Genomic DNA, 144,179 nt, shown 5'->3' with positions numbered 1-144,179 from the left:
GAGCCCGAACCCCCGATGATATCAGAATTGTGTTCGGCATCTGGGGGTATGATTGGCTCCGGACTAGTATTTCCGCTCTCGTCCTGCCATACCACGATGGCTTGAAGAGCCTTTCCACAAAGGTGTTTGGCGGGACGGGGTCGCGTTTAGCGCCCATTCGAGCAAGCATGTCCGCTGCCTGATTACTGTCTCGAGCAACATGATGGAACTCGAGCCCCTCGAATCGAGCTGATATTTTGAGTACGGCGTTTCGGTATGCCGCCACTTTGGATCTTTTGCATCGAATTCTCCATTTATTAGGGATATTGCGAGGTTTGAATCCACACACACCTCTAGGCGTTGTATGCCCAGAGAAACAGCCATTCAGAGACCATGTAGTAGTGCCTCGTATTCGGCTGCGTTGTTGGAGTCCGTGTACATGATTTGTAATTTGTAGCGGACTGCTTCCCCTGTAGGGGATGTTAAGATGACACCAGCCCCCAATCTGGCTAACATTTTAGAGCCATCGAAGTACATTACCCAGTTGGAGTATGTGCTGTACTCTTTAGGGAGTTCAGCTTCCGTTCACTCGGCGACATAGTCGGCCAACTCCTGCGATTTAACAGCTCGGTGTGGCTTGTATGTTATTTCAAATGGTAAGATCTCAATGGCCCATTTGGCTATGCTGCCGGTGGCGTCCCGACTATTTATGATGTCATTGAGTGGTACTTCAGATGCCACCATGATCGAACACTCTTGAAAGTAGTGCCACAGCTTCCGGGATGCCATGAAGACCGCATACGCTATCTTTTGATAGTGTGGGTATCGAGATTTGCATTGTGTAAGGACTACCGATACATAGTACACTAGTTTCTGGAGTGGGAATTTGTGTCCCTCTTCCTCTCGTTCGATGACGAGTACGGCGCTCACCACCTGGTGAGTCCCAGATATGTAGAGCAGCATAGGTTCGCCAAGACTTGGTGCGGCAAGGATTGGGTTGCTTGCTAACAAAGTTTTTATTTCTTCCAATCCGGCTATAGCTGCATCCGTCCATTCAAAGTGGTCGGTGCGTCGGAGCAGTCGATAAAGTGGCAGCGCCTTTTCTCCCAATCTGGAGATAAACCGGCTCAAGGCTGCCACACACCTAGCTAGTTTTTGCACCTGCTTTAAGTCTGTTGGCGTTGCCAATTGTGACAGGGCTCGGATTTTGGTTGGGTTTGCTTCGATTCCTCTATTGGAAACAATGAACCCGAGTAGTTTTCCGGCTAGAACGCCGAAGACACATTTTTTCGGATTGAGCCGTATGTCATATGTTCGGAGATTGTCGGATGTGAGGCGTAGATCGTCCACCAATGATTCGACATGTTTAGTCTTGATGAATACATCATCTACGTATGCCTCCACCATCTTGCCAATTTGCTTTTCCAGACATGTTTGAATCATGCGTTGGTAAGTGGCGCCATCGTTTTTGAGCCCGAAAGGCATAGTGTTGAAGCAGAAAGGCCCGTACGGGGATAATGAATGCCGTTGCAGCCTGGTTGGACTCCTTCATCTTAATTTGATGGTATCCGGAGTATGCATTGAGGAAACACAATGAGTTGTGTTCTGCGGTAGCGTCAATGATTTGGTCAATGCGGGGAAGCGGGAAGAGGTCCTTAGGGCAGGCCTTATTGAGGTCTTCGAAATCGACGTATAGGCGCCATGATTTATCCTTCTTCGGTACCATGACCAGATTGGCTAGCCAGTCCGGGTGCTTGATTTCTGTAATGAACCCGGTCTCAAGTAGTTTGGCTAGCTCTTCGCCCATGGCAGGTCGTTTCGGCTCGGAAAAGCGCCGCATCATTTTGCTTGACTGGTTTGAACCCTTTTATTATGTTGAGGCTATGTTCGGCCAGTCGTCGTGGGATTTTGGGCATGTCCGAAGGATGCCAGGCAAAAATGTCCCAATTTTCGCGTAGGAATGCTCGTAGGGCGACGTCGTTCATTGGATCCAGTTGTGCTCCAATGGATGTTGTTCTGTTCGGATCTGTGGGGTGCACTTGAAATTTGACTATTTCATCTGCTGGTTTGAAAGATGTGGATTTGGGCCTCTTGTCGAGGATTACATCGTCTTTGTCCACTGTTGAACGCAGAGTGGTTATTTCCACGGCCGCGAGGGCCTCGGATAGTGCCTCAAGGGCCAAGGATGCGGTTTTGTTTTTGGCGCGGAGTGCTATATCCGGAACACTGGTGATAGTGATAACTCCGTTGGGCCCTGCCATTTTGAGCTTCATGTACCCATGATGGGGTATGGCTTGAAAGGGTGAGAAGGCGTCTCGCCCCAACAGGGCATCATATCTGGTATTGAAAGGTGCCACATGGAAGAGCAACTCTTCGGACCTATAGTTCTCAGGTGTGCCAAATACTACATCAAGTTTAATTTCCCCAAGCATCATGCTTCTCGACTGGGGATAATGCCTCGAATGGTGGTACTGCTTTGCTCGATGCGACTCTTGTCCATTTGTATTTTGTTGAGTGTATCTTCATAGATGAGGTTCTGTCCACTGCCGCCGTCCATGAGCACTTTGGTGAGTCGATAGCCATCCACAATTGGGTTCAAGACCAAGGCGGCTGGTGCTTGGACTGATCGGGCCCTTGGTTCGTCGTCAACGATGAAAGTTATTGCCATATCATTCCAAGGATTTATTGCGGCTACTTGGTTAACTTCGGCGAGGTCGCGAAGCACACTTTTGCGCCGATTATTTGAAGAAAAGGTCTTGAAGACCGTAAAGACATTGAGATCGTCAGCCTCCGAAGAGTGCTTCTCTGGGGTAGAGTGTTGGTGAGGATGGCCTCACCGCTCTTAGCCACCTACCGGAGTACCCAACATGCCCGAAGGCTATGTGTTGGTTCGGTACTCTATGTCCCGTGAAGGGCTTGATTTTCTTGTCGATAGGCTGATGATCGGGTGCCCCATAAGGGTGCATCCTTTTTGCCCATCCGGTGGGCTGCTTAAAGGCAGGAGGTTCCCACCGGGCTGTCTAGGCTTTCCAGGCGCTTTCCATTGCGCGGTACTTCTATACTATGTGTGCCAAATCTGCAAAGTGCAGTATGCGGTGGTGGTTGAGGGCATTGAGAATTCCCTCGTCCGTAAAGTTGCGGCAAAAAACTGAAACTGCGTCGTCGTCGAAGCAATCTTTAATCTTGTTTTTAACAAGGAGGAACCTGGCCCAGAAGTGATGGACCGTTTCCTGAGGTTGCTGCCGTACATACATTAGGTCACATATGTCTGGAGAACCTGAATTACTTGGGGAATATTGATTGTGGTGGGTGGGTGGGCTAAAATCCGCGTCCCACTCCACGATTGAGTCCAGAGCTCGAAGAGTCTCCGAGTTTGCCAGTTCAAGATCAGGAAGGTCCTGAGGACTTCCGGGCTCACTGCATGATCTTGTGTTTGGAGGAAATATAGTCTCTTCCCGAGGATGGGTATCCGGTTCGTAGGGCTCGGAGATCCGAACACAGCTGGTTTTTAACTTGGGGGAAGAATCATTCTCGGCTCGTTCCTCAATGACCGCTACAAGATGGGTGACCGGCGGGGACTCGATTTCCCTCTGATAGGGTTTAAGCCCAATCTGATCATAGTTTATTGCGACCCCCAGGGCGGCGATGCGATCTAGCAGCTCGTTTAAGGACGAGACATCTGCCGGATCCGTCTTTTCAGAGTGTTCGAGGCTGATGTGGAGATGATGTCTAGCGATTTTGGGGGCCGCCGTTGGCTGGACGGCCGGGTGGGCGTCCATGGTAAAACTGCCGAGCTGGAGGACCTATCCTGGAATTAGGGCCCCTCCAGAAGTGATATCGTCATTAATGACAAGGCGAGCCATCGATCCTGCTATTGACAACACAAAATAACTCTCAATGAAAGCACCAATGTTGGTGTCAAAACCGGCCGATCTTGGGTAGGGGGTCCCGAACAGTGCATCTTAGGATCAAAGCTCACAAGGGACACAGGGAACACGATGTTTACCCAGGTTCGGGCCCTCTTAATGGAAGTAAAACCCTACGTCCCTGCTTGATTGTATTAGATGAGTATAGTGGTTACAATAGTCGATCTACCTCGAGATCGTAATGGCTAAACCCTAGATGTCTAGCCTATATGAATTCCTTTAGCCCCTACAGACTAAACCCTTCGGTTTATATATACACCGGAGGGGTACAGAGTCGGTTTACAAGGGAAGGAAACAGTACATACGGATTCCAATCTTGCCGTCCACGCATCCAGGAGTCCAACCCGAATACGGGCAATGATCTTTCATTCTATCTTCACGGCCCATGTTCAAATAGGCCGACCACCTGAGGACTCCTCGAATCCCGGTCTCCCTCACCCCCTAACCTTGCTGCGCTGGTTTCCAAGCTCCTGGAGCCCTCTGGAGATCATCTAGCCCATCTTCCAGCTTGACAGTGAGATGTATTGTCTAATCCGACGAGTTCCACCATAGACGCATCAGAGCTCCGCTCCCTCGCGCTCATCTGCGCCCTGACCGCACGCCTGCGCCGCCCGCGCATGCCTCGCCATGCGTCCGCACGTGCCAGCGCGTATGATCGCGTGCTTGCTACGTCCCACACTCGCGCACGTCGCGCCCGTGTACATCCGAGCTCTGACCACCAACCGTCATCGTTGTCGCGGTCATTCGCGACCACCCCAGCCGCTGTCGCTGGTGCATATGGATGCGCGCAAGCCTCCGCGTCCCATAGGTGGTCGCGGCGCTCGATTTGGTCGCCGGACGGAGGATCCTGAGCGTGGCTGCCGTCCCCTGTTTTCGCCAGAGCACGCCGCCTTCAAATTCGGCGATGGATCGCCGCCAGGTGGACCCCACTCGTTCGGGGATTAGTTTAGGCACTAACCCCCTCACTAACAGCCACTGACCACTGGGCCCCTCCCTAATTATCTAACAAAACTAACCCCCCTGTTAACTTAATGTGTCCCTGACACATGGGCCCCGCGCCCTTTAATTAATCTCCTTTTAAGTTAACCCACCAATTAAGCCCACTATCTATGACAGGTGGGGCCCTCTCCAGTGTTTCAGTGGATAAGGCCAGCCTAGTGAGCTGCTGGGCCCCTCATGTCAGCCTCACATGCACTCTACTGGGTACACCTCTATGTACCCCTAGCAATTAGTATTTAATAATTTTCGAATTAAATTAAATCTACAAATTCAGAAAATCATTTAAACTTTGGAAAATCATATAAAATAAACCGTAAGTCAGATGAAAATAATTTATATATATATATATATAAATTGATCAGAAAAATAAGGCGAATCCAAATATCCAACCACATACCTATCACATGCCCCCATCGTAACAAACATGGAATCGTCCCCTCCGGATCGTTTGTCCGATAAATGCCTAAAGTCGGGGAAATATCCACATATATTTTCCCACTCCGTCTGTAATGCGTAGCACTGCGTTAGGTCATCCCTAGCACACCATACTACCATGTCATGCATCTTGATGCATTTGATTGATTTATATTTACTATTTATTCCCCCCTCTTCTTTCTGGTAGACCCCGAGATCGACGCTGCTCCCGAGTACGACTACTCTCCTGACGACTAGCCCCTTTCAACAGAGCTTCCAGGCAAGCAGAACCCCCTTGATCATCCTATATCACCCATTCTTTCTCTCTCATGCTTTCATTACATTTTTCTACTGTTGTTTGATAGCTCCTATTCTGATGCATAGCCTGCTTTTGTAACCTGCTATTATTACTTTACTTGATATCCTATATGCTTAGTATAGGTAGGTTAGTGATCCATCAGTGACCCATCACCCTTGTCCTTGTTGCCTCGCTTTCTTACCGTAAGATTCAATCCAGGTGATCGACGTGCTGAGACCGACACATCATCGCACACCCCCCTAGTTGTACGACTCTTCAGAGCTACTATCGACTGCCGAGTGTGATACCTCCTACGTCACTCCTGATAATACCTCTGTAGCGTAGCTAGTCGGTTGTGGGTTACCAAGGGTGATTCCTCTTCCACCACCTCCAATGATGCCTCTGTCGTGCAGCCCCTCAAAAGTGAACTTATTGAGGGTGATTCCTCCAAGTTCACCTTGACGGTTACATCGAGTAAGAATCCATCGAGGGTGATTCCTCGGATTTCTCCCTTGATGAAATGGACACATTGTTACCATTACCTGTTGCCCCATTTACTGGTGCCGTGGGACTGAAGGGACAGGCAGTACCACCCCGGTAGAGGTGGGCCTGAGTTCCCGACAGTCTCTTGTGAGTCGGGTTGACCTGGAGGGTACCCGCAAGATAATTACGAGGCATGACCGGGCAGGCAAACCGCCTTAGAGAGGGATGGGCCTCACCCTTGCCGTAAGTCCTCGAGACGGGGCGACATGATCTCTGATCGTCTCCGCGCGCTCCCAAGACACTAACGGGTTTGAATATGTGATCTGAGTAGGCCTCTAGCATTTTCACACTAACCTTTACGCGGGAATAAGTATGGGCACCCGGTTGGACGATAACCGCGTCCGCTTGTATAAGTAGGTGGGTCTGCTCCAGGCCGCATACACAACACGCAGGAGTGCAAAGGGCGATGGGCCCAAGACCCCCGAGCACTTAGGATGTAGATTGGCGTGCTAACCTCTTTGTTGAGCCTAGGTAGGACTACGGTGTCTCGATCAGCCGAGGCCGAACATGACCCGAAAGTGTGTTCGGCCAGAGTTAATCGAGCGTGTTGGGTAAGTTGGTGCACCCCTGCAAGGATGTATATCTATTCGAATAGATGTGGCCACGATAACATATGCTTGGAGTTGTATCCCGATCTATTACAACTAGAACTGGATACTAGAGACACTAAAGGGATATGATGGGAGTTGAGGAAGGATCTCTCGGCATTACTACGACTTACTTATTACTTATGTTATGCTAATCTGGACTCTTCTAATGCAAGATGCTAGTCTTTGATAGGTGATACGTGTCCAACGTATCTATAATTTTTGATTGTTCCATGCTATTATATTATCTGTTTTGGATGTTTTATATGCATTAATATGCCATTTTATATGATTTTTGGGACTAACCTATTAACCTAGTGCCCAGTGCCAGTTTATGTTTTTTCCTTGTTTTAGAGTTTCGCAGAAAAGGAATACCAAACAGAGTCCAAACGGAATAAAACTTTCGCTGTGATTTTTGTTGGACCAGAAGACACCCAGGAGACTTGGAGTACAAGTCAGAGAAGCCTCGAGGCCGCCACAAGGGTGGAAGGCGCGCCCAGGGGGGTGTCGGTGTCAAAACCGGCGGATCTTGGGTAGGGGGTCCCAAACTGTGCATCTAAGGTTGATGGTAACAGGAGACAGAGGACACAATGTTTACCCAGGTTCGGGCCCTCTCTATGGAGGTAATACCCTACATCCTGCTTGATTGATATTGATGAATATGAGTATTACCAGAGTTGATCTACCACGAGAACGTAATGGCTAAACCCTAGAAGTCTAGCGTGTATGACTATGGTAATGAGTATATCTCCCCTCTCCGGACTAAGTCATCCGGTTTATATAGACACCGGGAGGATCTAGGGTTACACAAGGTCGGTTACAAAGGAAGGAACCTACATATTTGATCGCCAAGCTTGCCCTCCACGCCAAGGAGAGTCCCATCCGGACACGGGTAAAGTCTTCGGTCTTGGTATCTTCACAGCCCATTAGTCCGGCCCATGGCTAATAGGTCGGACGCCTGAGGACCCCTTATTTCAGGACTCCCAGTAGCCCCTGAACCTGGCTTCAATGATGAGGTATCAGGCGCGCAGATCTATTTTCGACATTGCAAGGCGGGTTCCTCCTTCCGAACTCCAAGATAGTCTTCGGACGTAATGGTCGTGTCCGGACCTGTAACATACATACTACACACAACCACAGAGAATATAATACTCCACGAGTCCAATCCGCTGACAACTTTTTGCAACATGACATCTCGTCTGCCCGGTCATAATTTTGAAACATTTTTCGTCTGCCGCTCCATGTTTCGAGACGCGGTTGCCATTGGCATGTCTTGTCGAAGCAGAGATCGTGTCCCCTTATTGCGGGATTCTCATCAATACGGGCATGGGTAACCCAACCGTGCCGTTTACACAACCCTTGGGAACAGGCGAGTTTTCAGGCGAGTGGGGAGGCATTCCATATTCACCGCCTTTATAAGGAGATAAGAATCCCCTTTCTTCACCCACGCCTCCTCTTCCTCTCCGTCCTTCCATTCTCGAGCTCCAGCGCCCAAGTTCCCATCTTCTCCACCTCAAGGAAGCATTCAATCATGTCCAGATCTAGAGGCCAAGGCAAGTGGATGGTCTCCACCGTCAAGGAGAAGGACATCACCCAGCTTCGGGCGGCCGGGTACTTGGCGAAAGGAATCGCCCACCGTCTTCCCTCAAAGGGGAAAGTCATCCCCACCCCGAAGCCTACTGAGAGGGTAGTTTTCCTCCCTCACTTCGTCCGCAGATTGGGGTTTCCACTTCAGCCCTTCGTCCGTGGACTGATGTACTATTACGGGCTAGATTTCCATGATCTAGCCCCGAACTCCTTCCTCAACATCTTGGCATTCATTTTCGTGTGTGAGGCCTTCCTCCGCATCCATCCCCACTTCGGCCTATGGCTCAAGGTCTTCAACGTGAAGCCGAAGGTGGTGGACGGTCAGCAAGCAGAGTGCGGAGGCGCCATGGTGAGCAAGATGCCCAACGTCACTTGGCCCACAGGCACTTTTGTGGAGACTGTCAAGGAGTGGCAGAAGCAGTGGTTCTACATCACAGAGCCACGCGGCGCCACCTGGGCTGCGGCTCCCGAATTTAAGGCCGGAGCTCCAATGCGGCTGACCTCCTGGAAGGAGAAGGGCCCCAACTGGTCGGCGTCAGACGAGCTGATAGCGCTACAAACGCGAATTCATAGTATGGTGGATAAAAACATCAAGCTCGTCGACGTGATCCAGGTGATGCCGGTTCGCCGAATTCTCCCCTGCCAAAGCCGAAGCTTCCCTTTATGGGAATTCGATCCGGAGAAGCACCAGACCCTGGGAGGGCTCTTCGGAACTACTCACGAAGATGCCTAGAAGTTGCTCTTCAAGGGCAACGAGAAGCCACTGGTCATAGATTCGGACCGTGGGCACGATCACACCCATCCCGCCAATGAGGTAAGTTCTTCTTTTCTTAAGGCGTACCTTCTACTTGTTTGTTCAAGGAGAATGCCTAACCTTTGCTGTATTCTTTCATGTGTGGACGGAGAGAGCGGAGCGGATCCATAGTTCGGCTCCGCTGCCCGAAAGCCAGTCATCTCGCTCCTGGCGAAGTTTCTGGTTCCGGCGCCCTATAGGCCGCCGGAAAAGAAGGCCAAGAAGAAGGCCAAACGGCCAAAGGTGGCCCCCGTTGCAAGGGTGCTTTGGACGTGACGTCCGAAGATGAAGTGACCCTTTCCTCCGGCACTGAGGACGACAACGACAAGGAGGAGGAGGAGAACAACCCTCCCCCTGATGAGGGAAAGAAGAAGAGGGCGGCCTCCACGAACCTAGAGGCGGAGACGTCCAAGAAGGGGAGGGCTCCCTTGCGGATAACTCCGCGCGGGATGTCGACAGCAATCCGGAGCGACGCCCCCGCACTAAGCCTCGGGCTGCATCGTAAGTGCTAAGACTTATACATACCCATAAATCTAGCCTCTCCTCTTCATTGTATTGACATGGTTTCTTACGTTATTGCTGTCCGGCCCACGACATCTCCCAGCGATCCATGTCAGGAGGTTCGTTGGATTCAAAGGCGATGGCCAGCGAGTCACCGCCGATCGTTCACTCCCCCAAGGCCAAGGGCGACGCCGAGGTGCTGTCTCGAAGGACTTTCCAAGGCCTGGGAGTGGTTCAGGAGGCGCCGGAAGGCGAAACCTCCGTCGCCGGACACCAAGGGGAGCCAATCCCCATGGAGACTGGTGATGAGGGTCGTATTCAGTTTGGCCCTCAGCCGGACTCGATTCCAGAGACCGATACGGCTCCGGAATCTGGAACGCAACCTCCTTCGAAAGAAGGGGGTATGCCTATTCTGCCGGTGACCCCTGTCCAACTAGGGGCACCAGATAATCTGTTGGATGAGCTGCGAGGCGCTTCCATTGTGGATGAGCACCGTGTTCTTATGGGCACGGTAATTGAAAGGGTTCAGTCCGCCAAGAGCAGACTAACCAAAGCCTGCAACAGCCTGCTGACAGGTTTTGAGGTAAGCGACGCAAAAAGAGAAGATCCCAATACAGACAGTAGCCCCTGAGACACTGTCCGGTGTTCGAAAAGAAAAGCCGGACAGAGGATCAATCCCCTATTGCAGGAAACTAACTAAATATGTCCGAAATGAATACGCATGCGTAGCTGCTGGCCGCGGCCTCGCATACTGCCGAAGTCTTCGGACTGAAGCAGAGACTGGAGCCGGTCGAGGAGGAGCTCGGCCAGGTGAGGAGGCAGCTCCAGGAGAAGCAAGGTATGTAATAACCCGTTATATATTCAAAAAGAGTAAAATGATATATATTGACCGAGTTGTCATGATATGTATAGAAGCGACGACCGAGGTCGAGGCCCTGAAAAAGGCCCTGGCTGAAGCCGAGGGGAAGGCTGTCAAGGAGCAGGCCGCCCGTAAGGAGCTCAAGGCCCGGGTCAACGAGGTCTAGCAAGAGCTCCAGGACGCGGTGAGGAAGTGCGTGACCTTGGAGCGCGATGCGTCGGCTCAAGAGACCGAACTCGCCAAGGCTGAGACGACCCAAAATGAGGCCCAGGGCGCCCTCCAGGAGATCCAGGAGGCCAGGAAGATCACGGCGGGTAAGGCATTTAGTATGCAAAGCAAGTACGTGAAGAGGAAGTATCTTTTACTAACCCGGATTCGGAGTTCTCCAGGGGCTTTTGCTGATCTGCCATGTAGTGTGTCCGACGCCGCGGAGTTCTTCCGAGCCGAAGAAGGGAGCTCCACGGAGAAGCTCTTCTGGTCGCAATATCTTTTGCCAGAACATCCGGTGCCCTTCAGCGACCAGCTAAAACAGCTGGTCGAGCTCCATAGAGTGGCCGAACTGGCCATGAAGGATTTAATAATCCGGATGTGGCCAGCCGAAGTTATACCCAGCAGCTATTTCGGCCTCGTAAAGCGGCTAGTGGATGCCTATCCTCAGCTGGACGCCGTCAAGTGGTCCGTCTGTATCTAGGGCGCGCGTATGGCCTTCACCCGCGTCAAGGTCTGGTGGGCGAAGATGGACGCCATCAAGATTGTGACGAGGGGCCGCCCGAGGGCAAGGAGCACCGCACACCCGAGCGGTATTTTGGAGACGTGCTGGAGGGGTCTCATATTGTAGCGATGCAGTGTTCGGAGGACATTATCTTTGAATGAATGTATTCGAGTTGTCTCTACCTTGTATGATAAAACAAAGTGGGTTTGTAATATATTGTTATGTTAAAAATTTTACCTCCTGTGCGGCCGTGTTGTATGAAATGTGAGGGTTGGCCAGTCGTCGGCTTCTGCCCCCACGTAGGTAGTACGGAGGTGTTTGGGATGTAATCTAAACACTCTTGATCCAATTATATGGTCCTTGAAGGAGTTGTTTAGCGCAACGAACCAGGCAATCGGACTATGCGGCTTTAACGCCCTCACTTAGCCATAGGAGTTTGACAATAAAAATATTGGCATAACCCCTAGCATCCGAACTAGTGTGCTATAAGGGCCTGACCGGGAAGTACCGATCCTTCGCGTAATGTGGAAGAAATCTCCAACGATTTGCAACCTCCGAAGAGCTGACCGGCTCTCGCCGCATCATGACAGTCAGTTTTCGGCTTTCTCTACTGAGGTGCTCCTTTGGATAAACGAAGGCATAATCGCAGTAGTTCTCCCTTTACTACCTTAGCCGATATAGTGGAATGTAAGGTAGCAAGCACAGGAGCCGGGCAACCCAACTATTGACCAAAGACATGATTCGGAGCCAATGCATATAGTGCTCAATTCGGGGTGCCGAACTATACTATAAAAAGTGTTCGGACTTTTGTTGCGTAGTGCAGGGTGCTATGAAGCCCCTAGCAAATATCAAAGTACCAAAGTGTACGGGTGCTACCTTATAAGGTTACCCATAGGGAAAGAAAAAAAGGAAAAGCAAACAGGAAAGGTGCAAAGGTGATAAGTTGGGGCCCTAAAGCTCGAGCCGTGAACTGTTTCCATTGTAATTTGATTAATACGTCAAGGCGCATTGATACAAGTAGTGCGATAAGCAACATGCTATTTAACATGCCCAAAAACCAAGGGAGAGCTGCCTGTGGGTCCTGAAAAATAGGTAGAGTGATCGTTAACGAAACCACCTTGAAGGTCCCCCATACGTCTGTGTCTTGCCGTCTTGGTGTGTTTATCCTTCAAGAGGACCGGTGATCAGGCCATCCGATGGGGCCTGCGGGATAAAAACCTGAAAAGGAAACGAATAAATGTGAAAGTATGTGTGTATCCGATGCCGGTTGAGCCGTACTGTGGATCACAAGCTAGCTATGCCTCCGTCGATGCCCATGGAATTTTGACTGTGTAGTTATGTACGCGCGGTGCGAATGCCATCACTTGATCGGGACTGAGACGGAGGCCGAATTGCTAGTCGAGCTCCTGACGAGCCGAGATGTCCTGCTTCAGGGTAGTTCAGACCCTCTTAACGGTGTCTGTGGGCTCAACAGCCGAATTGAGGCTCTGCTTGAGAAGGCCGCTCTGTACTTCTGCTGCTAAGGCAGCTGTGTGCTCTTCTGTATGGAGGGAGCGTTCCGTATTTCCATTGACCGTTATGACGCCACGTGGGCGGGGCATCTTGAGATTGAGATAAGCATAGTGTGGCACTACATTGAATCGAGCGAATGCGGTTCGTCCGAGCAGTGCGTGATAGCTGCTGCGAAAGGGGACGATGAAGAAGATTAACTCCTCGCTTCGGAAGTTGTCCGGAGATCTGAAGACAACCTCTAGTATGATTGAGCCTGTACAGCGGGCCTCTACACCTGGTATGACTCCTTTGAAGGTAGTCTTTGTGGGCTTGATCCGTGATGGGTTAATGCCCATTTTGCGTGTTGTATCCTGATAGAGCAGGTTCAGGCTGCTGCCGTCGTCCATAAGAACTCGCATCACGTGGAATCCATCAACTATTGGGTCAAGGACCAATGCGGCTGAACCGCCATGACGGATACTGCTCGGATGATTCCGTCGATCAAAAGTGATCGGGCATGACGACCATGGATTGAATTTTGGGGCGCCTGGCTCTATCGCATAGACATGCCTGAGTGCGCGCTTGCGCTCCCTTTTGGGGATGTGTGTAGCATATATCATGTTCACTATTTTGACTTGAGGGGGAAACTTCTTCTGTCCTCCCGTGTTCGGTTGCCGGGGCTCCTCCTCATCGTCCTCGCTTTGCGATCCCTTTTCCTTGTTCTCGGTGTTTAATTTGCCAGCCTGTTAAAAAACCAACAATCTCTGTTGGTATGATTGGTTGGTTTGTGTGGGGTGCCATGTATCTAGCATGGGCGATCAAGTATGCGGTCCAGACTGGATGGTCCCTGATAGTTTCATTTGTACGGTTTCTTCTGCTGGCCGGACTTGGAGCCGCTGAATCCGGCGTTGACTGAGGTGTCATCGGTATTACCACCATGGCTTCGGCGTTTGTGTCTGTTACGTTGGAGCTTGCCATTGCTGTTTTTGACCTCGGAGGGGCCTGCCTCGCTGGCTGTATTTTTACTACACGCCTGCCAACTATCCTCACCCGCACAAAGCGGGTCATGATTGCCGTGAGGGCTGCCATAGATTTTGGCTTTTCTTGGCTAAGTGGCGGGCCAGCCATTCGTCGCGGATGCTATGTTTAAAGGCCGCTAGGGCTTCGGCATCCGGACAGTCGACGATCTGGTTCTTTATAGTTAGGAACCTAGTCGAGAACTTCCTGGCTGACTCTCCAGGCTGTTGAACTATGTGGCTTAAGTCATCGGCGTCTGGTGGCCGGACATATGTACCTTGGAAGTTGTCGAGGAAGGCTTCTTCCAAGTCCTCCCAACTGCCGATAGAATTTTCAGGCAGGCTGTTTAACCAGTGCCGAGCTGGCCCTTTAAGCTTTAGTGGGAGGTATTTGATAGCGTGGAGGTCATCTCTGCGGGCCATGTGGATGTGGAGGATAAAGTCGTCGATCCATACCGCGGGATCAGTTGTCCCGTCATATGATTCAATATTCACGGGTTTGAACCCTTCGGGGAATTCATGATCCATTACTTCATCAGTGAAGCAAAGAGGGTGTGCGGTGCCTCTATATCTGGCCGCATCACGACTTAGCTCCGATGGAGTCCGTCTACGGTTGTCGGCTCGGGCGTGACTAGGTTTGCCACGTCCGAATAGGTAGCCATCATCACGTGTTGAGGAACGTCCTCGCGATCCGTAAATCGATCTGGTATATCCTGCTCTGCTGTCTAGGTCCTGCCGAAGGTCGTATGTATGAGCTCGAACTGCTTTGTCTCTATTTTTACGTGGCGGTGGGGCGGGCTGCTGTTCGGCCTGAGTTGCCCCTCTATCCCGACCACGTGGTGGTCGGTCCGCCGCATTGTCCTGACCGCGTAGTGGTCGGTCAGCCGCATTACGCGAGGGAGGTATGGGCTCCGGCGCCTCTTCATCGAATTGAGGTAGCAATTTGCGCTTTGGGTAACTCTTGGCTGGGCGTCTGAGGCCGTATTCCTCGGCTGCCAAGACATCAGTCCACCTATCGACTAGCAGATCTTGGTCAGCTTGAAGCTGATGCTGCTTCTTTTTCAGGCTCCTTACAATGGCTATTAGTTGGCACTTGAAGCACTCCTGCTCGAGAGGTTCCTCAGGCACGATGAAATCTTAATTGCCGAGGCTTTCCTCATCCTCGGAGAGCGGACGATAACTATCATCCTCTGCGTCATTGGGCATGGCCTGTTCATCGGGGCAAACTTGCCCGTTTTCTTGTTCCTCCTGTTCGGATGTTACCTCCGCAGGGTCTTCACTGTTTTCGGCATCGTTCGGAGTATTATTTTCTCCGGTGCCAGTATTGCTGTCTTTGGAACGACGTGACTTAGAGCGGCGCCGAGGACACCGACGTTTGTGCTGTGTCTCAGGAGGTTTATTCTCAACTGGATTTTCTGTCATCATCGTTGGTTGCTTTGGGTGTATCTACCATGTACACATCGTACGAAGGAGTGGCCGTCCAGCGTCCAGTAAATGGCGGGTTTTGGCTTTGCTCCTCATCGGCATCGTCGTCCATGCCGTCGATGTCTTCGGAGCCGTAATCAAGCATGTTGGTTAAGTCCTCGATAGTGGCTATGAAGTGGGTGGCGGGTGGGAAGCGAAGTTCTCCCCCAACATCAACCTCTAGTTCAAACCGGACATAATTCGGCTGTGAGTCCCCCGCCAAGGACAAATTCTTCAATGAGTTCAGCAGATCGCCGAGGGGCGAGTGTCGGAAGATGTCTGCGGCGCTGAATTCGAGGATTGATAACTGATCAAGCTCGGCGTCCGCAGACGCACATGGTTCAAAACTGAAGGCCGGAGATGAGTCCGAAGTTCCGGAGACACATATATCATGTGAGGTTAAGTCTATGTGCAGCTCCATAGCCGAGGAATCAGTGGCCTCCGTGGCGGGCTTGAGCTTCCCGTCCTTAGATGGTGCAATCTGCTCCGGATCTAAGGCCAGAGCAGTTATGGGAGCAATCTCCTGAGTGTGGTCCGATGAGAGATTTAGGTCATGTTCATCGGGGCGACAGGGAGTGGTCGCCGCGGTCTCAAATCCGTCGAAGATCAAGTCCCCACGGATGTCCGTGATGTTGTTCAAGCTTCCAAATCTGACCTGATGGCCAGGGGCGTAGCTATCGATCTACTCCAGATGGCCAAATAAGTTGGCCCGCAGTGCGAAGCCGCCGAACACGAAGATTTGTCCGGGGAGGAAGGTTTCTCCTTGGACAACATCATTGTTGACAATTGAAGGGGCCATCAAACCTTTTGGGGATGGCACAGTGGAACTCCCAATGAAAGCACCAATGTCGGTGTCAAAACCGGCGGATCTCGGGTAGGGGATCCCGAACTGTGCGTCTAAGGTTGATGGTAACAGGAGACAGGGGACACAATGTTTACCCATGTTCGGGCCCTCTCTATGGAGGTAATACCCTACTTCCTGCTTGATTGATCTTGATGAATATGAGTATTACAAGAGTTGATCTACCACGAGATCGTAATGGCTAAACCCTAGAAGTCTAGCCTGTATCACTATGGTAATGAGTATATCTCCCCTCTCCAGACTAAGTCCTCCAGTTTATATAGACACCGGGAGGATCTAGGGTTACACAAGGTCGGTTACAAAGAAAGGAACCTACATATTTGATTGCCAAGCATGCACTCCATGCTAGGGAGAGTCCCATCCGGACACGGGTAAAGTCTTCGGTCTTGGTATCTTCACAGCCCATCAGTCCGGACCATGGCTAACAGGCCGGACGCCCGAGGACCCCTTAGTCCAGGACTCCCTCAAGGGGCGCGCCCCCCAACCTTGTGGGCCCCTCGTAGCTCCCCTGACCTAATTCTTTCGCCTATATATACTCTAATACCCCAAAGCCATCCAAGCGAGACACGAAACCACTTTTCCACCGCTGCAACCTTCTGTGCCCCTGAGATCCCATCTTTGGGCCTTTTCTGGCATCCTGTCGGAGGGGGAATCGATCATGGAGGGCTTCTACATCAACACCATTGCCTCTCTGATGAAGCGTGAGTATTTTACTTCAGACCTATGGGTCCATAGATAGTAGCTAGATGGCTTCTTCTCTCTCTTTAATTCTCAATACAAAGTTCTCCTCGATGTTCTTGGAGCTCTATTCGATGTACTACTCTTTTGCGGTGTGTTTGCCGAGATCCGATGAATTGTGGATTTATGATCAGTTTATCTAATATTATTTGAATCTCCTCTGAATTCTTATATGCATGAATTGATATCTTTGCAAGTCTCCTTGAACTATCGATTTGGTTTGGCCAACTAGATTGGTTTTTCTTGCAATGGGAGAAGTGCTTAGCTTTGGGTTCAATATTGCGGTGTCCTTTCCCAGTGACAGTAGGGGTAGCAACGCACGTATTGTATTGTTGCCATCGGGGATAACAAGATGGGGTTTTCATCATATTTCTTGAGTTAATTCGTTTACATCATGTCATCTTTCTTAATGCGTTACTCCGTTTTTTATGAACTTAATACTCTAGATGCATGCTGGATAGCGGTCGATGTGTGGAGTAATAGTAGTCGAGTCGGTCTACTTGACACTGACGTGATGCTATATTCATGATCATTGCCTTAGATATCGTCATCACTTTGCGCTTTTCTATCAATTGCTCGGCAGTAATTTGTTCACCCACTGTAATAAGTTCTATCTTGAGAGAAGCCTCTAGTGAAACCTATGCCCCCTGAGTCTATTTTACATCATATAATTTTTCGATCTACAATCTCTAGTTTCCTATTCTCTTACTTTGCAATCTTTACTTTCTGTTCCATAAACCAAAAATACAAAAAAAATATTACGTTACCATTTATCCATCTCTATCAGATCTCATTTTGCACTGTTGCCGGCGAGATGTACACCAAGCCAAGACGTACCAAGTACCCATCATAAACCCTCATCTCTCGCATTACATTATTCGCCATTCGCCTCTCGTTTCCTCTCCCCCACTTCTAAATTTTTTTTCGAAAAGATTCGCCTTTTCTTTGCCCCTCTTCCGTTCGTCTTCTTTGTTTGCTTTTTGTGTGCTCGTGTGTTGGATTGCTTGCTTTGTCACGATGGCTCAAGATAATACCAAATTGTGCGACTTTTCCAAAACCAAAAACAATGATTTTATTAGTACTCCGATTGCTCCCGAAGCTAATGCGGAATCTTGTGAGATTAATACTGCTTGGTTGAATCTTGTTATGAAAGATCAATTTTCCGGCCTTCCCAATGAAGATGTCGCATCCCATCTTAATAATTTCATTGATTTGTGCGATATGCAAAATAAAAAAGATGTGGATAATGATATTGTTAAGTTGAACCTTTTTCCATTCTCGCTTAGGGATCGCGCCAAAACTTGGTTTTCATCTTTGCCTAAAAATAGTACTGATTCATGGAATAAGTGTAAAGATGCTTTTATTTCCAAGTATTTTTCTCCCGCTAAGATCATCTCCCTTAGGAATGATATTATGAATTTTAAGCAACTTGATCATGAACATGTTGCAAAATCTTCGGAGAGGATGAAATTGATGATCAGAAATTGCCCTACTCATGGTTTGAATTTATGGATGATTTTACAAAAAAATTATGCCGGATTGAATTTTGCTTCTAGAAATCTTTTAGATTCGGCCGCGGGAAGCACTTTTATGGAAATTACGTTAGGAGAAGCTACTAAACTCCTAGATAATATTATGGTGAATTATTCTCAATGGCATACCGAAAGATCTTCCACTAGTAAAAAAGTGCATGCAGTTGAAGAAATAAATGTTTTGAGTTGAAAGATGGATGAGCTTATGAAATTGTTTCCTAGTAAGAGTGCTCCTATTGATCCTAATGATATGCCTTTGTCTACTTTTATTGAAAACAATAATGAATCTATGGATGTGAATTTTGTTGGTAGGAAGAATTTTGGTAATAACGCGTATAGAGGTAATTTCAATCTTAGGCCGTTTCCTAGTAATTCCTCTAATAATTATGGTAATTCCTAGAACAATTCTTATGGAAATTATAATAAGGTGCCCTCTGAATGTGAGAGTAGTGTTAAAGAATTTATTAGTTCACAAAATAATTTCAATGCTTTGACTGAAGAAAAATTGCTTAAGATTGATGATTTGGCTAGGAACATGGAGAGAATTTATCTTGATGTTGTTTCTTTGAAACTTAGATCTATTCCACCTAAGCATGATATCAATGAGTCTCTCAAAGCCATGAGAATTTCCATTGATGAATGCAAAGAAGGAACCGCTAAGATGCATGCTAGGAAAGATTGGTTTATAAAAGCGTGTTTTCTAGTTTCCGTGAAAATAATGATGAAGATCTAAAAGTGATTGATGTGACTCCTATTGAACCTTTGTTTTCCAATGTTAATCTTGATAAAGTTGGCACTGGAGATGAGTCAACTTTAGTTAGAAGGCGTCCCAATGATTCGGAGTTTTTAGATCTTGATGCAAAAATTGACAAAAGTGGGATTGAAGAGGTCAAAACTTTAGATAGCAATGAACCCACTATTTTGGATTTCAAGGACTTTAATTATGATAATTACTCTTTCATAGATTGTATTTCCTTGTTGCAATCCATGTTGAATTCTCCTCATGCTTATAATCAAAACAAAGCTTTCACTAAACATATTGTTGATGCTATAATGCAATCTTATGAAGAAAATCTTAATTTGGAAGTTTCTATTCCTAGAAAACTTTATGATGAGTGGGAAACTTCTATTAAGATTAAGATCAAAGATTACGAATGCTGTGCTTTGTCTGATTTGGGTGCTAGTGTTTCCACGATTCCGAAAACTTTATGTGATGTGCTAGGTTTCCGTGAATTTGACGAGTGTTCCTTAAATTTGCATCTTGCGGATTTCACTATTAAGAAACCTATTGGAAGAATTAATGATGTTCTTATTGTTGCAAATAGGAATTATGTGCTCGTAGATTTCACTGTTCTTGATATAGATTGCAATCCTACATGTCCTATTATTCTTGGTAGACCTTTCCTTAGAACGATTGGTGCAATTATTGATATGAAAGAAGGAAACATTAGATTTCAACTTCTGTTAAGGAAAGGCATGGAACACTTTCCAACAAAGAATATTAAATTTCCTTATGAATCTATTATTAGAGCCACTTATGGATTGCATGCCAAAGATGATAATACTTAGATCTATTCGTGTTTTTATGCCTAGCTAGGGGCGTTAAACAATAGTGCTTGTTGGGAGGCAACCCAATTTTATTTTTTTCTTGCTTTTTAGGTCCTATTTTGTTTTGAATAAATCATCTAGCCTCTGGTTAGATGTGGTTTTGTTCTTAAATTAGTGTTTGTGCCAAGTAAGACCAATGGGATAACCTACAGTGATAGTTAATTTGATCTTGCTGAAAAACAGAAACTTTGCTCTCATGAAAACAATTCTCTTTTTCAGCCAGGGAGTGATTTTTGGTTGATTATTTTTGCAGAAGATTAATAAACAAATTATCTAGGACTTCCTATTTTCTCAAGATTTTTGGAATTACAGAAGTATTCCAAACATCCAGATTGCTACAGACTGTTCTGTTTTTGACAGATTCTATTTTTCGCGTGTTGTTTGCTTATTTTGATGCATCTATGGCTAGTATCAGGGGGTATGAACCGTGGAAACGTTGGAATACAGTAGATATTACACCAATATAAATAAAGAATGAGTTCACAACATTACCAAAAGTTGTGATTTATTTTCTTATACTAACGGAGCTTACGAGATTTTCTGTTGGAGTTTTGTGTTGTGAAGTTTTCAATTTTTGGGTAAGGTTTTGATGGACTATGTAATAAGGAGTGGCAAGAGCCTAAGCTTGGGGATGCCCAACGAATTCCAAGGTAATATTCAAGGATTTTAAAAATCCTAAGCTTGGGGATGCCCCGGGAAGGCATCCCCTCTTTCGTCTTCGTCTATCGGTAACTTTACTTGAGGTTATAATTTTATTCACCACATGATATGTGTTTTGCTTGGAGCGTCTTGTATTATTTGAGTCTTAGATTTTTATTTTTCCACAACCATCCTTGCTGTACACACCTTTTGAGAGAGAGACACAAGACTCGTGATTTATTAGAATGCTCTATGTGCTTCACTTATATCTTTTGAGCTAGGCAAAATTGCTCTAGTGCTTCACTTATATCTTTTTAGAGTACGGTGGTGGTTTTATTTTATAGAAATTGATGAACTCTCGTACTTCACTTATATTAATTTGAGAGTCTCTAAAAAGAATAGTAATTTGCTTTGGTTATAAAATTAGTCCTAATATGATAGGCATCCAAGAGGGATATAATAAAAAGTTTCATATAAAGTGCATTGAGTACTATGATAAGTTTGATTCCTTATGATTGTTTTGAGATATGAAGAAGGTGATATTAGAGTCATGCTAGTAAGTAGTTGTGAATTTGAGAAATACTTGTGTTGAGGTTTGTGAGTCTTGTAGCATGCACGTATGGTGAACTGTTATGTGACGAAGTTGGAGAATGAGATGTTTTTTAATTGTCTTCCTTATGAGTGGCGGTCGGGGATGAGCTATGGTATTTTCCTACCAATCTATCCCCCTAGGAGCATGCGCGTAGTACTTTGTTTTGATGACTAACAGATTTTTGCAATAAGTCTGTGAGTTCTTTATGACTAATGTTGAGTCCATGGATTATACGCACTCTCACCTTTCCGCCATTGCTAGCCTCTCTAGTACTGCGCAAGTTTCGCCGGTACCCTAAACCCACCACATATCCTTCCTCAAAACAGCCACCATACCTACCTATTATGGCATTTCCATAGCCATTCCGAGATATATTGCCATGCAAGTTTCCACCGTTTCGTTTATTATGACATACATCATTATTGTCATATTGCTTTGCATGATCATGTAGTTGACATCGCATTTGTGGTAAAGCCACCGTTCATCCTTTTATATACATGTCGCTCTTGATTCATTGGACATCCCCATACACCGCCGGAGGCATTCACATAGAGCCATATTTTTGTTCTAGTATCGAGTTGTAATTGTTGATTTGTAAGTAAATAGAAGTGTGATGATTTTCATTATTAGAGCATTGTCCCATGTGAGGAAATAAAAAAATAGAAAGGCCAAAAAAAGAGAAAGGCCAAATAAAAGAGAAGGCCCAAAAAAAGGAGAAAAGAAAAAAAATGTGAAAAGAAAAAAATGAGAGAAAAAGAGAGAAGGGATAATGTTACTATCCTTTTTGCCACACTTGTGCTTCAAAGTAGCACCATGATCTTCATGATAGAGAGTCTCCTATGATATCACTTTCATATACTAGTGGGAAATATTTCATTATAAAACTTGGCTTGTATATTCCAACGATGGGCTTCCTCAAAACACCCTAGGTCTTCGGGAGCAAGCAAGTTGGATGCACACCCACTTAGTTTCCTTTTGAGATTTCATAAACTTGTAGCTCTAGTGCATCTGTTAATGGGCATCTCCATAGCCCGTTGATACGCCTAGTTGATGTGAGACTATCTCCCTCTTTTTGTCTTCTCCACAACCACCGTCTATTCCACCTATAGTTCTATTTCCATGGCTCACGCTCATGTATTGCGTGAAAGTTGAAAAAGTTTGAGAACTTCAAAAGTATGAAACAATTGTTTGGCTTGTCATCGGGGTTGTGCATGATTTAAATATTTTGTGTGATGAAGATGGAGCATATCCAGACTAGATGATTTTGTAGGGATAAGCATTCTTTGGCCATGTTATTTTGAAAAGACATAATTATTTTGTTAGTATGTTTGAATTATTATTGTTTTTATGTCAATATTAAACTTTTGTTTTGAATCATACGGATCTGAACATTCATGCCACAATAAAGAGAATTACATGAATAAATATGATAGGTAGCATTCCACATCAAAAATTCTGTTTCTGTCATTTACCTACTCGAGGACGAGCAGGAATTAAGGTTGGGACCATGCTATTATAATTCCACATCAAAAATTCTGTCTCCAATGTATCTATAATTTTTTATTGTTCCATGCTATTATATTATCTGTTTTGGATGTTTTATATGCATTAATATGTAATTTTATATGATTTTTGAGGCTAACCTATTAACCTAGGGGCCAGTGCCAGTTTCTGTTTTTTCCTTGTTTTAGAATTTTGCAGAAAAGGAATACCAAATGGAATAAAACTTTCGCCATGATTTTTCTTGGACCAAAAGACACCCAGGAGACTTGGAGTACAAGTCAGAGAAGCCTCGAGGCGTCTACAAGGGTGGAGGGCGCGCCCCCCGACCTTGTGGGCCCCTCGTAGCTCCCTTGACCTAATTCTTTCACCTATATATACTCTTATACCCCAAAAACATCCAGGGGAGCCACGGAACCATTTTTCCACCACGCAACCTTCTGTACCCGTGAGATCCCATCTTGGGGCCTTTTCCAGCATCCTGCCGGAGGGGGAATCGATCACGCAGGGCTTCTACATCAACACCATTGCCTCTCTGATGAAACGTGAGTGGTATACTTTAGACCTACGGGTCGATAGCTAGTAGCTAGATGGCTTCTTCTCTCTCTTTGATTCTCAATACAAAGTTCTCCTCGATGTTCTTGGAGATCTATTCGATTTAATACTCTTTTGCGGTGTGTTTGCCGAGATCCGATGAATTGTGGATTTATGATTAGCTTATCTATGAATATTATTTGAGTCTCCTCTGAATTCTTATATGCTTGATTGCATATCTTTGCAAGTCTCTTCGAACTATCGATTTGATTTGGCCAACTAGATTGGTTTTTCTTGCAATGGGAGAAGTGCTTAGCTTTGGTTTCAATCTTGCGGTGTCCTTTCCCAGTGATAGTAGGGGCAGCAAGGCACGTATTGTATTGTTGCCATCAAGGATAACGAGATGGGTTTTTCATCATAATGCTTGAGTTAATTCCCCTACATCATGTCATCTTTCTTAATGCGTTACTCCGTTCTTTATGAACTTAATACTCTATATGCATGCTCGATAGCGGTCGATGTGTGGAGTAATATTAGTAGATGCAGGCAGGAGTCGGTCTACTTGACACAGACGTGATGCCTATATTCATGATCATTGCCTTAGATATTGACATAACGTTGCGCTTTTCTATCAATTGCTCGGTAATAATTTGTTCACCCACCGTAATAATTTCTATCTTGAGAGAAGCCTCTAGTGAAACCTATGGCCCCCGTGTCTATTTTACATCTTGTAAGTTTCCGATCTACATTCTCTAGTTTCTTATTCTCTTACTTTGCAATCTTTACTTTTCGTTCCATAAACCAAAAATACCAAAAATATTACTTTACCGTTTATCCATCTCTATCAGATCTCACTTTGTGAATAACCGTGAAGGGATTGACAACCCCTTTGTCGTGTTGGTTGCAAGTTGGTGTTTGTTTGTGCAGTTATTCGGTGGCTTGTTGCGTAGTTTCCTACTAGATTGATACCTTGGTTCTCAAAACTGAGGGAAATACTTACGCTTCTTTGCTGCATCACCCTTTCCTCTTCATGGGAAAAACCAACGCAAGCTCAAGAGGTAGCAATAGGCTAGGCCTTCCCCTCTATTCTGGCATTTCTATAGTCTAGTCCAAAGATGTAGCCCCATTCCTTTGATATTGATAGATACTTAGTATAGATCTATTTAATTCTTGGGAGTACTTTGGATGAGTACTCACGGTTGCTTTGCTACCCCTTTTTCCCCTCTACCGGATTGTTGCGATCAGATGACGGAGCCCAGGAGCCCGCTGATCCTGCGGATGACTACTACTACCCTAACAGAGCCTACTACTGCATGGAGACTGACAACACTACAAAAAAAGACACATCCGTGACATTTTGGGCTGAACGAATTTTTTTCTGTCATGCTTATGACACTTCTATGACGATAATTGTGACAAAACCCGATATCATCATAGATGTGGTGGGCTCCTACTTCTATGACAAAAAATCATGACAGAAAATGGGCTTTTCGTCCTGGGCGGGACGGAGACGCAGCTGCATGACATTCTTTGGGCCGTCCATGATGAAACAAATCATGGTAGAAGTGAGGGCGAGGAAAATATCGGGGAGTTCCCGGTAACGGTGGGTGGTCGGGGGCCGAGCGATGAGCGTTTCTCTCGCACACGTACGCGCGTGGGTGCGAGGCGTTGGGCTATAACTGAACCCGAGCGAGGCATTCGCCTACTGAACCCGAGCGATTGCACTGCGGGCTACACGTTACTGAACCCGAGCGATCGATTGATCTGGCTGCTAACTGAACCCAATCGAGCGATTCCTTCGCTACTACTGCTAACTGAAGCCGATTGAACCCTGCTGCCTCCTTCCCTTGATGAACAGTGAGCATTGTTGTGGGGGTTTGGATGAATAGTTCCTAGTGGGGGGTTGGATGAACAGGACCCCGTGGTAGTAGAGGCTATTGCCGCTGGATGAACAGGACCCCGATCGATCGAGCCTGTTGGGGGTGGATGAAAGGACCCCCTGGAGGGCTGGATGAAGAGGACCCCATCGAGGGTTGGTTGAACAGTAGCCGGTGGAGGGCTGGATGAAAAGTAGCCCGTGGAGGGGTGGTTGAACAGGACCCCGTGGAGAGGGCTGGTTGAACTGTAGCCGGTGGAGGAGCGGTGGAGGCTGGATGAATAGGACCCCGTCGATGAACAGTCGTAGGTGGAGGCTGGAGGAGGTCGATAGTTGATGAACAGTAGCCCGTGGAGGCAGTCGATGGTGGAGATGGACAGTATCCCGTGGAGTCTCGTTTTGCGGTATGCCACACCCCTCCCGATGAGCATGACCCCGGTTTCGACCGTAGCGCTCCAACATAAGTCCGTTTCCTCTGTTTTGCGGTACGCCACACCCCTCCGGATCAACAGGACCCCGTTTCGACCGTAGGAGGTCCAAGAGAAGTCTGTTTCCTCCGTTTTGCGGTACGCCAGACCCCTCCCGAAGAACAGGATCCTGTTTCGACCGTGGCCAGTCGAACACAAGGTCGTTTCCTCCATTCTACGGTACGCCAGGCCTCGTTTCGATCAGCTGTTTCGTCCAAGCCGGTTGGCTCCCGATGAACACGATGACGCAGTTTCTCCGTTCTGACCCAGCCATGTACACGAGCCCTGGCCGTACGTATGCACGAGTAGGCACTCGAGACCCCGCCCGTATGTACGCACGTGGCCGTATTTACTTTCTTGCACCCTTGCTGTACATACGTGCACATGCTACGTGCGCGCCTCTACTACGACACACGCCTTTCTTTACTCGGCCACGGTTCATCGCTGCAGCCTGCAGACAGACGTTCGCGACCAGAATGACAACACTACGTATGCTTCGACCAGGTGGGTCCCGACTGTCAGGGAGGATAAGGAGGCACTTCCTTGCATCCGAAGATGTAGCTGGTGGGTCCCAGCAGTCAGGGGGCGAATCATTTTTTTGCCCATAACATGGACGCACTTCCTTGCGTGCGCAATGTAGCTGGTTGGTCCCAGCAGTCAGGGGGAAATGATTTTTTCGTGAAATAAGGTGGCCCATCCAGTGGGTCCCTGCTGTCAAGTGGAGGAATCAATATTTTGCGCGTAATAAGGAGGCATTTCCTTGGGTGCGGCCGTGGACCCAGCTGTCAGCCTCTCCACGTACAGTCCACTTCCGATGGATGTCGTTCATTGACCACGTTGACCACGCCACGCTGAGAGCACCAGGGCGGTGGATGACGGCGAGGCCTAGGAAGGGGACGACGCTGAGCCGGGGAAGACGCGGCATTGGATGCCCATGTGGAGAGGAGTACGAGGGTTCACTGGTTTGGCTGCGGTGTGAGGCTGCCATCGCCGCAGAATAACAGGGGGTGTGGGTGAGTAGAGGGATGGCCTGGCCAGCGGCGGGAGTAGTAGGGGGCGGTGAGGCCTCCGCGGCAGCACAGCCGGCCACGGGAGGCACGAGCAAGCGGCATGACCAGCGCTGTTTTGGGCGGCTAGAGCAAGAAGACTAGAAGTTGAAGAAGCAGTACGGCCGTTGGATGGACATCGTACGGTCACTAGAGCTAAAATCGTTCATATTGACTAAGTTGACAAAGCCCTCCATCCCCGTCAACTTAGTAGGCCCAGAAGTCAGCCTCCCACTACGATGGGGCCCAGCTAACAGGGGGAGTATTAATTTTTGTGTGCGTAATAAGGAGGCACTTCCTTGCATGCGATGATATAGCTGGTGGGTCCGAGCTGACAGCGGGGAACGTTTTTTCGCGAAATACAGAGGCCCTTCCGGTGGGTCCCAGCTGTCAGGTGGAGGAGTCATTATTTAACGCGTAATAAGGAGGCATTTCCTTGTGTGGGTCCCTACTGTCAGCCTCTTTCGATGGATGTTGTTTGTTGACCATGTTGACCTCGCCGCGCCGAGAGCACAAACACAGTGGACGAGGGCGAGGCCCAGGAAGGGAACGACCCAGAGCCAGCGAAGGCACCGCAGCGGATGCCCACACTGAGGGGAGTACGAGCGCTGAATGGTCGGCTGCGGGGTGAGGTTGACGTTGCCGGAAAATAATAGGATGTGCGGGTGGGTAGAGGGATGGCCTGGCGGCAGCACAGTCGGCCATGGGAGGAGGGAGCAGGCAGTCCCACTGGCACTGTTTTGGGTGGCTGGAGCAGGAAGATCAAAGATTGAAGAAGCACGGCAGCCGTTGGATGGACATCCAACAGTCACTGCTCTGTGTTGACTAAGTGGACAAAGCCTTACGTATGCGTCAAATTTTTTTAGGACAGCATCATCGTCAACCTAGTAGGCCCAGAAGTCAGCCTCCAAATCTGTGGAAAACAACATACAGCCCACTAGCCATTATTTTCAATAATTTACAGCCCATTTTCTAATTCTTAAGGATATTTGAAGCCCACATTGTTTTTATTAGCATTACAGACCATATATTCTGGGCACTGCTAAAAAATTCGACGAAAATTTGCATATTTAAGTGGAGTCCGAACACTTTTAATCTCGAAATTTCGAGTCACGTTAAAAATAATTTTAAAAAATATATATCAAAATAAGATCCAAAAAACAATTATCCACAAAAAAATGAATGATATTTAAAATCTTAACTAGCAAGATGCTCGTGCGTTGCACGGAACATGAAGATGCATTTTTATGAGTAGTTTATCTGGTGGGAGAAAAGGATGAATGAGGGAAGGCCGTATCTGCAAATGTGGAGAGGAGAGCGGGTAAATTGTCATAGTTTCCTTCCTATCCGTTAGATATAGATCGGACAGCCTATATTGCAAGATGGAAGGCACACCATCATCACCAACTCTGCTTTTTATAAGAGTAGAGAGTAGAGAAATCCAGAAAAAATGATATTTTAATGTAATTGCCGGTTCGCTTTGGTTTAAAAGTTACAACCCATTTCTTACATCTTATCGCCCGTTTTCTGGGGAAGCTCATTTCTTACTACTTACATCCCTCCTCATCTTGAAAGATTTGCAGCCTAGCAGGGTTGAGAAAAGCAAGCAGGCCTCGGTTTTGGTATTCTCCAAAAAAAAGAACTGGGCTAGCCATTTTCAGAAAGAAAAAATATATCAACTGGGCTCGTCATGTGCTTAAATAAAAGCGTAAGCGTGGGCTAGACGAGCCACAGCCCCCGCACAGTGCGTAGTTGAGCTCCGTCTCTGAAACTAAAAAACAACTTGGTGAGCTGCTGGGTCCCTGGTGTTATCCGCTCGTTGTGTAATTTTCTCGTTTATTGACTACATTGATAATGGCGTGGGACCTAGTTGTCAAACAATTAGGAGGAAGTATTTTTTTTGGCTTGTAATAACGAGGCACCTGCTTGCATAATGCAATGACCCTAGTGGGTCCCTACTGTCAGCCTCTCCACGTACAGTCATCTCCTGATTCCTCTTGGTTGTTGACCATGTTGACAACGACAGATGGCGGCGGGCACAACGAGCGAACCAATGGAGGGGAGTATGAGGGCAACAACATGCAACTCAAGCTTACAAACGGTACAAAAAGCCCAAGGATTAATTTTTCATCAAATTTAGACAAAACCCAGATTGAACATGGCAGTATCATCTAACCCAACCACTCTTTTTCGCAGTCACAAACAAATGGATCGGTCTGATCCATAAAATCAACATCCTATGCAAAAAAAAAATTCAGGATGACTACAATTTGTTGTAAATAGAAGCCGAGCACGTTTAGAAGCCCATTTGTCCACTTGAAACTTCTTTTTTTAATGTTCAATGTGCCCGTCCGTGAGAAATATCTTTGCTGTAAAACTTAAGCCTCATGGACAATAGTAACCTCACATTCAACAGGAAGAATGTGACAAAGCTTCTGTTTGCCTGGTTGGATGCATATCCTTCCATCATTATTGTGCTCAAACGAATGTCATGGGAACTGAGAAAATCCTGGTGCTTATTACGCCAACGATTGGTTATACATTTTTCTCCATGTGGTTGCAGTGCCTAAGTAGACATGAAGATTTGAAAATAGTTAAGGTCTGAAAAAAGAGTATGTCGAAAGAGCAATAGCTGAATGGTTAATTATAGTACAATATATACGGTCTTTCGATGTGCATGAAATCATCACTTTTATATATAAATTCTCCAGAGGCCGCAAGCATCGCAGCAAGCCCATAATTATGTTCAAATCATAACTAAACATTCCGATATATAAGATCTTGACAGAATCCAGCAGCATTGATAGGCTATCCATGGACGAACTCTTCATTGAGCATATGAAATAATATTAGTACCCAAAGCGTACTCCAAGATGATATAAAACTTATGCGCACAAATGAAAAATGCAGATTACGATTACAAATGTGTAGATGATAATATACGGTATCTGAAAAAGTGAGGAGCCAAACACTAACTTCTTTTGATCATTAAACGGATCATGAATTACACCCAAGGTCTCCAGTTTGGGCGTAGAGATGACAATTATTTGCCAAGGTTTACAATAATGAAGGAGCAACCTTTGAAGTGAAGGGGCATTTTCGATGATGAGCTGCTGTCCTTCAAAAGCAATTCCAATGCTTTTAAGGTGAGGCGACTTTATTTGGAGACAACTGATAGGGATTTCTACTCCCAAAACAATCAGCAAGCGCTCCAGGGCAGGGCAACTGGAGTGGATGATGCTGTGCAGTGAGGCCTCCGACAGATAAACCAACACAAGTGAAAGTTTTTTTAGTAGTGGGAGTCGAAGCATTTGTACCAGATCATCTGGTAGATGGCAGTGGGCGAAGGTGGCGATGTGGAGAGAGGAGGAAAAGCACGAGATGGAGAATGGTGGTGTGGGCACAAATTCTTGGTGTTCGGTTTCGTGGTAATCGTATAACTCAAACAGCTGGAGTTTTTCGAATTCAGGGGATGTCAGCCAAGCGTTCACCGTGCCGGGTATGGGCAGCAGGTATCGTGTCGAGATGCAAAGGCGTTAAACAGGGCCCTGCTGGTGAGAGGAGACGATGGCTCTGAGGAGATCAAATTCAGGAAGGACAGATATCTGACGACAGTCGAGATTGAGGGGCGCGGTGCGCCATAGAGGGCACCACCGAGTTGAGAGGACCTGTGTGCGGTAGCAATCCTTGGTGGGTAGAAACGAGATGATCTCCTCAAGGATGACATTCGGGAAATCGCTGATGCGCTCCACCGGAGATTCTACCGGTTCCTCAGATCCGGGTGGGGGTGGGGGGCTCGCCGCTTCTCCCTGCGCTGCCGGGTGCGGGATCTACAACGGGCATCGCCGCTGACGGGAGCCTCATCTTCTTGGCGGTGGGGCTAGCCGACTCCATTTTCCTTGCGGGCGTCACGCCGAGCTCACGGGTTTGAGTAGAGTAGCCAGAGACGAGCCTAGTGGCAGTGCGATGGGGACGAAGGAAGGCTGGGGTTTTCTGTAGGAGTGGAAGAAGAGGAGCAGGCATTTTCTGTATGAGTGAGGAAGAAGGTGAGCGGGGGTTTTCTGTACGAGTGAGGAAGATAGGGAGCGGGGGGAATTGGGGGGCGACGGAAGCGGGAGAGTCCAGCGAGTTACAGTATAAGTGGAAGCGAGGAGGAAGGAGGGTTTTTTTTGGGATCGCCCCCTATTCAAGAAATATGGGCTTCTCCTCGCAAAAAACAAAAACAAATGGGCTTTAAGATGGATAGGCTTTTGTATCGGCCCAGTCGGCTGCTCTTGTTTCGTACTGGAGGGCCTTAACACTAGAGGCAGCCCATTAGAGACACTCTCCGGCTCTCCAGCTTATTGCCCATTCGAAAGAAAATAAGAGACACCTCTAGCTTAATTATGGATCCTCGTCGATAACATTTTTCAACTTGAAAAAAAGTTCACTTGTACACGTGGGTGCTATACAAACAGGTTGTAACCCCTTTCTGCGACGGTGTTCAGAACCGTCACCTAGTGAGTGTGGGCGATAGGGGGGTCCTTCCCACACGACCCAGAAACTGTCGGGGATATGCCCTCCTGGCACACGCTCGGCAAAATGAGGTCATGTGCGACCGGTGAGCACTCAAATACAGAAATACATACAGTAGTGCTAAAAAATACAATTATACAGGTGAAATCGATTCCGGTCGTAAGTACATCCCACATAGTCAATCCCCGCTAAACGTTTTCGTTCGTATACACATCCCAGACAGTCAGTCCAAGGAAAACGTTTGCGCAAGGTGGCGCAATGCAAACAGTTTTCAAGAGAATGTCATGTGTGATTGTTCATTGATCCAACACGGTTTATTCCTAGAAACTATGTGCGTTGCCTGAGGTCATCACCCACGGTGTTTTCTCAAGAACCGTTTGCAATAGGAAAACCCAATTAGCAGGCTAATTGCCCTATTATTAATAATCCATTTACAAATCTAATTGCCATTCATGTTAAGCACATAATATATTCCATTTCCATATCAAGGAAACAGGATTTCATAGTTGAAATACATCGGAGTACAACATGGTATAGCTTCAACACTCAGCTACCCCATTACAACTTCACCAGCAGCAAGTTTTACATGCAACATCTAGAACCTTTCAAAATTAGCATCATAGATGGTACATAGAGAGATGCATCTCATCTGGAAAACTGCTGAAGCGGAATGCAAATATTGAGCCTTCATTCATGTTGAAGGTCTTTGCGACTTTAGGCCAGTCCCTGTGGATGATTGACCGTTCATCCTTCGACCTCTTAACACTTCAATATTGAACCGTGGGTGTTGTATGAAAACTTTCCTCGCCTCCTGACCACAGAGGTGGTTTGAGAGGCAATCATCAGTGAACCCTGAAAAGAAGGATGTGCATAAATATCTTCTCTATATTGGAAATGGGGAAAAGGAATAAAAAAGGCAAGGTATAATAGTTAGTACCATCTTGTACAACTCACTTGATTGATATTCATGGACAACTCATTCCCCATATGCAAAAAGGGTCGAACAGTGGGTCAAAACCTCTGACAGCAGGACCTACATGTGCAAGACCAAATTGTTAAAAACCAAAATATTAGAATGGTTCCTGCAATTGCACAATAATGTGCTATCAGACAACGGACCATGCACGTGCTAACCTCGGTTGTAAACCTCAGTGCTTCCCATTGTTTCCCTGCAACACATATAAGGTAGTTAGTCATCAGGTTAAGTAAGGGTTCGCATGCTATCAGTAAAATATGTTGATGATAAATAAGGACATTGCAAATTCCTTAGATTAATTCAAGCCACATGGAAAACCCATTTATCCAAACCAACCATGATTAAGAACTAGGAAATATAGCACTTGTATATGTTTCTCATGTATTACGTGCAGCCAAATTCAATTTATTCCTCACATGGTATACAATAACAGAATGCAGCCACAACAATTGAACATCGCATTGTAGAATTGAACCAAGCAGTTAACTAAACACCACAACAAATGAACCAAACGTTAACTGAGCACCACATTGCACAATATAACATGCTCCTAATAGAAGATCAGACAGTTAACCCAACCAAGCATGCTTAACAACTTGGAAATATAGAAATTGTATTTGTTTCTCATGTATTTGCTACAGCAAAATTCGATTTATTCCTCACATGGTATACAATAACAGAATGCAGCAACAACAATTGAACATCGCATTGCATAATTGAACCAAGCAGTCAACTAAACACCACAACAAATGAACCAAACGTTAACTGAGCACCACATTGCACAATATAACATACTCGTAATAGAAGATCAGATAGTTAACCAAACCAAGCATGCTTAACAACTTGGAAATATTGCACCCTGAAGAATTGAACATCACATTTGCATAATTGAACCAAGCAGTTAACTGAACACCACATTGCACGACATATAGAACATATACACTATAGCAGAAGATTGCATGGCAAAAGTAGATAGCACAATTCACTAGAATTTGTTAAGGAAAGGTAGTAGCTAGCAAACGATGGCCTCGAGAAAATGACATGAACTGTCGTTTAAAGCAGCCAACCGCGTCACGTCGGCGTGCGAGGCGTCAACGGTGGCCTCGACGGCGAGGTGCTCCTCCAAGATCTGGGGGTCGGCACGAACGGCAGCCATCGCGACCTCATCCGCGTGTGCGGCCGTGATTTGCTTCTTCCCTGCCAAATGCTCCTTTAGATCCTGGCTATACTGCGCGCACCATGGCTTAGGCCGGCGCTTATTTGGTAGAGGGATCGGTGATTTGGGTGGAACGCGCTCGCGCCGGCGGTTGTGGCATGTGGGATGTGGAAGGAGGTGGAGGATGGGGGTCAGGTGTGGATTACCTGCCTGGATAGGCGAGGCCGAGAAGCGTGAAGGAGTGCGGAAATAGGGGAAATGTGTCTTTTGGTAAGGGGGAGGCGGCGGGGAGGTAGATATTTCCGCGGAAGCCGAAAATTTGGAATCGCTTCAGCGAAAAAACTGGCACGCAAAGTGTCATCAGACACGGTCCCTTATTCAGAGCGGGCTGTGGACTGTAGCCGTCGCACCTTCTCGCGTAAGCCGTATGCGTACTATACTCTGACGGTGCTCCAAGATATTTTGTGCTGCATCTCACACGGTTGGTTATAATAAACTGTGTGGGATCTACTTGATTTTTCGTCTTGATTTGAGTTACATAATGGGGTCACAACGGCCATGGACGGTGTTTGAATTGCTAGACCTTTTATCTACAGTGAACATGCAACTATATGTGTGTCATAAAAGAATTGGAATTATTCAGGGTTCGTTTGGACATTTTTATGAATTAAGTGAGTTTTCAATGCATTTATGTGCATAATTCAAATTTGAACTACATGCACATGCTCCAGTGCATATAACTTGGTTGAAAAATCAAATCTTTGTCCTTGGGTGCATGCTTAGGTCCCATGCAAGAAATGGGAATGAATGCCAAACACCCTACCACCGTCACTCGGCTGCAAACATTGAGATGCCTTGTTTTTCTAGTACATCCAAAACTAGTCTGAAATTCATGAAACTTGGCATGCTATCATCGAGCGGCATCAACATGCCGTGGTAAATTTTTTGTCCCATTTGGGGTAGGTTTGGGTATATGCTTCTCACAAACCAGAGATTCTCACAACAAGCATGATGGTTTCGGCAGGGAACGCCCCACCTTCGGGGACGAAACGATATCCATTGCCTCTTATTGCTTTCAAAAATTTTCTCGTGTCAACATAGCAACAGGAGTGTTGTGTCAATTTTTGGGATTTTTTGGGGTTCATTTGGACATTTTTATGCATTAACAGAGTTTTCAATGCATTTATGTGCATAATTCAAATTTGAACTACATGCACATGATCTAATGCATATAAATTGGTCGAAAATTCAAATATGTGTCCTTGGTTGCATGCTTAGGTCCCATGCAAGAAATGGGAATGAATGTCAAACACCCTACCACGGTCACTCGGCCACAAACATTGAGATACCTGGTTTTTAAATTCTAGTAAATCCAAAGCTCGTCTGAAATTCATGAAACTTGGCATGCCATCATGGAGCGGCATCAACATGCCGTGGTAATTTTTTTGTCCCATTTGGGGCAGGTTTGGGGATATGTTTCTCACAAACCAGAGCTTCTCACAACAAGCCGGATGGTTTTCGTAGGGAGCGCCCCACCTTTGGGGACGAAACGATATCCATTGCCTCTTATTGCTTTCAAATTTTTCTCGTGTTAACATAGAACAACAGGAGTGTTGTGTCAATTTTTGGGATTTTTCGGGGTTCGTTTGGACATTCTTATGCATTAACTGAGTTTTCAACGCATTTATGTGCATAATTCAAATTTGAACTACATGCAGATGCTCTAATGCATATAAATTGGTTGAAAAATCAAATTTGTGTCCTTGGGTGCATGCTTAGGTCCCATGCAAGAAATGGGAATGAATGTCAAACACCCTACCACGGTCACTCGGCCACAAACATTGAGATACCTGGTTTTTAAATTCTAGTACATCCAAAGCTCGTCTGAAATTCATGAAACTTGGCATGCTATCATGGACCGGCAACAACATGCCGTGGTAATTTTTTTGTCCCATTTGGGGCAGGTTTGGGGATATGCTTCTCACAAACTAGAGCTTCTCACAACAAGCCGGATGGTTTCGGTACGGACCGTCCCACCTTTGGGGACGAAACGATATCCATTGCCTCTTATTGCTGTCAAAATTTTCTCGTGTCAACATAGAACAACATGAGTGTTGTGTCAATTTTGGGGATTTTTCGGGGTTCGTTTGAACATTTTTGTGCACTAATTGAGTTTTCAACGCATTTATGTGCATAATTCAAATTTGAACTACATGCAGATGCTCTAATGAATATAAATTGGTTGAAAAATCAAATATGTGTCCTTGGGTGCATGCTTAGGTCCCATGCAAGAAATGGGAATGAATGTCAAACACCAGGGCACGGGCAATCGGCCGCAAACATTGAGATACTTGGTTTTTAAATTCTAGTAAATCCAAAGCTCGTTCGAAATTCATGAAACATGTCATGCTATCATGGAGCGGCATCAACATGCCGTGGTAAATTTTTTGTCCCATTTGGGGCAGGTTTGGGGATATGCTTCTCACAAACCAGAGCTTCTCACAACAAGCGTGATGGTTTCGGCAGGGAACGTCACACCTTTGGGGACGAAACGCTATCAATTGCCTCTTATTGCTTTCAACATTTTTCTCGTGTCAATATAGAACAACAGGAGTGTTGTGTCAATTTGGGATTTTTCGGGGTTCGTTTGGACATTTTATGCATTAATTGAGTTTTCGATGCATTTATGTGCATAATTCAAATTTGAACTACATGCACATGCTCTAGTGCATATAAGTTGGTTGAAAATTCAAATTTTGTCCTTGGGTGCATGTTTAGGTCCCATGCGAGAAATTGGAATGAATTTCAAACACCAGGGCACCGTTGATTGCCGGCAAAACATTGAGATACTTTGTGTTTAAATTCTAGTAAATCCAAAACTCGTCTGAAATTCATGAAACTTGGCATGCTTTCATGGAATGGCACCCGACATGCTGTGGTATTTTTTGTGTCCATTTTGAGAGAAGGCGCACTCGAATAACAGCCAACAAAGGCATTTTCAAAAAATAGCTGCCACTTTAATATCTCAAATGGTTGTATAATCCATATCATGTGCATTCTGTTAACCATACACGTGACGCCACGTGTCTTCGTTAATGGCTATAGGACGTGTCGTGCGGACAGCTGCTTGACCTTGACTGAACAGGAGGCATGCGAGCGGAGTCCGGTGCGCAGGCAGACCGAGAGGCTTGCAAGTTGTCCTCCGATGCGCAGGCTCACTCGGAAGCGTGCGACCTGTACGCTGCGCAAGCTCACTGGGAAGAGAGCCCTTTGACTTCCATGGTCGCCCGCCTTCCTCTGCATTAATGGCGCCCAAGCCGCTGTTTAATACGGGCGGCCTTACTGTTCGCCTCCCATTCCCTCCCTCCCGCAGACTTCCACCAACGCCATGGCGCAGAATGATCATCTGCCACTAGTCTTCAAGTTTGGTGAAGTCGACTCCGATCCGGAGGAGATAGAAAATAAGGAGGAATGGGGCCTCATGGACATGGCCCAGAACGAGCTGGCCGCGGCGGTTTCTACCCCCACTCCCATCCCAGCTCCCATCCCCGCGCCCGCGCCAGCGACCATACCCGTAGCATTGACGGGCTGGTCGCCGAGCACTATCGGAGAGCTCAAAGCCGCGGGCGTCAGCGAGGTCTCCGCGGACCCGCGCGAGCTCATGTACATGCCAGCGCTAGCGCCCGTGCCCGTGCCCATGCGCGCCCCTCCACCCTTCGTGGCGGCGGCCCCCGTGCGTGTGGCTGCACCGGCCGCGCCAGTTCCCATGCCCGTGGGTGCCCCTCCACCCACCGTGGCGCCGATCCCGTGCATTTGGCTGCACCCGCCGCACCCATGCCCGTGCACGCGCCCCTCTCAGCGGCGTGGGACACTGCCGTCGCCCGCTACCTCTCAGCGGCGCCAGTTGCCGTCCTCCTGTGCCCCGCCCGTTGATCGCGCGATGACATGGTGTTTGATTTACAAGTGAAGAACATTTTGTGCTGCTTTGAAGACTTCAACAATGGCGTCCCAGAGGACGACAACGACAACGACGGCGTGGCACGCTGCCTTCGCTGCCGCCGGAAATAGTTCTTTTCGGGGTTTAATACTGTATCGCGAATTCTCGATCATATGAATATAAATTCGCAGTGTCACTGAATGAAAGATATGGTTTGAACGAACTTGCGTTTTTCTCTCTTAATGTACAGACTTATCAAACGATTTTCTTTTGAAAAAAGTCAATGGTTTTTAAATATATAACACTCATCGCAAACGTTTTAGTTAGAACACCTGTATGCAAACCGACAGCTTCCCTAGGAAGCCAAGGGAAAATGTGCCGAGCAGGATTTCTGCATCCCTTCAACGCAAACGGTTTTTTCGCATGACCCATGTGCAACCACGTAGAAAAAATTGGGTAAGATTTGCATCTGTCATTTTGGGTATGTTTCCATTTGTCAAACTGGAAAGATTGACATTTGTTTACCTAGTAACATTGCCATTTGTCAACCTTGTAACACTGCGATTTGTCAAAATATGCAGCTAAAAATCACTAGCACTATCTAATTTTTGCAACTAAAATAACTAGCACTGTTCATATGGACACCACTAGCAGGCGTGAGTTGATGGACACATATGCAAATGTACCATTGATTACATACAACAAGTCATCAACCCACAACGACAATGAGGATACACGTTGGATTATAGATCATTTCCAACAAAACATTCTAGTAAAGTAAAGTTTTTCTCACACAACAAATAACAAAGCGATGAAATGAACTTCAGCTCAACCACTCGTCGGCGTTGGAAACGCTTGCTTTGAACCAAATGTGATTCTCTGGGAAGGGCCAGCTACTGTCAATCTCGAGACCAACGCAGGACTGATCATCCAGGCTGAAGCGGCCTATGTCAGGACCCATATGGCGACGGTAGGGAAGCATAGCAATGTCTGAGGTATAGATACAGTTGCTTCTCATAAATGGTAGTAACGCTGTGTCAACAGCAGCTGGATCGCCTTCCACCATCATTGGATAGTTTTGTCCAAGGAAGAGCGAGTTTCCTCCAAGACTTTCAATACTGAACGAGGGAGAAGGTGTTGGTGCTAGTACACTAGGATCCATCCTGAATACCCTACAACGGGTGTTGGAATAGGTCCGGAGAGTGCGACCATGCGAGACAACACCTGCTTCCTTAGTAACATCAGCAGTGCCCTGTATACAGACAATAAAAGGTGATCCATCGGAATAAGTTGCCAGGCGCCACTGAGTATATGGGTCCTGCTCGTCCTCATGCTCGTGATCATCAGCATCGTCATCTCCCCCTTGGTTATAAATTTTTTCAAGTATAGGTGGTGGAATGTTCACAGGACCTTGGAAACACAAGAAGGTTAATTAACTAGTAAAGGGAAACTAGCTAACCTACATGTGGATGAAACAATTATAATTACGGTGAAAGAAAAACGTACCGAAAGCATGATGATTTCATGCAAAAACAGTGCCACAAGTAGTGGAAGCAAACACAAGACCCTCGTATTGAATTGCATCACAGTACTCATCCATGTACAAACATTGATTTTTGAGCAATATCCATCGAGGCGTGGAAGTAAGGAAGGCAATAAGCATGTTGAAGATAGCAACAACTTCATAGTTCGTGTAATCCCGAGAGCGGTTGGGAACTCGACAAATTGTTATCTTCTGTACACGACAGTTACCATGATCGTATTTGAACTCACGTAGATCATCTGTGTGCACAACCTCTGGGCAGTCTGAGATTTTTGGAAGTGGAACCCGGTGACAAGTGTACACATTCACAAGTTCCCACTCGAAGTTGTACCCAATATAAACAACCCAATCTTCATTTGCGCCTGCCCAAACCTTGCCCTCAAGCGATGGCATCTTAACATCACACGTATCATTATCAAGCGGCATCAACTTGCACAAGGCGAGGCTTCCCTCGTCCCCGCGCCAGCCAGCAAGGTCACGGCGAAGAAGATAGGGGAGATCAAACCACTCCTGGACCCTTGGGTTGCTTGTAATGATGTTATTAGTTGTGTCGAGAATGGTCTTGAACGAACCTGCCATGCTAGCCGAGGTGATGACGTCGCACCGATCAATGAGTTCCTCCACCACGTCATCTTTCAGAACGGGGCAAGAATAACGAGGTCGTTTCCAGCCTGTTCCCTCCATGGAGAAGATGATCGAACAATGGCAGAAGGAAGGGTGAAGGCAAATGGAGGGAGGAAGAGAGTGCAACAGCAGTTCCAAATCGAGAGGGAAAGGCGAAGAGGCGGTGGACGTTTGCCACAGTACAAGAAGAGGCTAGTGGGGAGCGAACGGTTGCCACAGAGGTCACACACTGATGACAAGGCCGAGTGAACCGCATGCTGTATATCGCACACACCTTGATATGGCTGACTGTTCCTTTTGTGTTGCCTAATCACAAACAGTTCATTCGAGTGAACCGTATGCCGTCCATTGCACACAACTTAATCTGGCTGACCGTTTATGTTCTCTTGTCTCAACGCAAACAGTTCATCCGAGTGAACTGCATGCCGTATATCGCACACACCTTAATCTAGCAGACCGTTTCTTTTGTGTTGCCTAATCACAAATAGTTCTTCCAAGGGAACAGTATGCTGTATATCGCACACACCTCCATCTAGCCACCCATTTGTTTTGTTCCTCCTCATCACAAACAGTTAATTGAACTGAACCGTATGCCCTGCATCGCACATGAAACTAAAATTCGAACCGTGTTTGTTGTGTCCATCATTGCAAATGTTTTGCACCTTGTTTGACAGTTTTTTACACCACCGTTTGCGATTATTGCATCGCACACAGTTTCGTCGAAGGGTCTCTGATCGTAGTGTGGAGTTAGCAGCATCCTGCAATAGTGGTTATAGCTCCTTTTTGGGCCGGCTTGGCATCCACCAAATTACAGGATGGTGTACTGCATGCAGACAGTCACACTGGTCGTAGCGCGGCAAAATGAGGGGTCAAATAACATGCCCACAATATACATAGATTAACAAAGACTGTCGGGGATTAAATCATGTACAAGCCAAATTCCCCTCCATTCCTCTCCAAACCCCTTGGGAGGAGGTTGAACTGAACAAGGCCTAAGACTGACCACAGTGGGAGTAACTTAGGCTAGTCATAGTGGGAGTAACTTAGGTAGTAACATAGCGCACTCCAAGAAAATTTTGCTTATGTGGCATGTAGTTAATGAGGAGAAATATGTTTAGAGTAACATAATACTCCCTCCTTTCCGGTTTATAGGGCTCAATTCAAAAATCTCACCAACCAAGCTAGATGGTGAGTGGTGGAATACTTTTTGTAATTTGCAAAAGCACCCAATTAATGCTCTTGTTTTGCACAAAAATTTATGTTTACCAATGTATTAATTGCAATGCATGCATGCATAATGTACATGCATTGGTCAATTTTCTCTTAATACTTGCATGCAATTATTTAATGCACTTTGGAATCTGAACTTGTGATGGTGAACAACCAAATTGAGCCTTATAAAATGGAAAAACTAAGATTTTGAGATAAGCCCTATAAACCGGAAAGGAGGGAGTACATGTCCATGCATTAGGGCTATTTTGGTTCAATGAAAAAACATAGCAATAGGAAATTTTCCTATGGCACTCTACTATTCAAATATTCATGCATTTTGTTGAAAGGAATGGAGCAAAACATCCACCTGGACCTACTTTTCAAAATCCTATGCATGAATACAAGACCAAATGCATTAGTGGCAGAATAACATTCTAACTATACACGCTTTCATATGGTTTCACTTTATTTTGGCCATGTTTCTTTGCATTCCTCTGCTCTTCCAAATCCTGTGAACCAAAACCAAAGTTGACAGAAATCATGTGTTCACAAATGCTTTGTTTCCCATGTGCATTCCTATCCTATTCCGGTGTTTTCCCTATCCCTGCGTTTTTAGATCATGCAAGCGAAATGAGCCCTTACAGAATTACTTCAGTTATAGGTAGGTGTCAAAGAAAACTTTGTGTGGTTTGTCCGGCTCCTGCCGCGACGTCGCCCACCTCACCTGAGCTGCTCCATCGATAGAAGCATCCACCAAACCAGACAACACGACTCCTGTCCGCCTTGGGCCGCCTCAGATCTCCTTCCCTGCCGCCGGCACCCACCACAACGGCATCACCATCATCGACTCAGCAGATGAACCTGAGGAGTACACGGGTCCACAAGAGAGGTCGCGCTCTTTTGTTTCTGCTTATGTTATGCATTGATTAATATTACCTGCTACTTTATCATCCTGTTCACCTCTTAGACTCCAAGTCAGGTCCAAATTAATGTTCAAACTTGAGTTCTAAATTAGTTGTGGGGCACATATCAAGGCAGCAATGAATAGTATCTCTGCCTAATATCTGGTTCACCTAGGGTATGCCTATGTTGTTCATCTTGGGTGGGAAACAAATAGTAAAGCAATCATCATCTGTTTTTTTATTAAATTAAAGCAATCATCAGCCTGCTATCATTATTTTTGGATCCATCCACTTGTTGTTACCATCACTCTAAATTTCTGCATGCTCTCCTTACGTAATCTCACCATACTTTTTTTATGCATGTCAGATATTGCACACAGTCATGCTGAACATGTAGAGAAAAAGAGAAGAGTTTTGCGCGGCAATACAATGTCATGCAGACATCGCTCCATGGTGGGTTCAATGGCAAACCCTCCCCCCTCTCCAGATTGTAATCCATAGGAAGATATCTGTTCTGAGGCAGATTCAGAAGCAGCTGACCACTCCTATTTACCCCCCAAGGTCTAACTTGGAATGATGTTGTTAGTCATATCATGCATATGTTGCCTTGCAGTGCCTACTTTCGACATCATATATGTCATCTGCTTAGTTTAGACATGTTCTACAATGCCACCTGTTTAGTTTCCAGATCATATATGGGAATTATGCAGTCTCATGTCTTTTAGCCAGCCATAATATATCTGATAGGTGCAATGCCATCCTGTTTAACCAGGCACCATATATTTGAATGATATCTTTCCCATCCTTTTCTTCCTTACATTTCCATTTGTCGACAATGTTTGTACATTAAACTACTCTTCCTGTGAATCAGCCATTTGAGTGGGTGATGGAAAAATCTGCAGTGAAAACAAGGCCTTCAGGGCAGACAGTGCTACGTGTCGAAGCAGATCTCTTGCTAGGTCCCGATAGCTCCTCAGAGATGGATTCAGAGGCAGATGACCAGTCATATTCCCCCACCGAGGTGTATGCTCTAACTTGGCACGGTTATACTGCTCATATCATGCATATGGTGTCTTGCATTGCATAGTTTAGACATCATATACACAATGTTCAACAGCATGTTCTTATTTCAGACATCATATATGTGAATGCCCTCTGCTTAGCATATAAATCACATATGTGAATTAAATCATGCGATCCTGATTACTTAGATAACATGTATGTGAATTGTGTCTTGCGATCCTGTTTAGTTAGTCATCATATCTTTGAATTATGTTATGCTATGCTATCCAGTTTAGATAGACATCATATATGTGAAACTATGCCATGCTATTTGTTTTAGTTAAACAATATACATGTCAACTATTTCATGGCCTCCTTTTTTCACACTATCTATTGCATCTGTCTCTCATACAATGTCTGTACATTCAACTATGTTTCCTGTTTATCAGCCATTTGAATTGGAGCGGGTGATGGCGGTATCTAGCGGAGTAAAAACACGGTCTTCAAATAAAACAGTGCTACCTCTTGGTGGAGATAGCACCCCGGTTGTACATGCACAAGAACCAGCCCTACCACACATAACCCAGACTCTTGCAGATTGTACCCCTACTGCGATGGACAGAGAACCAGCTTCACCCAATCTAACCCCAACCCCAGCAGATAGTAACCCAGTTCCTGTTGACACAGCACCATCTCCACCACAGAGCTCCCAAGCAACAGCAGTTAGTAAGGCAGCTTCAGTGCCCAAAGTGCCGGTACTACCACATCGAACCCCAACTCCACCAGTTAGTGCACCTATTCCTATGGAGGAAGCACAACCAGCCATTCATTGTTTAGAATCTATTGCATTTGATGTTGTTAAATCCTATGTGCGTATCTTCCCATCATGGAAATATTATACTGGAGATGAAGGAAAATGCCAGTTGTAGGTGTTTGTCCAGGAGTTATGTGTAAGTAATGTTATTCATGGCAAATACTTTGCTTTGTCCCATACATTCTACCTCCATGATGGTTATAATACAACAAATTTTCCCATTTTTCTCTACAGAGAAGGACCGATTTGGAAACTCAGGATGAGGTAACCTGTGCTAATACCTCTGCTATCTTCAAGAATGCTTGGTGGCAGTATCAGAATTACCTGAAGAAAACATACTTCACTGGCAAAGAAACTCATCAAATTCCCTTACGTTCTCCTGAGACACATTTACTGGACGATGACTGCGAACGCCTTGTTCTGTACTGGTGCCGAACCAAGAATGTGGTAAGGTCTATGAGCTCATTTTTTTAAGTACTATATGCTTGTGTCTTACTATACTCTGTTCATGTAGAACAAGTGCTTAAACCTGAAGAACAACTGTTCCCATTTAAGATTCCATTGCTATCGTGCATACCGCTCTGATCTTGTATTACTGCATTTACTTATACAAACTTATTTTTAAATTGAACGATCCAATTGAAACTCCAATGGCACAACAGGCATGTTTACGCATGTTTCTTTAACAGGTTTGCTCTTATAAATAGCTCTGTTGATTTCAATTTCATTTGTGTATATAGTTTACTTCTCATATCATGCACATTACTAGCATCACAACAGAGCCAATAGTGTCGTTGTACATGTAGACCCGTGGTACCCATCTGAAATCTTTTTGTGCCATGTAGTTTCCCACGCATTGTATTCTTTCAGTGCTGCTTTCTCTTGAACTGATATGATTTGAACCGTGTCTCTATTTTGATTTGGCAAGACAATGCAGTGACCATAGGACATAGATATATGTTTGTTTGATGCTTTTATAATGTACTACTTGGCAATAGAAGACTTGGTAGTTTAAGCTTGTCCACCTTACTAATGAGCTGGTTCACCAAAATGAGTTTCATATACTAGTACATGCTAAACCTGTTATGTGTCTGCTTGTTTCTTCTTTTAGAATGCTGACAGAATATTGGGGAAGAGTGCCTTATTAAGCAATGGTAAAGGAAGTAATGCAGATAAGGTTCAGGATAGTGAGGCATCCTGGTTGGTCTCCAACAAAGCTGATAAAACAGCTAAGGAAAACTATCTTGAATACAATGAGACAACCCCAAAGTCCTGTCTTGGTTTACTGTTCGAGTTACTGGCCACTACCGCTTGCACAAGCTATTGAAACTCACTGTCTTAATCAGTTCGGTTTCTTGAGTCTCAACTACAAGCTGAAAGACATCGATCAGCTGTGCTGCGACAAGAAGTTGAAGGACTGCGGAAGTCCCTGGAGCATTTAGATGCATACTTTCTGGTGCAATAACAAGCGTTGGTGGATTTTAGCGCCAAACAAGACAAAGATTATTGCCAGCATGGTGGATGAGCTCTTCTGAAGTTGTTTCAGTTATGGACTTGTTTTGCTGCCGCGTTTATTTGCACTGGTGGCCAATTTTGACGGCCAGTGTATGTAATATGCTGCTTTGTTCCCTATATTTTCACTGGTGTGAACTTTGATGCCCAGTGGATGTAATATGTGTAATAGCTGTAATAGACTAGCGTTAGTTGCTTGCTTATTTATTTCCTTATTGTCTTGTTTAGTTGTTTGCTTGTAGTCACTCCAGTTCTTTCTCCGCGTTTTTCTAGTGGCCACAATAACCTATTTTTGGTAACTAGGCCACAATAACCATGGCAACACATGGACTGTTGTAACCATGGGCCTCCTGCGGGCCGTAGGATCCATGGGCCTTCTACGGGACATAGGATCCATGGGCCTTCTACGGGCCGTGAGGATCCATGGCCTTTCTACGGGCCGTAGGATCCATGGGCCTTCTACGGGGCATATAATCATTTCGCCAAACATGGGCCATACTATTCGTGGACCATAACGGGCCGTTAATAGGCCGTATTTGATAATGCTATGAAAACAGCCCAACAGGTTAACGCGCCACAAATGGGCTGAATGTAACCACGAGCTGAATTTGGCACACAAACGGAACAAGCTAGTAACTGACCATAACTAACCGAATTCTAGAAATGAGCCCAAGAATAAATGGGCCCTTAGAAGGCCGAAAGTTAACACGGGCTGCAATTGGACGAGAATAATGGGCCGTTAATGGGTATAAAGTGATACACTGATCATTATCGGCCAGTTTCATCTCGGGCCTTTAATGGGCCCAGAGTTACAAACGGCCTCATATGGACCGAAAGACATCATGGGCCATACATGGGCCGGGAGTTACAATGGGCTGGAATAATATTGGATGGCCCAGATGAAGCTACTGAGCTTAATTCTGATAGGCCGTAATGGGCGGTGAGTTAGCGGGCCATAAATGGGCTATATACGAACAGGCTGTTAACAGGCTTTCTGTGGGCCGGCCCGTTACCTTTTGACCAAGTCAAACGGGCCGGCCTTTTCACCAGAATGGGCCTCTGTTGGGCCGTGCCACGTGTTGACATATCATAGGCGCCTCCTGTCCAATGAGTGGATGACATCTATCCCAACACGTGTTTCCTCCGGCCAATGAGAATTTTACACGTGGAAAATCCCCATTGGTTAGGGCTGTTAACGGGTTATCAGATCCAAAACCGGACCCGATAGCTTAAAGGCGACCTGTTATGGTGAATGCCACATGTTGGTTACCTTTGACGAAAACACTTCCATGATGATTATGTCATAAAATCGTCATGGATGTACATGCATGACAAAAGACGTGACCTACTGTGACCTACACCTTTTCAATCTAGATGTCATTATTTTGCTCACCCTCTTATGTAAAACTTGTTTACTTATGTCTATACTCAGATGTTGTTGCTTTCGCTGACTTATGTATTCGAGCCTTCGAGGCCCTAACTTGTAATATAGATCTCTATGTTTGAATTTGTGTCTAGAATTGTGTTGTGATATCTTCCCGCGAGTCTCTGATCTTGATCATGCGCATCTGCGTGTATGATTAGTGCACGATCGATCGAGGCGGGGGCGTCACAAGTTGGTATCACGGTCGACTGCGTCTAGGAAGCCCCTTTCCAACTCTCTGGCCGAAGTGGAGTCTAGTCTTTGAAAAACTATTTTACTAACATTATTGTGTGGCTTACAGGCCTACATCTCAAATGGATGGGATTAGGATCTTTTATCCCCCTCCTTTACTCTGGGATTCTAATCTCTTTTCTTTTCGGGTTAAAGATTTTATGAACTCCAACTCTCAATTCTCGTTACTACTTCCTTCTAGAGAGCCCCTCATTCCAAATGATGGCTTGATTCACTAGAAGATACTCTTCAATGTTTTCCTGAGACCCTTGTGCCCATCGATTTTACAATCCCCTTCCATCGATAAAACCCTATGGATAACTACCTCAACGTGCCATTCATAGAATCATTCTCCGTTGCTCTCGATATTACAAGACACCCCGAAACATTTTCCTATATTCCGAGAATCCATTGTGCCTGCTACCTTGCAGCTCCATTTCCGCATGAATACCCTTACGAATAATTACTTGCACTTACTGAGTATCCATTCCCCAATTGTCCATATGTTTCATAAGATACTTTGAAATACTATCCGATCTTCCGAGAATTCTCTGCAACTTATTGCTCTGGAAAGTCTTGCCTGCTTGCATTATGGTTACTTCCATATGTCTAGCAATATTCATTAGCCTCCTTTGTCATCGTCATTTTGAGCCTTTGGTTCGATATGTTTGCGAATTCTCGCAATCATTAGTCACAATTAGAATTATTCCCTTTGGCTCAGACGTCACTCCGGACATGAGTTGGTGCTCGGCAAATCAAACCTTGATTGATTGTCGTTCCAATTTTATTCAACTTACATATCTTTTGATCGGAGCATCTTCTTCTGATCCCCCGATATGAAAATCATAATTCCTTGGTATTTAAGCTATGAATGCTTCACATGTTTCTATAACCTGATGCATTTGCATTCCTTCTTCTTCTGGTTGAGTACCGATACTCACATCGGCTTAGTTGTGGACCGCTAGATCATTTGTTTGATAATTTTCAGACAGTATCCTTTATATGATAAACCTTTGTGAGTTCTTCCCCTATTAGGAACACTTTTAGCAATGTTGTATCCTCAACTTCCTGCCACTTGTAATCTGCTTCGGGATGGTACCTGTTACTTGTATAAGAGTGTTGTATAGATTCGTAAAATGCCCCGATTGGTTGAATCTATGCTTTCTCATTCAGTGTGAACCCGAAAGATTTCACGGGTCATACTCTTCTGGTGTTTCATCGGATAAATTTACAAAGACTATAACTTCTTCGGAAATAAGAAGTGAATGAAAAGTTGTGCATTGAAGAAGTGGGAGTCGACATTGAACTTTGTGTTCATGCCCATGGACATGATGTAGAACTTATCATGGAAGCTTCTCATAAAAATAATTACCCCCTTGGCCTAAATTCATCTTTTATCTATTGGTTGATCCTTTGCCACCATGGTTCCGACCATGATTGTTCTTCTTTGATCCCATTTCTTGGAAAAGTTAAAGCATGTGTCTTCTACAGATCAATATGCATGTCCAACCTTTATCTTAATCTACCTTCGAGTATTGCCCCCTATTATCTCGAGGATACCATGCCATTGCACTATCTCTTATGAATTCTTGTTGATATAATACTCTCATCGTTTTAGTCACTCCGCAGGTCTGCATTGTCCGTCACTCGAGAACTTTGACAAGTGTGAATCGAATCCACACCATGATTCAGTACTAGTACTACTTTGTTGTTGGGAAGTTTAATACTCCATCACGTCATTCCTAGCCTGGTTGGCTATATCATTATCGTGCTAATTTTAACTGTGCTACCTGGTCCCTCTACCCGGTGCACATCTCTGACAATGAGCTAAGCCCTTGTCAAACTTTCATCATCATACCGTTTTGCTTACACAACATGACGGTATCTGATTTTGTGTCGTATCTGTGGTTCCAATAACCTTCTGCGTCATCATTCCTTTTGCTTGATGCCGTCGTTGATCGATTACATCTTCATTGGACCTCTCAACAAAATTTGTTGTGATCATCGTCAATATTTTGATTTCTTCCAAGATATGAATCGAATTCATGATGAGAAATATCATCCTTACCCCTCGATGATTAGTGTTACCATCGACAACATTCTTGCCTTCCCTCCAACACAAACTTGTTCATGTCTTGTGTTGTACCTTGAGTTCCTTGCTATCCAGCATATGTTATGTTCAACCTTGGAGTATTACCATCTTTTATGTCAAGAATGTCGTGGGAATTTCACCACACCTCTTAAGAAATCTTGATACAGTGATACTTATCACCATCACCATTCATTTATTGGTCCCCATGTTGTTTCTAACTGGACTGCCGACAAATGAACTATGATGTGTGAATTCAAAACTTCTAGCAACCCTATTGCTTTGAAGTTAATGGTCAATAGCTTCATTCTAAGTCTGTTGGTTATTGAATCACCATTCTAACATTGATCGTGCTACTTAGTCTATATTTCCATGTGCACTTTCGATCAATGTTTAATTGTTGATGTTCTCCTCAAACATACTTCATTATATACTTTGGTGTGTCCATTGCTATCACCTCGTTCACTGAATTGTGGCAATCAATGTTTTGGAAATCTCGATGAATTGTGCCCGTCGGCTACATCCTCATCTTTTCCATGCTAAAATTGTATGACTTGTTCTAGAAGTTCCTGAGAGATCCTTTGTGTTCCCAAAGTCCGACCTTTACTTGATGACCATCTAGATGCCACCCCGAAGCATGACTCTGGTATCCCGATCATCAAAAAGAACATTGGAAGCACAATGCTAAATTTTTCTTGATCAATTAACCAAACCCCGTTGTATGGGTAAACATCACGGAATTCCTTGCCCCATTATCCAAATGGATACATACTTGTTGAAGGAAATATGCCCTAGAGGCAATAATAAACTTATTATTTATTTCCTTATTTCATGATAAATGTTTATTATTCATGCTAGAATTGTATTAACCGGAAACATAATACATGTGCGAATACATAGACAAACATAGAGTCACTAGTATGCCTCTACTTGACTAGCTCGTTAATCAAAGATGGTTAAGTCTCCTAACCATAGACATGAGTTGTCATTTGATTAACGAGATCACATCATTAGGAGAATGATGTGATTGACTTGACTCATTCCGTTAGCTTAGCACTTGATCGTTTAGTATGTTGCTATTGCTTTCTTCATGACTTATACATGTTCCTATGACTATGAGATTATGCAACTCCCATTTACCGGAGGAACACTTTGTGTGCTACCAAACGTCACAACGTAACTGGGTGATTATAAAGGTGCCCTACATGTGTCTCCGAAGGTACTTGTTGAGTTGGCGTATTTCGAGATTGGGATTTGTCACTCCGATTGTCGGAGAGGTATCTCTGGGCCCTCTCGGTAATGCACATCACTATAAGCCTTGCAAGCAATGTGACTAATGAGTTAGTTGCGGGATGATGCATTACGGAACGAGTAAAGAGACTTGCCGGTAACGAGATTGAACTAGGTATTGAGATACCGACGATCGAATCTCGGGCAAGTAACATACCGATGACAAAGGAAATAACGTATGTTGTTATGCGGTTTGACCGATAAAGATCTTCGTAGAATATGTGGGAGCCAATATGAGCATCCAGGTTCCGCTATTGGTTATTGACCGGAGACATGTCTCGGTCCTGTCTACATAATTCTCGAACCCGTAGGGTCCGCACGCTTAAAGTTCGATGACGGTTATATTATGAGTTTATGTGTTTTGATGTGCCGAAGGTAGTTCCGAGTCCCGGATGAGATCGGGGACATGATGAGGAGTCTCGAAATGGTCGAGACGTAAAGATCGATACATTGGACGACTATATTCGGGCATCGGAAAGGTTCCGAGTGATTCGGATATTTTTCGGACTACCGGAGAGTTACGGGAATTCGCCGGGGAGTATATGGGCCTTATTGGGCTTTAGGGGAAAGAGAGAGGAGAGGCTGCGTGCCGCCCCCAAGCCTAGTCCGAATTGGACTAGGGGGAGGGGCTGCGCCCCCTCCTTCCTTCTCTTCTCTCTTCCCTTTCCTTGACTCCTACTCCTACTACTTGGAAGGGGGAATCCTACTCCCGGTGGGAGTAGGACTCCTCCAGGGCGCGCCATAGGGGCCGGCCCTCTCCCCCTCCTCCACTCCTTTATATACGTGGCCAGGGGGCACCCCATAGACACAACAATTGATCATTGATCTCTTAGCCGTGTGCGGTGCCCCCCTCCACCATAATCCACATCGATCATATCGTAGCGGTGCTTAGGCGAAGCCCTGCGTCGGTAGCATCATCATCACCGTCATCACGCCGTCGTGCTGACGGAACTCTCCCTCCAAGCTCTGCTGGATCGTTGTTCGTGGGACGTCATCGAGCTGAACGTGTGCTGAACTCGGAGGTGCCATGCGTTCGGTTCTTGGATCGGTCGGATCGTGAAGACGTACGACTACATCAACCGCGTTGTCATAACGATTCCGCTTTCGGTCTACGAGGGTACGTGGACACACTCTCCCCTCTCGTTGCTATGCATCACCATGATCCTGTGTGTGCGTAGGAAATTTTTTGAAATTACTACGTTCCCCAACACTTGTTGCCTTTTCATGGATATCATGCTCTACTTGTCCTTGGGAGAGATATACTCCTAATACTTGTGTATAAACACATTTCCCTTTCCATTGGTTTGTTTAACCTTTCTCATAAGTTTTTGTGATCAAGGTGGTAATATTTCCCTGCTTATGTAAACACCTAGAAGTACAACTTGGTCAGTATAACCCTGTTACTATTGTCGATGACATTCCAGCAACCACAAGTGGACGAGAATTTTGCCTATTGGTCCGCCTCATTTCAACAAGCAGGAAGTGGTTCCTTTGTGCCCCGCCCTTGGTACCGACATTGTTGCTGACATAGCTGACAAGCTATCCTCTGACATAGCTTGCTATCGTCACCATGAAAGATGTCACCGCCCTTCCTACTTTTAACCCACACTCACCATAGTTCCACAGGATCGAAACCCGACTCTCTTGTATATCGTTGTTTTCAAAGTTTTTCCTTGCGCTTGGCTTCGTATGTAATTCACGAGCCACCTTCCTAGAGATGATCTATTCTGTTATCTGGCGCAATACATATTCCCGTTGCTCTAAACCCCTTTCACACTCTGTTTCAGGTATCGAACGATTACCTATGCGCTCGAAACTCCTTATTGTACCTTCTTACTTTGCTCTCGACGGTCTCTTAAGTTTCAATTCGAGAGATACCTTCTCCCACATTCCCTGAGTTATCTACCAGATAATCAACCTTGTAAGATCCATTCTTTAAAAATTACCCCTTATCCTTTTTGTAAGTGCGATGAAGATCCTGAAGGAAGAACATAAATTCATCATGACGCATGATGCAGAAGAAATGTAGACATCAACGCAAGAGACCAACTGCTACGGGAAGAGCAACCAAGAACGAGAATACTCGTTAGAATTTCGTTACCAAACCTTTTCCTCCTTACCATACCTCTTAAATCTCGGGACGAGATTTCTTGTAGGGGAGGAGATTTGTAACACCCCGAGAATCTTGCTACAGTAATCTCACCCTAATGGTGGTCATGTCATCATGATTACTATGCAAATTACCACTTGTCTAAAAATCAATTTCAAATTCAAATTTAAAATAAAAGTCCAATTATTATTTCCTCAAATAGTAATACAAAATAGTTCATAATATTACGAATAGTTCCAAAGTAATTATGTTGAGGAAAACAACATCACTAAAATTCCCAAAATGCCCCTGGGAATTAATTAAGTGGGTCAGCATTAAAATAATTGACATTTTCTAAAAATGTTTAACAGCTCCAATTTCTTTGTAACTGTTTGTGCCACCGCTCCATGTTGCAACTGAATTATGTGCCAAGTTTGGGCAAAGAAAAAAATCATTTGGTACAAAAATAAAATACAAAGCAGAAAAGAAACCAAGGAAAAAAGGAAAAGAGAAAATACTTGTTGTACCTCTGGACCTCGAGTGAACAGGCACGGCCCAGCCCACATACCGGGTCGTCCCCTACCCCTGTTCACCAGGGGCGTGGGGGACGTCGTGCGGTCACGCGTGGCCGCGGATGGCCAAGTGCCGGCCATCTGCCGCACCCCGTCATCCTTCAAGTTGCCATCGGCCTCCCCTACAAACCCTAGCACCCCCATCCCGTCCCCCCCCCCGCGCCATTTTCTTCCTCCCTGCGCAAACCCAAGAGATCCCATGGCCGCGCCGCCGTCGTTGGCGTGGCCACGGACCACCGTTCGCTGTCCGCTGGTGACCACGAGGATCATCGTCCTCATCTTCATCGTCTGCGCCACTGATTGATGTCGGGGAGCCGCATCGATGCCGGCCGCCATGATCCCCTTCAGCGGCTGCCGCAACTGCCCCGCCGTCAATTCGGTCGACCCCAAGCACCCTCGTCTCCACCGAGCCTCTCGTTGGCCCCTCTGTAAGCACGTGCACCTCCTCCTCCTTCATTTTTGTCCTCACGCGTCCTCTGGCTTAGATCTCGAGCAGCACCCACCATTATTGCCATGGGAGCTCATCGTTGCCATGTTGCCAAGCCCCCTAACCTCGTTGCGCTGGTTTCCAAGCTCCTAGAGCCCCTGGAGATCACCTAACGCATCTTCCAGCTCGACAGCGAGCTGTATGATACGTCTCCAACGTATCTATAATTTTTGATTGTTCCATGCTATTATATTATCTATTTTGGATGTTTAATGGGCTTTATTATACACTTTTATATTATTTTTGGCACTAACCTATTAACCGAAGGCCCAGTGCAAATTGCTGTTTTTTTTGCCTATTTCAGTGTTTCGCAGAAAAGGAATATCAAACAGAGTCCAAACGGAATGAAACCTTCGGGATAGTTATTTTTGGATCAAACGCAATCCAGGAGACTTGGAGTGGACGTCAAGGAAGCAACTAGGCGGCCACGAGGTAGGGAGGCGCACCCCCACCCTCGTGGGCCCCTCGTGGCTCCACCGACCTACTTCTTTCGCCTATATATACTCATATACCCTGAAAACATCTGATAGCACCACGAAACCCTATTTCCACCGCCGCAACCTTCTGTACCCATGAGATCCCATCTTGGGGCCTTTTCTGGTGCTCCGCCGGAGGGTGAATCGATCACGGAGGGCTTCTACATCAACACCATAGCCTCTCCGATGATGTGTGAGTAGTTTACCACAGACCTTCGGGTCCATAGTTATTGGCTAGATGGCTTCTTCGCTCTCTTTGGATCTCAATACAAAGTTCTCCTCGATTCTCTTGGAGATCTATTCAATGTAATTGTTTTTGCGGTGTGTTTGTCGAGATCCAATGAATTGTGGGTTTATGATCAAGATTATCTATGAACAATATTTGATTCTTCTCTGAATTCTTTTATGCATGATTTAATATCATTGCACGTCTCTTCGAATTATCAGTTTGGTTTGGCCTACTAGATTGATCTTTCTTGCAATGGGAGAAGTGCTTAGCTTTGGGTTCAATCTTGCGGTGTCCTTTCCCAGTGATAGCAGGGGCAGCAAGGCACGTATTGCATTGTTGCCATCGAGGATAAAAAGATGGGGTTTATATCATATTGCTTGAGTTTATCCCTCTACATCAAGTCATCTTGCCTAATGTGTTACTCTGTTTTTATGAACTTAATACTCTAGATGCATGCTGGATAGCGGTCGATGTGTGGAGTAATAGTAGTAGATGCGGAATCGTTTCGGTCTACTTGTTGCGGACGTGATGCTTATACACATGATCATGCCTAGATATTCTCATAACTATGTGCTTTTCTATCAATTGCTCGACAGTAATTTGTTCACCCACCGTAAATTATGCTATCTTGAGAGAAGCCACTAGTGAAACCTATGGTCCCTGGGTCTATTTTCCATCATATTAATCTCCCGCCAACGTGCTATTTCGGTCGCTGTTTATTTTGCAATCTTTACTTTTCAATCGATACGACAAAAATACCAAAAATATTTATCTTATTATTTCTATCAGATCTCAGTTTTGCAAGTGGCCGTGAAGGGATTGACAACCCCTTTATCCCGTTGGTTGTAAGGTTCTTATTTGTTTGTGCAGGTAGTAGGGACCTACGTGTAGTCTCCTACTGGATTGATACCTTGGTTCTCAAAAACTGAGGGAAATACTGACGCTACTTTGCTGCATCACCCTTTCCTCTTCAAGGGAAAACCAACGCATGCTCAAGAGGTATCAAGAGGGGTTTCTGGAACTGTTGCCGGGGAGGCTTACACCAAGTCAAGTCAAGATTTGATCTCCCGACAACGTGCGATTTCTGGCGTCGTTGCCGGGGAGATTTACGCACAAGTCAAGACATACCAAGTACCCATCACAAACTCTTATCCCTCGCATTACATTATTAGCCATTTGCCTCTCGTTTTCCTCTCCCCCACTTCACCTTTGCCGTTTTATTCGCCCTCTTTTTCGTTCGCCTCTTTTTACTTGCTTCTTGTGTGCTTGTGTGTTGGATTGTTTGTCACGATGGCTCAAGACAATACTAAATTATGTGTTTTTTCCAATACCAACAACAATGATTTTCTTAGCACCCCGATTGCTCCTATTACCGATGTTGAATCTTGTGAAATTAATGCTACTTTGTTGAATCTTGTCATGATAGATCAATTCTCTGGCCTTCCTAATGGAGATGCCGCTACGCATTTAGGAGAAGCTACTAAACTCCTAGATAATATTATTGTTAATTATTCTCAATGGCACACCGAAAGATGTACTAGTAAAAAGGTTCATGCAATAGAAGAGATTAATGTTTTAAGTGGAAAGATGGATGAACTTATGAAATTGTTTGCTAATAAGAGTGTTTCTTCTGATCCTAATGATATGCCTTTGTCTACTTTGATTGAGAATAATAATGAATCTATGGATGTGAATTTTGTTGGTATGAACAATTTTGGTAACAACGCATATAGAGGAAACTTTAATTGTAGGGCGTTTCCTAGTAATTCCTCTAATAATTTATGGTAATTCCTACAACAACTCCTATGGAAATTTTAATAATATGCCCTCTGATTTTGAGACTAGTGTTAAAGAATTTATGATTTCGCAAAAGAATTTCAATGCTTTGCTTGAAGAAAAATTGCCTAAGATTGATGAGTTGGCTAGGAACGTGGATAGAATTTCTCTTGATGTTGATTCTTTGAAACTTAGATATATTCCACTTAAGCATGATATCAATGAGTCTCTCAAATCTATGAGAATTTCCATTGATGAGTGCAAATAAAGAACCACTAGGATGCGTGCAAAAAGGATTGCTTTGTGAAAGCACGTTCTTCTAGTTTCATGATAATAATGATGAAGATCTAAAAGTGATTGATGTATCCCCTATTAAATCTTTGTTTTCCAATATGAATCTTGATAATGATGGGACTGGAGATGAGTCAACTTTAGTTAAAAGGCGTCCTAATGATTCGGAGTTTTTTGATCTTGATGCAAAAATTGGTAAAAGTGGGATTGAAGAGGTCAAAACTTTACATAGCAATGAACCCACTATTTTGGACTTCAAGGAATTTAATTATGATAATTGCTCTTTAATAGATTTTATTTCCTTGTTGCAACCCGTGTTAAATTCACCTCATGGTTATGATCAAAATAAAGCTTTTACTAAACATATCGTTGATGCTTTAATGCAATCTTATGAAGAAAAGCTTGAATTATAAGTCTCTATCCATAGAAAACTTTATGATGAGTGGGAACCTACTATTAAAATTAAGATTAAAGATCATGAATGCTATGCTTTATGTGATTTGGGTGCTAGTGTTTCCACGATTCCAAAAACTTTGTGTGATGTGTTAGGTTTCCGTGAATTTGATGATTGCTCTTTAAATTTGCATCTTGCGGATTCCACCATTAAGAAACCTATGGGAAGGATTAATGATGTTCTTATTGTTAAAAATAGGAATTATGTGCCCGTAGATTTCATTGTTCTGGATAGAGATTGCAATCATACATGTCCTATTATTCTTGGTAGACCTTTCCTTAGAACGATTGGTGCAATTATTGATATGAAAGAAGGAAATATTAGATTCCAATTTCCATTAAGGAAAGGTATGGAACACTTTCCTAGGAAGAAATTAAATTACCTTGTGAATCTATTATAAGAACCACCTATGGACTGCATACCAAAGATGATAATACCTAGATCTATTCTTGATTTTATGCCTAGCTAGGGGCGTTAAACGATAGCGCTTGTTGGGAGGCAACCCAATTTTATTTTTGTTCCTTGCTTTTTGCTTTTGTTTAGTAATAAATAATTCATCTAGCCTCTGGTTAGATATGGTTTTATGTTTTAATTAGTGTTTGTGCCAAGTAAAGCTTATAGGATCTTCTTGGGTGATAATTATTTGATCTTGCTGAAAAAGATAGGAATTTTCTGCTCACGAAAATAATTGTTAAAAATCACCAGAAAGTGATAAAATACTGATTCCAATTGCAGTAGATCAATAATCAAATTATCTAGGTCTTCCTATTTTGGTAGTAGTTTTGGAGTTCCAGAATTTTGTGTTTGATACAGATTACTACAGACTGTTCTGTTGTTGACAGATTCCATTTTTCGTGTGTTGCTTGCTTATTTTGATGAATCTATGGCTAGTATCGGGGGGTATGAACCATAGAGAAGTTGGAATACAGTAGGTTTAACACAAATATAAATAAAGAATGAGTTCATTACAGTACCTTATTGTGGTGGTTTATTTTATTTCGCTAACGGAGCTCATGAGATTTTCTGTTGAGTTTTGTGTTGTGAAGTTTTCAAGTTTTGGGTAAAGATTTGATGGATTATGGAATAAGGAGTGGAAAGAGCCTAAGCTTGGGGATGCCCAAGGCACCCCAAGGTAAAATTCAAGTACAACCAAAAGCCTAAGCTTGGGGATGCCCCGGAAGGCATCCCCTCTTTCGTCTTCGTCTATCGGTAACTTCACTTGAGGCTATATTTTTATTCACCACATGATATGTGTTTTGCTTGGAGCGTCTAGTATGATTTGAGTCTTTGCTTTTTAGTTTACCACAATCATACTTGTTGTACACACCTTTTGGAGAGACACACATGAATCGGAATTTATTAGAATACTCTATGTGCTTCACTTATATCTTTTGAGCTAGATAATTTTGCTCTAGTGCTTCACTTATATATTTTCAGAGCATGGTGGTGGTTTTATTTTATAGAAATTATTGATCTCTCATGCTTCACTTATATTATTTTGAGAGTATTTTAGAACAGCATGGTAATTTGCTTTGGCTATAAAGTTAGTCCTAATATGATGAACATCCAAGATAGGTATAATAAAAACTATCATATAAAGTGCATCGAATGCTATGAGAAGTTTGATTATTTATAATTGTTTTGAGATATGAAGATGGTGATATTAGAGTCATGCTAGTTGAGTAGTTGTGAATTTAATAAATACTTGTTCTAAAGTTTGTGATTCCCGTAGCATGCACGTATGGTGAACCATTATGTGATGAAGTCGGAGCATGATTTATTTATTGATTGTCTTCGTTATGAGTGGCGGTCGGGGACGAGCGATGGTCTTTTTCTACCAATCTATCCCCTTAGGAGCATGCCCTACTACTTCGTTTTGATAACTAATAGATTTTTGCAATAAGTATGTGAGTTCTTTATGACTAATGTTGAGTCCATGGATTATACGCACTCTCACCCTTCCACCATTGCTAGCCTCTCTAATACCGCGCACCTTTCGCCGGTATCATACAACCACCATATACCTTCCTCAAAACAGCCACCATACCTACCTGTTATGGCATTTCCGTAGCCATTCCGAGATATATTGCCATGAAACTTACCACCGTTCCATTTGTTATGACATGTTTCATGATTGTCATATTGCTTTGCATGATCATGTAGTTGACATTGTATTTGTGGAAAAGCCACCTCTATAATTCTTTCATACATGTCACTCTTGATTCATTGCATATCCCGGTACACCGCCGGAGGCATTCACATAGAGTCATATTTTGTTGTAAGTATTGAGTTGTAATTTTTGAGTTGTAAGTAAATAAAAGTGTGATGATCATCATTATTAGAGCATTGTCCCAGTGAGGAAAGGCTGATTAAATCTATGCATGCAAGGATGGAGAAAAAACTCACCAATGCATGTAGAAGTTCTTGGTCATTAAGTGGTCATGCATTCATGTGTTGTAATTAATACATCGGTTTACACAAATTTTTGAGAAAAATGAGAGTAGTATTTTTGCAAACAATGGAATTAATTCCACCATTCATCATCTACCTTGGTTGAGGAGATTTTGAAATTAAGCCCTATAAACCGGAAAGGAGGGAGTAGTACTTACTGCGGGAAAGCTGAAGTGATGGTTGCTTCGCCCGAGCAACTTATTACTCTAGGAATACGGGAGTACCAGCGGATTCAACAAAAAGAGAAATGATGGTTGCTTCCTCCGAGCAACTTACTGTGGCGAAGGTGGGACTCTGTGATTTGACTGCTCACTAGTCATTACTACTGCGGTGCAACGACTGGGGTGAATCTTTCCCTGCAGTTGTGCACTCAATATTGCTCCATGGTAGGTGGAGCCAGATGAAGGATGTCCCAAATGTCGGCCAAACGAAGTTGAATTGTTTTTGGCATCTATCTATCTATCTATATCTATCTATCTATCTATCTATACCTACCTATACTAATTAGCGACTTACAAGAAATTATCACGTTAATTAGGTTTTATGAGCCGTTAATCTGGTGGGCCCCGAATTATTACGGCATAGATTAACTCACGAAAAAAACACAGGATCCCTCTCGCAAGACATCTCTCCCATGACCCAGTCTCCGTAATTTTCCCCTGGAGTTCGAAACGGTATCTAATATCGATCTTTCCCCAACCTAGGTCACCCAGCCGCCATCGTCTTCTATAAAAGTTGGCTCTAGGCGTCATCCTCCTCCTATTCTCTCTTCCATCCTCTAATGAGATCTATTTGCTAACCCATCATGTTTTCCATGCTTTGCGTTTGCAGCCACAAAGATTAATCAAATGCATGCTCCATTAGGAGGTTCTGCACGTGTATCTAATATCGATCTCTCCCCAACCTAGGTCACCCAGTCGCCATCATCTTCTATCAAAATTGGCACTAGGCGTCATCCTCCTCCTATTCTCTCTTCCATCCTCTAATGAGATCTATTTGTTAACCCATTATGTTTTGCATGCTTTGCATTTGCAGCCACAAAGATTAATCAAGTGCATGCTCCATTAGGAGGCTCTGCGCGTGTATATTCAAGTCCATCGAGCTATAGCCTTCTAAGTGTGCATCTCGTCGGGCCGGACGAGCTTCGTACATGATCTCCGCGGAAGGATTCGCCGTCGCTCCCAGGCAGAAGCTGCAGGCCAGCACGACGATCACCGTCGGAAGGATTCGCCGTCGTTCATGTTAGAATTAATGGGCTAGGCCCATAGCAATTTCTGAAATCTCAAAGCCCATGTGTAAAATGGCAAGAGGTGGTGCTAAGTTTAGTCCCACCTTGGAAGTTGAAGAAGAGTTGGACCTCTTTATATAGTGGGTTCTCTCCACCACTCTAAGTGGTGTGTGAGAAGAGAAAGGGAAAACCACACGCGCGCGCTCGCTCGCCTCGTCTGGCCGGGCCGGGCCGTGGCGAGGCGAGGCGAGGCGGCGCGTACATGCGACATGCGCGTGAATGGTCCGCCGAAATCCGGTCTGTCTCCTTGCAGGAGCGCAGCTTCCTTTTGTCGTTTTATTTCTATGTCTTGGCAGACAAGTTTTTGATTTCTTGTCCGGTAAGTATACGAATTAGAAACCGAGTCGGTTTGGGATTGTGGTCGCGACACAATACCGCCTCTGGTCCTCATATATATACAGCTACCGGCTGCGGCCTGAGACACACCGAAAAACACCTAGGGTTTTGCCTCATCTCACAACTTGCGCCGCCATCGTAGTCTACTCCATCCCAAGCGCCGGCGTGCATCGGCGCGTGGGAGAGCAGGTCTCCGGAACCGTTCGTCTTTGCGATCCTGCACCGGGAGAGGACGAATTAGGTTTTTGGGAAGCGCTGTGCGCGACTGCTCAAATTCGTCATCACGGGTCGTCTTCCGTCCAAGTCGGGCGGTGCTACTCATCGTCGTATTCATCGCCGTCAGCAGCAGATCGTCGCCAACAACGTCATCAACACTGTCGCACCCATATTAGCTAACGATCAGTACGTCCAACATCCTCTGTTCATGTCTGTTTCTACAGCTATTGTTACGTGTTTGCTGCTGTTATGCATGTCTTGCTGTTCTTCTAGTTTGCTAGATTATTGCATGCTAGTATCTCTTCTAGTCATGAATTATTTACTGGAATTAATCATGAACTTGCCTAATATTCCAACAATCCAAAAACCTAATTATAGGCAATTTCCTGAGTTAACTATGGCTGGATTCGCTGATGCACTGAGGCCGGATAAGTTTACTGGTGTGCACTTTAAGAGGTGGCAGGTGAAGACCGCGCTCTGGCTTACTGCTCTGAAAGTTTTCCACGCTAGTGTTGGTGCTCCAGAGGGAATGACCGACGAAGATCGGAGAAAATTCCAGGAAGCCAATACTATGTTTGTGGGATGCATTCTGAGTGTTCTTGCTGACCGTCTGTGTGATGTGTACATGCACATAAACGACGGAAAAATTCTGTGGGATGCACTGAATGCAAAATTCGGTGCAACAGATGCAGGCAGTGAACTGTACATCATGGAGAGTTTTCATGACTACAAGATGGTGAATAACCGTTCTGTGGTTGAACAAGCTCATGAGATACAGTGCATTGTGAAGGAACTTGAACTCCTTAAATGTGTTCTACCCGACAAATTTGTGGCTGGGTGCATGATTGCAAAGTTGCCTCCTTCATGGAGGAATTTCGCCACAACTCTGAAGCATAAGAGACAGGAGATATCAGTTGAAAATCTGATTGCATCTCTTGATGTTGAAGAAAAATCTCGGGCTAAAGATACCACTGAAAAAGGAGGTGAGGTTCAGCCTACTGCTAACATGGTGCAGAGGTACCCACAGAACAAGAACAAAGGGAAGAACAAACCTGTTTTCAACAAGCCTACCAAGACTACTACCTTCAAGAAGAAGAAGTTCAACATGGCTGAGCTAGAGTGCTACGCCTGTGGGAAGCCTGGACACTTTTCCAAGGAATGCCCTGAACGTGCAGACCGCAGAGGGAAAACAAGCTCCAAGACTGTCAACATGGTGACCGCTAGCAATACTGATGGGTATGGTAATTTACCTATTGTGCTTTCAGTATTTCAATCATCTTCGTGGTGGATTGATTCGGGTGCTAACGTTCATGTGTGTGCTGACATCTCCCTGTTTACTTCTTATCAGATCGCAAGGGATTCTTCCGTCCTAATGGGGAATGGGTCACATGCTTCTGTTCGTGGCATTGGCACGGTGGATCTGAAGTTTACTTCGGGAAAGATCATGCAACTAAGGAACGTGCAGCATGTCCCTACTATGAACAAGAATCTAGTTAGCTGCTCCCTTCTATGTCGAGATGGATTTAAGGTAGTTTTAGAGTCCAATAAAGTAATCGTGTCAAGATTTGGACAATTTATAGGAAAAGGCTATGGGTGCGGAGGCTTGTTCCGCTTTTCTCTTTCAGATTTTTGCAATAAGTCAATAAACCAAATTTGTGCTAATGTTAATGATGATGCAAGTATTTGGCACTCTCGTTTATGTCATATTAATTTTGGTTTAATGTCTCGGCTATCCAGCATGAGTTTAATTCCGAACTTCACAGTTGCCAAAGGTTCTAAGTGCCATAGTTGTGTGCAATCTAAGCAACCTCGAAAGCCTCATAAGGCTGCCGAGGAGAGAAACTTGGCACCTCTAGAACTCATACATTCTGATCTTTGTGAGATGAATGGTGTGTTGACAAAAGGTGGAAAGAGATATTTCATGACTTTGATTGATGATGCGACTAGATTTTGCTATGTTTATTTGTTGCAAACTAAAGATGAAGCATTAGACTACTTTAAAATCTATAAAGCTGAAGTTGAAAATCAACTAGAGAGAAAGATCAAGCGTCTTAGGTCCGATCGTGGTGGAGAGTATTTTCCAAAAGTTTTTGATGAATTTTGTGAGGAACATGGTATTATTCATGAGAGGATGCCTCCCTATTCACCTCAATCAAATGGAGTGGCCGAGAGGAAAAACCGCACATTGACTGACTTGGTGAATGCCATGTTAGACACTGCTGGTTTATCTAAGGCATGGTGGGGGGAGGCTCTATTGACTTCATGTCATGTCCTGAATAGAGTTCCCAACAATAATAAATAGAAAACCCCTTATGAGGAGTGGGTTGGGAGAAAACCATCACTTTCTTATTTGCGCACTTGGGGATGTTTGGCAAAGGTCAATATTCCTATTCCTAAGAAACGCAAACTTGGACCAAAGACAGTGGATTGTGTCTTTCTAGGGTATGCTCAACGGAGCATTGCTTATAGGTTTTTAGTGGTAAAATCTGAAGTACCTGATATGCATGTTGATACTATAATGGAATCTCGTGATGCAACATTTTTTGAGAACATATTTCCTATGAAAGATATGCATAGCATTGCTAGATTTTCTTCTGAGATAATTCCTGAATCTAGTACAACTGATGAATATTTCGAACAATCACATGAGGAAGTCCTTGAGAAGGATAACAATGAAGTTCCTAGAAGGAACAAGAGACAAAGGATTGCAAAATCCTTTGGTGATGATTTCATTGTATACCTTGTGGACGACACACCCAAGACGATTGCAGAAGCATATGCATCTCCGGATGTAGATGATTGGAAAGAAGCTGTTCATAATGAGATGGACTCAATTCTTTCTAATGGAACTTGGGAACTAACTGATAGACCATATGGTTGTAAACCTGTGGGCTGTAAGTGGGTGTTCAAAAAGAAGCTAAAGCCTGATGGTACTATTGATAAGTACAAGGCGCGGCTAGTGGCCAAGGGCTACACTCAGAAAGAAGGCGAAGATTACTTTGACACCTATTCAACTGTTGCTAGAATGACCACCATTCGAGTGTTACTTTCCTTGGCTGCCTCTTATGGTCTTATCATTCATCAAATGGATGTAAAGACAGCTTTTCTCAATGGAGAGTTGGAAGAGGAGATCTATATGGATCAGCCTGACGGGTTTGTGGTAAAGGGTGAAGAGAGAAAGGTGTGCAAGTTGTTAAAATCTTTGTATGGTCTGAAACAGGCACCTAAGCAATGGCATGAGAAGTTTGAAAGAACTCTGACTTCTGCAGGATTTGTCATTAACGAGGCTGATAGGTGTGTTTACTATCGCCATGGTGGGGGAAATAGTGTCATATTATGTTTGTATGTGGACGACATACTGATCTTTGGTACAAACATTAATGCAATTAATGAGGTCAAGTCTTTTCTATCAAAAAGTTTTGACATGAAAGATCTGGGAGAAGCCGATGTAATTCTAAACATCAAACTTATTAAGGATGAGAGTGGGATTACATTAACGCAATCTCACTATGTTGAGAAGGTCTTGAACCGATTCGGTTTTATGGATAGCAAGCCTTCTCCAACACCTTATGATCCCAGCGTGACACTCACAAAGAACAAGAAAGAAACGAGAGATCAATTAAGATACTCTCAAATTGTCGGTTCACTCATGTACTTAGCTAGCGCTACAAGACCAGATATCTCTTTTGCTGTGAGCAAACTGAGTAGGTTCATGTCCAACCCGGGTGATGATCATTGGCATGCACTAGAAAGGGTCTTGCGCTATCTAAGAGGTACTATGAGTTACGGAATTACTTATTCAGGGCATCCTGCTGTGCTAGAAGGATATAGTGATTCAAATTGGATCTCCGATGTTGATGTACTTTACGCAACAAGTGGGTATGTATTTACTCATGGTGGTGGCGCAGTGTCATGGAGGTCTTGCAAGCAAACCATATTGACGAGGTCAACTATGGAAGCAGAATTAACTGCTTTGGACACAGCTACTGTTGAGGCAGAATGGCTGCGTGAGCTCTTGATGGACTTGCCGGTTGTTGAAAAACCTGTACCGCCTATTCTTATGAATTGTGATAACCAAACGGTTATCGCTAAAGTGAACAATTCTAAAGATAATGCAAAGTCATCAAGACACGTGAAAAGACGTTTGAAGTCTGTCAGGAAGTTGAGAAACTCCGGAGTAATAACTGTTACGTATATACAAACAGACAAAAACCTGGCAGATCCCTTTACAAAGGGACTATCACGAAATGTGATAGATATTGCATCGAGGGAGATGGGCATGAGACCCATAGATGTTACACCATAGTAGTAACCCAACCTTTGTGATCGGAGATCTCGTGAATTAGGATCTGGGAAGAACAAGCTATTGGTTAACTGAGGAGAGTAATAACTTATGATCGTCTCCAAGTGAAGATGCAAAACTCTCAGAGCTGTAAGGCTCAGATCTGTAAGGCAGGTTGGCAACATGCCTTAATGTGGTTCTATTGGCTATAATTAACAAAGATGCTGTCCTACAGAGCAGTCTTGAAAGAACACACCTATATGAGTTCTGACTGTAAACGTCGCAGTCTATGAGATTTGGGTGATCTCTAGTAAGCTCACGAAGAGACCAGGGAGTATGACGTATAAGCTCCAAACCGCGGGGTAGCTTACTGGTGGTCAGGTACTGGTTAAGACTTTGAGTGAAACCTGTTCACACAAAACTAGCAATTCAAGGCATAGTCCATTGTCAAGTTGTGAATGGATGTAGCTTAAAGTTCTAGGCAGAAGTTCAACTTAACAGTCTCTGCTGAAACACTGGTATATTAAACAAGTGGTGAGAGAAGGCAAATCTCTAAATGGGTATTTGAGATCTGGTGGGGGATTGTTAGAATTAATGGGCTAGGCCCATAGCAATTTCTGAAATCTCAAAGCCCATGTGTAAAATGGCAAGAGGTGGTGCTAAGTTTAGTCCCACCTTGGAACTTGAAGAAGAGTTGGACCTCTTTATATAGTGGGTTCTCTCCACCACTTTAAGTGGTGTGTGAGAAGAGAAAGGGAAAACCACACGCGCGCTCGCTCGCCTCGCCTGGCCGGGCCGGGCCGTGGCGAGGCGAGGCGAGGCGAGGCGGCGATTTTTATGTCTTGGCAGACAAGTTTTTGATTTCTTGTCCGGTAAGTATACGAATTAGAAACCGAGTCGGTTTACCGCCTCTGGTCCTAATATATATACAGCTACCGGCTGCGGCCTGAGACACACCGAAAAACACCTAGGGTTTTGCCTCATCTCACAACTTGCGCCGCCATCGTAGTCTACTCCATCCCAAGCGCCGGCGTGCATCGGCGCGTGGGAGAGCAGGTCTCCGGAACCGTTCGTCTTTGCGATCCTGCACCGGGAGAGGACGAATTAGGTTTTTGGGAAGCGCTGTGCGCGACTGCTCAAATTCGTCATCACGGGTCGTCTTCCGTCCAAGTCGGGCGGTGCTACTCATCGTCGTATTCATCGCCGTCAGCAGCAGATCGTCGCCAACATCGTCATCAACACTGTCGCACCCATAATAGCTAACGATCAGTACGTCCAACATCCTCTGTTCATGTCTGTTTCTACAGCTATTGTTACGTGTTTGCTGCTGTTATGCATGTCTTGCTGTTCTTCTAGTTTGCTAGATTATTGCATGCTAGTATCTCTTCTAGTCATGAATTATTTACTGGAATTAATCATGAACTTGCCTAATATTCCAACATTTCACAGGCAGAAGCTGCAGGCCAGCGCGATCAAGAATCTATCGCCATTAATTGTTTCTCATGTGCAGGTGCTAGCTGCCGGAATAAATTCATCTCTCAATACCTGTACGGCTGTGGGTACGTACATAAATACTGGCGCATCTAGCTGCAATCGATCAACTTACTTGAGAAGTCTGCTTGGCTATGTGTACGTGTGTTCGTTCGTGCCATGTGAGTCACAAATTGCAACCTGTGTTGATAACTCCTGTCCTACTCCTCTCCTTATATAACTACTAAAATCTGACGCTCTTCTCCAACTTATCCCGGTTGATACAGAGATGCACCAGTGCGCGCAAGAGCCAAGTCCTATTTACTGGGACGTACAAGACCACCCTGAGCTCATCTAGCCGCCGGAGACAAGCAATACTTTGCCGAATTCAATAGTAACAGCAGCATCGTTTGGTCCAGCGAAGACATTGTCTATGTCTATTGATGTGATTGACACTCAGGTACTCGATCCCCAATAGATGCACTGTTCTATCTATGTGGCTGTTTATGAATGCTCATGTATGTCTCATGCTTATGTATTTCTGTACCGATGGTGTGCTGGACAGCTATTTTCTTAAAGATGCTAATATTGTCCATTAGATCTTTCTCTTTGTTTTTTTCTTTCCAAGATAATTGCTATGGTTGATTGCATCACCAAAGCATGTAAGTCATGAACTGATTAAAAGTGGAACAAGTCTTGGGTTTCTAAGTTCCAATTATTATTCAGATATAGTATATTATAAAGTTGTACAGTTGCTACATACGCACATGTACATGCTATTTATGCATGTTATCTTCCAATTAAAAGCACGGCAAGTTGACATCAAGTAGGTCATGCTAGGGCGTTTGTCATGACAAGTAGACTTAGCTTCCTAACCACCAAGCATTTGTTTTGTTGTTAGCAAGAACAGGACACATAATCCTTAAGGGCCCTTTGGCGGATAACCATGCCTATGGCTTCAGAGTTCTAGAGCCAGATATGTAATTCAGTTTTTTTTTAATAGGCAACCATGTACAAAAGGAGCACCTTCAATTCGAAATTATTGTGAGTTTTTATGATCTTTTACCAAGAGTAACATGATGGGCAAACTTCCTTGAGCAATGTAAAGTATAAAGTAGTGAGATCTAACTGGTCTTATATTTATTTACAAAGGGAGTATATCATAAATTAAGTTACTTATCTGAAAGGGTGGCCTCCGAAACTTCCTTTAGCAATGTGCAGTGTAAGGTCACCCACGTGCAACTTGATTGCATGAATGCCAAAAATAAAATTACAACTAGGTGGGAGGCAATGTAGATTCTAAGTATTCCTAAGTGCAACTTGACTTAATTTTTTACATAGGAACCAAACGCCTCTGAATTATGAGAATGAATAGAATAAAACTACCACTTTTTGCGTTATGGTTCCAAAAAACTACTAGATTTTTGTTTGTTGCTGATAACTAACTGAATCGGCGTCGGCTGTTTCAAAAAACCCAAATGATTGGGTGTTTTACAATTGATCGCGATTATGACAGGTTGGGCCCACGCGTAAGAGCTCTGATTGTTTGACCATTTGTTTGACCGTTAACTGCCATGGCATAAAAGCAATCAGGTCCGTGCCAAGAAATAAAAAAGCAATCGGGTCCCTGATTTTTTTTTGAAGAAAGCAATCGGTCCCTGGTCGTCCTGCAGCTCACGCCCTCACGCAGACTCCCTCTGGCCACTCCTCGTGCCTGGCCATGTTGCAGGACCGGCGAAGGGCTCCCTGCAGTCGCTCCCCTTGCCCGGCCGCCCGTGCTCAGGCGAGCGCAGACGCGAGCCGCTGGAGAAGCGGCCGCCTCTCTCTGCGTTCGGGCCGCCATGCCCAGGAACTTGGGCTGCCGCGCCCAGGAGCTCGGGCCACCGCATTCCTCGGGGTGGCGTGGTCCTGCGAGAAGCCCTGCCGCGCCCGGAAACGCCGTGCAGCAGCTCCACAGGCTCGGCTCCCATTCCCATCGCCGGCAATCTCCTCGCCGGCAATCGCCGTGGAGCAAAGGGCAGCAGGAATAGTGGAGGCGGGGCTCTACGCGCGCGGAAGGAGGCGGGCGGACGTGGCATAGGGCGCGGCGTGCGCTAGCAAGGTGGCCGGCGGCCATGGCTATGTGACAGTGCTCTGTAGAGAGGAGGAGAAGAAGGGAGACAGAGCGGAGGGGGGATAGAGATGAGACACAGACATGTGAGGCCCGCATGTCATCTAACAGTCAAACAAACGGTCAAACAGACGGTTTGTTTAGGTGCGGGCCCGACCTGTCATAAACCGGTTTAATTTGTAAGCAACTGGCAATTTGGGGTTTTTGAAATAGTCGATGCCGATTCTGGTAGTTATCAGCGACAAACAAAAATCTGGTAGTTTTTTGAAACCATAACGCGAAAAGTGATAGTTTTATGCTATTCACTCGAATTATGAGGTTCCCGCACACACAACCTAGAATATTAAGTACAAACTACTGTGTGTTATAACTCTTATCAATGTCCCACACCGGCTGCATTTGAAGTCATGAACCGATTATAAGTGGAATATGTCTCGGGTTCTAACTTACCAATTATTATTCGGATGATATAATATGTAGCTGGACAATTGCTACATCTGCAGATAGACATGCTAAACTGTGCATTGTTCTCTTCCAATTAACAACATTTGAAAATAAAGAAAATAAATAAATCTCCATACGCTACAGCTTCTCTACTAATATTTGAGCTCACGTCAGAAACTCTTGAAGGAATGTTGTGCTTCTTTTATCCCATAAAAAGTATATTGCGAAAGACATTCACTTGAATAGGTGTGGAATTCTGCCTTTACGTAGTAGTTTAGTTGTAGGTTTATCAACAGCTGGAGTGTGTACAAAATAAATGTTGGAAGTAAATTGGTATTTTGCATTTTAGGCAACACTGCTATTTGAAATGATTTAGTGGATAGTATTATGGAGTATAGTTAGGTCCTCACTGGATTTGGTTGAACCGATGCAGTTATGTGGCTATAAGGCTCAACTATATTTAATTTGTTAGCACAACAAGTTGATCGTCAAGTAGGTCCTGCTAGAGCGTTTGTCATGATCAAGTACACCATTTTTAATACAGTATACATTTTATTACTTGGCTCTCTTTGGCAGAGAATCATAAAAAAATACTTTCCAATGCAATAATCTGGACGTACTCTACTACAAGTTCATAAGAACCACACGGTTCTGAATTATGAGGATCTCACACACACATCCTAGAATATTAACTACTGACTATTGTGTGTTATAACTCTCATGTATGTCCCACACACCAGCTTGCACATCATTTTTTGTGTTCAACTGGTAACCAATCCGCCATTGAATGTCATAAAATTTTCCCCATTGATTCCCACACGATTGGATGTGGAATTACATTGTCCTTCCCATTATTTTTCTGAAGGGCACACTCACTAACGTACCTATGAAGTTGAACTTGATTCTTCTTTTTCACTCAAATAAGCTTTGTAGTAATGCATCAGTTTTCTTTGTTTTACTTTGACAATGTGGTATGCCTTTGGTATAGTATAATTAGTCCTTTTTTTCCTCTAATTTATGCATGATATATATTTACTAAAGGCTCTCTACCTACCATAATTTTATTTAGACAGATCATATTTTATGATTAGGATTATATGATAAATGAAGTTTATCCGTAGGAGATTACACCTGACCAGAAAACTGAGTCAAGTAAAATTATTGTAAACAAAAGCATAGAGCCTCTTTATTTCATAAACGTCCCAAAAGGAGGGACTGAAAAACATAGGATTATGATGTCATCACACCTTGGATCCCACGGGGCTGAACGGTTGTTTGCACCACACAAAAAACATGGCACTGTACGTGAGAGCCTAGAGGTATTAACAATGTTTCTATGATGTGTAAATCCTTATGAAAGAAAACATTTGTAAAAGTCAATTGATTTTCCTTATAATTTATGTTCTTCATAAATAAGTTTGGTTTGAATAGATTTAATTGGGCATATGTAAAAAAATATGATTTGGGGTTTTATTAAGGCTGCAGAAACATGTCGTTGACATATTTGCGATAAAACCATACTTTTTACATGTATGTTTAGTATTTTGTCTTCGGTATCCTTGATTACAAATTGTAACCCCACATGAATGCAAACCTTTTGATCCCGGTCTTCAAATAGCCAAAAAAAGTCGGAACCAAATGAAACCCTCCTTAATTTTATTTGGAAAAATCCAATTTGTTTCGTACATGTAAATGTCCAGTACATATATGTAGCACTTGCCAAGAAAATATTTTATTTGCGAGTTACACAAGAAATATGTATTTGCGGATCTAAAACAGCAAACAGTAGATAAAAGTTATGCATCCATTGGCCTATTGATCCGTGTAACATACAAACAAAAGAAATTCTAATGAATTTTAAAGTTACAGAGTACACATCTACACGTACTTTTTTTTGGAAACTTCAAAATGCACTTTCTTTGCTTATTTTTAAGCAAGCAGAAAGGAGACATTCACGTTTCTGCAGAATATCATGATATATTTCTCTCACATGGTTTTAGACTGTGAATTTGGCAAGCACACAAGAATTTGAATCACAGAATTAATGAAAATGTAAATGCATTTTTTTGTCTTGGAAAATATATTTACCATTTTTAGAGTAATGCATGGTTTAGCTAATAATTTAACTCGACAAGACTCAATTATGAAATATACAGATGAAGTTATTGGTGAATATCTTAAGGTTGTCGTGTACTATCTTTTCCATTCGTTGATATATAGTGTGAGTAAAGATCTAACAACCAGTCCTAAATAATATAACAAGGCAACAAAATGTTAGGGTAACATAATTAGCGAATAATACATATATGCAAATTATACAATCAGGAATTTATTGAAAAGAATAGCTCCTTTTTGCCACACAGAAACCAATATGCATTGGTGCATGCTATTAGTCGCAATGAGTTGAATTTTTAATATAAATTTATTTTAAATTCCATTTCTAAAAATATTGTATGCAATTAATGTTAATAGAACTATAACTCATATACAATTGTCTAAACATAGGATTTGTTTATATGTATGCATAATTTTAGTGAAATTGTACTGTGATGCTATGAAGGTTTCAACTTTGGTTCCCGCAGGAAAAAAAAGGTTTCAACTTAGGATTCATGTGTCCTCTTGCCTCAAGATTATCTCGTTACAACATTCCATCAAATACAAATGAAACTACCATTGGCTACTAATGCATCTCAATGGTTCGCAGATCAGCGCCAATATTCACAACACAACTGAAGACAAAATTGTGAGAAGGTGTACAAATAAAGAAATATATATAATTGATCAATGATGTTCGTAGGCATGGCTCCAACTCCTGGGCACAGTGTTCATTGGTTGGCAGCTAGTTTCATCTAGCTCTATAGCCAAAAAAGAGGTGTATGAAGAACATCACAATCCAATCATTTTGTGTAGCTCCACTAAAATCGAGCTGACCATCCCTGTTTGCAAAGATATCCAGTCAGTGCGATTACAATAATAGTGGAACGAGATGATGAAACATAACACACACAAATAGAAGGAGATCACCTCTACGATCTCTCTTTTGGACTAACTACTTGTTGGAGAAGATTAGGCACGGAGTTGGACACTACAGGAATCAGCTACTTTGCCGTCTGCCACGGCAGACGGCAAAGGCAAGGATGGCGGACGGCAAAAGGCTCCGGCAAAGTAGGCTACGGTAAAGAGCTTCTTTGCCGTCTGCTTTCTGAAGCGGACGGCAAAGGGGCCTTTGCCATCAGTGGCGGACGGCAAAGAAAGCCGACGGCAATAAATTCGTTGTTAGTCCGTTAGGCGTCTAACGGCAGCCTTTGCCGTCCGCTGCTGACGGCAAAGAGCATCAAGCCTTTGCCGTCTACCACTGTAGGCAAACTGACCAAATGGGTCAGCTGCCAGGAAGCACAGGTGGTTGCCACGTGGCTTCTTTGCCGCCCGCGGCGGACGGCAAAGAGCCTGTTGCCGTCGGTGGCAGACGACAAAGAGCCTGCATTGCCTCTTTTTTCTGTTTTTTTCTTATACCCAACCATTTTCACAGCAAATAGATGATACATATATATTTTTCACATGACAAGTTCACAGCATATGAGATATCCAACACATATAATTTCATCATACATGCATAGTTCCATCAACCATACATAGCAAGTTCCACATACATGCATCCAACCATACATATTACGATAGACATGCATAGTTCATCGATACAAAAGAAACATAGTTCATCCAAACAAGCACTCCATCTATAAAAGCACAAATGGAAAAGAAGCACTCCATCCATGCAAGCTTCCGTGAATTAAATCAAATCTGCAAAATGATAAACAAGATGTTAGAAAAAGAAGAAGAAAAAGAAGAAGAAGAAGAAGAAGACTATAAGAAGTAAGCATACTTAAGTAAAATGGAGCTAACCTAGAAGAAAATGAAGAAGAAGAAGAAGAAGACTACTAGAAGAAGACTAGAAGAATACTAGAAGAAGAAGAAGAAGACTATAATTAAGCTTATTATGTAAACTTGGTCATTTTGTGCTAACATAAGTAATTTTGGCGTTAACCTATAGGAAACTAAGCATATTAGAGATAACTTAGCATATTAGAGCCAACTTAGGTAAAATGGAGCCAACCTAGCTAATTATGCCATCTTTGAGTGAACTAAGCATATTAGAGCTAACTTATAGCTAACTTATGTCATTTTGGAGAAGAAGAAGAAGAAGAAAATGAAGAAGAAGAAGAATATATGACATTTATGAGCTAATTTAGGTGAAATTGATCGTTTGTGAGCTAACCTAGGTGAAATGGATCGTTTATGAGCTAATCTAGGTAAAATGGGTCATTTTAGAGCTAACTTGGGTAAAATGCATCATCTTGGAGCTAACCTAGGTAAGATGGGTCATTTTTGAGCTAACCTAGGTAAAATGGGTCATTTTAGAGCTAACATAGGTAAAATGGATCATTTTGGAGCTAGTCTATGTAAAATGGGTCATTTTAGAGCTAACTTGGGTAAAATTGATCATTTATGAGCTAACTAAGGTAAAATGGGTCATTTTAGAGCTAACTTTGGTAAAATGGATTGTTTATGAGCTAATTAAGCTAATTATGCTAAGTCTAGGTCATTGTGGTAAGCATATTGGAGGAAATAAGGCTAAGTCTAGGTCTTTATGCATTTGTTAAGCAAAACACTAGAGAAACTTACCATGATCATGGAGGTGTAGGAGCGGGCAGGCTCGTGCCCGTAGCTGGAGAAGGATCGTGCGATGCTTGTCTGGAGTTATGCTGCACCAAAGATAATTTCCAATGTCTCGTTAGCATGATGACACTCAAATGTTAAGACTAGGAAGTAATGTCCATTCAAATTAAACTCACCGTGGTCCCAGGAGCAATCACTGGCATCGGCGGAGCGGTCTGACCGGTCTTCTCGCACACAGACTGCACATTTGGTTTTCACGACTCAGTCATACTAGTTAGTAATGAGACAAACACTACATGAATGTTTTGGCTAATCTGCAGAAGAAACTTACCACAAGGAGCTCGTACATGGCCCTTGCCTGCATGTCATTCCGTGCCCTCTCCTCCTCCAACATCTTTGTCGTCCTCTCCTCCAACTCCCGCTGCCTCTCCGCCGCCTCAGCCAGAAGATTCTCCGTTCTATCTCTCTCACTCTGTATAGCAGCCTGCAACACCACTCCTCGTTACCATTTGTAATCATTGATGGAAGCACACACAATGTAATGGAGAAAGATAGCTGAGTATGTATAACTAACCTTGATGGCGAGTTGGACTAGCCGTTCACGAGGCCTTATCTCAGGAGCGGAGCTCGACTGGCGCGCCTTGATCTCCGGGAGAGTGCTAGGACAACGGATAAGTCCATCTCCAATGGCTATGGAGCCATGGGACCTCCCGCCACTAGATATCATCACCAGCTCTGGATCAATGGGACCCTGGCTCGAGTTAAAGTCCTCCCCTTTCCTCGCCTTCCCCTCATCTCTATATTTCACGAGCTTGTCGTGGGAGGAGATGTTGGTGAAGTTGTTTGCATCATCGAGGTCGGACGGAGAGGATGCCTTGACTTTCTTGAAAGAGGCAGTGTGGGCCATGGCATACAGGTCGTACACCTCTGGCACCTTATCCGCCTTATTGTAGCGTGCCTGAAAGAGAGAAACAAAGTAAATTAGTAATTAAGGGGCTGAAGCTAGCATGATGAATGAATTGCATGAATCATGAAGCAAACCACATACCCAGTTCTGCCCAAACTGATATAAGTTGGAGCTGCCTTGATGGTGTGGCACACCTTCCATTTGGGCACGTTTGTCCTTGGCCGCGTTGTGGACGGCTAGCCATTCTTTTGAGCACCACTCATTGACCAACACCTCCCAACAATCCATCCGATCCGCACACCATCTCGGAGGCGCCTAAGTTAGCAAATAGAAACTTGAGCACTACGGCTATGAATTACTAAATGAAGGAAATAAGTACAAGGCCTTAAGAATTACCTTCATGTACTGCTCCTTACTTAGGAACTTATCGCGGCACGCCGGCTTGGGCTTCTTGATAGCACGCAAGGCGTAGTAGTCTCGAACAGCCTGCACCCGAGCCTCGTGCCATAAGTTCTGTAGTAGGCGCTTGCAGACGTTCTCGATAACATTTGCCGCCTCCTCCTCGTATCCCTCCTCACACCTGTAGAATGTCTGCAATCAAATGAGACAATATTGATTAGTACAATTAATAACTAGCTAGTTGAAGATTTTTAAATGTGTAAAGGAGAAATTACCCAGAACTTTCTGATCACCACGTCTGCCCTCGTGTCGCACAAGACACCGTCGATAATCTCACCCGACGGGGCCGGGGTAGCCAAGTAGTGCTCCCAGCTCAATCCAAGCTCTGGAAGCCGACCCTCACTAGGCAACGTGACAAAGCACTCTAAGGACGGAGTTGGGTCGGCGGACACTATGATGGTCGTCCCAACCCCTACAGCATGACAAGGCCAACGCATTAGATATTTGAAGAAACGTGAATGCAGAAGGTACAAAAAGATTAAATGCACTTACCTCTCCCCATCAGGGTAAATCAACCACCTCTGCTCGCGGGTCGCCGGCACGGACGGGAGCCGTGTACAACCACGCTGGTAGACGGTGCCCCCCTCCTCCTCAATATCAGTCGGCTCCCCGCCATCATCAGCATGGCTACTCGGCCCCTCAGGCTCATCCGGCCAGGTACCCCATCCAGACGTGTGCTCGTCCGGGATCTCATGGGCCGAAGGCCCGTCGACCCGAGGCTCGTGGGCCGAAGGCTCGTGGGCCGGAGTCCATGTAGCCTCCTCCTCGAACGAGTCCACCTAGCAGTCACGTGCTCGGGTGAAACAGCTGGGGGTGGCGGCGAGGAAGGCGCCCTAGCAGTCACCCTACCTCCTCTCCCGCGACCACGTGCTCCTCTCTTCTTCCCTCCCTTACCTCGTCCCCTGCTAGGCACCGCTGTCGACGAAGAAGGGCCCGGCGGTGTCGCCATACTGTCCAGCAACGCTCGGCGGAGAGGTGTGTGTGGAATGGAAGACCTACCACCACGCGCCGACGAAGAAGGGGCCTCGGAGCGCTCCCGACCAGCGCCCACCATCTTTCAACACCTGCCATGACAAAGAGTAAACGAAATTAGTACAACATAAAAAAATACCGACATGAATAATAACATATGATGTTTTTCATAACAAAATCAAAAAATATATATGATGTTTAAATCTACCCGATCAACACAATTATATATGATGTTTGTCATAACAAAATCGAAAAATATATGATGTCAGGGTGTCGGGGGTCGGGGTCGGGGTGTCGTGCCGGGGTGTCGGGGTGGCGTGTCGGGGCCGGGGTGCTATTTCGGGGTCTGGGTGTCGGGGGTCGGGGTGCTGTTTTGGGGTCGGGGTGTGGTGTCGGGGTCGGGATGTCGAGGTGTGGTGTCGGGGTCGGGGTGTCGGGGTGTGGTGTCGGGGTCAGGGTGTCGGGGTCAGGGGGTCGGGGTGTGGTGTCGGGGTCGGGGTGTCGGGGTCAGGGGGTCACGGGGTCGGGGTGTTTCCTTCTCTCCTCCTTCTTCTTTCCTTCTCTTCTTCTTCTTCTTCTTCTTCTTCTTCTTCTTCTTCTTCTTCTTCTTCTTTCCTTTCTTCTTTTTCTTTTTTCCTTCTCTTCTTCTTCTTTTATTTCTTCCTTATTTTCCTTTTTCCTCTTCTTCTCATCTCCTCTTTTTCTTCTTCTTCTTCTCCTCTTCTTCTTCTTCTTCTTCTTCTTCTTCCCCCTTCTACATATTCTTCTTTTCTTCTTCTTCTTTTTTCATCTTTTTTCTACTTCTTATAATTATATAACAAATTAACTAAAACCCATGCACTAGTCTAATCTAATACAATCTAGCACTAAATCTAACACTAACACATATCTAGTCTAATCTAACAATTAAACAGCAAAAAAGAACAAACAGAAAAAAAAAACTCACCGGAGATGGCGTTGGCTGGGGCTTCGCAGCGGCAGGGTGGCGGTGGCGACGGGGGCCGCAGTGCTTCGGGGCGGTGGCCGGGGCGCTGGGCGGGTGGTGGGGGCGGCGGGGCGCCGCGACGGTGGGGCGGCGGGGCGCCGCGGCTGTGGGCCGTTCGGGCTGCGGGGCGACGGGGCAACGGGGCAAGGGGCGGCGGGGCAACGGGGCAAGGGGGCGGTGGCGGGTGGTGGGGCAAGGGGGCGGCGGGTGGTCGGGGCGACGGAGCGAGGGGCGATGGGTCGGCGGGTGGCGGGGCAAGGGGGCGGCGGCGGGGGCGGCGGGTGGGCGGGTGGCGGGGCAAGGGGGCGGCGGCGGGTGCTGGTGGCGGCGGCGGGGGCGGCGGCGGGTGGCGGTGGTTGTCGGGGAGGAGACAGAAACAGAGAGATGGAGGGGCGGGGTGGGGCTCGGCCATTAGTTAGGTTAGCTCTTTCCCGTCCGCCCCACCTTTGCCATCCGCTTTTTTTCTCTTTTCCGTCTGCTGGCAGACGGCAAAGAAGGGGGCCCGTTAAGTTTTTTATGATCAGCTCGTTAGCGGGGGCCACCTCTCTCTTTGCCGTCTGGAAAGAATTGGCTGATGGCAAAGACCTTCTTTGCCATCAGCCAGTTCGTTGCCGTCCGTTTTCCTGAAGCGGACGGCAAAGACCTTCTTTGCCGTCAGCCAGCAGATGGCAAAGAACTGGCAGACGGCAAATAAGCTAATTCCAGTAGTGGGATGAGGAGGATAGCAAAACCAATCTCCCTTTCTGCAGTCCCGCAGAAATGTAAAAACGTTGCCCGTGTGACATTTTGGCGGAACTGCACAAAACACTCTTAAGAAAAAAGTGATTTGTGCAGTTCACCAAAAGGTCGCAATAGCAACGAGGTGAAATGGATAGCTCTGTTTGCAAAAGGAGGTAGAAAGGAAGCAAGTACTGCCCAATAACATCATTTGAAGACACATACGCCAAAAAAAGAAGCATATTCCATGTAATAAGGGAAAGATAGCAGCATGGTGGTTTATCAAAAAAGGCTTGAGGACGAGATTGCAAGATGGAAAGACGCCGGCCGAGATACGTTTTAAGCAAACAACTAAAGAAGATCCACATGCAGGATTTTCCACATGAAGCAACGTGGGAACATGGGCAGTGGAGCAAGGCCGGACGAAGCTGTACCTGAGGGTCATCGAGATGAAACTAGGAGGGCGCCTGTCAGGACCCCAATCCTAAGTCACACCGATCTAGCATGTAACACGTCATATCACTTTGCGGCCTCACACATGGTATTCCCACGGGTGCCACCTTACCTGGCCCGGGACCGTTTGCGCCTTTTGGCTCACGTATATGATAGTGTCGCTAGCATCCATATGACAGAGAACCCGGGCCGACATGACTAGTCGTAAACCCAAAGTGGCACTAACTTACAGGGACAGGCATACATGACCCAGCAACGAACGTGTCGGTCATCAGCGAGTGAATCCGGGCTGTAGCAGGCTAACAGGACTCCGGAAGTCATCGCGTGACATTTCCCCAAAGGGACAGACACAGGAACGAAGTGGGACACATGCCGGCCAGTCTAGGTGTTCCGGAGCAGTAGTAACTGGGCTAGCAGGACTCCGGTAAACCGGGCTGTAGCAGACTACCATGGCTCAGTGGAAGCACCAGACTACATTTCCCCATAAGAGAGGCTACCAAGGATAGACAACCACACATACCAAGCATTTCAATCATACACACAATATGCTCGATATGTGTAAATACAACATGGCAACACAACAAAACTCTACGACTCAAAGTATTTATTCATTAGGCTCCGAGGAACCAAGTATTACAAACATGGGTCTCATGACCCAACATTCAGAGCATACAAGTCAAAGCACATGTGGAAGCTTAACATGTCTGAGTACACACATCTACAAATGAAAAAGGCCGAGAAGCCTGACTATCTACCAGATCCGGCCGAGGGCACAAGATCGTAGCTGAGGTATCAAGCTAAACGTCGAAGTCCACACGGAACTACTAGCGAGACTGAAGTCTCTCTGCAAAAAAATAAATTAAGCAAACGTGAGTACAAATGTACCCAGCAAGACATACATCAGAACTAACTACAGATGCATCATTATCAACCAAGGGATGGTGGGGTTTAACTGCAGCAAGCCAGCTTTAACTCAGTGGCTAACCTGAACTACTACCGCAAGTAACTCTTTTGAGGTGGCGCACACGAGTCCACATATTCACCAATCAATACACCACTATGGATCCGCTCTCGTCTCCCTAAGGGAACGCCATCCATAGCACTCACGCTTATCTTGCGCATTTTAGAGTATCCACTTTCACTTGTCTATGAACTGTACAGGCAACCCAGAAGTCCTTTACCGCGGACACGGCTATTCGAATAGATCATTTATAACCCTGCAAGGGTGTACTTCTTCACACACGCTCTTGCCACTTTCCACCATGTACATGTCGTGTATCTTGGCAACCTTCAAGCGGAAGCCTGGCGAGGGAGTCGGCCACGACCTGACTAACCACACAAGTCTCTAGTCCAGGTTTATCGCCTATTCGGGTTCCATCCACGAGGAGATCCGACCGGGGTTTCGCTCACAGCCCCAAACGATGTGTGCAGGGTTCCCGAGACACCAAAGGGCGACTCGGTACACCGGGCCATGGTGTATCTACTGCATCATAGCCCACCCCTAGGGTCAGCACTACGCATGGCCTCCAACACATATCCTACAAACACCAGAAACTAGTTGCAACTCCTGGACAGAGATCAAGGCGATTAATAAGTCGAGAGAGTAAATTAAGGATCCCATTGTGTGGTAGTAGCTGTTGATGGATCACAAACACAGAACCCAGTTCCTGAGGACGGTTTCAATGAGACAACCCACCATGTACTCCTACATGGCCTCTCACTGCTACCTTTACCAAATCGTGTTCACACACTTAGCTCACACACAGTAGGACATGTTCTTCACCATTCCAATTCATCCCCGATGAATCAGACCTGACTCAACTCTAAGCAGTAACAGGCATGACAAACAAGCATGAATGAGTATCAGGGCTCAAACAATTCCTACTCATGCTAGTGGGTTTCATCTATTTGCTGTGGCAATGACAGGTCATGCAGAGGAAAGGGGTTCAACTACCGCAGCATGTAACAGTTGAATTGTTGTTGTCCTAATGCAGTAAAATAGAGCAGGAGCGAGAGAGTGGGATTGTATCGGAATGAACAAGGGGGTTTTGCTTGCGTGGCACTTCTGAAGATAGTAATAGCTCTTCATCGGTGTCATCGATCTAATCGTCGGAACGTCGTCTACTCAGAGAGGACAATTACCGGCAAACAAGGAAGAACACAATCAATGCAATGATCAATATGATGCATGATCAGGACATGGAAAAATGAGTGTGTTGGGCTAATGTAACTACAACCAGCTGGGTTTGAGTCATTTTGAACCAAAGGTTCAATCCCAAACTCAACTTATAAATTTAAGTAGTGCCTTATCATGTTTTGCACTAAACAGCAAGGTTAAGTTGCTTAAACATGCATGAAACCAGTACAGATGGATAGATTGGATTTTTCTGATCATTTTTCATATATAAATCTTTTCATTTGGAGTTACACATTATTTTCTATGATTTTCTGAAGTTTATAGCATTTTCTGGAATTTCCTGGTTATTTAAAATAAACTAAATCCAGAAAATGCTTTATTGCATCAGCATTACGTCGCAGTGACGTCAGCAGGTCAACTGGGCGGCTAGGGTCAAACCTGAGCAGTGGGGCCCACTGGTCAGTGACCCAGTGTCATTTGTATGGCGGACAGGTGGGTCCGGTCAACAGGCACGTCAGCAAAGTCAATGCTGACGTGTGGGGCCACTGTGATTAACTAAAACTAAGCAGGGATTAACAGGGTTTTAATTGGCGCAGTGGGACCGGTCTGTCAGCGACACAGGTGTCTTCTAACCATGTGACTAACCTAATCTAATGACGTCAAGTCAGCGAACGGCGTTTAGCCGCCGGTGATGAAATCCCACGGCGGTGGCTCGCCGGCGTTGCTCGGGACGGCGCTACGAGCGTCGGCTGGATGGGCTAAAGGCACCAAAGGGAAGCCCATCCTTGCGCGCATCCAGGGGAGCACGCGGAAGGCTGCGAGGTGGCCGGAATCCCAGCCGGCGTCGAGCTGTGCGGCTGCCGGAGCTCGGGTGAGCTCGGGGTCGAGGCTACGGTGTACGGAAGAGCGAGACAAGCGATGCTATGGCCTCCTGTGAGCATGCTGAGCACAACTACATGCTCGGCTGGTTTGGTCAAGGTTACTAGCTGCGGCAGTGACGATCGTGGCGGCGGTGACCTCACGGTTGCGGCGGTTAGCGCGGTTAGGGGAAGCAAACGACCATGGGGAGAGGGGGAAATAGGGCATCAGCTCACAGGGAGGTCATCGAGAAGCTCAGTGGGCTCGGGGAGGCGGCAGAGACGGCGAATCGGACGGTAGCATCCGGCGGCCATGGACGGGGAAGAAAGGTCGCGGCATCATGCTCGGGTCGTCCGGCCTTGCGTTGGTCGGCGGAGAGGTGCGTGGGGTTGGGGCGGAGCACGGGGGCACGGGAACGACCCTGGGGAGTTCGGTGGCCACGGTGAACGGCGGCGGTGGCAACGACTGCGCTCGGGCGTTCGCAGGAGAGAGAGACGGGGAGGGGATGAGTGAGCGAGGGGGGGCGAGGGGATCCAGGGGGCGCGTGGCGTTTCTAGTCGGTCCGGGGCGAGGCGGCCGGCGCACGGCGGCCACACGCGCTGTCCTCCTGGCGGGAGGTAAGTGATGACTGGCAGAGGCCAAAGGGCTGGGCCTCTGCTGGGCCGCCAGGTAAGTGCCCAGCTCTTTCTCTCCATCTCTTTTATTTTCTGTTTTCTAAGTATTTTGATCTGTTTTTAATTAGTAAAAATACTAACTCATTTTGTAAAATCCTGAAAATAATTGTGGGCACTATTTGAATTATTTCCAACATCCCCCAATTGCTTTCAGAAGTATTGAAGCATTAAAAATATTTATAGGTATTAAATGCTCCAATTCAAATACAATATGATTTAACTCAAAAATCCATAAATGACCAAGAAATATGCTTATCATTTTTGGTAGAGGTTTTCACCTTTATCAGAAATCATGAACATTTTCAAAGGCATTTTGGGTTCTTTGAAAAAGATTTTATTTGAACCTATTTGAATTCTTTTGATGCTAGGGTTTGATCAATCCCCATTTCAGCTTTACATAAAATTTAAACATGATGCAACAGCCAAGTGCTAGCCTAGTGCAAGGTAAAGCTAGGGATGTGACAACGCCGGCGGCCGGGATCTGCCCATACTGCGGCAGCGAGCAAGTGGCGAAGGCCCTACCGCGCCAGAGCTTGGTCAGAGAGAACGGAGGGTACCGCAGATCGGGGCGTGCTGCCTCAACGTCGTCAAACGGAGAAACGATGCACATCCTCCCTTTCCGCCGGCGGATGGGATGCGACCGGATCACTGACCAACGGTGGCAGAGAGTGGCCACCGCCGCGTTGTGTGAGATGGTGTGACGAGAGACAAACCCCGGCAGGCAGGCTCCATTGTATATAGTGGAACGGATTTTTCTTTTTTCCCGACGACAAACGTTTTATATTCTGTATGTGTCATTGAGGAATAAAACTTTATTTAGTACTAACGTGTCAACTCGAACTTTGTTTCGTCTACGTGTGGTACACGACCCTCCTTCGAGTAAACAACCACTACACACGTCAAATTATCACGTGGGCTGCCTTTTCGTACATGAATGAACTCCACTGTACCCGCACGGGTGTGGCCGGGAACGAGACATGAGTACGTGCGTCCTGGGTGCACCTCTTCTTTAGGTGCAAGTACGTACGTGGGTGGGTGTGAGAGAGATGGTTTGTGCGAAACAGAGGCAATGTGTCGATGATATCTCAAACTAAAAAACATAACATATGCAATGTGTGTGAAACAGAGTCATGGATATATCATATATAGAGGGAGCGATCCACGAGAAGAGAGTGGAGGGATCATCGGCGAGAGATATCGATAGAATCGAAAATAGGGATGAAGTGTGTGGCTGCGCAATCGATAAAGAGTTCCATCGAATTTGTGTTTGCCCACGTCAAAGATATAGGGCGGCTGGCCTACTGGAATTTGAGAGGGCAGATGTGACGCCCTCGACTCAATTGTACAGTAATCATACACGCAAATGTGTACGATCAAGATCAAGGACTCATGGGAAGATATCACAACACAACTCTAGATACAAATTAAAATAATACAAGCTTTATATTACAAGCCAGGGGCCTCGAGGGCTTGAATACATAAGCTTGAATACACAAGAGTCAGCGGAAGCAACAATATCTGAGTACAGACATAAGTTAGACAAGTCTGCCTTAAGAAGGCTAGCACAAAAATAGCATCGATCGAAAAGGCAAGGCCTTCTGCCTGGGAGCCTCCTAACTACTCTTGGTCGTCGGCGGTCTCCACGTAGTAGTAGGCATCGGCGGTGGCATCTGGCTCCTGGGGTCCGACATATGGTTGCATCAACCGGAAAGAAGAAGAAAGGAGGGAAAAGGTGTAGCAAAGCAACCGTGTACTCATCCAAAGTACTCGCAAGCAAGGATCTACACTACATATGCAACATTATCAAAGGAAGGCTGTATATGTGGACTGGGCTGCAGAAATGCCAGAATAGAGGGGAGAACCTAGTCCTATCGAAGACTAGCATCTTCTGGAAACCACCATCTTGCAGCAACAAGAGGGAGTAGAGTAGCATAAAGTAAGTAGTAGTAGTGTTATCAACCTCGGCCAGAGATCCTTTCTCGACTCCCTGAGAGAAAGCAATCCAGAGCCATACTATCCATTTCTCATATCCATGTCTCATCTCAAGTATCCAGTTCTAGTTGTATCGATCGGGATACAACTCCAAGTGTCCGTTACCGTAGGACAGACTATCGATAGATGTTTTCTTCCCTTCAAAGGTGCACCAACTTACCCACCACGCTCGATTGACTCCGGCCGGACACACTTTCCTGGGTCATGCCCGGCCTCGGCAAAACAATACGCTGCAACCCGACCTAGGCTTAATAGTGAGGTTAGCACGCCGGACTAAACCTATGCCCCCAGCGGTCATGGGCCATCTCCCCGGGAACTCCTGCACGTTGCGTGGGCGACCGGTGAGCAGACCTAGCTACCTCCTTCAAAAGGTAGGTTCTTACGCAGTCCAACCCGGCGCGCGCCGCTCAGTCGCTGACATCTATTAAGCTTCGGCTGATGTATACGACGCAGAACGCCCATACTATGCCCACGTGATGGTTAGTGCTATCAGGCCAGAGGCCCCTCGGATCAAATATCCAAATCGTAATGGATTAGGAATGCACGGTAACAAGCAGAGACTCACGAAAGATGTGACCCCATTGCCCCGTCTCGAGGACTTGCGGCAAGGGCTAGGAATGGCCGGCCACGCCTGGTAATTATCTCGCGGACACCCTCCAGGTCAACCCGACTCCTCATCACTCGCAAATATGCTCGCACGGGTACCCCTCAGGGCCGACCCATCTTTAGTAACATGGTTCAGTGTAAAGTCATAGTAACCGTGTGTCTAACACCAAGGGGAAAACCTGAGGAATCACCCTTGACGGATTCCACTCGATGTAATCATCAAGGTAAACGTAAGAGGAATCACCCCCGAGGTTCACACTTGAGGGGTTGCACGACAGAGTCATATCGGAAGTGGTTAAGGCGGAATCACCCTCGATGACCACGACCGAATAGCTACACTACAGGGTTAACATCAGAAGTGCTGTAGAGGTCTCACCCTCGGCACTCGATAGTAACCCAGTAGTGTCGAGCAACTAAGGGGAAAGTAATGTGCGGTGCCGGGGCCAGGTCTTCGATCCTGTTGATCGGGACTTCGATGATCAAGTAGGGGCAACAAGGACCAGGTGGTGGCAGTTTAGGATAAGTAGGTAGGTAACAATAAGCAGGTTACAAAAGCAGGCTATGCATCAGAATAGGAGCAAACAATAACAATAGCAAAATCTAATGCAAGCATGAGAGAATGGAATGGGCGATATCGGGATGATTAAAGGGGGGGGGGCGGCTTGCCTGGAAGCTCCGCTGAAAGGGAAGAAGGATCGTCGTCGACGTAGCCGATCACAACGGCATCATCAGCGGTCTCGGGGTCTACCGGAGAGAAGTGGGGAAGCAACAATAAATATAAAGCAAACAAAGCATCACAAAGCATAACATGGCAATATGCTGCGCCGGGTGTGACCTAACGTATGGCTACACGATATAGGTGAAGGGGGAATTCAACCGGGAAGGTATTCCCGGTTCCGGACCTATGTCAGACAGGTGACCGGAGGGGGAAATGTTCCATGTTCAGATAGTTAGAGGCATCTGACATGTAAACGGGCTGCGTATTCGGATTCGTCTCGTCGTTCTAAGCAACTTTCATGTAGAAAGTTTTTCGATCTGAGCTACGGTTTAATTTCTATTAATTTTCAAAGTTTTAGCAATATTCTGAAATTATTAATTCAAATTATCCAAATAGTAAAAAGCTAAGTGCACCCGGTCCAGTGCACCCAGCTGTGTAACAGAGGCTGACAGTGGGGCCGGGAAACGCTGAGTCACCAAGTCAACTTTTGACGGTTGACTGGTCAACTTGACCAGCAGGTCCCATGTGTCATTGATAGGGCTATTAACAGGGTTTTTAGTTAATCTAATAACTTAATTAGCGAGGTGGGACCGGGCTGTCAGTGAGATACTAAGGTAACTGGGTTAATGTAATTATAACTAATCCTAACGCTACAGTAGAGGGCCCATCCGTCGGTGGGCCATTACCTAATCTAACACACGCACACACACACATGGCCGGCCAAGGACCCAGCCGGCAACACACGTGCATGTGCGGGCGTAGGGGCAGGCAGGCATGGCGGCCCCCGCGCCGGTGGACGGAGGTGGCGGGGAGCGGTGGCCGGCGGTGAGCGCGGAGCGGCGAGCAGCGGCGGCCTGCAGGGGCGAGCGGAAGGCGATGACGCGGCTAGGCGTGCGGGCGGCGCTTGCGACGAGGCGCAGGGGCGCCGGTGGACGTGAGCTCGGGGCTCGGCCGGGCGAGCGAGGGTGACGACAGAGAGCGAGAGGCGGAGGCGGCTCCAGTAGCTAGGCAGCAGCGGCAGCTAAGCAAAGCATCAAGCAAGCAGCAGGCAGGGGAGCAGCACAGCAGCGAAGCAGCGCAGGAGCGCGATCGACGACGGGCGCGGCAGGTACCGAGCAGCGGCAGCGACGAACGAGCACAGCCGAGCCGCAGCGGCTGTAGCTGCGGGCGACGACAGGCGGCGGCACAGGGAAAGGAGCGGGGCAGGCGAGCGGGACGGGCTCGGCGGCGCGAGCGCGGGCGCACGGCAGCGGACGGAGAGGTCCGGGCACGTCGGTGGTGACGTCCTATGGCGATGGGAAGAATGAAAAGGAGAAGGGGGAATGGGCGGCGGCTCACAGCGTTGCCGGGGAGAAGCACGGGGAGGCAGGGGAGGTCGTGGTGCAGCAGATCGATGACGAAGTCGCGGTGGCCGGGGCGGAGAAGAGCGGGTCGAAGGAGACGTTCAGTGGTTCCCCCGCCTCGATCCAGGGGCGCATGCGACGTGGTTGAAGACGAGGGTCCTCCTGGACACCTCGGGTCAGCGAGGGCTGGCCGGTGACCATGGCTTTGGTGAGCGGCGGCGGCGGCTTTGCTCGGGGAAGAAGGAAGCGGTGCAAGGGGGAAAGGGAAAGTGGCTAGGGTTGTCGGGGCCGCGGACGGCTTCTTGTAGGACAACGAGGAGGTGCCGGATGGCCGGCACGTTGCCAAGCGCGGCCATGTCGCCGCCGGATGCTTGCCACGGCGTTCCTGTGAACAGAGAAAGAAGATGAGGGGGAGTCGGGCTGGGCCTCACTGTAGGTTGGGTGGGCTTTGCCATTGTAGCACTAGGTTAGCCTTTTAACACATTCCTTTTCTGTTACATATTTTCTTTACTATTTTCTATTTAATTGTAAAACTAAAAGAGTTTTGCTAGAGATGAGACTTGTCACATAAATCAAGCACATTATTTCTAGGAGACACAAAAAGTTTGAGGTCAAAAGGAGTTGCCTAACCATTTTTAGAAATTGAAAAGGCCAATTTTAAAAACTGTTGGACGACAAATTAATTCCCAGGGGCATTTTGGGAATTCAAAAGAGGTTGGTTCCAACATGACAAATATCAAGGGATTATTTGCCACACTTTGAACATTTTAGTTTTGCTGCTTGAAGAAATAATTTATTTGACTTTATTTTGAAATTGAATTTGAACGGGGATTTGAATCAAGCGAGGATTAGCAATAGTAATGTGATGACAAGGCATCATTAGCAGAGGATTACTGTAGCTTAACTATCCGGGCGTCACAGCAGAGGTGCCGTTTTTCTCTGTGGCATGGATACCTACCTACAACATTCGACTATCGGTGTGTGTGTGTGGGGGGGGGGGAGGGGGCAGAGACCTAACTATAGATAGGTAGATCGACTAGTATATGTGTGGAGAAGGAGAGAGACCTAGCTATGTATTGAGGGAGATCGATCGGCATCCATGCATATGTGTAGCAGAGGAATAAGGTTGGGAGAAAGACAAAGGTAGAGTGTAGGAGGGTTGGTGGTGGAGTTGCTTCTCACAAATGGTGGGAGAGGCCTGCTAGACAAACGGAGGGTACGAGTGCAATATCAATAAGAGAGGGCCGGGGATGCCTGCCTGTCTATGCACGTGCGTGTGAGAGACGGGTCGGGAGGTATGCAAGGATGATGAGGGGGACGATATGGTTCTGGTAAGCATACGTAACTAAATAGGAAGATCAACAGTCGTGTGCCTGAGAAAGGGAGAGACATAACTAGTGAGGTAAGTCTATCGGTGTCTGGGGAAAAAGAATTATAGTTGGCCTAGCTATATGTAGGGAGATCGGTACGTATACATGCATGCATGTGTTAGAAGCAAATAAGGTCCGAAGAGACGGACAGGGGAGAGGGGTGCGGCTAGGAGGTGGTGGGAGAGGCCTACTACGTTGAGGGGGGGAGGAGTGTGTGAGTATGAGATCGATGAAAAGAGGGGCATGAGTGTGCATCCTGAGTGGAACCGTAGTGGACATAGGGGGGCATGGACGGTGAGAAGAGAAGAGGGGAAGTGTGTGTTTGTGGTAGGCACACTTGGCTAGAGAGGTATATCGAGCGGTGTGTGCCGAAATGAAGGAGCTGGGTGGGCCTACACACACTGTGGGTGGACGACCTAAAGAGAAATAACGAATGTGCGCGATGGAGGGGACACTGAGCGAGGGTGAGAGGGGGTGGGTGTGTGCATGCACGATAGAAAGTTAGCGTTAGCTAGCTACAAAAAGAAGAGGACCGTGAAGGTGTAAAAGACTAACATAGATCATAAGTCATTATAGAAAAGTGGATACGGATACTTGAAGAAGATATCTTAATGTAGAACACTGATTATAAGCTGGGATAATGTGTGGCTTTTGCAGCTCAGGGCTAAATATTTGTCATAATGTAGGGGGCGGGGCACTATACTTTGTGTGATAAACATAGTGTACATATGGAACATGGTTTAGATTATGAATATCTATTTAGATCAAATGTACTATTATCTGGAATCAACATCAAGTGTATTCAAAAAATTGAATTCGAGTTCATATAGTACACATAGTTCATATCTATCTCTATAGCGATATTGTGGTGTGTTGTTAAGGTAATACACGAATGATGGTTGAAGTTGGCAACAATCATGATTGTAGATTCTTATTCAAATAGAGAAACAAATTCAAATTTAGTTCGAATTGCAGCGGTAGTATTTACATTTGGAATGCACTAAAATGTTGGTATGAGTAGGTTACATGCATTATACAACCAACGAAAAAATTAATTGGACATAACATGGATTCATAGCTTTGAATAGCATTTGTATAGTAAAACAGGACAAGACTCTCTCTTTGTGTGGTGTGAAGAGTTATATTTTTTTTGTTGAGGGAAGTGTGAATTGATTTGGTACGTATAAGTAGAATATTACACGTTAGGCTTGTCCCTAAAATTCAACCCGCGCCTTGTTATATCCCAAAAATTCAGATATCGTGCTCCCAAACCTCGCGCCTTCACAACCCGCGCCTTGCTATCCCAAAATTAGAACACGCGTGAAAACTCCCTCCAGCTGCCAAATCCCGAGACGCGAAATCCCCCTTCTAACCCTGAGCCGAAAGGGCCGCTAGTTCAAATCGGTGGGGGTACTTTTGTAACACACCCTACATTTTGGAGAAGCGCGTCCCTAAGTCATGGTTCCCCCATCCCATCACCTCCTTTTCGCCATTCGAAATCATAGGCCGCCATAACCTCTCCGCTCCAGCCGCGAAACCCCACCCTCCTCCATCCGCCACCTCACCGCTGCCCAGCCGGAGCCTCTTCCCCGACGACGTCATCCACCGCAATAGCTCAACGTCCCTCATCCACCTCCTCGGATGAGGACCCTTCGTCCATCTCGTCGCCCCGCCGGTTCAGCCGCCCCGTCCTCCACCTCCAAGGAGCTGTTCCGACGATCGCCTCATCTATCGCGGCTGCTCCATCCCCACAGCGTCTCCTTAACCCGCTCCACTGGAACCGCAGCATCCTCACCGACTCCTCGGACGAAGCCGAGGCCTACTCGGCGCCACCAAAGAGGTTGTACACTCACCGCAGCACACCTTCTCCTTAAATCAACCTCCCAGCGCCGACGGTGCTCCATCCCGCACCCCCATGGCACGGCTACCTCGAAGCCGGCGCTGCAGGCGACATCTCCACGGCGGATCTCCCCTAGTGCGAGGCCCCTTCGGCGGCAGCATCCGTACCAGCCGGATCTGCAGCTGCTCCGTCTCTCGCTCTCTCGCTCGCGCTACTGCTGCTCTCCCCCTTGCTCATGCTGCTGCTCTGCTTCGATTTAGCTACACTTCAGTCGACTAAATCGACTTTTTGGTCAGTCGATTTTCAGGGGGTATGGGGCTCGCCGGAGTTAAGGAAGAACCACCCGCATCGGGGAGGGGGGCTTGCCGGAGAGGTACCCCACTACCTATCTTAGTGTTCAGGGTGGGGCGGTGGGGGGGCGCGGTGGCGGGGCGGTGGTGTGGGAATTGCTGGAGAAAAAGCTCGGCATGGGGGGGGGGCTAGAGGGCTGGCCGAGACGGCGGCGGTCCGGTGGTGGGGAGTGGTTTCGGGGCGGCGAGGCGGCGCGGGAGGGTGCGGGTTGTAGATGAACCGCAGGCCCTCCCTAAACTACATGTGAAGTGCCTCTCTACTACCATTGCGTTCAGTTTCGACAGTAACATTCAGATTCCGTAGTAAATTTCAGTTTCGACAGTTAAGTTCAGAGTCAATGGTGTTTACCTCATCTGTTGTAGTCCGGTGGTTTTTGGTGATGTAAATTTTACATAGATGATTTTTTGGTAATGTATTTTACATCATCTATTGGAGATGCTATTAGAATCCCACTTGAGATTAACGATGTCTGTCTTGTGCTGCTTCAGCCTCGACGTCTTACGGCTCGCCGGAGCTGCTCCAACGACGGAACTATCCATCACAACAGAGCAGTGCCCTGGACACCGTCTACAAATTCCTCAGATCTTCCTCCACACCTCCGACAGCCACCTCTGCCTCAACTTCTTCAGCGACCAACCCAATGATGCTGCTGTCGACACAGCTACGGCAAAGAGGTTTTACACTGGTTGCATCACTTATTACTCTAAATTCATGTCGATCCATTAGGGCTATTTTGGTTCAATGAAAAAACATAGCAATAGGAAATTTTCCTATGGCACTCTACTATTCAATTATTCATGCATTTTGTTGAAAGGAATGGAGCAAAACATCCACCTGGACCTACTTTTCAAAATCCTATGCATGAAAACAAGACAAGTGCATTAGTGGCAGAATAACATTCTAATTGTACACGCTTTCATATGGTTTCACTTTATTTTGGCCATGTTTCTTTGCATTCCTCTGCTCTTCCAATTCCTGTGAACCAAAACCCAAGTTGACATAAATCCTATGTTCACAAATGCTTTGTTTCCCATGTGCATTCCTATCCTATTCCGGTGTTTTCCCTATCCCTGCGTTTTTAGAATCATGCAAGCGAAATGAGCCCTTACAGAATTACTTCAGTTATAGGTAGGTGTCGAAGAAAACTTTGTGTGTTTTGTCCGGCTCCTGCCGCGATGTCGTACACCTCACCTGAGCTGCTCCATCGATAGAAGCATCCACCAAACCAAGCACGAGTCCTGACCGTCTTTCGCCGCCTCAGATCTCCTTCCCTGCCGTAGGCACCCACCACAACGGCATCACCATCATCGACTCAGCAGATGAACCTGAGGAGTACACGGGTCCACCAGAGAGGTCGCACTCTTTTGTTTCTGCTTTTGTTATGCATTGATTAATATTACCTGCTACTTTATCGTCTTGTTCACCTCTTAGACTCCAAGTCAGGTCCAAATTAATGTTCAAACTTGAGTTCTAAATTAGTTGTGGGGCACATATCGAGGCAGCAATGGATAGTATCTCTGTCTAATATCTGGTTCACCTAGGGTATGCCTATGTTGTTCATCTTGGGTGGGAAACAAATAGTAATGCAATCATCATCTGTTTTTTTATTAAATTAAAGCAATCATCAGCCTGCTATCATTATTTTTGGATCCATCCACTGGTTGTTACCATCACTCTAGATTTCTGCATGCTCTCCTTACGTAATCTCACTATATTTTTTGTATGCACGTCAGATACTGTACACAGTCATGCTGAACATGTAGAGAAAAAGAGAAGAGTTTTGCGCGGCAATACAATGTCATGCAGATATCGCTCCATTGTGGGTTCAATGGTAAACCCTCCCCCTCTCCAGATTGTAATCCATAGGAAGATATCTGTTCTGAGGCGGATTCAGAAGCAGCTGACCACTCCTATTTACCCCTCAAGGTGTTTGCTCTAACTTGGCATGATGATGTTAGTCATATCATGCATATGTTGCCTTGCAGTGCCTACTTTCGACATGATATATGTCATCTGCTTAGTTTAGACATGTTCTGTAATGCCACCTGTTTAGTTTCCAGATCATATATGGAAATTATGCAGTCTCATGTCTTTTATCCAACCATAATTTATCTGATATGTGCAATGCCATCCTGTTTAACCAGGCACCATATATTTGAATGATATCTTTCCCATCTTTTTCTTCCTTACATTTCCATTTGTCGACAATGTTTGTACATTAAACTACTCTTCCTGTGAATCAACCATTTGAGTGGGTGATGGAAAATCTGGAGTGAAAACAAGGCCTTCAGAGAAGACAGTGCTATGTGTCGAAGCAGATCTCTTGCTGGGCCCCGATAGCTCCTCAGAGATGGATTCAGAGGCAGATGACCAGTCCTATTCCCCCACCGAGGTGTATGCTCTAACTTGGCACGGTTGTACTGCTCATATCATGGATATGGTGTCTTGCATTGCATAGTATAGACATCATATGAATCACATATGTAAATTAAATCATGCGATCCTCATTACTTAGATAACATGTATGTGAATTATGTCTTGCGGTCCTGTTTAGTCAGTCGTCATATCTTTGAATTATGTTATGCTATGCTATCCAGTTTAGATAGACATCATATATGTGAAACTATGCCATGCTATCCATTTTAGTTAAACAATATACATGTCAACTATTTAATGCCCCTCTTTTTTCCACACTATCTATTGCATCTATCTCTCATACAATGTCTGTACATTCAACTATGTTTCCTGTTTATCAGCCATTTGAATTGGAGCGGGTGATGGTGGTATCTAGGAGAGTAAAAACACGGTCTTCAAATAAAACAGTGCTACCTCTTGGTGGAGATAGCACCCCGGTTGTACATGCACGAGAACCAGCCCTACCACACATAACCCAGACTCTTGCAGATTGTACCCCTACTGCGATGGACAGAGAACCAGCTTCACCCAATCTAACCCCAACCCCAGCAGATAGTAACCCAGTTCCTGTTGACACAGCACCATCTCCACCACAGAGCTCCCAAGCAACAGTAGTTAGTAAGGCACCTCCAGTGCCCAAAGCGCCGGTACTTCCACGGCGAACCCCAACTCCACCAGTTAGTACACCTATTCCTGTGGAGGAAGCACAACCAGCCATTCATAGTTTAGCATCTATCGCATTTGATGTTGTTAAATCCTATGTGCGTATCTTCCCATCATGGAAATATTATACTGAAGATGAAGGAAAATGCCAGTTGCAGGTGTTTGTCCAGGAGTTATGTGTAAGTAATGTTATTCATGGCAATTACTTTGCTTTGTCCCATACATTCTACCTCAATGATGGTTATAATACAGCAAATTTTCCCATTTTTATCTACAGAGAAGGACCGATTTGGAAACTCAGGATGAGGTAACCTGTGCTAATACCTCTGCTATCTTCAAGAATGATTGGTGGCAGTATCATAATTACCTGAAGAAAACATACTTCACTGGCAAAGAAACTCATCAAATTCCCTTACGTTCTCCTGAGACACATTTACTGGACGATGACTGGGAACGCCTTGTTCTGTACTGGTCCCGAACCAAGAATGTGGTATGGTCTATGAGCTCATTTTTTAAGTAATATATGCTTGCGTCTTACTGTACTCTGTTCATGTAGAACAAGTGCTTAAACCTGAAGAACAATTGTTCCATTTAAGATTCCATTGCTATCATGCATATTGCTTTGATCTTGTATTACTGCATTTACTCATACAAACTTATTTTTAAATTGAACGATCCAATTGAAATAGAGCCAATAGTGTCGTTGTACATTACTAGCATCACAACAGAGCCAATAGTGTCTTTGTACATGTAGACCCGTGGTACCCATTTGAAATCTTTTTGTGCCATGTAGTTTCCCATGCATTGTATTCTTTTAGTGCTGCTTTCTATTGAACTGATATGATTTGAACCGTGTCTCTATTTTGATTTGGCAAGACAATGAAGTGACCGTAGGACATAGATATATGTTTGTTTGATGCTTTTATAATGTACTACTTGGCAATAGAAGACTTGGTAGTTTAAGCTTGCCCACCTTACTAATGAACTGGTTCACCGAAATGAGTTTCATATACTAGTACATGCTAAACCTGTCATGTGTTTGCTTGTTTCTTCTTTTAGAATGCTGACAGAATATTGGGCAAGAGTGCCTTATTAAGCAATGGTAAATGAAGTAATGCAGATAGGGTTCAGGATAGTGAGACATCCTTGTTGGTCTCCAACACAGCTGATAAAACAGCTAAGGAAAACTATCTTGAATACAATGAGACAACCCCAAAGTCCTGTCTTGGTTTACTGTTCGCGTTACTGGCCACTACCGCTTGCACAAGTTATTGAAACTCACTGTCTTAATCAGTTTGGTTTATTGAGTCTCAGCTACAAGCTGATAGACATCGATTAGTTGTGCTGCGACAAGAAGTGGAAGGACTGCGGAAGTCCTTGCAGCATTCAGATGCATACTTTCTGGTGCAATACACTACAAAAAAATACACTTCCGTGATGATATGTGTTTGTCACAGTAGGTCGCGTTTTCTGTCATGCATGTACATCCATGACAAATTTATGACAGAATCAAGATAGTCATACCTGTACTGTCATAGAAGTGTTCCATGACATTGCCAAAATTATCATCATGGAAGTGTCCACTTCCATGACGATAAATCGCGCGTCACAGAAGTGCTTTCATCAAGGGTGACTGACACGTGGCATACACCGTAACGGAACGCCGTTAAGCTATCGGGTCGGGTTTTGGGTCCGATAACCCGTTTACAGCCCCGACCAATGGAGATTTTGCACGTGTAAAATCATCATTGGCTGGAGGAAACACGTGTCGGCTCATCGTTGGGACAGATGTCATCCACTCATTGGACGGAAGGCGCCTATGATACGTCGACACGTGGCACGGCCGAACAGAGGACCATTCCTGTGAAAAGGCCGGCCCATTTGACTTGGTCAAAAGGTTGCGGGCCGGCCCATGGAAAGCCTGTTAACGTCCTATTCGCATATAGCCCATTTACAGCCCGCTAACCCAAGGCCCGTTACGCCCTATCCGAATTAGGCCCAGTAGCATCATCTGGGCCATCCAATATGATTCCAGCCCGTTTTCACTTCTGTCGCATGTATGGCCCATGACGTCTTTCGGCCCATATGAGGCCCTATGTAACTCTTGGCCTACTAACGGCCCGTGGTGAAACTGGCCCGTAATGAACAGTGTATCACTTTACACCCATTAACGGCCCATGGTGAAACTGACCCGTAATGAACAGTGTATCACTTTATACCCATTAACGGCCCGTTATTCCGTTGGGCCGTTTCCAGCCCATGTTATCTTTCGGCCTTCTCAGAGCCCATTTATTCTTGGGCTCATTTCCAGCATTGTTTTACTTACGGCCCGTTACTGTCATTTTCTGCTTGTGGGCCAAATTCAGCCCGTGGTTACAGTCGGCCCGTTTGTGGTCCGTTAATACGTTGGGCCGTTTACATAGCGTCATCAAATACGGCCTATTAACGATGGCCCATTATGGTTGGCCCATGAACGGACGATTCGAACTCTAGCCCGTTTACGGCCATAATGCGGTCTGTTTGGCCCATGTTTGGCCAATCGATCATACGGCCCGTATAAGGCCCATTGATGATACGGCCCGCAGAAGGCCCATTGTTTCTATGGCCCGTAGAAGGCCCATTGTTTCTACGGACCGTAGAAGGCCCACTGTTTCTACGGCCAGTAGGAGGCCCAGTGTCACTACAGTAAATATTAGCCCATGGTTATTGTGGCCTAGTTTTAAAAAATAGGTTATTGCAGCCACTAGCTAACCGCGGAAAAAGAACTGCAATGACTACAAGCAAACAAATAAACAAGACAACAAGGAAATAAATAAGCAAGCAACTAACGCTAGGCTATCACGGCTATTACACATATTACATCCACTGGGCATCAAAGTTCGCCACCAGTGCAAATATAGGGAACAAAGCAGCATATCATATACACTGGTTGTCAAAGTTGGCGACCAGCGCAAATAAACGCCGCAGCAAAACAAATCCAGAACTGAAACCACTTCATAAGATCTCAAGAAACAATATCCTGGGTACCCATAATGCTGGCAAGATGCTTAGCAAGCTTATTAACTTTCTCTTGTTTGGCACTTAAATCCTCCAGCGCTTTCTGTTGCACCAGAAAATATGCATCTGAATTCTACAGGGACTTCCTCAGTCCTTCAGCTTCCTGTCGCAGCACATCTGATCGATGTCTTTCAACTTGAAGTTGAGACTCAAGAAGACGAACTGATTCAGGCAGCGAGTTCGAAGAGCTTGTGCCAGCAGTAGTGGCCAGTAACTCGAACACTACATCAAGACAGGACTTTTGGGTTCCCTCACTGTCGTCAAGATAGTTTTCTTCATCTTTCTTGGAGACCAACAGGGATGTCTCACTATCTTGAACCTTATCTGCATTACTTCCTTTACCATTGGATAACGCGGTACTGTTCTCCAATATTTTGTCCGCATTCTAAAAGAGAAACAAGCAGACACATCACATGTTTACCATGTTGTATATGAAACTCATTTTGGTAAATGAGTTCACTAGTAAAGTGGACAGGATAACAGCATGAAACAAACATATATCTATGTACCATGGTCACTTTATGGTCTATATCATTCTAGTTTTTGTTGCCAAATCAAGATAGAGGCACAGTTCAAATAATATTTGTTCAAGACAAAGCAGAATAGACAGAATATAAGTGTGGGTAACTATAGAGCAATAACAACACTTGTAATGTGCATGACATGAGAACATAACTGTTTATTCAATTGAAACTGAAATCAACATAGAGCAGGTTGCAACAGCAAACCAGTTAAAGAAACAGGTTTAAAACATACCTGTTGCGCCATTGGAGTTTCAATTCCATCCTTCAAATTGAAAATAGTTGGTATGAGTAAATACAGTAATGCAAGAGCAAAGGAGTATGAACCATAGCTACAGAACCTGACCTGAGAACAAATCTTCTTCTCCTTTAAGCATTGAGTTGGGATTCGGAGTGGTGGTCCTCGTGCTTTGGGCACTGCAGTTCCCTTACGAACTTCTCGTGTTTGGGTGCTCTATGGTGGAGACGGTGCTGTGTCAACTGGAACTGGGTTACTATCTGCCGGGGTTGGGGTTAGAAGGGGTGTAGCTGGTTCTCTGTCCAACTGGGTAGGGGTACAATCTGCGAGAGTCTGGGTTATGTGTGGTGGATCTGGTCCTTGGGCAAGTACAACCGTGGTTCTATCTGCATCAACTGGTAGCACTATCTTTTCTGAAGACCGTGTTGTTACTCCCTTAGATACTGCCATCACGCTCTCCAATTCAAATGGCTGATAAACAAGAAAAGTAATTGAAAGTATAGACATTGTATGATAGACAGGTGCAATGGATAGTGGGGAATAAAAGAGGGCATGAAATAATTCATATTTATGTTGTCTAACCAAACAGGATAGCATGACACAATTTCACATATATGATGGCTAACTAAACAGGATAGCATGACACAATTTCACATTATGATGGCTAACTAAAAAAGATGGAAAGACATAGTTCAAAATATGAGACTATGTAAACAGGATGACATGACATAACTATATAATGTGTTTATTAAATAGGTTGGCATGCCATAATTCACATATATTCACGGATAGAATGCCATAATTCAAAATATGATGACTGTAACACTAAACAGGATGAGATGATATAACTATATGATGTCTTTATTAAATGAGTTGCCATGCCATAATTCAGATAGATGATGTGTATGTACTATGTAAACATGATGGCATGATATAATTCAAATATATGATTTATATAGTAAGCAAGTAAGCAGATGGCAATCCATATATGATGTAAAAACTAAGCAATGCAAGACAACATGCATGACATGGGTAATATAACCCTGCCAAGTTTGAGCATAGACCTCAGGGGGGAAATAGGACTGGTCATCAGTCTCTGAATCCTCCTCTGAGGAGCCCTCTGTAACCAGCAAGATGTCTGCTTCAGCAGGTAGCATTGTCTGCTCTGAATACCTTGTTTTCACTCCAGATACTTCCATCACCGCTTCAAATGGCTCATGCACAGGAGGAGTAGTTGAATATACAAACGTTGTCAATAAATGGAACACGTAATACAAAAAATGATAGCATGATATAATTCGCATGCATGATGATTGCTAAACAGCATGGCATTGCATAATTCACATATATAATGCCTTTGCAACAAGATAGCATTGTATAATTCACATATATAATGTCTTGCAACAAGATGACAATGCATAATTCACATATATAGTAATTAGACACTGAACAGGTGGCATTCATACAAAGCATGTCTAAACTAATCAAATGACATAGCAATGCGAGACACCATACGCACGATATGAGCAACATAACCCTGCCAAGTTAGAGCATACACCTTGGGGGGGATAGGACTGGTCATCTGTCTCTGAATCCTCCTCTAAGGAGCTATCCGTAATCAGCGAGATATGCGCTTCGTCAGATAGCATAGTCTGCTCGGAAGACCTTGTTTTCACTCCAGAATTTGCCATCACCGTGTCAAATGGCTGATGCACACGAAGAGCAGTTGAATGTACTAACAATGTTGACAAATGTAATATGTAATGAAAAAAAAGGATGGCCTGATATAATTTACATATAAGATGACTGGCTAAGCAGGATGGCATTGCAAAATTCACATATATGATGCCTGGCTAAACAAGATGGTGTTGCATAATTCACATAAATGATGAATAAACTAAATAGATGGCATTCGCACAAAGGATGTCTAAACTAAGCAGATGACATATTTGATGTATAAAGTAAGCAATGCAAGACACCATATGCATGATATAACCAACATCAGCATCCCAAGTTAGAGCGAAGACCTCAGGGGGTAAATAGGAGTTGTCTCCTCCTTCTGAATCCCCCTCAGAACAGATATCTGTCACGTCCCTAGTTCTGGTATGACCTAGACTAGCTAGTCATGTGTGCATCATGTCTAAATTTCATTTAAATTTGAAATGGGGATTTGTGAAACCCTCAGAATCATTTCTGGAAATGACCCAGATAAAAATTGCTCCAAAAGGGTCCAAGAAAATGTTCATGTTGCTCTCTGAAAATATTGGACAGAGATAAAAATCAAACCAATATTTTTAGGAGCTCATAGATATCTATTTTGGCCTTTTGGAATTAATGCAGTAATTATTTGCTTTGGATATATATTGTTATATATATAGAATATTGTCCAAAAATTATGCTAGTTGATGAGGAGCTCTGGAATAATACCACTAGCTCCTACAAAAATTGGCATAAGAAAATAAAATGATTTAGTATTCTACTAAATCAGAACAAATGTCAGAAAAATAGAAAATAAACAAAAAGGGGGAAAACCCTTACCTGGACTTACCTGGGCCACTTGCTGGCCTGGCTCTGTGCCGGCCCAGCTGACTGGCCAGTGCCAGTCGTCCCCTTCCTCGCGCCAGGAGGACAGGGGCACGCGCTCGCCGCCCGCGCGCATGCGCGCCACCTCCTGCTTCCCCCTCTCGTCGCCTGGATCGCCCGTACGACGCCACGCGCCGCCCCGCACCTCTCTCGCTCTCTCCCGTGCCCATTCTCTCCTCTCCCTCGCTCTCTCTCACCGCGCTCGAGCGCTGCCCTCGCCACCGCTCGCCGTTGTCACACCCACCGCCACGGCCTCGCCCTCGCTTTGTGCCCAGACGCTCTGCTTGCTCGTCTCCGACCGCTCCGACGACCCACGCGACCGGGGACAGGTCGCATCGCCGCAATCGCCGTCGTCTTCAACCTCCAGCACCGGAGACCGCCGTCGCCGCTCCATCGACTCCAGAGCCTCCCCCGAGCCGCTGAGCACGCCCGCCGAACCTCCGTGAGCTCTCCTCCGTTTCCCCTCCGTCCCCGCGCTCGAATTCGCGCCGTAGCCATGCTAGCCGACGTGCCCGCGAGCGCCTCGCCGCCGACCATGTCACCGTCGTGGCCAGAGCCACCACAGCTCGCCCCGAGCACCTCACCGTGCTCCTGGTGCCACGAGGGTGCCGCAGAGCCCCTCGGGTGGCCTCCCCGTGCCCCGCAGCCCGCTCCCGCCCGTAGCCGTGCCCCGGCCGCCGCCCGAGCTCCGCTCCGGCGAGCTCCGGCCACCCCGCGTCCCTCCGTCACCTCCCTGGATGCGCGAGAGCCCGGGCTACGCCCCGGTGCCCTCAGCTGCCGCCCCCGTGGCCTATATTGCGGACGCTGCCACGTCCAGAGGTCGCCGGCGACGACCTCTCCGGCTTGACAGTGGGCCCCTGCGCCATAATCTTTTAATTAGATTAGAAACCCCCTCCGGTTAACCCTGTGTCACTGACGTGTGGACCCCACACATCAGGTTTGACTTGGTCAGCGCCGCTAACCCGCTGACGTCATGATGACGCAGTGCTGACGCAATAAACCCTTTTTCTGGATTTAAATTAAATCAGGAAATTTCAGAAAATGTTCAAAACTTCTAAAATTCATAGAAATTCAACCGTAGCTCAGATTTAAATAATTTATATATGAAAAATTATCAGAAAAATGCAATCTACCCATCTGTACTAGTTTCATGCATGACAAACCAACTTATACCTACTGTATAAGTGAAAACATATAAATGGCATATATAAGGACTTAAATTAGAGTTGCATTTGAACCTTTGGTTCAAGTGGATCTCTTCCAAGTTGAGTGCTAAATGCATTGCCTCAAAATACATCACATATTCATGCCATATTCATGCATCATATTGTTGCATATGATTGTGTTTTAATTGTCGACACCGTTCCTTCTCGATAGGTCCTGCTCCGGAGAGTGTTCCAGAGTACCTGTCTGAGGAGCAGTGCCACCCTGTTGATCTACCAGGCAAGCAAACCCCCTTTGTTCATTCCGATACAATCCTACTCTCTCGCTTCTGCTCCCTTTTACTGCATTAGGACAACAACGATTTAGCTGCTACTTTATGCTGCGGTAGTTGAACCCATTCCTCTGCATGACCTGTCATTGCCACAGTAAATAGTTGAAACCCACTAGCATGTGTAGGAGTTGATTGAGCCATGTTGTGTTCCTACCATGCCATGCCTGCTATTGCTTAGAGTTGTGTCAGGTCTGGTTCATTGGGAATGAATTGGAGTGTTACGATATGTTCTGGTGCCGAGAGTTAAGCGTGTGAACACGATTTGGTAAAGGTAGCGGTGAGAGGCCATGTAGGAGTACATGGTCGGTTGTCTCATTGGAACCGTCTTTAAGCACTGAGTTCTGTGTATGTTGTCCAATGACTAGCTACTACCACACATTGGGTTCCGGTAACTCGACCCCTCTCGACTTATTAACCAACTTGATCTCTGTCCAGGAGTTGCAACTAGTTTCTGGTGTTTGTAGGTAGTGCTATTTTTCTACCAAGTGGCACCCGGCAGGGTGGGCTTGGGACAGACTAGGCACACCTGGCCCGGTGTACCGAGTGGCACCCGGATGGTGGGCTCGGGAACCCTGCACACATCGTTTGGGGCCGTGAGCGACACCCCGGCCGGATCTCCTTGCGGATGGAACCCGAATAGGCGATAAACCTGGACTAGAGTCTTGCGTGGTTAGTCAGGTCGTGGCCGACACCCTCGCCAGGCTTCCGCTTGAAGGTTGCCGAGGTACATGACGTGTACATGGTGGTAAGTGGCGAGAGCGTGTGTGACGCAGTACACCCCTGCAGGGTTATCATGATCTATTCGAATAGCCGTGTCCTCGGTTATGGACTTCTTGGATGCTTACGTGGTACATAGACAACTTGAAGTGGATACTCTAAAATGCTCAAGATAAGTGTGAGTGCTATGGATGGCTTCTCGTAGTGAGACGGGAATGAATCCATAGTGGTGTATTGAGGTGGTGATTAGTGGACTCGTGTGCGCCTTCTTACCTCAAAGAAGTTTCTCGTAGCCATAGAATAGGATAGCCACTGAGTCAAAGCTGGCTTGCTGCAACTAAAACCCACACTACCTTCTTGATACAAATGCATGTATGATAGGATCTGATGTAAGTCTTGCTGAGTACCTTTGTACTCATGTTGCTTTATTTATGTTTTTGCAGCGGAGACTTCAGTCTTATTAGTAGTTCCGCTTGGACTTCGACGGGTAGCTTGTACCTCAGCTACGATCTTGCACCCTTGGGAGGGTCTTGTAGATAGTCAGGCTTCTCAGCCTTTTTCCTTTGTAGTTGTCTGTACCCAGACATGTAATGCTTCCGTTGCTTGTATGCTCTGAATGATGGGTCATGTGACCCCTGTTTGTACTTAATGCTATGTGGCTCTTCTGGGCCTTTTATCTATATGAGTTTGCGTTATGTTGTGATGCCATGTTGTACAGCACATACTTGCATGTTATGCGTACGTGTAACGTGTATTGCTATGTGTGGGATCCGACAATCTAGTTGTTTATCCTTGGCAGCCTCTCTTATGGGGAAATGTAGTCTAGTGCCTCCTTGAGCCATAGTAGTCCGCTATAGCCCGGTTCACCGGAGTCCTGCTAGCCTAGCACTACTGCTCTGGACACTTGACTGGCCGGCATGTGTTTCATTTCGTTCCTGTGTCTGTCCCTTCGGGGAAATGTCACGCGGTGACATCCGGAGTCCTGCCTAGCCTGCTACAGCCCGGGTTCCCGAAGTCCTGTTAGCCCAGTGCTACAGCCCGGATTCACACACTGCTGACCGACACGCTCGATGTTGATTCATGTATGCCTGTCCCCATACGTTAGTGCCGCTTTGGGTTCACGACTAGCCATGTCGGCCCGGGTTCTCTGTCATATGGATGCTAGCAACATTGTCATATACGTGAGCCAAAAGGCGCAAACGGTCCCGGGCCATGGTAAGGCGACACCCGTGGGAATACCGTGCGTGAGGCCGCAAAATGATATGAGGTGTTACATGCTAGATCGGTGTGACTTAGAATCGGGGTCCCGACAATATCTTCCTCTTGATTACAATCCGAAATGCGTGGAGGGGGGCTGCCTTTGCGCCTACCATGGAGCGACGTTTGCATGAAATTTTATTGCCACGCAAGGCTCGTCTCTTTTGCTCTACATGTTCAGTTCCATTGTTTACAATAACTGTCATGCATAGGAATAAAACATAGTGAGATTATGTAAGGAGTGCATGCAGAAATCCAGAGTGATGGTAGCAACCTGTGGATAGACCAAAAACCAATAATAGAAGGTAGATAATGCCTTCAGTTAAAAAATACAGATAATGGCTTCTTTACTGTTTGTTTCCCACCCAACATGAAACTCATAGTAGACACCGGAGATTAACCAGATAGTAGATAGATACTATTGATAGCGGCCCCGATATATACCCCACAACCATTTAAAAACTCAAGTTTGACCATTAGTTTGGAGCTGACTTAGAGTCTAATCGGTGAACACGACGATAAAGTAGCATGTAATATTAAGCGATGCATAACGTAAGCAGACACGAAAGAGTGCGACCTCTCTTGCGGACCCGTGTAGTCCTCGAGGTCATCTGCTTGGTTAATGATGGTCATGCAGTTTTCATGGCTGCCAACGGTGGGGAAGAAGATCTGAGGCGGCGAAAGACAGGCCGGATCCCTGCCGTGCTGGACCCTTCTGTCGTTGGAGCAGCTGAGCTGGGGTGGACGACGGCGCAACAGGAGCGGGAGAAACCACGCAAGGTTTTCTTTGACAACTATCTGTAAGAGAAGTAATTCTGTAAGGGCTCATTTGAATTGGAGGATTCCAACAATGGAGGGATAGGAAATAGACAGGAATAGGATAGGAATGCACGTGCAAAACAGAGAATTTAAAAACACAGGATTTCTGCCAATCTGGGTGTTTGATTCACAACAATTGGAAGATCAAAGGATGCAAAGAAGCATGGTGAGATTAAGTCAAACCACAAGAAAATGTACGGTTATAATGCTATTATGCTACTATCTCTTAGTCTTGTGCTTCATGAATAGGAATTTGAAAAGGAGGACAAGTGAAAATTAAAATTCCTACATTTTTTCTTTCAAGGAGACACTAAAGGAACAAATCCGTGTGCTCAGTGGACAATATATATAACATGTAGAATAAAAAAGATATGCAACAAGTGTACAACCTCTTTGGCGAAACCATGTCGACCTCAGTGTGATTGGGTTGGCCGGTGAGGATGCTCCGGCTGACTTTGCTGTCGGAGGAGGGGAAGAAGATCTTAGGCGTCTGGAGATGGAGCCCGAGGCACTGCTCAGCTGTGATGGAGGGTTTTGTCGTTGGAGCAGCTCCGGAGAGTTGTACGACGCCGAGGCTGAAGGAGGACAAGAGAGACAACGAACAATGTTAACCTGAGTTGAATTCTAATAGCATCTCCAATACTTGACGTAAAATACATAACCACAAAGTGCTAGATGTAAAATACATCAGCCGCTCATCTCTGAACTTAACTGTTGAAACTGAACTTAACTGTCGAAACTGAACTTAACTGTCGAAACTGAATTTTGCTGTCGAAACTGAACGCACTAGCAAGGTGAGGCTACACGTCGGTCGACTGACTTTTTCATCTCTGGTCAGTCGATTTAGCAGCTGTTGGATACGAAATCAAGGGCATGTGGTCCATCTTCAACCTCCACCCCCGTGAGCTGCCAGCCACCACCGGCCAAACAGCAGCCCCCCGCCGCCCGCGGCCGGCGGTGCGCCGCCCCGCCCGCCCCGAAAACACTCCCCACCGCCGCCCCGACCATCCCTCTAGGCCCCCCCGTGCCGAGCTTTTTCTCCGGTGATCCCCATGCCGCCGCCCCGCCAATGCCCGCCACCGCCGGCGACCACCGCCCCCATCCTGAACCCTAAGATAGATAGTGGGGTACCTCTCCGGCGAGCCCCCCTCCCCGCTGCGGCTGGTTCTTCCTTCACCCCGGCGAGCCCCCCCACCCCCCTGAAAATCGACTGACCCAAAAGTCGATTCAGTTGACTGAAGTGTAGCTAAATCGGAGCAGCATCGCAAGCAAGAGCAAGAGCGAGAGCAGCAGCGTGAGCAAGAGCAATAGCAAGAGCAGACCAGGCAGGGGACCAAGAGCAAGAGGAGATCAGCAGCACGAGCGAGAGCTAAAGCAGCAGCAGCTCCTACTGATGTGGACGTCACCGCCGAGGGAGCGACGACATGGAGGAAGTGGCCGGCGACGCTGCCGTGGATGGAGCCGCGCCATGTCGGCTCGGGACCGAGCGCCGGCAGCACCGTGAGATCGAATCAAGAAGAAAATGCGGAGATTAGTGTACAACCTCTTTGGTGGCGCCGATTAGGCCGCAGCTTTATCCGAGGAAACGGTGATGATGATGCTCTTCCGGTGGTGCAGGTGAAGACGGTGGTGTGGGAATGGAGGTGGCGCGAAAGACGAGGGGAACATCGGCGCAGCTCCTTGGAGGTGGAGGACGGGGTGGCTGAACCGGCGGGACGATGAGATCGACGACGGATCCTCATCCGGTACGGTGGATGAGGGACGTCGAGGTGTTGTTGTGGACGACGTCGTCGGGGAAGAGGCTCCGGCTGGGTGGCGGACGGAGCAGGGTGTGGGGTTTCGTCGCGGGTTTTCGCGGCCTCGGTGTACGAATGGGTGGGCGGATGGGATGGCAGTGGGGAACCATGGCTTAGAGACGCGCTTTTCCGAAATGTGGGGTAAGTTACGAAAGTACCCCCATCGATTTGAGGCGGTTCTTTCGGTTCAGGGGTAGCACGGGCATTTCGCGTCTCGGGATTTCACAGGAGGTGGGAGTTTTCACGCGCGTTGTAATTTCGGAATAGCAAGGCGCGGGTTGAGATGGAGGGAGTTGTCGGAGCACAACGAGACAAAGATATATCTTAAATATTTCGGGCTAACAAGGCGCGGGTTGAAATTTCCGGACAAGCCTAACGTGTACTGTACCAAATCAATGCGCACTACAAATGTCATTCAAAACTTTGAATTCATGTTATGTTCAATTAAAATATTTCGCTACGTGTATAATGCATGCAACCTACTACTCAAATGAACGTTTTAGTGCATTCCAAACATATATACTACCGCTTCAATATGAACTAAATTTGAATTTGTTTCTCTATTTGAATAAGATCTACAGTAATGATTGTTGTGAAGTCAAAGCATTTGAATTCGTTTCTCTGTTTTAATAAGATCTACAATCATCATTATTGTCAAGTTAAACCATCGTTTGTGTATTATCTTCACAGCACACCACATGATTAGTCTCGAGTTACATATGAACTATGTGTACTATATGAACTCGAACTAGATTTTTTGAATCCACTTTATTTTGATTTCAAATCACATTACATTTCTAGCTCTAGCTAGATCTTCATAATCTAAACCATGTCTCATATGTATAATGTGTTTATCACATTATGTATGGTGCCCCGCCCCCTACGCCTACAAGTATTTAGATGTGAGTTGCAAACACCACACATTACCGCAAATTCAAATAAAATGTGAGAATGTTCGATATATAGTATTGTTTAGATTGTTCGATATTTAGTTGTAAGCTGCAAACGCCACACATTATCACAAATTCAAATAAAATGTGAGATTGTTTGATGTATAGTATGGTTTAGATTGTTCGGCATTTAGCTGTGAGTTGCAAACGCCATGCATTATCACATTATGGTATAACATGTGCACAGCACGTGTATCACCGCTATATTCATGCATGCAATGTTTAAAACACTATGATCTCCTATTCAAATATATGAATCCGCTTTCATATCAAATTATGATCTTTGTTAGTCTCTTACACCCACACAATCCTCTAACCTTTGTAGCTACCACTAACTTTCTCTCGTGCATGCACACGCCCTCCTCGCCCTCCCCCTCCCTCGGCATTCTATCCACCGGGCACATTCATTTTTTTCTTTAGGTCGTTCTCCCAGAGTCTCCACAACTCCTTTCCGACACACACCGATCGATAAACCTCTCCAGCGATGCCTGCCTACAACATACACACACACCTTCAATCTCCTCCTTTATGTGTCCTTGCCTCGTGTCTCTCATACGGTCAGACACACATGTAAACTCTCGCCCCTCTTTTCATCGATCTCACAACCGCACACTCCTCCCCCTATCTAGCTAGTAGTTGGGCCTCTCGCACCACCTCCTAGCTCCATTCTCTCTGTCTATCCATCTCGCTGGGCCTTATTTGCCTCTAACAAATGGACGTACACCGACCGATCTCTCGCTATACATATAGCTAGCTAGGTCCTTATAACTCGTTTTTACCCACACGTCAATCGATCTACCTCATTAGTTGTGTCTCTCCCTTCCTCCGACAAACAACAATTGATCTACCGATCTAGTTAGGTTTGCTTACCAAACACATGGTTCCCCTTCATCATCCATGGATGCGTCCCGACAGATCTATCACGCACAGGCACACACAGAAACACATCCCCACTCTTATTGATAACATTGCAGTTCCACCCTCAGTTTGTCTAGTAGGCCTCTCCCACCATCTTCGAGAAGCAACTCCATCACCCATCCAGCACTCTACCCCTCTCCCTCCCTCTCCCTCCCTCTCTCTCCTCTCTCTCTGTCCCATCATATTTCCCGTCCTTCAGTTATGTATGGATGTCGACCGATCTCCCTCAAGACATAGCTGGGTCTCTCCTTCTCAACACATATACGAGTCGTTCTACCTCTATAGTTAGGCCTCTGCCTACCCCTCCCCCACCCCCTCCCCCCACACACACCGATACATCGAGCGTCTAGTCATGTCTCCCTGCCACACACAAACTTGACATGTGCCCTCTAACGTTCCGGTAGGCCAATCGCCCTATATCTTTGACTTGCACACACACACACAATTTCGATGGCTCTCTTCATCGATCTCGCACCCACCCACTTGATCCTCTCTTCGACTCTATCGATAGCTATGACCCCTCCCTCTCTTCTCGTGGATTGCCCGACCCTCTATGTATGATATGGATAGGCCTCCATTTCACACACATTGCATGCAAAATTTTGTTTGAGATGTCATCGACACATATTCCCACAAATAATTTACGAAATCAACCCCCCACCCACCCCACCCCACCCCAAAACAAAAAACACTCACGAACGCAGTTTGTATCTCTCACACACACCCACGTAGGTGGGGGACGTGCACGAAGAGAAGAGGTGCATGCACGGCGCACGTACTCCCGTCTCTTTCCCAACCACACCCGCGCGGTACACGGTGGAGCTCATTTCTGTACGAAAAAGGCAGCCCACATGGTAATTTGGCACGTGTACTGGTTGTCCACTTGGTGGAGGGAGGATCGTCTACCACGGGTGAACAAACAAATTGCGACTTGACGTCTTATGTTAGAAAAAGAGGCAAACCAATTGGGAGCTACCTTAGAGGCAAGGCTCTATACACTGGAGTACTTTTGATGTGTCCCGTCAACTCGCAGAACAAGGAGAAGCTTGCTTAGTACGCCGTCTCCCCCGCCCACGGGCGCGGTGGCTCGCAGGATGAGGTGAAGCTTGTTCCGCCTTACACCCGCTCCCTCGCCCATGCGCGCGGTGGCTCGCAGGACGAGGAGAAAAATTTACTACTCCCTCCGTTACTCCGTCCTACTACCTTGGTTATAGAGATTATATCATATTGTTTGGAATATATATGTCCTTTAGTAGATTTTAATATGAACTACTAGTACATACTCCAAACACTGATGTATATAGACGTATTTTAGAGTGTAGATTCACTCATTTTGCTCCGTATGTAGCACTATCCCTCGCCCCTCGACCCTCGCCCACGTGGTGGACGTGCAGCAATTCATTCGGTCTCATATAGCCAGAACGATATATACTGCACTACCATTATTGCTCGACTTCCCGAAGAGGCGAAGAGCCAATTGCAAGGTTAATATTTTGGAGATGCCAAGCGCAAGGTTATAGGAGAACGAGTAGTAGGTGTCGCGTCATTTATAAATAAAGTTTTTTTTCTTCAGTGGCACGTATGGAATATGATAGGTTCATATGGAGAGAAAAGGAAACCGCTCCACTATATACATAGTCAGGACGGGCCAGCCTACACGGTTGCTTGCTGGGGTTGCTCTCTTCACACTCTCTCGCACAAAATGACTGTGGCCACATCTCTAACATCCCGGCGGATCACGTCCGCTTGGGGAAGGGGTGGATGCTTAGTGTAGATGCGGTGGTCGTCGCCGACGGTGAAAACCCACTGTCGGCACGTCCCGATCAGGGGTCCCCGCCGTTCTCTCTCACAAAGCCAGTGAGGTTGCCTTCGTCCCTTCCTCACTGCCGCGACGTGGGCAGTTGCCGCCTCCCGCCGCCCTCCTCAAGGTTGTGCTACGTCCCTCGGGTACAACTCCCTTTACAGCCGGCTTGCACCACTGCTCCAGCTGCCCACATCACTCCCTGTCGATATTTCTCTACTTCTTTGCCCCGCACATACCTCTACTGGCTTCTACGTACTGTATTTGTGATGAGTTTATGTCTCATCAACTAGTCCCAGTAATCTTATTCTAATCACGCTTCTTCAATTTCTTTGCCACAGGGATGCTCATCTCGATTTTGGTGAAACTGCACAAAATGATCCTATGGTCAAAAGGTTGCAAACTTCATTTATTAGGAAGCTCGAACGTTGCCAGCAAATTGAAGCCTGGTCAGGGTTCACGGTTCAAGGGCTAGGGACTGCATGGATCGTTTTTTCTTTAGCTGCCTCTGTTCCAAAATAAGTGTCAACTTTAGTAGTAGTACAACTTTGTACTAAAGATTGCACAAAGTTGAGACACTTATTTTGGAATGGAGGGAGTACATATTTGCTATGATCTGTCAATCATTGAGATGCAATAGCATGCATGTTAGTCTCCTTTGTATTTGATGAAATGTTGCAACGGGCAACCTTGGACGCAAGATACATGTAACAGAAGCTGGAAGCTTCATAGTATTGTACAAATTTATCTCGCTGATAAATTACAGTACGTACTATACTAGTACTTCCTCCGTTGCTAAATATAAGTCTTTGTAGAGATTTCACCATGAACCACATGCGGATGTATATAGATGCATTTTAAGTGTACATTCATTCATTTTGTTCCGTATGTAGTGGAATCTCGACAATGACTTGTCTACTAGTAATAGCTAGCCATCACTACTAGGAATTCTCTATCCTCTCCTTGAGCCACATCATCAAAATTGATGTAGCCGTTAGATGAAGTAAATCAGTCCATAATAGCCGTCTGATCTAGACGTTGAGAGGCTCCGCACTAAGCCACATGCAAGCATGCAAAAATACCGTGGCACATGCATGTGAGTGGGTTTTAAATCACATCAAGATGTCTGCATCCAAGCATGCACCGGTAGCATGCATGTAAGTGAGCTTTTAAGTCCCATTAACATGTCAAAAAGAAAAATATAATCCCATTATGCAGTAGGAGTTGGCTAATCTGTTTTCCTTACGTGGGATGATCTAAATGATGATGGGAGTTTATTTAGTTTGGCTACCACATTTGTCATGCGGTTATAGAGCTTTTTTTAGTTCTATGAAATCGATAATTTTGCGTAGAGAGATATAGCACTGTTCCGCGGCAACGCGCGGGGACTCATCTAGTAATATTTAGGAACGGAGGGAGTACTATGTAAAGAGTTAGGTGTCGCACGGTGATAGTGTGAGGTGGGCCATGTAATCACTGAGCCTGCGTGTTTTCACTGCTCTTGCACGCCTCCGCTGTAAGAATGGAGAAAATTGTAATCTAGTAGTAGTACCTCCTTTCGCCGAAAGCGTGGGACATCCAGCAGTCCTACCACCTCAGTAATAAAGACCAATGAGCCGCCAAATCACATAGACCTAGCAGTAAGTTGGACGGACGAAGCAACCATCACCCTTGCGCCAGTGAGAGGTCGCGTCCGCTCTGCCCGGGCATGAATACGGCACCGATTCTTTGGAGCGGCGCTGACCGTTTCAGGCGGGAAGCGCGCGCGCGCAATGGAGGGGCTTTGGGTGGGCCAGGCTGGTCAGGAGCGGGCGTGGCAGCTGTCCGCATGTCCCTACCGGACACGCCCGGAAACGAGAGGTTGCACCGACTCTCGCGGCTAAAATCATACACTACACAACATCTCTCTATAGGAGTAGGTCGATCTGTCGCTCTCTCTAACACACACATGCTGTTAAACACACAAACACACACACACGCGCACACGCATGCACCTTGGTCCCGTTGCACCTTCTAACGTGACTTATTACACCTAGACGGAGGGAGTAGTAAGTATACGAGATACGGTGGCACACTGACTTAAGTCGAATACAAGTGCCCAAAATTTGTGTGCATGTTATAATAAGGATTCACTTAAAATAGTACGTGAGCGAACAGAGGGATCAATTGGACAGTGTTCCCGAGCAGTAGCGAGATGTGTGAGGTAAGATACACCACGGGCGCTTTTAATTTTTCTTATTAATTTGTTTGTTTCACCCTCTGACTGGTGGGACCCAACGTACTATGTGAAGAGAGCTAAGGTGACTAAGGCTGCATTATTTCAGCACCACTGTGGATAGTCTTACCACCAAAGGCACATGACACGATTATGATTGAAATCCCAATGACTCCCACACACACAAAAAAAACACGGCATGCTTGCCACACGAATGCAGGAATGTATAAAAGGTTATTTCCCTCTCGTTGAACATAACGGGAGGGTTGTGCAGCTGGTTAGCCTGTTCGCTCATCAAACTTGAGGTCTTGGGTTTGATAACTACACTTGAGCATAATTTGTGCCAGGAGGATTCTTTGACTGGTCAAAATGTTTTCTAGGGTTTGCACGCTTCACACACTCTCTCCATTATATATATACACGCTGGAGCCTCAGCGCTTGTAGTTGCTCTCTTCACACTCTCTCGCCCTCTCCCGCTGGAGCCTCAGCGCTTGTAGTTGCTCTCTTCACTCTCTCTCGCCCTCTCCAGATATAAACAAGACTTCGTTGGCCTCTCTCTCCCCTCACTGCTGCTCAAAGAGCAGGCAGGATCCGTCCGCCGGGAAGGGAAGGAGGCTTAACACTGTCGTCGTCGGTGAGGGAATACCGGCGCAGTAGTTCACTTTCCACCCAGCGGCGGCGCAGGAGGACCTCCGACCCCTTCTTCTTCGCCGCCGTCCCGTCGCCCACCGAACCACACCCCAAGAACCTTAAGGTATAATTTACTTACTCCACATGCATTGCTCTAGCTGCATGTATACCATGAATCTAGGACGTGGTTCAAAGAGGAAAGGAGTGGGGGAAAGTAGTGGGAAAAGTTGTATATAGCATGAATCTAGGGCGTGGTTCAAAGAGGAAATGAAGGGGGAAAGTTGTATAGCATGAACCTAGGACGTGGTTCAAAGAGGAAAGGAATGGGGGAAAGTTGTGGGGAAAGTTGTATCACATAAATCTAGGACGTGGTTCAAAGAGGAAAAGAAGGGGCGAAAGTACTAGTTCAAAAAGGAAAGGAAGGGACAAGGCTGTAGAGTTTGAGCAGGACTAGATTTGTTGTGCTCACATAAGGAAAGGTGTCTAAAGATAACAAAACTGGGACCAACACAAATATGCTCCTTGGTTGTTTGTTCTTTGTTGCAACAAACTGTGGATGACCACAATACATCGGTAGATGCACATGGTGCTGGTGCGTCCACTGTCCCGTGCAACTCATTAGCTGTTGTTAATCTGAGGCCCTGTTTGGTTAAAAACTCCCTAGTCCCTACCTGCTTGGTTCCAGAGACTAAACATGGACTAGAGGTTATTAAATGACATGCTAAAAGACCATGTTACCCCTAGTAATGAACTAATAGAGACAAGGTGCGATGCGTGGCAGGGGCAACTGTTGGAAAAAGTCCCAAAAAGACTCCCTCGGGGTCTTCTTTCTTTAGTCCCAAATGCCCACTTTTAGTCCCTAAAAGTCCCTCCTGTTTGGTTTAGATGGGACTGACACGGAGTTTTTCTAGTCCCTACACCAAAATGTCCCTGTAAACAAACACCCTCTAATAATGCCGCTGGAAAATTGATGCAATGCCACAGTTAAAATAAAATTACATGTTTAACGAATTTTATTGTTAATATAATCTCTATGTTAATATTAATCAAAGCCACCGTTTGAGAAATGCCACTGTCTTGCTTTCTTTCCCATTTAGATAAGGTAGATGCTTCTTTTTGTTGGCTTCTGTGTCATCCACCGTTATTGACCACTAATTGTTTCCTTTGCACCTCTGTGTAAACAGGGTTATCTACTTCACCTCATTGCCATTGTGACCTTTTGTTGCACTGCACAAAACACTTTTGTTTTAAGAGTGTTTTGTGCAGTTCAACCAAAATGTCACACCGATAATGTTGCTTGATTGCTTGATCTTAGTGGAACTGCACAAGAGGAGATCTTACTTCCTATCCGTTAAGGCGAATTTGGTTCAGATCTTCTTCTTGTGAGTTGTTTGAATTCCGCATCATGAGAGGTCAGTACTAGCCTTCTTTCACATGATTCTGCAGTGTGCTTTCATATGTTGTGCTACTTGTACGATAATGTTGCTTGATTTTAGTGAACTGCACTAATGGAGACAAGACTTCCAATCTGTATGTGCACCGTAATATCCCATTGATGTAAGATAAGGATATTTCACAAGGAGCAGTTGAAGGATGGTTACATTACTCCCCACAAGACCAAACTAACTTCAGCTCAGAAGGACTGACAAATATCCATTTTTTGCTGTGATGCGCGAGTACAATGTTGTTCTAGGATTCTTTCTGGTGAGTTCCATTTTTCTAAATGTGTGCTCTACATGGACCATGTATGTGCCTGTTGAAACTGTCAATTCATAGTACAGTTTGCTTTATACTATTCACTTTTTTGTATTTGTGCAAACAGGGGTGCTCAGCTTGATTTCAATGGGAACTGCACAAAATGTTCATGAATACATCGAATCATTCATTTCCACCACAAGAAAGGAGGTGCCGATAAGTTCAAGGCGTTGCAAGATATAAGGGCGAAATCATACAAGCTACGCGCGAATTTGGTTGATTTTGGTGGAACTGCACAAAAAGAACAGCTGGTTTATTTAGCACGAGGTGCCATGTCAATGTCCGAACTGATGGCAAACCCTGCCCATTCCACAATCGTAGGCATTTGATATTTTGGAATGGGACAACCTTGTCAAATTTTGCTCATTGATTTTAGCAAGACATGCGTTTGATATTTTCGAATGGGACGCCCTTTGCTGTCAGCAGCGTCGATCAATTTTTTCTTTATTCTTTAGTTGTGAAGTAAATATTGCCTCTGACATGTGAGTAGCTGAGATGCATAATCATCGATTGTTTTGAATGTTCTCTATGAATTGCCAGGCCTGTGTGTTTGATTGCAATGTACAGAAACGCTAAAAAGCTGCTCAAACTCTTTGTACTCCTTCTGTTCCTTTTTACTTCGCACATTGTGAAAGTGCATACTTTTTTGTATAAGATTGGTCAAAGTAGAGATACTTTGACTGCAGACAAAACTTGTATGCAGACTAGAAAGGACTGGAGGGAGTACATGTGAAACTGCTGCAAACGAGGTGATCACCCTGGGAATAATGCTAGTACGTATTCTTTTGCATGTTCATCCAATGCCAGTGATACAGGAATTCGAACTAATCGAAATAAATTCATTCATACACGGTCGGATTTCATATAAACATGCCTGATTTCATTACATTTCATACATTCTTCAACTAAAAAGGGGTGCGCTGGAGGTATAATTGAGTAACCGAAGCTACCCACCTGTGTCCCGCTGAGCCGAACAGAAGCTTCAGTGACTTAACTGCAGGTGCAGTTGCATAAGGACATGTGGCCTGTTGGGCCCATGTGTCAGTCAGCCAACTGCACCAGCAGTTAAGTAGAAGCAGCGTTCTTCTCCAGCGCAGCTCTCCGACTCCACGTCACCGCCAAGAAGCTAACCGGCCGTCAATGGTCAACCCGCCTAGCTTGGCTTCAACCGGAGGGTAGCAGCGGTGGCCTTACTTGGACCCGAGCGGCGGCGACCTACCGTGTTCTACTCTTCCTCATTTTCTGTGTGGCGCGACCTCGTTGGCAGCGGAGCGGGGCCTCGGCAGAGCCGGCGATGTCCTCTGTCTCGTTGCCGACGGGCGGCGCCTCAGCGCAGCGGTGGAAATCCTCCCCCACGTTGCCGGCAGGGTGGGGCCTCGGCTGAGCCGGCGATGTCCTCTACCTCGTTGTTGGTGGGGCGGAGCCGGCGGTATCCTCTGCCTCGTTGTTGGCGCCGCGGGGCCTCGACGGAGCAGGGCCTCGTCGACGCCAGCGGAGCGGGGACTCATCGGAGCCGGCATTGTCCTCTGCCTCGTCCTCGGTCTCGCCAAACAGCGCCTCGCCCGCTTCATCGCCCTCTTTGCTAGCCTCTTTGTAGGCGGCCGCAGCCTCCGCCACCCGCATGCGGTACCGCCAGCGCTCGAGGCTGCCCTTGTGGGCGGAGCGGTACGAGTCGAGCAGCGCCTCCTGCTCCGCCCGCTCCGCGGCGATCTGCTCCTCCGCCTGCAGGTGCTCCTGGAGGAGATGGTGGGGTTAGGCGGCGTCGGCCTGCACCTCCCGGAACTGCTCCTCATGCATCTGCCAATGGTCATGGTGCAATGCATCGGCGAGGATGGTGCAGAGGAGGGGGTTGGCGCCGGATCGTCGACTACCATGTTCTCCATTGGGACGTCGTCGTCCTCCGGCTGCCTGCCAGCCAGCCGGTCGGCAGCAATGGCTTCCATCTCCTTGTGGTCCGTCGTCCGCCCGTCCCAGAGAGCGCTGGAGCGCGAGGAAGCCATGGTGGGCAGTAGTGGTGTGGACAGGAGAAAGGGAATGGATGCGGATGACTGCGACTATGGCCGGCGCAGCAGTTTATATAGCAATGGTGGGCGGGCGGAGGGACGGACGTGTGGCGCCAGAGTAGCCGCCTCGGCAACCGCGTATCATTAATGTGGGCGGCAGATGGACGGACGGACGACACTTGTGTCATTTGAAGGCGGAGCAATCGCCTGCACCGGGAACGGGGCGGGCGGCGCTGACTGTTTCGGGCGGAAAGCGCGCGCAGGCGAGGAGATGACTTAACTTGGAGAGGATGACAATGGGGACCCACCAGGTCCATAGCCTCACGTACGCAAGTGCCTCCTTATTATATATATATATATAACTATAATTTATTTTGCTTCCTCCTGGTTTCCTGACATCATGGTCCCACATCATTGTCAACCTATGTAGTAGTCAATAAACGAGAGAATTGCACAAGAAGCGGCCGACAGCTGGGACCAAGCAGCTCGAGCAGTATTTGTGTTTTTGAGGTGTGAGCACTGCAGAGTTTTTCGATGTTTAGCCCAGATATTAATTTTTCTCCTCTGAACAACAATGAAAACATCGCTGCAGGTATTAACTGGGCGGGCTGTGGCCCGTCTAGCCCAGGCCAGATATCCAGCCTAGATATTAATTTTTTTCAAGCTGAAAATGGGTAGCCCAGCTATACTTTTTTTAGGAATACCCAGGCAAGGTCAAGTTGTTATTCTCCGCCCCGCTGGGCTGCAAATCTTTCATAGGAGGGATGCATTAGGCTTAACAAGAAAATGGGCTTTAAGAAATAATAAATGGGATGTAATTATAAAAACTGGGCAGTAACTATAAAAAAATGCACCAAACACGTGATTACTTTATAAAATATTATTTTTGGATATTGAAAATTTTAGTTTCATTAATTGTTGCGAGCGCAATGTTTTGTTGGATTTTTACGTAATATAAATTTATATTGAAATTGTATTTAATCTGACTAGAAATTTCGGGATAAAAATATTTCGGATCCCATCAAAATGTGGGAAATTTTATTGAATTCTGTTTTGAACGGTTGGTTGAAATGGGCTGTAATTTTAACAAACTGTAAATGGGAAGTAGTAAATTCCATTAGAATTCAAAAATGGGCTACACATTCTTACAAATCTCAAATGGGCTATAAGTTATCTGCCACACACTTATGGCCTTACTAAGTTGACGCGTCCCCTAAAAAAACAGAGTTGACGCGTATGCAAGGCTTTGTGAACTTATAGTCAACACACGGTTCTAGCAGCAGTGGCCGTTGGATGTCCATCCAACGGATGCCGTGCTTCTTCTTCAATCTTGGATATTCTAGCTTCACCCGCCCAAAAAATGATTCCTCCCCCTGACATCTAGGGCGCACCGTTTTGGAAGCTGACCTGTGGGCCTACTAAGCTGATCTGCATGCATTCAAAAAAAAGTTGACGTACCAAGGGCTTTGTCAACTTAATCAATATAAACGATTCTAGCTGCAGTGACCGTACGATGTCCATCCAACGGCCGTCATGCTTCTTCAACCTCTGGTCTTCTTGCTCCAGCCGCCCAAAGCAGCACCGGTCGTGCCGCCTGCTCCTGCCTCCCGTGGCCGGCTGTGCTGCCGCGGAGGCCTCACCACCCCCTACTACTCCCACCGCTGGCCAGGCCATCCCTCCACTCACCCACACCCCCTGTTATTCTGTGGCGACGGCAGCCTCACACCAGTGAACGCTCGTTCTCCTCTCCGCGTGGGCATCCACTGCCGCTTCTTGCCCAGCTCCGCGTCGTCCCCTTCCTAGGCCTCGCCGTCGTCCACCACCGTGGTGCTCTCGGCGCGGCATGGTCAATGTGGTCAATGACCGACTTCCATCGGAAGAGTACTATAGTGGAGAGGCTCACAGCTGGGTCCACGGCAGCAGCAAGGAAGTGCCTCCTTATTACGCGGAAAATAATTATTCCTCCACCTGACAGCGGGGACCCGCCGGACGGGCCACCAGTATTTTGCGAAAAAATCATTTCCCCCTGACTGCTGGGACCCACCGGACGGGCCACTGTATTTCGCGAAAAAAATGTTCCCCCCGCTGTCAGCTCAGACCCACCGGAAGTGCCTCCTTATTACGCACAAAAAAATGAAAACTCCCCCGGCTAGCTGGGACCCACCTTGGTGGGAGGCTGACTTGTGGGCCTACTAAGTTGACGGGGACGAAGGGCTTTGTCAACTTAGTCAATATGAACGATTCTAGCTCCAGTGACCGTACGATGTCCATCCAACGGCCGTAGTGCTTCTTCAACCTCTGGTCTTCTTGCTCCAGCCGCCCAAAGCAGCGCCGGTCGTGCCGCATGCTCCTGCCTCCCGTGGCCGGCTGTGCTGCCGGAGAGGCCTCACCGCCCCCTACTATTCCCACCGCTGGCCAGGCCCTGCGGCGACGGCAGCCTCACACCGCAGCCGAACCAGTGAACCCTTGTAATCCTCTCCACGCGGGCTTCCACTGCCGCGTCTTCCCCGGCCACAATATGGGCTGTCATGCTAACAAAAAGAATATGGGCTCCAAAAAAAACCTTAAGAATTAGCAAATGGGCTGTAAATTATTAGAAATAATGGCAGATGGGCTGTATGTTGTTTTCCACAGATTTGAGGCATTCCTAAAAAAAAGGTTGATGCACAAGCACTGACTGTTGGATGTCCATCAAACGGCCGTCGTGCTTCTTCAATCTCTGCTCTTCCTGGTCCAGCCGCTCAAACAAGCGCAGGCGGGACTGCCTGCTGCCTCCTCCCCGCGGCCGCCTGTGCTGCCGCGCAGGCCTCACCGCCCCACCGTACTCACATCGCTGGCCTAGCCATCCCTCTACTCACCCACACCTGCTGTTATTCTCCGGCGACGGCAGACGAAACAGTAAACCCTCGTACAGTCGTACTCCCCTCCGCGTGGGAAACAACTGCCGAGTCTTCCCTGCCTCCGTGTCGTCCCCTTCCTAGGCCTCGCCGTCGTCCACCGCCATGGTGCTCTCGGCGCGGTGTGGTCAATGTGGTCAACGACCGACTTCCATCGAAAGAGTACTGTGTGTGGAGACGCTGACAGTTGGGTACACTGGAGCAAGGAAGTGCCTCCTTATTACGCGCAAAATAAGTATTCCTCCACCTGACAGCGGGGACCCACCGGACGGGCCACCGTATTTCGCGAAAAAAAGTTTCCCCCCTGACTGCTGGGACCCACCAGCTACACCTTCGCACGCAAGGAAGTGCGCCCGGGCAAAAAAAACAAAATGATTCGCCCCCAGACTGCTGGGACCCACCAGCTACATCTTCGCACGCAAGGAAGTGCCTGACAGTCGGGACCCACCTGGTCGAAGTGTACGTAGTGTTGTCATTCTGGTCGCGAACGTGTACGTACATATATACTGGTGGATGTAGAGGCGCGCACGTGTCGTAGTAGAGGCGCGCACGTAGCATGTACAGGTACGTACAGCGGCCAGGGTGCAAGAAAGAAAATACGGCCACGTATGTGTACATACGGGCGAGGTCTCGAACGCCTACTCGCGCATACGTACGGTGAGGGCTCGTTGACATGGCTGGGTCGGAACGGAGAAACAGCGTCGCCGTCGTGTTCATGGGGAGGCAACAGAATGCGTCGTGTTCATGGAGAGGCAACGGAATGCGTCGTGTTCATCGGGAGGCAATAGAACGCGTGGGTGCCAACCGGCTGGGTCGGAACGGAATGCGTGGTCGTGTTCATCGGGAGGCTTGGACGGAACAGGCGATGGAAATGAGGCCTGGCGTACCGCACAACGGAGGAAACGGACCTCCTACGTTCAGAACGGGGTCCTGTTGATCGGGAGGGGTGTGGTGTACCGCAAAACGGAGGAAACGGACCTCCTACGGTCGAAACGGGGGTCCTGTTGATCGGGAGGGGTGTGGCGTACCGCAAAACGGAGGAAACGGACCTCCTACGGTCGAAATGGGGGTCCTGTTGATCGGGAGGGGTGTGGCGTACCGCAAAACCGACGAAACAGACCTCCTACGGTCAAAACGGGGGTCCTGTTGATCGGGAGGGGTGTGGCGTACCGCAAAATGGACAAAATGGACCTCCTACGGTCGAAACGGGGGTCCTGTTCATCGGGAGGGGTGTGGCGTACCGCAAAACGGGACTCCACGGGATACTGTTCATCTCCACCGTCGACCTCCTCCAGCCTCCACGGGCTACCGTCAACCTCCTCCAGCCTCCACGGGCTCCTGTTCATCCAGCCTCCACCGCGCGCTACTCCACCGGCTACTGTTCAACCACCCCTCCACGGGCACCCCTCCACCGTCTACTGTTCATCCAGCCCTCCACACCACGGGGTCCTATTCAACCACCCCTCCACGGGCACCCCTCCACCGTCTACTGTTCATCCAGCCCTCCACCACACCACGGGGTCCTGTTCATCCAGAGGCAACGCCACCGCTCACTGTTCATCCAACCCCCCCCCCCCAATGCTCACTGTTCATCCCAGAGGCAGCATCGATCGGCTTCAGTTAGCAGCAGTAGCGAAGGAATCGCTCGATCGGGTTCAGTTAACAGCCATCAATCGATCGCTCGGGTTCAATAATGCGTAGCCTGCAGTGCAATCGCTCGGGTTCAGTTAGAGCCCAACGCCTCGCTCGGGTTCAGTTAGAGCCAACGCCTCACACACACGTGCATACGTGTACGAGAGAAACGCGCATCGCTCGGCCCCCGACCTCCCACCGTAACCGGGAACTCCCCGAAATTTTCCTCGCCCTCGCTTCTACCACGGTTTTTTCCGTCATGGACGGCCCAAAGAATGTCATGCAGCTGCGTCTCCGGCCCGCCTAGGACGAAAAGCCCATTTTCTGTCATGACTTTTTGTCATGGAAGTAGGAGCCCACGACTTCTATGATGATACCGGGTTTTGTCACAATTATTGTCATAGAAGTGTCATATGTATGACAGAAAAAAAAATTTTGTTCGGCCCAAAATGTCACGAATGTGTCTTTTTTTTGTAGTGATAGCAAGCGTTGGAGGATTTTAGCGCGAAACAAGACAAAGCCAGTAAGCTTGCTAAGCTTATTGCCAGCATGGTGGATACCCAGGATAACGTTTCTTGAGCTCTTCTGAATTTGTTTTAGTTATGGACTTGTTTTGCTACCGCGTTTATTTGCACTGGTGACCAATTTTGACGGCCAGTGTATGTAATATGCTGCTTCGTTCCCTATATTTTCACTGGTGGTGAACTTTGATGCCCAGTGGATGTAATATGTGTAATAGCTGTAATAGGCTAGTGTTAGTTGCTTGCTTATTTATTTCCTTATTGTCTTGTTTACTTGTTTTCTTGTAGTCACTGCAGTTCTTTTTCCGCGTTTTTCTAGTGGCCACAGTAACCTATTTTTGGTAACTAGGCCACAATAACCATGGCAACGCACCAACTGTTGTAACCATGGGCCTCCTGCGGGTTGTAGGATCCATGGGCCTTCTACAGGACGTAGGATCCATGGGCCTTCTACGGGCCGTGATGATCCATGGCCTTTCTACGGGCCATATGATCCATGCGCCTTCTACGGGCCGTAGGATCCATGGGCCTTCTACGGGGCATATAATCATTTCGCCAAACATGGGCCATACTATTCGTGGTCCATAATGGGCCATTAATAGGCCGTATTTGATAATGCTATGAAAACAGCCCAACAGGTTAATGGGCCACAAACGGGCCGAATGTAACCACGAGCTGAATTTGGCCCACAAATGGAACATGCCAGTAACTGACCGTAACTAACCGAATTCTAGAAATGAGCCTAAGAATAAATGGGCCCTTAGAAGGCCGAAAGTTAACACGGGCTGGAATTGGCCAATGGAATAATGGGCCGTTAATGGGTATAAAGTGATACACTGTTCATTATGGGCCAGTTTCATCTCGGGCTTTTAATGGGCCTAGAGTTACAAAGGGCCTCATATGGACCGAAAGACATCATGGGCCATACATGGGCCAGAAGTTACAACGGGCTGGAATCATATTGGATGGCCCAGATGAAGCTACTGGGCTTAATTTCGATAGGCCGTAACGGGTCGTGAGTTAGCGGGTCGTAAATGGGCTATATACGAATATGCTGTTAACAGGCTTTCCGTGAGCCGGCCCGTTACCTTTTGACCAAGTCAAACAGGCTGGCCTTTTCACCGGAATGGGCCTCTGTTTGGTCGTGCCACGTGTCGACGTATCATAGGTGCCTCCTGTCCAATGAGTGGATTACATCTATCCTAACGGTGAGCCAACACGTGTTTCCTCCGGCCAATGAGAATTTTACACGTGGAAAATACCCATTGGCCAGGGCAGTTAACGGGTTATCGGATCCAAGATCCGATAGCTTAATGGCGACCTGTTACGGTGAATGCCACATGTCGGTTACCGTTGACGAAAACACTTCCATGATGCGCCATTTATCGTCATGGAAGTGGACACTTCCGTGATGATAATTTTGGTAATGTCGTGGATTACTTCTACGATAGCACAGGTATGACTATCTTGATTATGTCATAAAATCGTCATGGATGTACATGCATGACAAAAAAACGTGACCTACTGTGACCTACGCCTTTTCAATCTCGATGTCATTATTTTGCTCACCTTCTTATGTAAAACTTGTTTACTTATGTCTATACTCAGATGTTGTTGCTTCCACTGACTTATGTATTCGAGCCTTCGAGGCCCTAACTTGTAATATAAATCTTTATGTTTGAATTTGTGTCTAGAGTTGTGTTGTTATATCTTCCGCTGAATCTGTGTGTATGATTAGTGTACGATTGAGGCGGGGGCGTCACAAGTTGGTATCACAGTCGGTTGCCTGTAGGAATCCCCTTTCCAACTCCTTGGCCGAAGTGGAGTCTAGTCTTTGAAAAACTATTTTACTAACATTATTGTGTGGCTTACAGGCCTACATCTCAAATGGATGGGATTAGGATCTTTTATCCCCCTCCTTTACTCTGGGATTCTGATATCTTTTCTTTTCGGGTTAAAGATTTTACTAACTCCAACTCTCGATTCTCGTAACTACTTCCTTCTAGAGAGCCCATCCTTCCAAATGATGGCTTGATTCACTAGAAGATTCTGAAGATACTCTTCAATGTTTTCCCCAGACCCTTGTGCCCATCGATTTTACAATCCCCTTCCATCGATAAAACCCTATGGATAACTACCTACACATGCCATTCATAGAATCATTCTCTGTTGCTCTTGATATTACAAGACACCCCGAAACATTTTCCTATATTCCGAGAATCCATTGTGCCTGCTGCCTTGCAGCTCCATTTCCGAATGAATACCCCTACGAATAATTCCTTGCACTTACTGAGTATCCATTATCCCCAATTGTCCATATGTTTCATAAGATACTTTGAAATACTATCCGATCTTCCGAGAAATCTCTGCAACCTATTGCTCTGGAAAGTCTTGCCTGCCTGCATTATGGTTACTTCCATATGTCTAGCAATATTCATTAGCCTCATTTGTCATTGTCATTTTGGGCCTTTGATTCGATATGTTTGCGAATGCTCGCACTCATCAATCACAACTAGAATTATTCCCTTTGGCTCAGACTTCACTCCGGACATGAGTTTGTGCTCGGCAAATCAAACCTTGATTGATTGTCGTTCCAATTCTATTCAACTTACATATCTTTTGATCGGAGCATCTTCTTCGGATCCGCTGATATGAAAGTCATAATTCCTTCATATTTAAGCTTTGAATGCTTCACATGTTTCTATAACCTGATGCGTTTGCATTCCTTCTTCTGGTTGAGTACGATACTCACATCGGCTTAGTTGTGGACCGCTAGATCCTTTCTTTGATTATTTTCTGACAGTGTCCTTTATATGAGAAACCTTTGTGAGTTCTTCCCCTATTAGGAGCACTTTTAGCAATGTTTTATCCTCAACTTCCTGCCACTTGTAATCTGCTTTGGGACGGTAGCCGTTCCTTATATAAGAGTGTTGTATAGATTCGTAAAATGCCCCGATTGGTTGAATCTATGCCTTTTCAATTAGTGTGAACCCGAAAGTTTTCACGAGTCATACTCTTCTGGTTTTTCGTCGGATAAATTTAAAAAGACTATAACTTCTTCGGAAACAAGAAGTGAATGAAAAGTTGTGCATTGAAGAAGTGGGAGTCGACCTTGAACTTTGTGTTCATGCCCATGGACATTATGTAGAACTTATCATGGAAGCTTCTCATAAAAATAATTACCCCCTTGGCCTAAATCATCTTTTATCTATGGGTTGATCCTTTGCCACCATGGTTCCGACCATGATTGTTCTTCTTTGATCCCATTTCTTGGAAAAGTTAAAGCATGTGTCTTCTACAGATCAATATGCATGTCCAACCTTTATCCTAATCTACCTTCAAGTATTGCCCCCTATTATCTCGAGGATACATGCCATTGCAGTATATCTTATGAATTCTTGTTGATATAATACTCTCATCGTTTTAGTCACTCCACAGGTCTGCATTGTCCGTCACTCGAGAACTTTGACAAGTGAATCGAATCCACACCATGATTCAGTACTGGTACTACTTTGTTGCTGGGAAGTTTAATACTCCATCACGTCATACCTAGCCTGGTTGGCTAGATCATTATCGTGCTAATTTTAACTGTGCTACCTGGTCCCTCTACCCGGTGCACATCTCTGACAATGAGCTAAGCCCGTGTCAAACTTTCATCATCATATCGTTTTGCTTACACAACATGACAGTATCTGATCTTGTGTCATATCTGTGGTTCCAATAACCTTCCGTGTCATCATTCCTTTTGCTAGATGCCGTCGTTGATAGATTACCTCTTCATTGAACCTCTCAACAAAATTTGTTGTGATCATTGTCAATATTTTGACTTCTTCCAAGATATGAATCAAATTCATGATGAGAAATATCATCCTTACCCCTCGATGATTATTGTTACCATCGACAACATTCTTGCCTTCCCTCCAACACAAACTTGTTCATGTCTTGTGTTGTACCTTGAGTTCCTTGCTATCCAGCATATGTTATGTTCAACCTTGGAGTATTACCATCTTTTATGTCAAGAATGTCGTGGGAATTTCACCACACCTCTTAAGAATTCTTGATACAAGTGATACTTATCACCATCACCATTCATTTCTTGGTCCCCGTGTTGTTTCTAACCGGACTGCCAAGAAATGAACTATGATGTGTGAATTCAAAACTTCTAGCAACCCTATTGCTTTGAAGTTAATGGTCAATAGCTTCATTCTAAGTCTGTTGGTTATTGAATCACCATTCTAACATTGATCGTGCTACTTAGTCCATATTTCCATGTGCACTTTCGATCAATGTTTAATTGTGGATGTTCTCCTCAAACATACTTCATTATATACTTTGGTGTGTCCATTGCTATCACCTTGTTCACTTAATTGTGGCAATCAATGTTTTGGAAATCTTGATGAATTGTGCCCGACGGCCACACTCCTCATCTTTTCCATGCTGAAATTGTATGACTTGTTCTAGAAGTTCCTGATAGATCCTTTGTGTTCCCAAAAGTCTGACCTTTACCCGATGACCATGTAGATGCCACCCCGAAGCATGACTCTGGTATCCCGATCATCAAAAAGAACATTGGAAGCACAATGCTAAATTTTTCTTGATCAATTAACCAAACCCCGTTGTATGGGTAAACATCACAGAATTCCTTGCCCCATTATCCAAATGGATACGTACTTCTTGCCTTTTCATGGATATCATGCTCTACTTGTCCTTGGGAAAGATATACTCCTAATACTTGTGTATAAACACATTTCCCTTTCCATTGGTTTGTTTAACCTTTCTCATAAGTTTTTGTGATCAAGGTGGTAATATTTCCCTGCTTATTTAAACACCTAGAAGTACAACTTGGTCAGTATAACCCTGTTACTATTGTCGATGACATTGCAGTAACCACAAGTGGACGAGAATTTTGCCTATTGGTCCACCTCATTTCAACAAGCAGGAAAGTGGTTCCTTCGTGCCCCGCCCTTGGTACCGACATTGTTGCTGACATAGCTGACAAGCTATCCTCTGACATAGCTTGCTATCGTCACCATGCAAGATGTCACCGCCCTTCCTACTTTTAACCCACACTCACCATAGTTCCACAGGATCGAAACCCGACTCTCTTGTATATCGTTGTTTTCAAAGTTTTTCCTTGCGCTTGGCTTCGTATGTAATTCACGAGCCACCTTCCTAGAGATGATCTATTCTGGTATCTGGTGCAATACATATTCCTATTGCTCTGAACCCCTTTCACACTCTATTTCAGGTATCGAACGATTACCAATCGGCTCAAAACTCCTTATTGTACCTTCTTACTTTGCTCTCGACGGTTTCTTAAGTTTCAGTTCGAGAGATACCTTCTCCCACATTCCCTGAGTTATCTACCAGATAATCAACCTTGTAAGGTCCGTTCTTTCAAAATTACCCCTTCTCCTTTTTATAAGTGCGATGAAGATCCTGAAGGAAGAACGATAAATTCGTCATGACGCATGATGCAGAAGAAATGTAGACATCAACGCAACAGACCAACTGCTACGGGAAGAGCAAACAAGAACGAGAATACTCGTTAGAACTTCGTTACCAAACCTTTTCCTCCTTACCCTACCTCTTAAATCTCGGGACGAGATTTCTTGTAGTGGAGGAGATTTGTAACACCCCGAGAATCTTGCTACAGCAATCTCACCCTAATGGTGGTCATGTCATCATGATTACAATGCAAATTACCACTTGTCTAAAAATCAAATTCAAATTCAAATTTAAAATAAAAGTCCAATTATTATTTCCTCAAATAGTAATACAAAATAGTTCATAATATTACGAATAATTCCAAAGTAATTATGTTGAGGAAAACAACATCACTAAAATTCCCAAAATGCCCCTAGGAATTAATTAAGTGGGTCAGCAGTAAAATAATTGACATTTTCTAAAAATGTTTAACAGCTCCAATTGCTCTATAACTGTTTGTGCCACCGCTCCATGTTGCAACTGAATTATGTGCCAAGTTTGGGCAAAGAAAAAAAATCATTTGGAACAAAAATAAAATACAAAGCAGAAAAGAAACAGAGGGAAAAAAGGAAAAGAGAAAATACTTGTTGGACCTCTGGCCTCGAGTGAACAGGCACGACCCAGCCCACATACCGGGTCGTCCCCTACCCCTGTTCAACAGGGGCGTGGGGGACGTCGTGCGGTCACGCGTGGCCGCGGATGGCCACGTGCCGGCCATCTGCCGCACCCTGTCATCCTTGAAGTTGCCATCGGCCTCCCCTACAAACCCTAGCACCCCCATCCCCTCCCCCGCGCGCCATTTTCTTCCTCCCTGCGCAAACCCAAGAGATCCCATGGCCGTGCCGCCGTCGTTGGCGTGGCCACCTACCACCGTTCGCTGTCCGCTGGTGACCATGAGGATCGTCGCCCTCGTCTTCGTCGTCTGCGCCACTGATTGAAGTCGGGGAGCCGCATCGATGCCGGCCGCCATGATCCCCTTCAGCGGCTGCCGCAACTGCCCCGCCGTCAATTCGGTCGACTCCAAGCATCCTCGTCTCCTCCGACCCTCTTGTTGGCCCCTCTATAAGCTCGCGCACCTCCTCCTCCTTCATTTTTGTCCTCACGCATCCTATGGCTTAGATCTCGAGTAGCACCCGCCATTATTGCCGTGGGAGCTCATCGTTGCCATGTTGCCAAGCCCCCCTAACCTTACTGCGCTGGTTTCCAAGCTCCTAGAGCCCCTTGGAGATCACCTAACGCATCTTCTAGCTCGACAGCGAGCTGTATGATACGTCTCCAACGTATCTATAATTTTTGATTGTTCCATGCTATTGTATTATCTGTTTTGGATGTTTAATGGGCTTTATTATACACTTTTATATTATTTTTGGGACTAACCTATCAACCAAGGGCCCAGTGCAAATTGCTGTTTTTTGCCTATTACAGTGTTTCGCAGAAAAGGAATATCAAACGGAGTCCAAACGGAATGAAACTTTCGGGAGAGTTATTTTTGGAACAAACGCAATCTAGGAGACTTGGAGTGGACGTCAGGGAAGCAATGAGGCGGCCACGAGGTAGGGAGGCGCGCCCTGGGGGGTAGGCGCACCCCCACCCTCGTGGGTCCCTGGTGGTTCCACCGACCTTCTTCTTTCGCCTATATATACTCATATACCCTGAAAACATCCGAGAGCACCACAAAACCCTATTTCCACCGCCGCAACCTTCTATACCCATGAGATCCCATCCTGGGGCCTTTTTCGGCGCTCCACTGGAGGGGGAATCGATCACAGAGGGCTTCTACATCAACACCATAGCCTCTTCGATGATGTGTGAATAGTTTACCACAGACCTTTGGGTCCATAGTCATTAGCTAAATGGCTTCTTCTCTCTCTTTGGATCTCAATACAAAGTTCTCCTCGATTCACTCAAAGTTCTATTCGATGTAATTCTTTTTGCGGTGTGTTTGTCGAGATCCGATGAATTGTGGGTTTATGATCAAGATTATCTATGAACAATATTTGATTCTTCTCTGAATTCTTTTATGCATGATTTAATATCTTTGCAAGTCCCTTCGAATTATTAGTTTGGTTTGGCCTACTAGTTTGATCTTTCTTGCAATGGGAGAAGTGCTTAGCTTTGGGTTCAATCTTGTGGTGTCCTTTCCCAGTGGCAGCAGGGGCAGCAAGGCACGTATTGTATTGTTGCCATCGAGGATAAAAAGATGGGGTTTATATCATATTCTTGAGTTTATCCCTCTACATCATGTCATCTTGCCTAATGCGTTACTCTGTTCTTATGAACTTAATACTCTAGATGCATGCTGGATAGTGGTCGATGTGTGGAGTAATAGTAGTAGATGCAGAATCGTTTCGGTCTACTTGTCGCGGATGTGATGCCTATATACATGATCATGCCTAGATATTCACATAACTATGCGCTTTTCTATTAGTTGCTCGACAGTAATTTCTTCACCCACCATAAATTATGCTATCTTGAGAGAAGCCACTAGTGAAACCTATGGCCCCTGGGTCTATTTTCCATCATATTAATCTCCCGCCAACGTCCTATTTCCGTCACCGTCTCATTACAGTACCTTTATCGCGTTGGTTGCAAGGTTCTTATTTCTTTGTGCAGGTACTAGGGACTTGCCTGTAGTCTCCTACTGGATTGATACCTTGGTTCTCAAAAACTGCGGGAAATACTTATGCTACTTTGCTGCATCACCCTTTCCTCTTCAAGAGAAAACCAATGCATGCTCAAGAGGTAGCACTGTATTGTCGAACCCGATGAGTTTGTTCGCACACGGACACGTCACCGTGTACCCTCAACGCCGGGGGTGATGCACCGCAACTCACATCGAAGGAGACCCGGCCGGAAGCACGATACACGAGCAATCCTGCGAGTGTTTTCCAGGACCCAAAACCCCACACGCCTGGGAGGGACCCCGTCTGGATGCAAGGTGGCTATGGGCTGCCCTAGGTCAACCCGGTCGCCCCAAGGGCCTCGAGGTTCGCCGCCCTGCAGTAAAGAAGAACGAACGTAGAACGAGAAGAAAGATAAAATGGTGGGGGATAGATGAACACGAAAAAGTAGTAGATGTGTTTGTTCAATTGTGTGTTGTTCAATCGGCCATCACCTCTTGTCAATATAAGAGGAGGATGGACTTTCTGTACAAGAAACGGACTCCAAATCACGTCCATATCTTTCCAAAATTAACTGAACTCAGATTTAGGCCAGTCTGGGACATTAGTTCAGTTTTTGACTCTCACAAGCCATAAATGACCTCGGATGAAGATGTGCCCAAATGTGAATTTAACCATTTCAACGAGATGAACAACTTTCATGTTGAACAATTTTCGATTCAAGGCCATTTTCAGGGCCGAATGGCTCGCGCAAGACAGCCGAGTGGTGGCGCTACCCATCAGACATCATGTCTGGTGGGGCGCGCCATATGTAGCCTCCTGGTAGGGCTGCATTTGAATGGCTCTAATTTTCCCAGATAATGTCGGATTGAGATGATTTTTATACTAAAATCGACCGTTTCAACGAGACGAAGACAATTCGTGTAGAAAGTGTTTCCATTTGAGGTCATTTTGGGGGCTTAATCGGCCAAACTGTACTCTGAATATAAGATCTTTGTACTTTGAGCATAGTTTCGGTCTTCGAAATGAAATCGGACGGCGATGGCCGAAACTTCAAGGATGTTGATATCAACACTACTTAACTCTTTCATGTAGATCACTTATCCATTTGAGGCCATCTTAAATAAGTTCTTGACCGTGCCAAAATCTGGTGTCAACACATGCCCTCCTGTTTTTCGGCAAAGCTTGTGTGCCGAAAAATAACTTGCACATAGCTTTCTCTAAGGACGATGTGTACACTCCATCGGCCATTTTGCATGTTCTTAGGACGATAAGTTCATATTGGCCATTGCTTGTGTGAATATTTTAATGCAAGCTTGGGTGAAACTTTCTCAGCTTCATTAATGCTACTATAAAGTTCCATAGATATATGCATGTCAAAATCATCCATCAACCATATTTTCCACCCCTCTACTCGGATCTTGCAGATAATCAACAATGAAATTTGTCGAATCCTTACTTTCGCCAGCATAAAAATTTCATTAGTAGCCGAAGCAGTGGGTTTTGGTTCGGCCTTACCTACGTTGGCAAGAATAAGCATCGGCTATTGATATGCAATACACCATGATCAATATAGTTGCCAGATGCTTGCTATGCCAACTCATTTGCTCTTCAATTGTCATGTCTAGATATATGAGCAGTATTAAAGCAACGGAAGGTAAAATTTACATCTAGACATACCTCAAGATAATTTAAAAGTGATTCGTCAAAACATTGATAACCCTTGGATATTTGTTGCACTATACTAATAACGAATCACTGAAAGCCTCACTATGTAAATCACCTATAGCAAGGAAAAGCTCCAATCTGAATAATAATGCATATTCGGCTTTGATCATTTGTGCATATATAGTTTGAGCGGCATGAGCCTTCACAGAATAGCACCATAAGGAAATATATAAACAACACCAACGCCTTGGCCATTGCTACAAATTTAACCATCAATATATAATCACCATGGTGCTAGAGAGATAAAGCTAAAATCAGTATTATGCATGATGTCAGTATGATGCTCAATAATAAAATCAACCATGATTTGGCTTTACGTAAATTCTGAAAACTAATGAACCAAAGCACACCCAATCAAAACATAAGTCCATTTTGCAATTTTGGTGAATTGGTCTATGCATTGTATCTTCAATGCCATCAATTTGAAAAATTTCTATGCAAGAACTTATCTCAAACTAAGGACGATGTTAGAATACCACACCGGCCATTCTTAGATATATTCCTAGGGCGATAGATAAATATCGGCCATTACCATGAGGTCCATGTAGAATTCACCCACCAAAGCATGAATAGCCGAAATAAACAGATGAAATAACAATAAAATATTTCTGCCCCTTTGTATTAGTGACAAAAATGTAAGTAACCAAATGTATAGTAATTTGGTAATGCCCTCTCATGATGTGGAAAATTATGTTGCATCCATGGATCAAAACAAATCCATGGAGAGTAATTGATCATACCTGGGGATGAATTACATGGAAAAGGCATCAATGACATGTTTGAAGAAAATGGATGATGTGTTGACCAAAGATTTTGATGTTTTGATGCACACCTTCGGTTAATTGTTTGTTGCTTCCATCCTTCTCTTTCTTCACTTTTATTGTACTTGTTACAATAGAAGCATGCACATCATTTTTCTTTTGATTTATCCTCTTGGGAACCCATGCCATGTTCTTATTTTTCAGCTCTTGTGCACTAAGATTTTGTAATTCCTTCTTTTGCCAATATGATAAGCCAATATGGCAATTCTCTTTTGTCCTTGCACACCCTCAACTTCTTTTCTTCAGATTTGGCACTTTTATTTTTAACAATCGATTGCTCCACTTCTTTGCCTATTGTAGCCAATGTCAACATTTTAATTGGCTCTTTGTTATTTGAGATCAAATCTGAAGTAGCACACTTACGACCATCTTTCTTGACCCGGTATACTTGCTTGACCACCTCTTTCTTCGTCCATGGGGTCCGGACCGATTCCTTATGATTGAAATGGTCTTTAACATGTGATTGTTCAAATGTTGATCTTCTCTGAGGTGCATAATATTGGTGAGATGGTCTAAAATAAGATGGAGCACATGCCCTTGTATCATACCTGTCCCATGATGGATATGGATCTACATGAGCATAGGGAGGCATCCACAGCATTGGCATTGGCGACCCAAAATAAGGATATGAATATGTTGCATTGAAATTCTCACTTTGCCAATACTGATCCTCACATTTGTGCCTAGGGGATACGGTGATCTTGGTTTCTTTGCATGATTTGGCCAATAAGCATTCTTCTCTTCACTCTTCTTTTGATATTTATCCAATAGTTCAACGAAGGTGATTTTTGATCTCTTACACTTGCACTTATTTCAGCCTTTGTTTTCTTTTGGTTTGTTTTCATGGATCATTGGATTTGCTTGTTACCCCCCAGTCCATAGCATCTTCATTGTAGCCTCGATGGAATTCTCGCCATTAATATTATGTTTAGTATGCTCTTCAACAACTTCTTTACTTGAAAGTTTGATCCCGTCACATGCAGCTTTTACCTTCTCTTTAAATGGATCGGCTTGAAGCAGCCGATGCAAAAACTTTTTTCCATCAGGACCAATCAAAATAGACTGGTCATCTCTTGGTGTTGCAACAAATTTCAGTCGTCCTTTTTAATGGGCTATTTAACTATTTGACGAAACATATTGCAATCCTCAAAATTATGCTTGGACGAATCATGCAACTTACAATACATTTGTTCCTAGATTGATGGCTTGACATGGTGATCAAGAATTCTAATTTAATTATTTTTCAGCAACAAATCAAATATTTGATCACACATGCTTGCATTGAAGGTATACTTCTTATTGTTTAGCCGCTCTTGCTGTGAGAACGGCTTTGGAGGTAAGCAAACGAATGGTTCAGATTTGGAATCTCCCCATTTGGCTATGCAGTGTGTTTTGCACTCTATATCCGATGTCTTTCGATTAGATATCAAATAGCATCGGTTTTCTCAAAAGAATTTAACCTTGGCTTTAAATTTCTAAAACGAAAATAGTTAGAGCATACATGTATCAATGGAGACCAAATGCAAGCCATGTAATAAATAAGCAAAGCTACCCAATTAGATATGAAATTTAGATAAAGCAATAGGAAAAGCCTTGGCTGCAACAATAAGTCACTATTGGTCTTTAAAAATGGCGCAATGGGTTGACCGATATTCTCAATAATAACTTTATTGCTAACAAGTAAATTACCCTTCTTCATTGGTCTTTCAAAATTACTTATGAGGATTTTTCTAATAGATGCATCAAGTATGAAGTTGCGACCAAATCTGAAAATAGGAAACTTACTTGCTAGGCATACCTCTTCAAATATGTTGGGAGAGCATGATGGTGGTGTGACTTGAACAATATCTTGCTCCATCTTTGGATGGCTCCCCAACGCCTTATCATCATCTTTTTCTTGATTCCAAACATCATTACTTTGAAGATCCTTGTCAGGCGAACTTTGTTCGGCTACTTTCTCTTGTTCTTGAGGCTTGTCAATTTCTATGACACGAAACTCATAGGGATGGAAGTAGGTTCCATTAACTTCAGAAAAATTAAGCACCGTTGTTTTCCTATGCTTGTCATGCCCTTTCTCAGTGATACTTGCCTCGTTGGACTTGATGGATTCGAAATATATACTACTTGATTCGGCTTTTTCAACCGAAGCACTTTTAGTTTCCCAATCATCATTCTTTTCACCGGTTCTACAAATTGGCAATGCTTCTTTTATTTGAGCCAATTCTTTTTCTGTTTGTTTCTGGCGGCGAGTGGAAAATTGGCTTTAAGTTTGTTCTCAATTTCAGCCCACTCCGGATATGATTGCCCCCCCAATGCTTTTAGATACTTTCGGCAATGACACATGGGTGTTGCCGAAACTTTGCAATTGTGTAGGAGGTGTATAATATGATGTAGTACTAGGTGAAGGCATATGCATTGTTGTAGAACCATATTTTTGCTCACCAATTTTATCAATTGGCAAAGATTCATCTTCTTGCAAAACTCTAGCTTTTATTGCCGCATAATCAAGAAATAGCCCCTTTTCATGTTGTTCCAGGCAAAGAGCACTAATCCTCTTATTTCGGGCTAGACTCTTCAATGCAGCCACCACTACCTCATCTTCTACAATATTGGGTACAACCGCTCGTATAAAATTTACATTTATTCGGCTATGACCAGGAAGGTGTGAAGCCGAATTATGAACATCTATAGTTGTGTATGGTGATGAAAAATTACTAACATGAGGTGTAGCATATGACGGTTGAGAGTAATTGGCCGAATAGCTATCCATCGGCATGGTTGAACTAGTATATTGAAAATTAGTTGCCGATGAATAAAAAGGTGAAACACTCTGTCGCATGCTATTGGAAGTTCCTTTGATTGACCAAACTCATCATGTTGTTCATCGGCATAACGATTTCTGGGGTTGCCGGTGAATGAGAGTTGGAGTACATATGGTGCATGTTACTAGTATTATAAGAAGTTGAAGCATGTAAATTACTTTGAATCAAACTTTGCACGTAATTAGATGCATTATTGAAATACTATGGTTGGCCGATAGAGTATCTCATTGAACGATCTAATAACACCATTTGAATTATTTGTATCTACAGTAGGGAATTGGGTATTCATATTACCTTTGTAGATTGCAAACCCTAGATTACGATCTCTTCATAGCAAGAACAGGCTGGAGACCGTTCAAAGCTTCATCCCCAATGGAGTCACCAAAAAGTGTGTTCACACACGAACACGTCACCGTGTACCCTCAACACCAGGGGTGATGCATCGCAACTCACGTCGAAGGAGACCCTGCCGGAAGCGTGATACGCAGGCAATCCGGCGGATGCTTTCCAGGACCCGAAACCCCACACGCCCGAGGGGGACCCTGTCTGGACATGTGGCGGCTATGGGCTGCCCTAGGTCAACCTACTCGCCCTAGGGCCTCGAGGTTCGCCGCCCTGCAATGAAGAAGAACGAACGAAGAACGCGAAGGAGGATACAGGGGTGGGGGATAGATGAACACGAAAAAAGTAGTAGATGTGTTTGTTCGATTGTGTGTTGTTCAATTGGCCATCTCCTCTTGTTAATATAAGAGGAGGATGGACTTCTCGTACAAGAAAATGACTCCAAATCATGTCCAAATCACATCCAAATCATTCCAAAATTAATCGAACTCGGATTTAGGTAAGTCTGGGACATTAGTCCGGTTGTTGACTCTCACAAGCCACAAACGACCTCAGATGAAGATGTGCCCAAAAGAAAATTTAGCGGTTTCGACAAGATGAACAACTTTCATCTTGAAGGTTTTTCGATTGGATGCTATCGTCATGGCCGAATCGCTCGCGCAAGACAGCCGAGTGGTGGCGCTACCCACCAGACATCATGTCTGGTGGGGCGCGCCATATGTAGCCTCCTGGCAGAGCTGCATTCGAATGGCTCTAATTTTGCATACAATCCGGATTGAGATGATTTTATACCAAAATCAACCATTTCAACGAGACGAAGACAGTTTGTGACACCCCCGATTTGACCGTACACTAATCATGCACGCAAATGTGTACGATCAAGATCAGGGACTCACGGGAAGATATCACAACACAACTCTAAAACATAAATAAGTCATACAAGCATCATAATACAAGCCAGGGGCCTCGAGGGCTCGAATACAAGTGCTCGATCATAGACGAGTCAGCGGAAGCAACAATATCTGAGTACAGACATAAGTTAAACAAGTTTGCCTTAAGAAGGCTAGCACAAACTGGGATACAGATCGAACGAGGCGCAGGCCTACTGCCTGGGATCCTCCTAACTACTCCTAGTCGTCGTCAGCAGCCTGCACGTAGTAGTAGGCTCCTCCAGTGTCGTAGGTGTCGTCATCGACGGTGGCATCTGGCTCCTGGACCCCAACATCTAATTGCGACAACCAGATATAAAGGAAAAGGGGGAAAAGAGGGAGAGAAGCAACCGTGAGTACTCATCCAAAGTACTCGCAAGCAAGGAGCTACACTACATATGCATGGGTATATGTGTAAAGGGGCATATCAGTGGGCTGAACTGCAGAATGCCAGAATTAAAAGGGGGATAGCTAGTCCTGTCGAAGACTACGCTTCTGGTCATCTCCATCTTGCAGCATGTAGAAGAGAGTAGATTGAAGTCCTCCAAGTAGCATCGCATAGCATAATCCTACCCGGCGATCCCCTCCTCGTTGCCCTGTTAGAGAGCGATCACCGGGTTGTATCTGGCACTTGGAAGGGTGTATTTTATTCAGTATCTAGTTCTAGTTGTCCTAAGGTCAAGGTACAACTCCAGGTCGTGCTTTTACCGAGGGACACGGCTATTCGAATAGATAAACTTCCCTGCAGGGGTGCACCACATAACCCAACACGCTCGATCCCATTTGGCCGGACACACTTTTCTGGGTCATGCCCGGCCTCGTAAGATCAACACGTCGCAGCCCCACCTAGGCTCAACAGAGAGGTCAGCACCCCGGTCTAAACCTATGCGCGCAGGGGTCTGGGCCCATCGCCCTATGCACACCTGCACGTTGCATACGCGGCCGGAAGCAGACCTAGCCCCCTTAATACAAGCGCGAGCTTACGGCCCAATGCGGCGCGCGCCACTCAGTTGCTGACGTCAAAAGAGCTTCGGCTGATACCACGACATCGGGATACCCATAACTACTCCCACGTAGATGGTTAGTGCGTATAGAACAAATGGCCAGACTCAGATCAAATACCAAGATCTCGTTAAGCGTGTTAAGTAACCGCGAACGCCGACCAGGGCCAGGCCCACCTCTCACCTAGGCGGTCTCAACCTGCCCTGTCGCTCCGCCACAAAGATCCACTCGCGGGTACTCCTACGAGCCGACCCGACTTTAGTCATCACATGTGTCATGTATATAGTATATAAGTATATACCCATGATCACCACCCAGGTGATCACGGCCCGATAGTATAGCACAGCAGACGGACAAGAATGTAGGGCCACTGATGGAAAACTAGCATCCTATACTAAGCATGTAGGATTGCAGGTAAAGGTAACAACAATAGTAGCAAGGATAGGCTATGCATCAGGATAGGATATCGGAAAGCAGTAACATGCTACACTACTCTAATGCAAGCAGTATAGATAAGAATAGGCGATATCTGGTGATCAAGGGGGGGGGACTTGCCTGGTTGCTCTGGCAAGTAGGAGGGGTCGTCAACTCCGTAGTCGAACTGGGCAGCAGCAGTGTCGGTCTCGTAGTCTACCGGAGAGAAGAGGGGGAAGAAACAGTAAATACAATGCAAACATAAACATGACGATGCGTTACATGACAATGAGCAGTGCGAGGTGTGTCCTAACGCGACAGTAGGTGGTACCGGGGAAGGGGGGGAACATCCGGGAAAGTATTCCCGATGTTTTGCGTTTTCGGACAAATGGACCGGAGGGGGAAAGTTGCGAGTTCGATAGGTTAGGGAGGTGTGGTGGACGAACGGACTGCGCGTCCGGATTCGTCTCGTCGTTCTGAGCAACTTTCATGTAGAAAACATTTTCATCCGAGTTACGGTTTAAAAGATATGAATTTTCAAAGATTATTCGAATTTCTGGAATTATTTGAATTTAGCAAAAATGAATTATGACGTCAGCATGAGGTAATACTGACGTCAGCAGGTCAACAGGTCGGCTGACCAGTCAAACCAGACAGGTGGGTCCTACCTGTCATAGACAGTGGACTAACAGAAGAATAAACTAACTAAAATTAGATTAATTAACTACTGGACCCCACCTGTCATTGTCTAATCATCTAAACTAATTAGTTTTAATTATTAAAATGTTTTAATTACCGGATTAAGTGGTGGGGCCCGCACGTCAGTGGCTGGGGCCTGCCCAGTCAGCCCAGTTGACCAGGTCAACTGGTCAACATGTCAACAGGTGGCGAGGGGGCCCACTGGCAGTGACCCAGGGGGTGGCCCCAGGTGTGCCAGCTCAGCGCGGCCGGCGGCTCAACGTCGGCGACGCCAAATGCGGCGGCGCGGCTCGGATCTCGCCGGAAAACGCATACAGGGCTCGGGGAGGAGCGGGGCTAGCCTCATTCGAACGAGCTCTCAGCGCCGCATCCAGTGTTGGCCGTAGCATCGCCGGACATGGCCGGAATCGGCGCCGGTGAGCGGCGGAGGTGGCGGCGTGCACGGGTGCTCGACGAAAACGGAGCTACGGCGTGCTATCGAGCAAACGGAGAGGCTGGGGAGTAACTACGTGGTGCGGCGAGTCTAATGGGTACGGGCCCATGACCAAACCGTCACCGGAGACGCGTCGGCGGCGAGCTCCGCGGCGACGCGTTCGGCCTCGTCGTGAGAGCTAGCTAAGGTTCGCGCGAGAGCAAACGGAGAAGGGTAGGAGGTAGAGGAGCTCACCGCGCGGCACACGGAGGCCGGTGAGAGGCTTAGTAGCAGCAGCAGTCGCCGGAGTCGAAGAAGACGGCGGCGACCCGAGGAAGAAGGCGACGGCGTTGGGGGTGATGTAGGGGGTCCCGGCTCGAGCAGGTGGTCGGGGAGGACGGGCTCGACGCGGCGGAGCTCGTGGACATGTCGGGGAGGAGAACGGGGCTCGGTGGCCGCGGGAACGACGGCGGCACGTCGGCGACCGCGCTCGGGCCGTGGGGAAGGAGGGAGCGGCGTGGATCTGGGGGGAGAGGGAGAGGCGCAGAGGGTGAGCGGGGGCGAGTGGGGGAGGGGCCCGAGGAGGCGGGGGCGCTGGCGTCCTTATCCTCGACGCCGGCGAGGGGGGTCCGGCGGGGACGCGCCTGTTGCGACCCCGGTCGGGGGAACAGGGGGGGAAGGCGACCCGGGGAGGTGGGCCAGGCCGGCTGGGCCTGGGGTCGGCCCAGTTGGGCCAGGGTCCAGTGGGGGGGCTTCTCCTTCTCCTTTTTTCTTTGTTTGTTCTGTTTCCTTTTGTATTTTCTTTTTATTTATTTATTTTCTTTTCTGTTTTATTTCAATTTAATTTATTTAGGCATTTTATAAAAATATGTTTTCTTTAGTATAATTACCCTTGTAATATTTGGCACCCACCGAACATTTTTGTTTCAATTTTTGAAAAATCTTTTCTGTCGGCATTAATTTAAATTTGAACTTTGAAACGGTTTTGGATCATCGCACGGTTAACGTACAGTGACAGAGGTGACGTGGCATCATTAGCGTGGGATTACTGTAGCTTAATTATCCGGGCGTTACAAATCTCCTCCACTACAATAAATCTCGTCCCGAGATTTAGGAGGTAGAAGGAAACAGTGCGGGGTATTCTTCGCGCAGACGATCCTCTCGTTCCCAAGTGGCCTCATCTTCAGAATGGTGCGACCACTGGACTTTGAGAAACTTGATCGCCTTCTGACGTGTGTGGCGTTCAGCTTGGTCATGAATGCGGACCGGATGCTCCTTATAGGAGAGGTCTTGCTGCAATTCGAGCACTTCATGATCCACAGCTCGGATTGGGTCCTTGAAGCAACGGCGGAGCTGTGACACATGGAACACATCGTGAACCTGAGAAAGGTTCGGCGGTAGCTCCAGTTGGTATGCCACTTTTCCACGCCTTTCGAGAATAGTGAATGGGCCAATATAGCGAGGAGCTAGTTTGCCCTTGATCCCGAAGTGGTGAGCACCCTTCATAGGTGTGACTCGAAGATAAGCCTTTTCGCCAGGTTGATAGACCATGTCTTTATGATGACGGTCATACTGACTCTTCTGACGTGACTGAGCAGTCTTGAGATTCTCGCGAATAATGCGGACTTGTTCTTCGGCATCTTGGATAATATCCGGACCGAAGAGTGGACGTTCCCCAGTTTCTGACCAGTTCAGAGGGGTTCGGCACTTTCGTCCATATAACACTTCGAAGGGGGCCATCTTCAGACTAGCTTGATAGCTATTATTATAAGAGAACTCAGCATACGGGAGAGATTCCTCCCATTTCTTGCCGAAGGAGATAACACAAGCTCGAAGCATGCCTTCGAGAACTTGGTTGACGCGTTCAACTTGCCCTTGCGATTGAGGATGAAACGCAGTACTGAATGACAGATGAGTTCACATAGCTTCTTGGAAACTTGCCCAGACTCTTGAAGTGAAAAAGCTGCCACGGTCTGAACTGATAACCAATGGAATACCGTGGAGTGAAACAATCCTGGACATATAGAGCGTTGCCAGTTGACTAGCAGTGATCGTTTCCTTGACCGCCAGGAAATGTGCAACTTTGGAAAGCCGGTCAATGACGACAAGAATAGCATCATTACCTTTCTGTGACTTGGGAAATCCAGTGACGAAGTCCATCTTAACATGGTCCCATTTCCATTCAGGTATAGAGATAGGTTGCAGAGTTCCAGCAGGCCTTTGGTGTTCTTCTTTGATACGACGGCAAACGTCACACTCAGCAACATAACGAGCAATGGCTTGCTTCATATTAGACCACCAGAATCTCTGACGGATGTCTTGGTACATCTTTGTACTACCAGGGTGGATACATAGAGGCGTATCATGAGCTTCTTTCATAACCTCCTGTGTCATATCCAGGTTTTTCTCTGCACATGGCACCACTAGGCGGCCCTTGAAGTATAAGGTGCCATCTTCAGCAATGGTGAAGAATGAGGGCTTTCCTTCTGCGAGGTAGCGCTTAATCTTGTGGGCCTCAGAGTCATACTTATGTAGCCTTTTGATGCTGTCCACGAGATCTGGTTTAGCAACTAGGGTATTGAGTTAACCCTGGGTAACAACGTGGAGGTTCACCTTGCCAAACTCCTTAGGAGGGGGAGCGAGTGCACCCGAAGGAACAATATGGAGGTTCAGCTTCCTGAATTCTTCAACAAGCGAGGGCTGAACTTTGTGAACTTGGAGGTGGTTGCAGTAAGACTTGCGGCTCAAGGCATCAGCCATTACATTAGCCTTGCCTGGCGTATAGGAAATACCCAAGTCAAAGTCTGCAACAAGATCCATCCATCTCTGCTGACGGAGGTTCAGATCTGGCTGAGTAAACAGATACTTCAGACTTTGGTGGTCAGTGAAGATCGATTACGAAGAAGGTAATGTCGCCACTGCTTCAGCGCATGAATGACAGCAGCAAGTTCGAGGTCGTGAACTGGGTAGTTCTCTTCGTGAGGGCGCAATTGCCGAGAGGCATAAGCAATCACTTTGCGGTCTTGCATTAGGACACAGCCTAATCCTTGACGGGAAGCGTCGCAGTAAATGACGAAGTCCTTCTTAGTATCAGGTGGAGCTAGAACTGGAGCAGAAGTCAACTTGTCTTTGAGTGCCTGGAAACTTTCCTGACATTTGTCTGTCCATTGGAACTTGACACCAATCTTGGAGAAGTTCTCGACGAATCAACGGCAATAGCTGGCGAGACCGAGAAAACTTCTGACTTGCTTAACGTTCTTGGGAGGAGTCCAATCAAGAATAGCCTGAACTCGTTCAGGGTTGACGGCAATACCATCCTTAGAGATGACATGCCCGAGATAGGTTACTTCGGCTAGCCAGAATTCACATTTGGAGAACTTGGCATATAGTTGATGCTCTCGTAGCTTTTCCAGCACAAGTCGAAGATGTTCAGCATGTTCTTCTTCGCTCTTGGAAAATACCAGGATATCATCCAGATAAACCACAACGAACTTGTCGAGGTAATCCATGAATATATAGTTCATCAGACGAGAGAAGGTGGCTGGAGCATTGGTTAAACCGAAAGAGATGACGGTGTACTCGTATGAACCATAGCGAGTCACAAAGGCGGTCTTTGGGATATCCTCTTCGCGAACACGGATCTGGTGGTAACCCAACCTCAAGTCGAGCTTAGAGAACACTGACGAACCCGCCAGTTGATCATATAGATCATTGATCCGAGGAAGAGGGTATTTATTCTGAATGGTAGCTTGGTTTATAGGACGGTAGTCTTGAACTAACCGGTTTGTCCCATCCTTCTTCTTGACAAAGAGAGAAGGTGCTCCCCAAGGAGAGCAACTTGGGCGAATGAATCCTTTGCGAAGAGATTTGTCGATTTCCTCCTTAAGCTCAAGGAGTTCATGCGGCGGCATTTTGTAGGGTCGCTTGGCTATAGGAGTGGTGCCTGGTTTCAAGTCGATGATGAATTCGACAGCTCTAGCAGGGGGAATCCCTGGAAGTTCTTCAGGAAAGACGTCGAGGAATTCACGCACAACGGGAATGTTTTCAATGCCCTCGAGTGGTGCAGCATTCAATGCATTCAATGCATAGAGCCTTGCCTCGGCATTTTGCACCAGATGGGCTTGGTAAGTAACTATCTCATCTGAAGGGTGTAGCAGATGGACGGTCTTAGTGGCGCAAACTATAGAAGCAGTATGCGCTTTCAACCAATCCATATTCAAAATGAGGTCGATGTTAGATGACTTCAGGATAATGGGAGAGGCATAGAATTCCAGCCCTTCGATTTCCACGGGGACGTCGATGCCAACCAGGGAGGTTTGACACTGTCCCACGGGGGTTTTGACCAATACAGAGGTGTTCATCTCCTCACATTTAACGTCGTGCTTGTAAGCAAAATCTTCTGACATGAATGAATGCGATGCACCTGTATCAAATAAAACGGATGCTGGTACTGAGCTTCGTTGAGATCAACGTGGTTGGCATGAGCACGACCATAAGGCTTAGCATTGTTGTTGTGGGCCTGGTTGTTACCACGGCCCGTTGCTGGAAGGGCAAGTTGATTCTGATTCTGATTGCAGTCCCTAGCACGGTGACCTGGTTGTCCACACTTGTAGCACATACCATTATTGGGAGTGGGAACAGGAGCTTGGGATGGTGGAGCTGGAAGTCTTGACTGCCTAGATGGTGATGGAGGCAGACGAGGTGCAGCATAGGTCTGCCTTGGGGCAGATGCATTTGGACGGTACATGCTGTTCGGGATCCATATCTTACGCTTTTGTGAGGGCGAGCCCGAAGATGAGCCCGTGTCACGGTTGCGCCTGTGAGAGCTCTGGTATTCCTGCAGACCAGTTTCGACATTGATGGCCTTGTTCGCCAAGGTGGCGAAATCAGCAAAGTCATGCACTAGAAGTGCGAGCTTGATGTCAGCTTGAAGGCCGTCACGGAACTTCTCCTGTCTGCGTGCATCAGTTGCAATGTCCTCTTCAGCATAGCGAGACAAGTCCAGAAACTCCCGCTGATAAGCTTCAACAGTTTTGTTGCCTTGGGTGAGGTTGCGGAACTCACGCTTCTTCCGGTCCATGACTCCCTGAGGAATGAAGCGGGCACGGAAAGCTGCTTGGAAGTCTGGCCATGTGATGATTGTTCCAGGTGGAAGAGTACGCCTGTGGCTGTCCCACCATTGAGCTGCGGGTCCCTTCAAGAAGAAGGAAGCAAAGGTGACATAGCTGGCAGGGGCTACATCAGCAGACTCCATCTCATAGGTGATGTCACGGAGCCAGTCATCAGCATCCAGAGGCTGAGTTGAGCTGCGGTAGATGGTTGGGTTGAGGCGTATGAAATCTTGAAGAGTCACTTGGGCTGGCTGCTGGTTCATATTGGGGCGAGGAAACTGAGCCATCATATTTTCCATGAATTGGCGGTTCAGTTCAAACTGTTGGATCATACCAGCCATGTACTCAGGTGGTGGTGGGGCATCGCCACCACGACCACGACCACCCGGTCTAACCATCCTGCTAATATATAACAGGGGTAGTCCAGCATTGAGAAATATTTGCAAAGATAAGAATCATTCATGATGAAACATGCATAACGAGAGGAGCACGATAGCTACTACATAGTAGTCGGCATAACTTACAAAAGGGGTCATGCATAGAGTTCAGTACATAGACTAAAACATCATAGGCGGCACACAGGCTCGCGGCGACTGCAACTAATACTAACTAAGCAAGACTACATCAGTCCCAAGAGGTACTGTGGAGGTAATCGTAGCCCGACAGCTGGTAGTGAGGCAACGGATAGCCCTCCACGTCAGCAGACTGGGGGCCGCGGATACTCAGGTGTAGAGCCCGACGCTCAGGTGGCAGAAGAGGACCAAGTGCGGGGGAGTAGCCTCCCACCTCTGGCCAACCGACACCGTGGGGCATCACGGTCCTGGCTGGGTAGATCGCAGTACGCGGTAGCTGTCCAGACCGGACAAAGGGGTGCAGCAGCGTCAGAGCACGGTAAAGGTGCTGACGGGTGGTGTACATCTCGTGGCGAAGAGCTCGGTTAGCTCGATCCAGCCCATCAGCATGCAGAACCAGGTTCTGATGGTAGAAGGGCTCTCGGGTGACAGTGGAGTAGGCAGCAGTATAGTATCCCTCCGCACCAACATCAGATGCGATAGCAATGTGCCTGAAAGGGGAGGTGTCCAACTCCCGATA

Source organism: Triticum aestivum, chromosome 6D (genome assembly GCF_018294505.1).
Source record: "Triticum aestivum cultivar Chinese Spring chromosome 6D, IWGSC CS RefSeq v2.1, whole genome shotgun sequence".
Lineage (NCBI taxonomy): Eukaryota > Viridiplantae > Streptophyta > Magnoliopsida > Poales > Poaceae > Triticum > Triticum aestivum.
Note: the sequence above shows the minus strand (reverse complement) of the source record.